The sequence below is a fragment of the Tubulanus polymorphus genome, chromosome 6, assembly GCF_964204645.1.
Source record: "Tubulanus polymorphus chromosome 6, tnTubPoly1.2, whole genome shotgun sequence".
Taxonomy (NCBI): domain Eukaryota; kingdom Metazoa; phylum Nemertea; class Palaeonemertea; order Tubulaniformes; family Tubulanidae; genus Tubulanus; species Tubulanus polymorphus.
This window is the reverse complement of record NC_134030.1, coordinates 7,170,778-7,314,956: the sequence shown is the minus strand read 5'-3', so window position 1 is coordinate 7,314,956 and position 144,179 is coordinate 7,170,778. Positions and strand designations below refer to the sequence as shown.

Here is a 144,179-nt window from a genome sequence, read left to right as displayed (position 1 = left end):
CCACAACATCCCCGTCGAAAGCCCTATTTTTGCTATCGGATAGTGAGTTCGAGTCCCGACTGCCGGCATTTATTTAGATACAAGCTTGAATATGTTATCATCATTAAGTTTTCTTTTTCGTCATTAAGTTTTTATTTCCCGTCATTAATTAAAGTCGGGACTCGAACTCACTATCCGATAGCCAAATGAACTGGGAGTTCGCTCTTAAAATTTAATTCACCAAATCACCCATACGGAATTTCCCTGGACTGCTTGATAAAAACTGTAATTTCATTATCCGCCGGGAGTTGCATCCGTAATCGAATTTTTCCCTTTATCAGCGCCATAATTTCACGAAAAATCGTCGGGGCATATCTCGTGTGAGCGCGGGGTATATAACAACTGGATAAAATGTGCTTAATGAGTGCACGAGCTAAAGGCCATGTAGAAATTTGATTTCGGTTATTGTGTTGTGGCCTTTAGGGTAATTAAATTACCAGCAGCCTAATTAAAGCTGTCATTCTTGTCTGATTCAGTTATAACCGGCTGAATCGGGCTCATTCCGTGACCATTTCTTGTTGTGCTCAATGGCTGAAAAAGTTTTTCTTTTTGGCAACACTGTTGTGCAAACTTGTTCAACTTTCCGATTTTGGAAAATACCCTTCCGCATTTGACTCCCTGATATTCTGGAAGTGATCTGCCGTAAGACTGCGTGTATACTGTCAACCTAACATAATATCACGGCTTCTTATGACGCAGTATCTTCTTTCAGCTTCCTTTCTTGGAAACTTAAACCTTAAAAGAGGAGGTGAGATGACGCAGAAGTGCCGTGCACTCCATATAACAATATGCAGTTATATCATTTATCGTCGACCAAAGACCTTTTGCTTCTGGTTTTATTTTTCGGCCAACGATAAAGCGCTCGGCTAGAAAATTTGTGTCACCCGACAATTTGTTAGTCATGGAGCTCTGTTCTTTACATTATTCATTAGACAACGACGCATTGTTTATCTTCGCTCTCACTTTCTATTTTTCATGTTGGCCTCGAGACCGATCTAAGTAATGTTTATTACAAACTTATCAATTATTCTATCAAACGACGACTCTCGCCCAAGATGCATCTATTTTCATATTCAATGTGATAACCGCGTGTCTGCCATTAATCTTGATTTTGCCTGTATAATTATTACCCGCAGGCATTTTTAATTCAATTTCCAACGAAAACGGCATTTAGTTCGCTTTATGCTGCATTCATAATATTCGAATTGCATGTTCATTGCTAATAACAATTAAGTTATTGTATTGTGTTTTGTAATATCCCTCAGTTCCGACCGCGTTACTGCGGGCCATGTATATAAAAGTAAAAATACTATATCTGTTATCTAAGTGAAGAATCATATAATTGATAATATACCAAGACTTAAAAAGATTGCTATCGTGTACAGAGCTTTATAGGTTATTCACATCGAGCCATGTCAACTGCCAAGCACAAACGCCATAACTACCCGCAGTGAACCCCTGTTTCATCCCAGCAGTTGTGATGAAATTGCAAGGGACAGCAAATAATCATTCAGTCAAAACAAATCAGATCCATCAAAGATTGATCAATAATCAATCAATTATCATCCGTATTTCAAGTTCCAAAAGTGGACTGCTATATGAAGTATGTGAACAAGACGTCTGCGAAGTCAGGGAAGAACTTGCAAACTCACATGGAACTCACTATGAGGGATCAATGGCTGAGCAGATAGCATCCTTTTGCCCTTGCAGGGCCATATTTGGATACGTGACAATGGACAGGGAAGGTCTGCGGTTACTGCCCTGGCTCTTTGAACGCTAACAATTATTTGTCTCCGAGAGAAATGACTGCCGCGGACGTTTCTATTCATCTCCTCGTTATCATTTTTTTGTGGTGGAAAATTATTCACTGTCCTCCTCGCGACATGAAAGCAAACCGGGGTAAAAATGTTCGCGAAACATTACGCAATGAGATGATTTATGAAAAAAGGAATGAATATACACCGGGTCCAGCTCCCAATAACTCTGTAAAATGGCCGTAACTCGATATAAGACTAACTTGAAAAGATAAATCTACTTTGATTCGCGATTCAAAGAAAGAGATAGATAGAGATAAAAGTCCCCCAACCCTTCCCTCGAGTTGGTAGTAGTTGGTTCAATTTATCGTCTTGTTTGAGGCGAATGAGAAGATTTCCTATTCAAGATTTATATACGTATTCAGAGTCCGACCGAATTCGTAGCGTGTAGAATATGCGGTGCATTGAGTTTAGGGTATCTTTAAGGATATCAATGTCTTTCATTTTGACCCTTCCTATAATTATTGTGTTACTATCATACATCACCCTGTTGTTGACATTTGTATGACTTAAGATATTCTCTTCTATTCTATTTTTACAATGATATATCTGAATAAAATCATTGGCGCCTTTTCTGACATGGTATAACATAGATGAAGAAATCGAGAACCCTATAGAATAGCTAAAAGGGTTCTCGATAGTTTTGATGGTGAATTCTTCATTGACGTTCAATGTACCTGCCATCAGATAGACGTTAGCTTTATTCTCAGTGGAGTTTCACCTCCAATTCTAATTGTGGAATTCATTTTCACTGATTATATTGCATGTAGGCTCATTTAGTAGTAACGCTTTCTGCCATTGAGAAGACGTTATCATTGCGTGTTCTTTTACTTATCGAGTTTTGCTGCCACAAATTCTACTGAAAGTATCACGAAGTATCATATACAATAATCGTCACCAGTATTGATATCGGATACCGGAGTATCGACGGTAAACTTTTTGACATCAATCTCACTGGCTAATTACGTTATCTCCGTTCATCTAACAAGAGTCGCCGGCAATAATGTCGCAGATGATGTAACTGCGCGGTAACTGCGTTTACACCGACAAAAGACGTCGGGGGTCATTTATAAAACATGATTTACATCGACGAACGAATTACGCGTGTCGCCGTCATCGTCACCGAACGGTCGACTGGTGATCATCATCCGCGGTGGCGGCGGTATACGCGCGGCCGGGAAGAACGGACGACGGATCAATGGGTCAACGTTGATTGTCGGTCGAGATCATTTATCAAAGTCCGATATCGGTCATCGGTCAGCCGTCTCTCAATGATGAGGTTTTAACCTTTCGCGGATAATGACCTCATTTGTTATAAGCGAAATGATGGCCGTTAATCTGAACGTCGTCTTCGCAGCTCAACTCGTGTGGAACAATGGATTACTTGATTTATAATTACGGGCGACGTTTTTACCTTCTTCCACTGGCGCCCGGTTGGGGGTAAAGAGGTGCTGGATGTAGAGTGCTAATCGATCAAATTGTGGCCTTCTTCGTCGTTGTTACTTATTAATCTCGTCAAATTGAAATATGACGGACCAATTTATTTCACTAGGACGTGATATTTTCATCTTAATGAATTACTATGTTTTGACCTACGCGAGGGAAACCGAGTCGCCTCGTCATTTTCACTATACTGAAGCAATATTTTGGTTCGGTGAATTAAATAGAACTAAACCGAAAGTACAATTGAAATTTTATTCAGCAAACAAATCAAATTTGATTTATTATATTCAGCATGAATCGTAGTGAAACAAATCGACCCGCTGAAGTAAACGTTCCTGCCACATCCACTGTCAACGTCAGTTGAAAAATACGAAAAAAATTATTTATCAGTTCCTCATAGAAAATATCATACAACATCTGCCAATCTAAAGAGCGCTGTTGGATACATGTTTTCCGATTAATAGCATCAGTAACGAAGCTTCAAGGCCCATGGGCCTCTTGTTTTTCTTGTTGCCCTGGCTTTTAGCTAGGATATACTGTATATCGCATAAATTATATTTTCCGTTCACATTTGACTTACACTTACTCCACCCTACTAGACTCTCTGCCCACAGCCACGTACATTATTCAATACACATAATTAGCAGGTTTCTTCGTGTAATTGCATTTCATTTAACCTTTAATCATGATGATTAGATCCACAGGTAATCATTAGACAATTGTCTCTGACATCATTGATTGTGGAAATGCTCGCCTCTAGAGCTGCAAGAAATTCTGAGTCAGCTATTGATAAAACTACACATTTATCATTGTTGCCCGGCAGTGTTTTCTTTGTGACGGTTATATATACATATGTATCATAGCAAGAATAATAAATGATGGTGTTTGCTCGTTCGTCAACTAAATTACTACCAAGGCTATAAACGGGGGACCATTAAAGCAGATTTTGGGCACATTTAGTCTCAAGTAACTACTTCATACTCATGCTAGCAATCGAAAACCGTTTTGGTATCAATCAAGAACTACAGTGAAACCTCGTTATAACGATATCGGTTGCAACGATTTATCGGTTATTACAAACCTAAGATTTTGTTCCAAATTGGACAATTTAAATGATACCGGATATAACAAGCTGCCCCGAAACTGAAATGCTCCTTGGGGCCGGTTGCCCAGAAGTTGGTTAAAGATGACCGGCGGATAAATACACTAGTACCAATGGAATTTCCACTATCTGTCAACTATCCAATGGTTATCTGGTTATCAACTTTTTAGCTACTGGCCCCAGTTCGTTTTCAGTTAAGATTTGACCCAGAGTTAACTCGTTGAAAATGAACTAATTTCAACTCAGAGTTGACTCTCAATGTGGAACTGGAGCCAACCAGAGTTCAAAACATGCGTGTGCGAGTGTCGATACACACATGGGCGTGTCAACTCTAGTTTATATGTCCATGATATTTCATAGGCTACGGTTTTACCTGTTAGCTCTCTGACGAGGCTAGGGCCTAGAAGCTGCTGGCGAACTCACTGAACTATCGAATTGACATCCGAGATAAATCTGAGTCTTAAAAACAATCAATTAGCGTTCGGTACTCACCGCTGAATGAGACGAAGAGTGGTTCGTGGTTCACTTCAATAGCGCGTCGATGAAAACGTGTATTGTATACGACATCGATTATCAATAAGCAACCATTCATTAGTTTTGTTAACGTATTTTCAATGAGAATAGATATGACTATTGTTATTACGTGTGTGTATCGACCACAGGAGTAAATAGTAAACCACGAGTATCGATGTTACAATCGTTAAAGTTTGATGAAAGGAAAAAAACTAGGAGCAACTAACCCCGTATACATATACGTAACTTCTCGATCGAAAGAAGCAAACAAACACCTCGTAGATTCTGTACAAGCAAAAACCTTAACATATTTTTTGATATAAAGGAGAAAAAATAACTAATTAATTTGTGCACATTTTAGAGAGTTTCGTGGCTGATTAATTTGTGCATAGTGCACAATGAAGTGATTTTCCTATTACATCCGTTCATAAACCGTATTCTCACGACTTTCATGTCGATGCTGAAACTGAATTTATATGTATATTGTAAAATCTATTCTACCCTATTTAACATTATATCTATTAACTGTATCTACATTTTTCTGCGCAAAATTGCTTTGTGGACAATAGACCATATATCAAATCAAATCCAAGTTGATCAAATAAAATCAATCAACAAACCCAGCCCAACTACTTTAGGATGTCCCAGTTGGTTAAAGAGTCAAGAACCTGTTTAAACGATGGAAAAAGTTTCGACGTTCGCATTGAGATTGGAAAACCATGTTCTGACACGAATGACAAATGTTTTTCAATTTCAGTAGGATACGCGATTTCATTGATGAAAAAAGACACCTATAGTGCGTCCCGCGCAGAGCCGCGTTTAGCAGGAGATGCGACCGAAATTTGCCCGATATGGCGAACACGACATATCAATTATGGCGGCTAGTCGGGTGTTCACTGCTACCGTCACTCCTCGCGGTATGCAGCGGTGCGAATCGATCCGACGATCAAGAGTCAAACACAACCCCGCGGCTAATGAATGATCTGATCCCGCTTCTTTTTTCGGCGATTCGATCGAGATCGCTCTCAGAAGCGACGAAGCACCGCGTAACAGCGACTCTTATCCGAGCCGAATGAAGTAAATGGATGGAATCTCGTGTTCGCAAATTGCAGTCAATAGCCGCACAATGACACGATTTAGCAATTCGAAATATCAATACTCGGTACTTATTAACAAGAATTTGTTTTCCGAAAAATGAATATTGTTTTCGATTTTCTTTTTACACGCCGAACGCTCTCGAGTACGACACATCTCTATATTTATAGATGAGCATGGTTTATCAATTTAGACCCGTATTGAAAACTTTGCCCGTCGTTTCGTTTAGATTACGTGCCTCAAACATTCGTAAAGTTTAAGTTGTTATGTTGTGCTGAAGTTTGCCAGCGGAGTGGCTGTCAGACACGCATTAATATATTAGTCCCATCCTTTAGGAATCGTTTCGCTGTTGTATTTTTGTCAAAGGAATTTTTCTTTTTTCCGCATTTCAGCCACCCGTAGGGTACAGACGAATACGCAGAGAGCCGCTGTTTACATAGCGCGCGCGTCGGCCTTTGCCTCGAAGCGGCAGAATTTCCGTTTTAAGCTCATAGCGCGTTGTAGCAACGTGGAGTTCCCCCGCCACAAAAGATCTTTAATCTCATTTAAAGATTTAACTATAAAATTCCATCGGGGCTGTTGTTTTGTGTCAACGACATTAGAACCCCTCGGGGAAGGCGTCGCGTCGACGAAAAAAAACCCCATTTCACCTGCTAGAGATTGCAGATATTTTCAAACCTTAAACATAGTGGTTTAAGGACTGAGAAGAGAAGCGTATCTTTCGATTGAGGTATTTTGTCGTCGTTCTGTTTCAAAAATAGTTGAATCTTGGACTCTAAAAGAGTTCAAGGCTGAATTGAACAATTAAAGCTTTCTTTTGTTCAAGAAATCCCTAAGAACTAAGAACAGCGGCTAGCTCGTCGTGCAGGCCAGTAGAGAACCTTGCGGCATCACATTAACTAGGATTTAGAGGCCAGTGTTCATGTATAGCAAAATCAAGGGATATCCTTAAATGTATCCAGAAGGGGCAGATCCGTATATTTATAAATGTGCGTATAGTGGCATCGTGTCGCTTGCAGCCGTCCTCTGTTAATCTCGCAAACTCGGACATCAGGATTTACGGCTGACGGCCAATCTCTGCAATGAGCATCGTTGGATTTCAGCGCAGCTCTGGCGATGCTTTCGTAACGATTTATTGAATCTGAATTTGTCAGCATACACCGCGCTGACCTTTCGTCTAAGCCGCTCTAAGACTCTGACCATCGGCTATTTTTTACAAGACACTTGACAAGATATCTATCAATGGATACGTTTTCTTCAATGAAGAGCCTGCCACTCTCAAGTATTTTGTTTTTTTTTAAGTTAGACTTAGCTCAAAATCTTTGGAATTCTGTACTCAGCCTGCAGATAATTGTGTGGACGATACCCCTATAGGGACGTACTTTTTTATGACCTCCGAAGTCTCCATCCGAAATCTCCGGTTGGCTGCACGCAAAATCCGAATCACCCACCTCGACAGAAAGGAGGTTTCGGACTCTCTCCAAAAGGTCACGTGACCAATAATAGAGTAAATGGAGGCAAACTGATTCTCCGATCTGATAAAAGAGTTCATATTGCCTCTCCCTGGACGTATTAACTACTCTAATATCGTTGTGATCTGTGTGCTGGACAGAAATGCACACAGATAAAACTACACTTCCCATTCAACACCCAACTTGATATAACCATCCTATTATCTAGTGTGTTTCTTCCTGGACGTACCTCACAGGAAGCCGGTGATATCCCCCCCCCCCAAGGATCTGCATCACAAAACCACGGTATTTTTCTGACCTATCAATGGGCTATCGTCTACATCTTATCGTCTACTTTTTATCTTCGAAGTTTTCTTCATTTCATAAGCGTTCAACGCGCAGAAAGTGAAGTCAGATATCGACTTCGAACATCCCTGGTCACCTCACGACGGTTCAGCTATCTTTGATTATACCGCGACGAAATGTCATCGAACATTTCGATATTTCAATAAGCTCATTTTATTAACGATTTTTTAATGTCGACCGAATCGATCTACAAATTGAGCACTTTGATGTTCACAGAACATTTTAATATCGAGACGAGCAACGTTGTGAATTTCAATTTTAATCGGATCCCTTTAGATCGCTGGTAATTACATCCACGGGCACCGAATGCCACCGTCGTCAACACACACCTTTTTTAGTTAATAAATCTTAGCGCGCGCGATTGTGTCATCCTCCCGCGCGTTACGCCTATGCGACCAAACTATTATTACGAAATATTATTACGGAATGCAGAGCCGCGTAAATGACATATTTGTTCGTGCCGTGTTTCTTTTCACGGTCGAGGCGCCGCTTTACAAGCGGATTAAAATTTGTTATTTTTTACGCGCGGGTAAAATTGAACGCATCAAAGCGAGGCGCTGTCAAGTTGAGATCGGCGAATCTGCTTATAAACGCTTTGACGTGTTTCAATATTTGTCCCGCCCGTCGCCTCTCTATACCGCGGCGTTTGTTATAGAATCAGGAAGTTTTTCACGCCGGTTTTTTTTTTTCAAAGTCACCTAACAGCACGAGATTAGCCGGTGAACAAGACGAAGAAAGATGACAATTCGAATTGATTCGCTCCCATCACGAATTTGATTAATGATTCATTTAATGAAAATTAAGACGTAAGCCGAGTTTAATCTCTGTGAAGTCAATTTTTACTCAATACGTTCGCCGTTTAATCTTTTCGTTGATGGTTCCGCGCAGAATTTGTTAATTATTCAATTGCTTGTAAAAAGTGACAGCCATTTCATCGTATTTTGTATGAAAACCATTACCCCGCAGCATTTAGGTGTACATAGCGATCGTTTTGATCATCTCGAATGACTCATAATCAACGAGGAAATGTGGAAAGTAGTTAAAGACGTGAACAATGTACATTAGATTCAAGTTTATGGATGTTGTAAAATTTGATAGATCCACTCCCTTGCATCAGTCTTAGATCTTCAATCGTGGTAGCCACGCATCAGCTGCGCACATTTGGTAAAAAGTTTTTTTTAGCTAATGTAATTACACGCATGACATTGTATCTGCAGTTATTGCAGTTGTCTAGAATGGATCTGCAACTATTGCAGTTGCTTAGCATTATGGATCTGCAACTAATGCAGTTGCCTGGAATGGATCTGCAACTATTGCAGATGTCTAGAATGGATCTGCAACGCAGTTGTCTGGCGTTAATCTACAGCTTCTGCAGTCTGGCATGGATCTGCAGCTGGTATAGAATGGATCTGAAACTATTGCAGTTGCTTAGCATTATGGATCTGCCACTAATGCAGTTGCCTGGAATGGATCTGCAACTATTGCAGTTGTCTGGTGTGAATCTACAGCTTCTGAAGTAATGTCTGGCATGGATCTGCAACTGGTATAGAATGGATCAGCAACTATCGAAGTTGTATCGCCTGGATCTGCAATTTCTCTAAGTGTCTGGAACTGCAACGCTGCTGGTGGCGTCTCGTATGGATCTGCAACTATTGCAGCTATTTTTGATGGCCGATGCTGCATTCTAAAATCATCAAATGTAGCCGCTTAATGTAGATCTGTAACTACACCGCTTGATGCCGAGTCAGTGTGAGAAATTGAATGATGATTCAACACAGAAATCAAACTTAATTATGGCGGCGTTTACGCAAAGGAAACATTGAAAAGAAAATATGCGATAACGCTACATCGACGCATAAAGCGGCGATAGCGACAAAAATCCGTCATCTGATCCTCCTCTTGTCTTTTATGGTTTCACACGCGATGCAAAAAATGCGTCGTTTACGCTGTGGGGTTTTTAATTAGTAATGTGTATCTGTACCGACGACGATTGACTAATTCTTCGTGTTTAAGAGACTGTGTGTTTACTAGTGATGAGATCGTGATTCGAATAACCGTTGATAAATCACAGCTCGTCTCATCGTTAATGTATTAACCCTTTAAATCCCGATCTCAACGGTGACGAGAGCCGTCTTCCGTCATTTTAACCCTACCCGATGGTGACCGATACGGGTTTGCGAAACGTCGTGGTTTTCTTTGCATGTTTTGATGACGCGAAATTTAGAACTTTTCAAATGTGAACTTTGAACTGAAGACGGAAAAAAGACAGTTAAGGACCCGACAGCCCACCGTGGAGCCCAAAAATACGCTTTGCGAGGCTCGTAAACTCAAAATCATACCACCTCCCTTACCACTAACATTTTTCTTATATCATACCCGAGCTTCATTTCATAGCCTTTTCTCTCGAAGTGTGTACCTGATTATTCCATGTTTCGTAGATTGTGGCACCGCAAGAAAACTGCTTTTTAACGAACAATCAATTTCATATAAGATACGGTTTTTACCCGCTGTGAGAAACGCTTCGAAAACGTGGTGGCTGCATGATGGAAAATAAACTAGTAATAACGGGTTGTGTAAAATAGTTTAATGATTAAAGCATATGTTCATTCATCTATTCGCTTTTGAAATGATCAAGCCATCCCAAAAATTACCAATATGAAACGTATGAAAAATTGGTGACAAATGTCGAATTCAATATAAATGAGAATTAGTGGAATGGGTAGCATTTTTCCATCGGAGGCATGGTTCAGCCCGTCGTTCGTAAGTTATCGCTAACAGTCATGTTAGCGATGACCTTTTTGACCCTGACTGATCAAGCTGCGGTTTTATTACGAAGCTCGTGATAGTCAAACGGCGAGACCTCGCCGGAACATAATTTGATGATGATACCAGATCGTCGCCCAGTGCGGTAGGAAAATACTTATAATTCACGATCGTATACACAATCGCAGTATACAGCTTGTTGTTCACAAATCAGTTGTCTCTGGAAATCTCGCTCCGCGAATTTTCTCATTAGATTTCGCGACGTTTTCTCGTCGGATCGGTCGGTGTTGCGGTAATCATCGAAAAAGACTTAATCATTTTCGTGAGACAATGGATATGAATGAATCGAATCTCAGCGCACCGATGTTTTATTCTGAACGCGTCAGTTTATCGGTGACAGATGTACATCTACGTAGATGTGATATAATCGAGAGCGCGCTCACTCGCTCGCTCGGTGATTGATTGTTTTGATTTTTCCATTAAATCAACGAACGTTATCTCTGTGTGTGCGTGTCTTAACATTCGCAGATGGCCGTATAAGGTAAGCAAGCTGATCCCGTACCCCGGTTTGTTTAGTCTGACTCGACCTGTCGTCATTCTTGAGGACACGCGGTCTGTTAAAACTTGCCATTCTTGATGATGATGATTATGCATGATTATTTAAGTACCATCCGCAATAATGTGATCATCGACGCTTACTTATACATAATGACCCAGATATAGCTTACATGTGCATCAATCATGTCTCTTCGGGGAGAAGTGACAGCCAAGCTGCTACTTGGCTTCTGTGTCATCTGTCGGGTCAGGGGCAGATGGATACGAATTGTCTAGCTCGACTGTTTCTGTGCGGGGCTCGAACCCATGGCGGCGTGAAAACCATGCCGCCCCGAACCGGTTCATTACTCGACTTCTTCAGATACATATATCATATATGCAGAAACTCTAAAACTCTGTTTTAATTAATCTCACGTAACAGAAATCAGTCGCTGGTGTAATCGCATTACAGAATATGCTAAAATATCCCTTGTCACATACGATAAAGAACTTCCTTTAATTAGAACGACGGTGTTATTTCGTGGTTAATGCGCAACATCATTAAGTTTGGCGTGAAATTTGAATATTTAGCTGGCAGCTAGTCTCGTCTTTGCGGATGATCGCGAATATCTACGTTATCAAATATCAACTGTCTAAGCGGCGAAAGAGAAGACTATGTGATAGATAATTGGTTTGTGGGTTTAGATATCAGTCAGATTATACTGCATGAGTTTTCAATCTTTGCGTATTTCATTTCGTATATATATATATATATGCTATGTTCAGAGTTCCGTAATTGGGAACCACGACGCCTCTCTCAAAGGACGAGCATTCACGGACCAGGCACTCTTGTTTTATCAACTGTCTAAGCGGCGAAAAGGAAGACGGCCCATAGAATACAGGATAGTAGTACAAGGTTGTAATTTTTAGGAACATAATCCAAAAGTTGGTAGTGATCCGGTTCTTCGTTTTTATGTGATTCGAAGACCCATTGACTTAACACAGGTAATGTGGTATTCTGGGTGACCGGATGACTGAGCGACTGATGGATGACTGGTTGACTTGGCGACAAGATGACTGGTTAACTGCGCGAGTGGATGACTGGATGACTAAATGACTTTTTGACTGGATGACTGGTCGACTGGATGGCTGGGAGACTGGGTGAATGGATGACTGGGTGACTGGATGACTTTATGACTGTATGAGTGGATGACTGGTCGACTGGGTGACTGGTCGACTGAATGACTGACTGGGAGACTGGGTGACTGGTCGAATGAATGACTGACTGGGAGACTGGGTGACTGGTCGACTGGGTGACTGGGTGACTGGATTCCTGGAAGACTGGAACTACTTAACCGGATTCAACACTTGTGCCAGGAAGACTATGTGATAGATAATTGGTTTGTGGGTTTAGGTATCCGATTACTGTATGAGTTTTCAATGTTTGTGTATTTCATTTCATACATGCCAAGAGCATATTTTTCAACGTATATTTCTCCCATGTTATATTGCCAAGAGGAAGCATTTTTTTATTAGAAACTGTTTCGTCCATGCTTCTTCAACACTAACATTGCTTTTTTACTATCTTCACACTGCGTCTACGAGGAATCGGTTGATTCTTTTTTTTCATCAGAGTTATTTTGTATCATGCGCATTTTTAGTAGCATCGGTTGTATTCACTAAGGAGTCTTTAAGAGCATTTGAATGATGGATGACCTCAAGAGACACCGCGACGAGCATGTAAATTTACCCACCGGGGGTGCGCGCGCGGTGGAGTCATTTTACTAGTCGAGTCGTCGCGTGTTGAAGTAAATAACCGATTGCATTGAGTCACCTGGATTTTCGTGAATAACCGCAATGCGCGGTGGCCACGAATTCATTGTGGCGAAAAATCGCGAAAAGATGCGACAAATTGATTTACATTCATTCGTATTTATGTCGTTATTTCGCGTGCAACGTCAAACGTTTTATTCAAAACATATCACGTTCGTCTCATCTCGTGTACCGAATCATCGGCAAATTTACGGACATTCCGCCCGAGTGACAATGCCAACATCACCTCGTATTGCCTCGTATAATGACGGTGGAATAAATCAGAGAAGTTCAAGTGATACGGTCAATTCGGAGTGGAGAAATTCTACAGACTATCTGCATTGCGTTACTAAACCAGCACACGACGCATGGAAACAGGGAGACATGAGCCGCGATCATGAGCACTTTTGGCCAGGGCCAAATTTGGCCCGGAAGAACTTTTCACGCGGGTGCCAAATTGGCAAAATTTTAGCACGGGTCAAATTTTTGCGTGTGATTGACAACTGGTTCCGGAAGTGACTCGCTTTGTTTGAGCATTGTTTTGTAGCGAGTGAATGGTTTACATGTGAAAGCGCTCTCTAATTAGGCACGGGCCAAATTTGACTCGCTCAAACCTGATCCGTACCAATTTGGCCCGGCCTAAATCGATCCGTGATTCTGTTTCCGTCTTTCCCTGCATATCGTATGCGCCGGACTTTTAGTCCTAATGGATCGGTATCCACGCATACAATATTAAATCAATATTAATTCTGTCACCCTCTGGTTTTCATTTTTTCAAGACATATTAGTCACGAATTTCTCAGAACTCGTAATAAAAAGAGACTTGATTCTAATTCCATCGCAGTTGAGTTATCAGACATCAGATTTCTCAGATCTTCTCTCAAAACATCTATTGATGGAAAATTCGCATGTATCGATGCGAAAAAGGTATAAGATCTCTATTTTCTAACAACTGAGCAAATGGCGAAATTCTTTTTGGGCACAGCGCTGAACATCTTTTCATCTCGCTCAATCATCTTGCCGTCAATTCATATCTTAGCTGGAAAAATGTTTCTCGTATTATGAAGAGTGGTTGTGCAAGGACACATGCACCGCGGAGGATAATGATAATCGTTTGATGTACGTTATGATGGCGTTTCACCATATCGTATCACTCACAATTAGACCTAAGCCCCCACTAGCCTACAAAAGGTGGTTGTGAGAGATACGATATAGTCACACCCCAAAAAGTGGTTGTGAGTGATACGATATAGTCACTCCCTAAATAATGAGTTCAAAACTATGGTAGTGACTAAAAGCCAGAACTGGACTCGGACTCTGGATGATGTTACTGCATTCATTCGGTGTCATTCTTTTCGGTGTGTATAATAATCCGTCGCAGAATGACTCGGTTTACAGCTCGTTCCGATCAGCGCGCTCGTCATTGTCAGTGATTAAGGGTGATTGAACGCTTCCGATTGTTTTGTCTCAATAACGAGCGTCATTTCGTGTATAGAACGTTCCTTGAATGCCGCAAATCACGCATCTTTTTCTCACCTGAGATTCCGAGTCGATGCCCGCAGAAGCGAACGTGATATCTTGAAAAATCATATATAGCGTTCAGTAACTTTCCGTAAATAATGAATAATTGAATCTAAGCAGGTTTAATGCGATTTACGATCCCTGCAACTTTCAAACTTATTGTAAAGGCCGTTTTCGTAATGAAACTGGTATCATAGTCTCGGCAGAAAACTTGAATTCCACGGTGTCTGTGCATAGATACCGTATAAACAAAAAACTTTCTCCGTTTTAAAAATGAATGCCCTACGCATCAATACTTAACGTCGAGGGAATAATATAGTTTTGCCTGGACAGACGAAGAGGAGTTATTGTTGTAATACTTTTTGCAATTATATAATCGGCTTTGACGTAAACTGACCGGGCCGGATTTAATCGAAATATGTCTTGAGTCAGGTCGGGTCAGATTACCGCCAATACCGGATTTATTCACTGGCTTTGCGAAGACGCAAGTTTTGTAATCGTAACAACAAACTGGTTTCTCATATTCTGAATGACATTTTGACAAGTAAACTGGGTCTTTATAATCCTGGAACGCCATTGAAAGAAGTGACTCCGTTCAGCAATAATTGCTCGTACGGCTCTGTTGAACTCGGTGATCCGGTCGGGAATGACGCTAGTTCGTCATTGTTAATTCGCGATGATCGCATTCATATTCTGGTTTGATAACAATTATGAAATTTATCGTCGAAATTAAAGACTTTTATGACAAGCAAATCGAATTAGAATAGGCATAATTAAAGACCGATTGACAGACAATGAGTGTTCTTCATATCATGGGTCTAATAAGAGTTCAAACCCTGGGGCCAGTTGCACAGTCATGACTTAGTCTAATAGTGGTCTTTAATCTCAAGACTGGTTATCTTAAGATTGGTTATAGAACTTAGTTGGTCTTAGACTTGTCTTAAGTTTAAGTCATGACTATGCAAATGGTGCACGGTGATGGCAAATTTGGCCTGTCTCACTGGCCGCGAGAGAAAACCCATAGTTCGGTGCTCAGCGGGTCGATTGATATCGGATCCATGATTTCCGCGACGATTAAAATCAACGTTGTCTCATCGTTCAATAAAAATGATTACGGAACGATGATATTCTACAGAACGCCTCAATTTCTAAACGATAAATTCAGCTGGGCGACGCGATTTACGCACGCTCATAATTTAACCTATACATAAAACATCATCAGCGATGTAACGAATGCAGCCCGCACCCGACGGCAGCGTATCTGAAAATCTTAATCCGAACAATTGCGTGATTTACTATATCGTCTGGGATTCGGTTGGGGTGACAGCGATTTGATCGGTCGACTTGTCATTTTTACGGGATTGATACGATTTTGTTTATGTAACTATAACAACGGTTATGACTGCCGTAAATCAGGGAGTTAATGACGTATAGCCCGGTTGTTTATGGTCGATCGCCCGTTTTCACAGTGAAACGAAAAATCATTCAGAAATATAACAAGATGAATTGCAAATCAGTTTTATTCCGTATAGTAATCATTGCAATTGAATGATTTTTACCCGGTACGTGTAGCTACACCGGTTCTATGCGATCCAATCTAGGTGAAAAATTCCGATATCTTTTTAAATTGCCATTGTTTTGATGGTATTAGATCGAATTACCATCCCGTTCAGTATAACTCGTAATCCAAGCGTTCAGAAATTCAACCGGTTGCTTCAGACAGTAGTATATAGCATTGAAGAAAATGTAGGAACTTTCTTATAGGTAATCTTGTAAGACAATTCAAAGATTAAGTTACTATTTATATTTATTTGATTCTGCCATTATCCAAATATAAATGTGTACATTAAAATGCGTTTTTATAAATTTCGCTTATACGAACTATGATCGCTTCGCTGGATTGCCATCAGTATTCAGAACGGCGTAACGAATTCACCACTGAACTCTAACGTGAAGAAGTTACCGGTGGGGTTATTTTCGCGTTTCTTTACGGCACTATAATGCCCACTCGAAATAGAATTATCAGGGGTCGTTATCGGCGAATAATGGGTCGATTACCACCATCTATAGGGGCGCTATTGTAATCACGTCGATTATACCGATTTATTTCGTGTTCGGACACACCTGCCAATAATTTGCCGATAATGGGGTTTTTATTGGAGGAGATCGTGCGTTGCTCATACGTGTGCAGGAACCTTGCTTTCCTCATCAACCAAGTTTATTTCTTTCAGTACTTTGAAAAGAAGGAAAATCGTATCATATAACGCATAAAATGTCGCCGCGGAAAGGCCGTCGCGTTTAATTGATTCTAAAACGGAATTTGTTTACGAAATTCATGTGATGCATTTTAAAAACGAACAAAAGTTTAAGGTGAAAGTACATAAAATACTTATGCAATATATGCACTACGCTTTTATATTTGATATATAAACGACCCATAGAACCTCGGGCGGAATGAAGTAACCCGTTAGCAATCAATCATTTGATGATTCCAGAACCAGTGAAAGGGCTGTATACACGTTTCATCCCCGGTTAGATACAAAAACGTTTTGGATCGAAATACCACGAAAAGTTTAAGATTTTTAATCTGGGGGATATTCTATTCGTTTGTGCGTTGTTCTGCATTCATTGGCAGATCGATATGGCGAACTCGGTACAAATATTCCAGTATGTTCCATTTAACATCGACTAAACTGTACATAAAATTGTAAAATGCCAACGCATTTCAAAGATTTATAGACTATCTCTATTTAACTAGCTTTTGCGCATTTAGATTTTAGTATTTTCACCTCGATAGACATTATTTTCTCAGCCCGTCTTATGGATTTCATTTCACTTTGGCCCCGATGGAACATTTGCGCGCCTGGTGAGAATATACTACTTTTTGCCAGTTACTATTTGCTTTTGTTGAAAAAAGTTCCGGCCAAAGAATTACAGGTATTCACGCATGCTCGCGATATTCATGAACGTATCAATATGCATCGGAAGTGGCGGTTCTTAATGGTATCATCCCTTCGACTAATAAAATATTGTTCAGTCCCACTGGTAAAATTTCCATTTGTACACACCAGTGAGCACCTCTCATTATAACAGGGATGTACCTAGCAGGGGCAGGGGTCAGTAGCCTCCCCGAGAAATTTTGGAAAAGTGCATTTTGCAAATTATCGTTATTTTCAATAGAACTGCCCTACCCCCCCCCCCCCCAATTCAAATGCTAGGTACGGCCCTGGTTAACCACCGGAAACAAACTTTTTAGCCGGCTCGAAAGCTCAGTCTAGTCTGGCTGACAACTAGAAAAAAGGGCAGCTCCGAATGTACTCGGTGAAAACTATGCGAAAATCAAAAACACGGCTCCATCTTTTTCGTGAATCATTCGCCAGACCGATAAAGTATCACAAATGCAACTATGCTGCAAATTATCAATAACCGATTCCTCTTTTATACCTATGTGTGTGGAATATTGATTATTTTGATGTAGTAGGTTGCGCCGGTGTGCATGCGTATGACGCGTTTCTTACTGACCACTGAAGCATTACGCGGCTCTATCTATTTTTCGTCGTAATTACCGCGACGAAGATAGTTCAACGGATAAAAAACGCAACCGAGTCGCGAGCGAACGAGCTTCAAAGGCGAATTACGTTCAAAGGCTAATAATTAGGCCTCCATGTAACCTTATACGAGGTCACGTAATAAGATATGCCCAGTTCAACGTAGCGTAACCGGTGAACTGCAGTTGAAGGCATCCGAACTTATTGAATTTGGCAGCCAGGATGAACCCAAGAGAAAAACGTAATTTGGTCCGATATTTGTATAGCAAGGCGAGAAATAACATCTATATACTATCCTCCCTCGGCTCGGATTCGAACCTGATGGCATCGAGAGGCTATCAGGTCGAGTCCGTGCTTAGAGAGGATTAGACTGGTTGCCTGTCCAATTCTGCGCCACCTGCATTCGTAATGCAGGTGGTATTCGTAATACCGGCAACCAGCCTCATAGAGGATGTCTGAGGCCTACATGCATAATCACATAGCAATATCAGGATTTTAATTTCGATTCAGATGTATAGATTTTCAAACAAAACAAATTAGAAATTTGCCACAGGACTCGACTATTACATGAACGGTGCAAGCTTTTTCGGGAGTATGAACACAAAAGTACGTTCGCTTACATGTATATAAACGAGATGGTTTCGGGGGAAGAGCCGGACTAATAACAGCTCGAAAACATGTCACCGAGGATTTACACGCTTGTATCTGTGTGTCTTCTCCTCGATTGAACTTAACATTTCTGTTCAATCCTCCATAGCTGATGTTTGCGTAAGCTGTTGTCCACTAAGTTCATCCCTGGCACCCGCTCGTGCGCATACAAATATTTGTTTGCCGTTCTAGTGTTGTTGTGTCTTCATCCAGTGATCAATGTTGATGAAGATCCCGCCGTATTTGCTGTAACGCGTCTTCTGTAACAGAATTTACATTCAGTTGACCGCTGAACACATGCAGAAATCCTCAGCGAAACTTGACAAATCGAACTAAAATCGTTACAAAACTATTTCGCTTTAAAGCGTTGGAATATGCTCATTGTCGTGTTTCTTGCTAAATCATTTTATAGCTTTGCTAACAAGAAATCGTGTCATTTTCGATATAACATACTATCATCGTTTACCGCCAGAACTATAGCAAAGGTGTCATAAAAAGTCAGCGTCGTATACCTTCAAATGAAAGTGCGATTTTCGAGACCTATGTCAATATTTGTTTTCAACCATAAATCAAGTATGTCTAAGTATTTCCCAGAATAAACGTCCCACGTTCACGTACAGTTAATTATTTCTCATTTTCATGGGTGACCCTGCATTTGATAAACTCCCACTAAATTAAAAAATCATATCAGAATAATTTTGGTAATGGAGAATTCCAAGGTTTCTTTGAAAGCTTAGGATGCGCTGATGCGTTTACATAATATGGGACTGAAAGCAAATGGCGCTTCGGCAATTCAAATTCGTATATAATCCATATCATTTCAGGAGGTTAGAGCGGCTTAAAACTGCATCTCGATACAAAACTATGAATCATTTCGAGCGTCTCGTAGTAATGTCAAATCCGCGGTCGTTATCTGTGATTGGGTGCAAATATATTTGTACCCTAATCCCCGGTGCACGGGCAAACCACAGAAACCGCAGGCTAGGATTTAGATTTCAACCTTTCGAGACATAGCTCGTGATAATTGTGAGATGAAAACAGATGGTTGATATGATGATACCGCCAGCGAATTCACAAAGATTATAATCAACGAGGATAATTCACCATCAAGTGGATCATAGGGCACCCTCTAATGACGGACTTGAAAGATGACATCATAGCATTCTTATATTACATCATTAGTCGTTAGGAAGAAGCACCGTCGTCATCGGACGCTATAGGCATCATCTATCGGCAGGGATTCGGACCCGTTGGCGGCACGAAACCCCACCTGATTAGCCCTAGCGCGCGGCTATACTTGCGCACTAAAGCCACGACGTATCGGTGCCTCGGTGTCATCTCGAATCGCTGCTGAGAGAAGATGTGTATAGGAGGCTGCATTTCTTCCAATATCATCGCGCGGACAACGGTCTGAAAATGACAGAATTTTTTTCACAAATGTTGGATGGATTTTCTTCTCTGTTGTTAACTCATTTTTGTACCGTGTCCGCGCTACCAAGGAGATTTGTACAAAATCTATAAAAGATGAAGAACCTCTTCGCCCTCGGCGCTGGTATCCCTTTAAAAACAACATAGCGCACTGGTCTCCATTGATTAATCTGGAGGTCACCTATCATAACGTATTATCAAAAATACTTGTATTTTTGGTATCATTCATTCATTGTTGCAACAAGCAACGACTTGAAAACTGCTTTAAAACTTAAACCACAAGGCGAAGCTGGATTTAGGCTTAAGAATTAGACCTGCAGAAATGATATTTTTTACGAACCTACATTCTGGATATTGAAAGAAATGCCGCACTTTCTTCTGATTTTATGTCAGCAGCGTTGTAGGCAGCGTTGTAGGCAGCATCGTTATTTTCCCGAGATCTTTAATTGAGTAATGCATTTGTCAGATAGAATAGATTTGACTGTCGTTGGTTTTACATGTCGCATTAATGAAATGAATATTCATTTACTGTTGATTGTCGATAGAAGTCGGGCCTAAAACACAACTATTCACTTTTGCGACGACAAAATTTTCATCTTTGATACAGATGATAACTTCTTGTTCGGTTCGCAAAATTGCATCGTTTCGATATAACGTCTCGGGTCTCCTTTACATCGATCTGCGCCGATATTCGCTGGAAATTGAAACGACCAACAACGCAAACCATAGAAAAATCATCGGTTTACGTAATGAGTAATTATTGATTCGTAGACGACGTGTAATTAATCTGATTTTTGATAAGAGCATTCCGCATTCGTATAGCATTTTTTTCATCGTCTTCGCAAACCGATGTATTTTCGTGTATCAGATAACGAATGGCTGCATCGGCTGGATGGCCGTCATCGTCTGGGTCGTCTATGGATAACGCGTTGATGGTTCAGATAAATCTCGTCCCCTCAGTCGTAGACAATAGAGTTCTGAAACGATTAAGATCGTATACGGCGATAAAAGTCTGTTGTGTTGATTAATTTTAGTCCCTAAAACCGTGTCCGCTAATCACCACAATCGGGCAATCGGGTTTCCGGGTTTCTTCCAGACAGTGGAAGACAAAGAATAAACCCTGCCACGACCAGAACTGCATTCCCAGTCGTGATTCCCGCAATATTGGCAACACCAACAAAAAGCCAATTGCTCAATTGCTGAATCACCCAAAATTATCTATTTCTTTATGATAAGACATATGAATTATTCTGTATTCTGGAGACGTTCTATTTGCGTAATATCATAAGAATCTGTCTGAGTAAAAATTTAAAAAAAATTAAGTTCCGATCAAAAAGGTCGACGACTTCCAGGATTAGCTCGGTCATCATGAAGACGGCTCCATCCTGCTTTCAATCTCGAGTATTTCCCCGTCAATGGAAACTTCGAACAAAGAAGACGCTTTTTGACTAATTAAACACCCACATCAGTACCGCACGGTCTAATGGTTATAAGTCTCTCTATCATGAATAAGACCGCGAATGTACTCGCATTCTTTTTCTATTCACTAGCGGATTATTCCAACGCTAATACACTTTGTTGCCCTGCGGTAGTTTGAATTATTTTACTATTAGTAAAGTTACCGTCAATGGGATTTCGCAATCCGTGCGGTATTAGAATATTTTTCGCGAAATATTTGATGCCCGGTTACTTTTCACGAATTCGCCAATCGACTGATAATCTTGCAGCCCTCGAGCCGTCTGGTAATCGGGGAAACAAGAGATTTTGAAAGACAATTCGAAAAATATATATATATATATATATATATATATATATATATATATATATATATATATATATATATATATATATATATATATATATATATATATATATATATATATATATATATATATATATATATATATATATATATATATGCAGATGTTGTATAGAAATCATAAAGCTAAAATCGAAAATATTCGAATGTTTAGTGTTAACGAATCATTCCGAAGTATTCGGATAGAATGGAGTGTACGCGCGCAGTTTTGTATCGCAACAATTAAAATAGACAAAACAGCAATTGAAATTCAAATCCTCTCTCAACTCAGCGCGAAAGCAGGCCTCTATGCGGGCTCAATTTGCTCAATAAATATGCTTAATTGATTTCCGACAATGGGAATCTCACACCGCGATCAGAATAGTGGTAGGATTTAGGGCCGGATTTGTCACGCACTTTCACCTGAGAAGAATAGAATTCGGCACTGCGTTAATGTATTCAAATCTTAGGCGCTGGAGAGTGTTAATTTAATTGCTATTTTACCTGTTTCCCTCTGAATCGACGCGTCATTATCAGATGCGTTAACGAATTATGATGAGATAATTGTTAGGCAACACGTAGTAGTTCGTCTTTCGCTTCAAATCGTGATATTATTTGATCGTGAGTAGAATTGGTGAATTATGAACGGGTGACCGTGCAGCGGTGGAAACTTCGCGTCAGAACGAACTGAATCCGGGCTCCAATTACCATAAATATTATATAACTAAGTTTGAGCAAATTTATCGCAAAGAAGACAAGTCGGCTTATTTTCCATTGAATACGGGGAATATGAGGAACGGATGCGAATGATACGAGATCCGTAACTTCGAATAAAAATAATACAGAGAAGCGAAATTCGAGTTTTATTGAGTCCTACCGTAATTCAATCGGAATTATTAAGCCGTGGAATTCTATTTTACCTGGTAATAAGCAAAGGACGAAGCGAGCGAATAAATACATTTTGATTTTTGTCGACGGATATCAACGTCCAACCGGATACTCGCGATGCAATTTGAAACGATACCTTTTCCCGGGTGATTCAAACTCGGAATTCTACCGACGCGAGTGAACGGGCCGCTTTTTAAAAGAGATTTGAATCGATTCTCCTCGCTAGCCGACTCGCAGCATACAGACTTATCTCTTGGATTGGATTATTATTTTCGATTTTCCGTTAATTATTGATTGGTTGCATGTGCGTTGAACAGGCGCACCGGAATCTAGCCGGAATCTATCGATCCCCGGATGATGACGAGATGATGACGGCGGATAAGTAGCTAACAATGAAACGTTTTTCGTGTTCAGACGCGACGTACCATATCATCTGCTAATCCTTTAATTCTTTGTCGGGTAAGTTTTGAACTTTTTCTCCGACTCCGGGAACATCTGATATACCGGATCGGAGTTATCTTATAAAGTGGGGGAAAAGTACATGCGATGAAACTCGGGTATAGGTGAGGGCTTTCGAAAATCAAATCAAATATAAAAATCAAACTATTGACCCGTAATGCAAAGATTTACATTCTAGGGATGAGCGCAATTTAAGATAAAACAGACAATCAGTACAAAAATTAACGGTTACATTCTTGAACAAAGTGGTGAAGCGAGTTTTATCATAAAAGATATTGATTAAATCTGATTCAACCGTTTCTTTGTACAGAATGTTTTCTACAGTAGAATAAAAAGTGGAGTTCATCTTCTATGGAATTGCATTCAAGACGCATTCGGCTATTTCTATCAATATTGCCTGCCTTTTTCAGTTAATAGCATATACTTGAGGTTCTAAGACGAGTAATACCAGCGCGAAGTTTATGGTCAGTAATGAATGTCAAGGTATGGTTCAAGATAAAATGATGTCTTAACTTTGTCATAGAAACCGTACCGGCTTTCAGGTGGAACGTGAAATATACACGGACAAAATTTGAAACATTTTTGGACAGGGCGCAGTTTTTTCGACATACGATGAGAATGAACCATAAACTAATTCGACGAAAGACGTTGAAATGAAGAATTCGGCACGTTCAAATAGCATAGTGATTTATGGAGGGGTGACTCCCACGTTTTATAAACCGAAATGCGGCACGTTGTCACGTTTTCGTCGAGGTCATTTTCTCTTGAGAATCAGCCACCGATGAACATGTTTGAAAGCCCGTGATTTTTCGTGTTTGAACTGGTAAATGAGCAAGATTGAGAACAATTTTTGTCTTTTATGAATTTCCACCTGTTTCGGCAAGAGTTAAACATGGCGAAGCTTAATGGCACAACTGTACGATGACACTTTATAGAAGACTTCACCCTAAAATCCACTTGATTGGAGTAATTTGTTCTCGTACACTTGGCTTTCGATTGCAGCAATTAAACACTTAAAAATATCACTTCTTAAAGAAGCCATATATCAATGCACAGTCGATTATATATTCTTTCATTCCGGTCCACGAAACAGGACCTATTGTCACAACGGATTAGGGTCACTATATGACCAAAGGCTGAGCAAATAAGTGGGGAGAAAAGACTACACTCCAACTTTCTAATTGGCTTCGGGATTAAGCGGATTGTCAAGTGCCAATAGATTTTAGAAACATAAGATCTTTATTATACGCGGCCAGTTGTGAATGAACCTTGCAATTCGAAGGTGCGAACTATTATTGTTCTATTCGAATAACATATGGCGTGAAACGTCTTATCAGATCTTGGAACTGGTTTCAGTTTTCCAATTGGATTTATTGAATCTTAGAAAAGGTAGGTTTGGTCTTACAACTATAAGAATGCATTTATACTAACGTTTATATTCCGATTATATCATTTACGTACATATAAGAACTATACCAATTTTTTTAGTGCAGGGGCCCTGTTTTTATAGAGAACAAGTTTCCTGATAACGTAATGAAATCGTAATTCGTTCGATTCTACGTAATAAAAGATTGAATCAACAGGGCCCAGACTAAGCTCATTCTGGTTCCATTAGCCATTTTACCAACTAATGGCCAGTTAGAATACCCCCATTTTATGAGTTGAGCCTTAACCGTGGTTCTTTTGATCATGGACGTATAAACTAGATTATCTAGTTTATACGTCCATGTTTTGATCAAAATGATCAAGAATTCTAACTTTATAGAGCGAATAGCAGAGGATTACAAGATAGCATATTGTATTGTAAATTTGATCAACATTTAAATCTAATTTATCTTTGTTGTCTGTAGGGGTTATTAATGTCGGACGTGGCTAATTAATTAGATAACCTGATTATTAAGTTAACCGACGGCACGTCGAACCACGACAATTACGTAACTCGTGATGAATTCGTCAAGGTCGTAATTTCATTGTTGACCATTAACAACGAAACCGTGCCGTATTTCATAACGCGATTAGCATCTTCTCAGGGTCTCGGCGCGAGCATCGTTGGAAATAAGACGGGCGCGTATTTCAAGCCGTTTAATAAACAGATCTGAACACACACACTCTGCGTCTGACTCAAAGGTCGCATCGTACTCGAATCCAGGCAAATCTTACACGACTGTTAATGCAATTTACCACCTATCCAAAATGTAAGCGCGCATCAGAGATGATGAATTTGAGTCGTATACTGTTGGAATTGACATTTGAGCTCGCGTCTAATTAAACTCCACTTGTTCCATACCTATTTGACCAATATCGACGATTATTTATTTATGTTACTCCTCTCGATTGTCTCGGCAATAATTGTTACGGTCGAGTGGTTAAATATTTCATTAGTATGTGCGTTTGTAACGATTTTCGGTCGTCCGCAGTGCACTGTGCCTTCCCTCTGCTGTTCCATCATGCAAATTCTGAATGCTGCAGTAGCATCTCATCAGGTCTGTCTCCTAGTATGATAGATAGTTAGATAGATAGATGGATGGATGGATGGATGGATGGATGGATGGACGGACGGATGGACGGACGGACGGACGGATGGATAATTTCGATGAAGTTCCTAGTTTTTTTTTCATTGAGGGAAAAACTGATAAAAGAAAAGTGGCGCCTGCGCAAGAATCCTAGGTTAAGCTTAGGGTTAGAAAGAACGTTCTTTGAAGAAAATGGATTGCCGAGTGACAGTAAAATTCAATGCTTCCATAACTATTTTGATGCCTGGGGGCGATGACATACCAAAGCAGAAGTAAATAACATAAAAAGAGAACAGAAATTTGAAAAACATTAGCTATGTTTAGGGTAATTCGCGTGAAGTTCGGGACTCAGGTTACTTCTCTACTTCGTATTCAAGCTTATATCGAGTTTGTCATAAGAAAAAATAACATCATAGTTCCATTAGAAGTCGCAAACGCAGCCTGCGGTATATACACAATAAATCAATCCCTAAACCCGCAGGCGTTTTTAAAGTCGAAATTTCCTATGAAGTCATTACTCGCATCGCATGATTGCAGCTCATGCCGCCAGTGCTCACTGATGCATCGGGGCACCTGGTCCGATGCCGTTGCGTCGACGGAGCCGAGAACAAACAGTCCTCAGCCCCTGCGTCTGAAGACAGGCCTCGGGCTTCATAAAATATCAATCACGCAGTTGTACGAAATATTCGAAGTTCTGCAAGAAAGACAAACGTAGCAATCAGACTGGAAAATCTGGTTATTACTAATGAGCACATCAAAGTGGAAGCTTGCAGCTACTTTGTATAAGCGTTATTAAACCGGCAATGTTTGTGATTCGCCAGAAATGATTGTCTTATTCGGTAATATCGAGCAAATTGATAAGAAACCGATGTGATTTTCTCCGAAATTGCCATCAACTTTTTGCGCAATAATCTCGTGATGTTTTCTGTACGTCAGAATTTAGATGGTATTGAAAAGGAGAGCTATAGTGGGAGGGGGGAAGAGAGGTAAATGTACGAGGGAGAAAGGAGAAGCCTTGAGCGTGGTATAGCTTAAACAAGAGCGGCGGGAGCTTAAGATAAGGGCAAGAGAGAGAAAAGCAAAGGTATCAAAGACTCGGGTATCAGGCGGGATTCGGGATTGTTGCTCCAGGTTTGGCCACTGATTCCATATCTAGATTATCATTACGATTTACATACTTATATATATATATATATATATATATAGGTATATATATATATATATATATATATATATATATATATATATATATATATATATATATATATATATATATATATATATATATGTATGTTTGCATATTGCAGAAAAATGCATTAAACGAAATGAAAAACATGGCGATTAATAATCACAATGTAATTACCAGCGAATGATTTCATCTAAATGTTATTTATTGCAATGATATTGTATGGAGTATGATGCCAATTTCGCGTCGGGCACTAAATTATGATTATCGAAGGAAAGTTTAATAAAGCGACCCGACAGCGTGTGTGGGTATTAGTTAGTTTATACATCAAGAGATATCGCATCCACAGTAAAGGGGCTCTCACTGGTTTTCAATACATTTTGGCGAACATTCACCTGTTTGTCGTATGTATTAGTTTCGAAATCAAACCTCTTTGCTAAGTCAAATTTGGCGTCAACTTTTAGTTTATACGCCGGAGTGAAATGTTTGAAACAATTTAGTTCGTGTTTAACGTACGACTGCGTGATAGGCATTTGATTAAACGTAAAACTGTCGATTAACAGCTCCGCTAAGTGCATCAAATATTTGTATTTTCTCGTTTGTTTGCTTATTTGCCCATTAGCACACACTACGAGACAAGTGGCCCTCCTTCGAGGAGCGAATGTGAAATAGTACCGCTACACGTTTCAGGTATTGCTTATTTGAACAAACACAATCGAAAAAAAAACTAGTCTTTTGTCGTCGAAAGAAAGTTGCCAGGGGTTGATAAAAATGATATCATCGATTAGAAAGTAGTTTCAGGGAAATAGCTTTATAATGGATTTAAGTTTAATCTTCTTTATTTTTATATCCCGATTACCATGGCGATACGGGAATATAATATGGATGGAGGAAATGGGTTTAAAAATGTACCGGAACCTAGAATATGAAAACGAAGATGAAAATGGTTACCTTGAAAATGCTGCTATTTCAGAAGATAGCACAGCATGAGTAGAACGTAAGCGGTTGGCTTCAATGAACGAAACAAAGAGAAAAAATTGAGACAAGAATTTGGACTCTCACAAGAGACCATTGTGAGTCGCGTGTGAACCTTAAACCAAGGAAGATTGGGAATCTATCGAGCTAGACATTTCCTCAGGTCGTGAACCAAGCTCGGGATCAATTTCTTTTCCCATCCACCGCGAGAAATGGCTCTTTAAAAAAAAAACGATCGACCAGTCATCGGAAATAATCTCGGGTACTTTTAGTATACGATTCGATCGCCTATCAGGAAAATAACGCGTTGTTAATGGGTGTCAAACACAGGCTGAGCGCTAATCCATCAGACACCATCATCACGTAACACAACGACTGGCGACGCGCGATGAAAGGGAGCGAGCGAGCGCCTGTCCTCTTTTCTTTTTTTGTCTTTCGTTTATTTTTCCTATCGTGTCATCGCCGCGTATCGATGCTCAGAAATGACGAAACTTGCCGGAGGCTTCGCTCAAAAACCTTCCGAGTTATATAAAAAGAACCGAAAAAACATCGCCTGCGTTTGCCGGTAACCAGTTCCTCGCACGAATGCGGTATAGTGAATTTGTGTTTATTTCAGAGGCCCCGAAGCGATCTTTTCCTATACATGTACCGGTATATGTGTATCTCGTTTTGAAGTCAATCTGTTACCGATACGCACTAAATGTCATCCAAGTTATTGATTTTTTTTTGTAGAGGGAAACGTTTAACAAAGTTTTTGAAAAGTTTCTTTTACAGTTTTCTATACAGTTTTTTTTTTCAAATGCGTGGTTGAATACTCCAGATGATGAATGACATGTGATACATTCAATTAAACTTGGTAAGCTCAGACAAAAATTGAGACCCTCTGAATTGTTATGCGACGGAACTGACGTCGGAGTTCGGGATAGTTTCTAAAATTGTGAATTAAGGAAAGTGAAAACTATCATGAGCGCCAGTTCGAGTTAAATGCAGCGGGGATTGTTGATAATCCGCGTACTAACATTAGTACCGAAATCAACCAGTAGAGGGCAGCTCTCATTGTTGTCTTCGGTAAATCCAATTTCATCAAATTGAACATACTAATGAACTAGATCGAGTCTAATAAGCGTTCGTATTGTGATAGCCTGTGCCTCTATTAGATTTATTCGGTTTCTAAGACGGAAAGTTTTGACGCCGGAATCTTTGAATAGAATAGTTCACGCAGTCGGTGCGCTCGCGATCATGTGTGTGTGTCTGAGTGTGTGTGTGTTGCGGTCCAAATATTTGACTTCACTCAGAGATGATACGGAAGATGAGATCACAGAAGACGTATTTATGACTCAATGTTGATTCTATATGATCGTCGCTAATTATGAAGACGTGAAGATGAGCACAAACCGTACAATTCTTGTCACAGTGTGGATGTTCCCGATGTATGGATCTGTGTTTGATCGGATTGTCAGCAGTCGTCGCTGCCGTTCACTTGACTGTTCTGAACAAAGAAAAAACAAAGAATATCGAACTATTATTATTACCATTGGAAATTGATTAAAATCATTAAGTCTAGGGTCTAATTAGGGTCTCACTCTAACTGTTATTAGTTGTATACCTTCGGGGACCTCCATCTCATATTTGCACGATGAACATTCAACCTGGAGTGAAAATAAAACTCACCTGCTGCACTCCCTTACATTCTAGGTAAACTATCTTGAGATTTCTATGTCTCATACAGACCAGTGCATGGTTAACAGGTCACTTCTAGATTCAACCCTTGATAGAGCCTTTCATCTGAATCACCCCCAGTATCAGTTAAAAGTTAAAACTAGTTTGTAAAATCTCCGATGGTTTTTATTTCGGATCTGAACAAAAGTTTAGCGACTGACGAAATAGGACTCGCGTAACTAAGTGTAAATTTCCTCTTTAATCTTGTTACTGTGAAGTTACATGACGCCGTGGTGTTTGAGTGTATATAACTGAACGCGGCGTGACTCAGACGTGTGACGGTAGACACGATTATAAATGTTACAGATGGTGACACACACACACAACTTGTCCAGTCGGTACTTATGTTACCCCTCAAACGATTACCATTCGTTAAATTCTAATTGTTAATTGTATCGAGTTTCGTTCGGGCCTATGAGAAATGTAGTAACTAATATATTCATTGGGGTCGCACGTTAACGGCATAATATCGTATAACGACTGAATATTATTATATCATTTCCCGGAGCTCCGGCATATCATGAATGCATTTATTACCAGTTCGTCTGATTGAAGAAACTTCGGTTTAGATTTGGGAGGAACTTCGTTTTACTGCGCGGCAAACTGAATAAATATAAGTGGGTAAAGGTTTAATGTATGACAAGACATCGAAGAGTTTTGAAATTCTGTGGCTCCAGCAGACACGAGTCTTGATGAAAGGGGGATAGTGCCGTGCTCGGGATACTGAGATTTGTTCTAATTACGCGACCCAATTAATTACTAATCAAATTTACAATCCAATTGAGACGCTCGTTAATTCAAAGTGCAATCTGTGCTTTCAAATCTGAACTCATTGACGTGCGCGTAGAAGGTTCAGAAATGTTGGACCGTATTCCACATCAAAGGTTTGGGCATACATCGGACAAGGGAATCCTATTTCAAGGGTGGATCCAGGGGCAGACTTAGACAGGAGCACAAAGAAAGGGCAAGTATCCACGCAGCGTATACAGTGGCTGGAAAATTTAGAAATTTCAGTGCAATTTCATACAGTTTCTATAGGCACTCTATCTGCCCCTGCATTTCCGCTGAATCAAAATGTATGGAATCTGCTACTTAAAGATTTAGTTTGATAAAACTGATTTGAGTTGGTTCAACTAAAACGTAGCGACTGGCCAATGTCAATTCCATTTGTATCGGAGGGTTGTGTACTGGGACATTTCTTCTTGACTTCACTTTTTCCCTTCGACTTTCATGAAACTGGAAATTTTATGACGTGGACGAAACCGACATTGCGAGCACCGAAATTTCTCTATGTTTGCCCAGAAAACAATCTCTTGAATATGCACTCTGAGACTATTACGCAGTGGAATTCTTTCCACCCATTCGTATTAGAATACATGCACGAGAGTTAGTATTCTTTTCAGAAATTGGCGGAAATCTTTGGCGAAGGGGCCGCGTTCACACCCATCGCGCCTCTGCTCTGGCCCTATCACATGGAACTTAGCTGGATTTCGACCCGGTGACGATAACCTGTCATCATTGATTATGGCGACACAATGTTTAGCGTACAGTTTAAGCTGGTGTTTTGATAATTATTTTTAATGAGTCAAGCTGATGCTTCAGCTCTCATATCTGTCAGTGTCTATCACTCGAGGTCAGAAACAGCTGTTAAACGTTGAACAATCTTCGGCGAGGGGTAGTAGGCTGTGCGTTTATTACGCTACACATCTATCGCCTGTTGACCTGTACCGCGGGGTCACCCCTGCAGTAATCCGCACATGGTACATTCCTCATCAGTAACTCGTTTAACTTTTACAGCACTAGAAATTACAGTAGATGCTCTTGGATTGTATGTTTGTGTACCGTAGCAACTTGTTAAACATTTACTATATACGCGGAATCTTACTGTTTGGAAACCGACAAATTAAAGGATTTTCATTTCATTCACTACTGTGGGTAAGACGTCTATTTATATGTCTATGTATTCATTTTTACAACTAGCAACTCGTTTTACGTAATCGATTGTCTAATTTGATGACACATCTAGTTCTAAACCTTGGACTTCAAAACGAAATAGAGTCCATGATCTAACTATGCATTGTATGGATCGAACACGTATTTTAAGTGTATCTTAAAAGTTCAATCTAAAAAAAAGTTATCCGGATTCAGCACTTAAACAGCGAAAGCATTTGGTACTGACGAAAACGTTCGCTTGGTTGGACTCGAGAAGGTTTCCTAAGTCGGTCCATTACGCCCGGATACAGCTCTATAACATCTGTGAAATGAGTCAGGCTATTTTCTCCGGCCGACCTTATGTAGACCTTCTGAGGTAATAACTGGTCATTGTAAACCTCGTCACCTGGAAACAAATTATTGATAAAGCCGGACTACGTTACACAAAAAACGCCTGTGATCCTGAAACGTGACTCCTCCGAACACCTGAGGGAATTTTCCTACTTAATTCATTTTTTTCTATTCACTCTCTCTTTCGCTCTGTCGCTGGCATGCTAGTTCATTCATTCTTTGCCGAGAATTTTTTTCTGCGGACATTAGTTATTTTTATATCAGAATATAACGGGTGAGAAGATACGCACGTATAAGTACACGTCACCGGTTTGCTTCTATCGATTTCGGCGACTATGAACACATTTTGTCCTAACAGGAAATTCTGTGATTATCCTGTATTATTTTCATATGGCGCCAACGCGAAATCTCGCTGCGATAATCCAAGCGTAGATCCCGTATCTTTTTTATCATCGTGTCTTAAAAGGTAGCCAGCCTCAAGGTAAATGGGTTTTTACTATAGTGTCGTTATTTTCATGTTAACCTGGAACTGGACTGCCGAGGGTTAAATCACTGGCCCAATGAAATACCCATGGCAACACTATTGGGTTTTGGAAATGTCCTCTTCTATCAAAATGCTTTCTATCAAATCTTCAGATCGGTTTCGACGATACCGGTATCTCGTAAGCGGTATCACGGATCCTATGCGATACCGCGTATTTTGGCATATCTGAACAATCCAAAATAATGCTCCACTGACGACTAATAGAGAATAGTTGATTACAATAGGTATCTTACCTATCATTTCTTCGTCAAGAAAGAAGTGCTTACCATTCCCTTCAAAGAGGTTTTAATTCTCAATATTATTTCCGTATCATTTATTATAGAATCGGTCATAGAGAGGGATCATCAGATACGCTTTTGAAATACCGTTCGTCTCTATTATTGGAAAGGTCATTGTTTCTCGAAGGAGCTCAATAATATTATGAGTAAGCTTACGAAAGCAAAATTCATCATGCAGAATCACGACGATAGCGTTATCGCGCTGCACGCCGAGTTGCGAGAGAATCAAACTTAGTTTTCATTCAGTTGTTGAAGTTTCTTTTATCGCTGCTTGTGGTGGGTATCCGTTGTCTACGAAAACAACCGACACGCTGAGAGCTCTTCATTCCTGGCATCTCGTAATATTTTTACCGGCGCGATCCTTTTAAACCAGCACTTAATGATACGTAACTAAAACATAGTGTCTTCATTCATTCTCGATAATATCACAGGAAAACCGCCGCTTTCCGTTTCGTCGGCGGAAAATCTACGAAACCGGCGTATATGACTCAAACAACATCCGATGATGAAACGACGATCAAACAATTTTTTCATATACAAAAGCCATACAGAAATTGGCGAATCAGACAGATCTTTTATTCTTTTATTTCTGACATCTGTAGAAATTATGGTTATTTCATAATTCTATGCTGGTGGCTGCAGGCATCATTAGGGGCGCAGACAATGTGCCCTTTTTACGCAAGTAAATGTATGAACGCACTTTTTGACCGGGTTACCTCCGTCAAACGTCATAATCAAATATTCACTGAATACACAAAGCTCCCCCTTCGTATGTATATATTTCTTCACAATTTATTAACCATTACACACATATTTTCATAATGATAATATACGTGTTTTTCCAATTAATGACAAACAGGCGAAAGGTTCCACAGTCTAGACCAAAGATAAGATCAGGCTAGCCCATTTGATCATATCTATACACTTTACTGTTTTTTGTTCGATACCCGGTATGACGATGGGACTCACGTCAATTTCTCCTTTGCTTGTAGTCATCAAGCTGTGATTCTACAAATAAGAGCCAATGACTCACAGGATTTTTGATTGGTCATTCCGTTCGATCACCAGGTATAATTGAACTTATGTAACCTTTGTAGAAAACGAAAAAATAGTATGTTAGAAAAGACTTTAAAATGGGTACCCCAATTTTTGAAATAAGGTCATCTCTTCTAGCTCCTTAACCGAGAGATAGAAATGTGCATTTGCAATTGCATTTGCGTATTGTAGCCCGTAATGATATATCTGTTGACTGTGGGTAACCTTTAAATCCAGTACCTAGAAAACGTGGAAAATGCATCATCTATTACTTGACTAGTTGACGAAGAGCAATCATGTTACTAAAAGACAACCAACGTCCTACACAATAAGCTCCTTATTTCACCACTAGTGGCGTAGACCTTTAACAACTCAAAAATACACTTTTCCTCCATTATACCGCGGAAGGGTTTGAGTATTCGTATTCGTTTTAGATTCTGTATCAGTTTTTTTTTGTGTAACGCAGTAGTTAGATTCTACGAAATCTTGGTGTGTATAGGCACACCACGCCTGCGACATGCCTTTCGACATAATTAGTTCATACAAATACAACCAAGGGACTGCATAGTGAAAACCTCAAAAATCTTATTATGGCCACTCAGCAGTATTTCGTATATATGTATTCTATAGATATCAGGAAATTGAGGATTCGATATTTCATCGTCTATTCTAGGCATTTTCGGCGCGGTTTAACAACGTTTGCCGCGAATCTCATTCATTTGCTAGCTGTCTAACTGTGAAAGAGATGTTTATTTTCGAGTGCCGAACAAAAAATATAGTCTATCCCCAATGAACTTAGCATTCCAACATTCGCCTGATAGTTACATCGTATGAGAGGCAATCGAGTTATATTTGTTTGAAAAGTTTTTCAAGTCGGGTCTGCGTCTGGATGAACTGTTCCTGTGTTATTTACAAAGAGCAATTATCGATAGTTTTTAAACGGGTTTTTATCGGCGGTTGATTTTCGTAGGCAGCTGAATATTCAGAAAAGTCTATCGCCCGCTAAGAATAGGTGGATGGGTTACATGTAATATGTCGGGGATCAACGTTATCTGCATCAAAAAATTTTACGTGTAGCTGGTTAGAGATAAGGCTAAAAATTATATATTTTTCTTCTCATTTCTGCTGAGCTTAAAAGTCTACAATACCTTTTTAAAATCATGGTCAAGCTAATCATAACAGACCCGGCAGTTATAGAAATGAACTGATATACTATATATACTCTAGGTATATCGGGTACAAAATGGTCCTTATCGAAAGAACATTTGCTATTCTCCAGGTATAGTTAAAAAAGGAGTCAAACGTTGTTAAGTTCAGTCATAACACAGCGAGTTAAGTGGTCTCACAGACGTTTATCTGGTGGATTCAGTTCCCTCATTTTCACATCTGTGTCAATAACAAAGACTCAGCAGATTGGAAAGTAAACAGAGTGGTAATACTACAGTGATATATGGTTATGTAATGAGCCCGATCTTAGACGGGTTTTTTATCTTCACCTTCGTATCATCCGTAACCTCTTAGTTCGAAACGATCAGCGATCAGATTTGAAAACATCTAACTCTTATCTCTCGGGGCTTCCATCTCCATACTTATCAGTGGCTTATCTTATCCTGTGTTAGGTATATCAGTAGCGATTGAGTGCGCCTATAGATAACCGCGGTTGATTGATTCTTACCTGTTTCTTCACGTCAGTGCCGAGTAGTATTTCAAACAATTTTCAATCAGGCGGAAAACTTAACAATTTTCTGCCGACATTCGATCCGGCACTTTGAATGAGAAGGCTAATTGAATAGGTTTTTTTTCGACTAATTGCTGCTATCGCGTTGATGGGTCATACCCATGTGGTTTCGAAACAGACATTTTTTATGTGGAGGTCTCGTAGGTCCTGACCCGTAGCTTTGCATATTTCATTCATTCGAATCCTCCTAAAATATTGAATGTTTATGGCCTTCTGGTACTAAACCTTTTGAGAATAACTAGCAAATACCTGCCCACTGCAGCATGCAGGTAGAAATCACCGAAATGCAATGACGTCACTGATGTACAAAATGCTATTTCTCTGGTTTTTATTGAACATTGAAAAAATTTTATCGCCCTCAGGAGATTTTACGCATATTTTCGGTCATGAATACCAAATTTAACGTCTCTAGGAGCCGTGGCTGAAGAGTAGTATAGCGTAACAAACATTCATCCTTTTTCTTTTTGGGGCCTATCCCCGAATCCGGCTATAGATACAGATTTCAGATAAGCGGCAATTTCATGTAACAAGCTACCTTATGCATATACATATAATTCGAATTGTTGATAACAAATAGAACTATTATTACTATTATTATTAGTACCATTAACCTCGTTTTATGGTTTCGTAATTGAATGCATTCTTTTGTTTTGTGCGAAATCAATTTGAAATCTAAAAATCAGTGACATTATTACATGACGTGAAATCGATAGAGCTTTGAACAGCTGTCAAACTGTGATTAGGTGAATCGTTCTAAGCAATGAATAAAGCGCACTCGGTATTGTGGTGAAGTCCCGTTTTTTCCGGGCCCTCAAATCAAATGACATCGTTGAAATTTAATACAATGGACCTCTAGTCTAGTTTATATATGATCTATAGTTTTCTGAGCCATTTTTTCGTGTCCTGGTTTTCTCGGAAGTGGGATATCTCGATAGAGGCACCCGGATCTGTCCTGATATTTCGATTGAAGATCCATAGTACAAGCTGGTTGAGACCATCATCCTAGCAGATGCGCAACATCGAGAGAAAAACATGTTCTACTCTAATCAGACCTGTTTCGTTGTGCGGATGACAGTGAAAATCTTTCCTACCCGACACCCTTATCTACAATATGTAACGAAGAGATTTACCAAAATGATTTTTTTACGATAACACAGATTCAACATTTTACGGTGTTTCTGCTCAGACACGCGGGGATAAACAGTATAAATGTTGTAGTTAGAACACGAAGGGACTGCTGATAACCGGTTGGCTCCAGTCGCCTGCAAGGCGTTATAATGCGTCTGCGCGTTCCTCTGTTTAATATCAGCCTGAAATCCGAAGAAGCAGATACAAAATCCGACTAATTTCCTAATATCATTGATACTTCGTTTGACATGATGCGGAAGGTTATTTACAGTTCAACGAGAATATGAAAATAACGATAAACAATACACCACCCCGCACCATACAACTCTTTAAGATGCCATCTTTCGTAGATCAAAGTAGGGGGATGATACTGTTTGTTATTGATGATTGTAGTCGTCGTTTGTTACCCTTCCGCATTTGTCTGTAAACAGAACCGATAAAACTCCCTGTTCTCGAATCAATCTTGGTTTGTGCTCTATTGCACTTCCCATAAGATGCGTGCCTTCCTAAATCCCTAGCATCATCAAATTGCCTACCACTGTGATTTGATCCTATTGGCTCGAACCTATAAGATTGGTCTTATAGATTTGATGACGTCGTCATAAGGGAATCTATTAGGAGGCGGTCATCTTTTATAGAATAATGCGGAATGAACTCCGATAACCCAGTGAACTTAGCTCGAATATGTTTCACTAAGCTGTATGGTTTCGCTGATCAAACATTTTGCTATACGTTGTACGTTCTCTATTCTAGAATTGTGTATTTTCCGCATGTTTCCTGACGAGGAGAACACTGTTAGTTACTCACTTAAGTTGTTTGTATGAGATATTATAGTCAGGTAAAACTACGGCGTAAAGCAGGGAGGTGGTGGTGATTTCTTCGGGGTTTAAAGATGTTGGTAATTGCCGCGATGATAAACCACTGATAAGCGCACTGACGGATGTTTGAAGTTGCGGATTCCGATAAGAGATCACCGATGCTTCGTTTTGTCTATACATAAAGCTTTAAACGTTTAAAAACCTTTGAAATAGTATGGGTATTCTCCGCTAAGTTGAGTTCCCGCACCTTTAATGTATATTTAGGGCAATGGACGATTCACATAGTTTCTGACATTCCTTCCCGAGTGGATATCTACGATTTGAAGCAGGGTCTTTGGTGAAACTCTCTTCGTGCATGTATATTTTGAATTGAATTTAATTGTATGGACGCTGAGTATCGAGAATATAGTTCTCTGCACTCTGCCCTGCGTCGAAAAATGTCAAACTTTGATCCATGGCGAACGGCAAGATGCGTTGGAAAAATCACCCCCACACGAGCCGAAAACTGAAAACTGCGCTACGCACTTCGCTTCCGCGTTATCCGGCTCCTATGCGGGTCATGTCATTTTCACTTTCGCTTTCAAGAGGTTACATCGCGTATATATTTGAAAACAAACAAGCGTTGATTTTTATACCACGATGAACAAATGTTGCTAAAATATTGTGGATACGGATATAGCGAAACCGTATAGCATGACTATGGTGCGCAACAGTTGCAGACATGGTTGGTTGCAGTACGATTAAATATACGTTGTAGTTGAGTGGTGGTTGAAAGCGTGTTGATGCTTAACAGCTGTTGAACCACTAAACGGCAAACAACGGGCGAAGTATAGATGAAAGTTTATCTGAATCATCTTTTACTTTTCGCCATCACCACATCCGTACATCTCACTCGCTGTTCCGTAAAATGAAAAGTATTCGCATTATTCGCTCATATCTTTGCGGTGTGGGAGGGGAGGGTTAGTATGTTGTATGTGAACAAAAATATTTGTTGAAAATTTGCAATTTTAAGTGCGCTACTATATAAAACTAAGACATAGTCTTTACGCAAAGAGAAAATGGTAGGATTTATAGCTTTCTGCTGTTCGTGTTTCTGAATAGCGTTTGGGTTTGATTCCCGCAGTTGTGTCAGCATGACTGAACCAACTTCCACGTGTTTTCTCCAATGTTCATTGCAAACTTTATATACCCGCTTGCCACTGGATGAGCGTTGTAGCGAGTCGACTTTTTTCCGAAGGATCTCGAGAAATCAGAAACGGTTTCGTTATTCTTTGCAAAACGTGTAATTTGGCCCTTATAATCTGATATGAAAATGAACGGCGGATTTGCACTTTAGAAGTAAGAACATCGATGCTCAAATAGACGGCTTAACCGAGAGAAACTCTCAACTGATCACGAACAAAAAACCTACTTAGCGTCTTTATTTTGTATGATAATAACGTTTCGAATTTTAGCTATCGATGTACGGAACGTTTAACTTTTGCAACATGACCGCTAAAGCCTTAACATCAAACGGTTTTTAGTGCATTTAAGACGGACCACTCGAGTTAGAAATAGATAGCTATTTCTTAAAGAGCGCTTTTGAGAGACGAAATTCATCGCCTTACGTTATACACGACGCTTTGAGCTGCGATTCATCCGGGACTTATTTGAAAATATTGAAAAAAATATATTCAGTTTGTTAACTAACATCGGATGACTCAGACGCGAACAGGTAAATTACTTCTTTCATTATACGCATACAGGTAAATCTACGTATATGACTAGATAACTGTGTAAATTGGTTGGGTGTTTTTAAAGGACACATGACGGTTATTGGGTGGGGTGTTTCATGTTTATGTGACAATTCTTTGGTATTGAATAACCCTGGGAAGTTTTCTGGCATAGTTTGGAATATGAATGATTACAAGGAGGCATTGAATTTAGTAAAAAAGATATCATAGCAAAATGAAATAAAAACATCAGCCATATTGCTACCATTTGTCTACCCTGTGAGGAAATTAGTGAGCTATACCATTGGCAGTTTTGGGAGATTCCCTGTAACGCTGATATGTTTCAACACCAATCCCCCTTTCGAAGGCGGTTATCCTTCTTGGTATATTATATTGAAAGCGTTGCTTATTAAATGTAATGTTTAGGTCAGTATTCGCGTGGAACTTTTACAGACTCAACGACCACGGTATTAATATAAGGTGTGCTGAACGAATGATGATAATTGCAATATGATAACGCGAATATATTAATACAATGATGGGTGGGGTCGGAGAACGTCTGCGTTAGTATCGGGAATGGATATAGTCAGCACCACCTCGGATTAATCATCTCAGCAACTGGCACATACGTAAAAGAAAGTTAAACAGGAGTTCGCGCGTTCGTTGAAGCATTAAATCGTTTTGTAAGTTGATTCACGCCACCGGCTCTCGGCGTTGTGTTTTGGTTTAGTCTGTTCGTCGAGATGACGCGTAAAAAAGCGCGCGGGTGTTTTATTGTTTGCATAGATGAATATCGCACAGTTTGTGTTTATCTTGGCGAATGCCAGGTAGGCGTCTCAATGCTTATCCCATAGTGGTTCAGATATTCGCATTAAACAATAAACCCGGCAAGCAAACTACGTTATTTCATTACTCAAGGTAAAGGAAGTCGGGTTTCTTATCGTTTATAGTAAAAAAAGCTATGAAATAAAGTCAAGGTAAAATGATTGGCATATTTTGTATAGATATATAGTTTAGTTATATGGTTTTTCGTGGTCTGAAATGAATAGGTAAATGAAATGGATAAGAAAAAGTATAAAAAGTAAAAAAGTAGAAATAAGTGAAACGTTAGCGATTCCTGACAAACCCTTTTCGTATGGATAAGATCCCCAATTCTTCTCGGGATTTGTAATGGATACGTCAGGTCGACTTTCAGCCATAAAACATTACAAACAATGAATTACTCGCCCTTTCGTATGGCTTCTTTGATGATGAACCCCCGTAATAAAAGAATTACGGGGGAAATAAGCTTTGCTTAATTTGAACAAACGTTATGATAATAGCGGTAAATTATACGGATCGAGTTTTTAAAATGTGTTGAAAAACAAAGTAAATGTCACGAGTCACGAGTTTCTTTTTTTTGTCGGTATTTGATACGGTTGGGAATGGTTTTGTTGATGTAACAGCGAGGATAGTTCGTGTGGAATTTGATTCATATATACCGATATATGATTGTAGATGTCATCGTTTTGATAACATTTTTCACACAATCTGCAACACGAATACCACTGCAGCGCAGTGATGATATACAGCGGGGTTGGATGGTTATATATATATATTGTATCCTACAACCGACATTCCGAACCGAAATGATCCGATCTTCTGAGAAATGTCACCTTGTAAAAATAAACAATACGAAGCCCTACCTCACAAAAATATCCGTGGTGTTCATGGTATCCGTGTCATCCAAGCTGGTATATACTAGTAAAACTCAAATATCGCTTCGCAATTCTCGAGGGACTCCTAAAAACGCTACCCGCTTGTTTAGTAAAGATAAGAAAACAGAATCGCTGCATAATTCAAGGCAAGAAGTATATGGTCAAAGTCATTTATATTACTATGTCTAAAAGAGTCCCCTGCTAGGCGGTAAATGCACTACTGATGTAATCAAGGCTCATTTACAGTACCGCATTAAGCTGCCTTTATGTCCCGTCGAGTCGCGGTGGGTCTCTTAGTCGGGAAAAACACTGCGAAACAAAACGTCAATCAAAAGCAATTCGATGTAATTTGATTGATACGCGTTGATCAAAGGGCTTCAGTTAGATTTTTACAGATTTTCTGTTATATCACATCACCTCGCTATAGCATATGATATGAATTGAGTTTACGGGCCGCTTTTTATTCCAACTATTTTCTTTTTATCTGATATATCAGCGGACGCACCTCACGCGATCGTTCGTTTCCCGCATATCTGGCTGCGGCGGTTCCGGGGTTAAGTCAGCAAAATATGTCATAATCTGATCAATCGTAGATTGGGCCATATTGACCTGGATTTGCACTGGTCTTATGTCCGATCCACATCATGTTGAAAGGTCAACAAGAAATAAATGATGGATAATTCTTTCATGATTGACATTCTTCTCGTTGACGCCAAAACTAAGTCCACTCCATGATACCCATTATAGTGAAATGATGGCTCCGGATGCTGTGACTTGGAAATTCTTGGAGCCGCCCCTATTTCGATAATCCTGTCTCAGGAGTTTACCATCTTGTCGACTGAATTACACTTTTCTATTTGAACAATAAATGACAAACGGCTCTCTTTAGAGCTCTACAATGTGTTGCATTATCACTAATAACAGGGCGAGTAGTACGGCGGCACCGGGATCTCATCCGCTGTTTAACGTCATACGTTCACTTGACAGAAGACCTCTCGTTTCGAGACGCTGTGCGCCGTTATTCAATTAACTGCGAATAAAATAACACCTCAACACCGAGTGTTAATTATGCATACGTTCTCTCGTGTCAAATACGCGTCGAATTTATTCATCATCCGCCACCAAACACGGTCTACAATTCCTACCTGAACGTGTCCCGGCGGCGACGCATATTTTACTGAAATGAAATAAAGCTCGATTTCACTCGATTTTCATACACAACGCAAGAATTCAGTCACACGAATCTTCCTTGGAATTTGTATTAAGGCGTAAACTTTCATTAGACACAGGAGATAGTGACTCTAGCCATATGGATCCGGCGCCATACAGAACTAGTGTGCCGGTACATAACGAATAAATTGATTAATAGCACTAAATCTAAAGTACCAAGAACGTTGTCAGTTTAAAAAAATACGTTTATTGATTCTGTGTAGTACTTTCAGTGGAAGTCTCTGTTGTGCGGATATGATTCACTGTCGATAAAATCAACCATCATGATAAGTTGCCGCCAGCTCGGCGAGTGATGTTTCAAATTGGTCACCGCTGCCGGCGGCTCGAAGCAGCACCCAGATTATCAGGGACTTACCTTCGGATTCAGGATAAGCCCATAACATGATTACCATCTCTGGAGTCAATCCTGACAAGCTTACCTAGTGACGCACGTTATTCCCTGGAGGCCACTTGCAAAAAAATCAATCACCCATGCGCGTTCAGTATAAAAGGAATAGGAATATTACCCTAACTAAGATGAATCCTTTTTTTCGAAGAATCCCAACAATGTTCTAACGAAGATGTAGCATTATTAAGGTTTCTCTGTTTGTGTATCATTTCAGGCATTTTCCATCGTCTAAAGAACAGTACATCCTGGGAAATAGGGTAAGTTAAGATTCATAAGCAACCCCTCTTCGAAAAAATAAGATACGGAATTTTAAAATCCGGTGAACCAGAATCTTTAACAAAAACAGTTCGTTCTCATTGGACTATCAAAATACCAAGGTTGCAAAGGAGTTGTTTAATATACAAAGTCCACACACGTGTTCTATGTTAAATGAATTCATATGAAACACCTGTTTGGTTAATAACTAACCCAATAGAATCTCATTAATCTTTCTCCCTCGCTCCCTCTCGATTCCCCTATTAAATACCTCTTCCAGGCTTTCATTATACGTGAATGTTATACTAATGATAATTAGTTATACGTGTATCCGTCATCAAGGATAAGGGGCCCAGAACATATAGGATTTTCCTTTGCACCGTGAAACGTTCCGAGTATAACGTACCATTTACCCTCGAAGAAACGAAGATTTACCTTATATATTGCATGTGATCTCTTGTACTTGGACCCCTAGGTAAATTACCTAAAACCAAGATCTATATCAGTCCAAGCACAGGGACTTGTCCTAATTGATGGTGAATGAATATAACCAGCATCAATGACCAACCCCAGTATCCCTGTATGATAAAAAAACAAGGGTGGCAACTAATCATCAATCTGAAAATGACCTCTCCACTTCAATCGACTGTAATTCCAAAATTCCTCAACCGATTCACATGAAAGTAGCTTTAATACAAACTAGAAGACTTTCTGCTTCCAACGAGCCTTTAACGATCACTCTACGACAAATATCCCACAACGAAATCGGCGTTTATCTACGGGAGATAGCTCAAAATGGAGGTGTACAGATTCTATGGTGGACAGCAAAAATGGCAGTTTTTTCACTCCGGAACCAGTTGCAATTCACAAGCAATGATTTGACCCGTGCAAAAATTTGGCTCGGGCCTGGTCCGACGTTTTTGGTCGGGCCTAGTAGGCTCGGACCCATTTTTCACCCGTGTGAACAGTTGTTTAGGGCTAAATTTGGCCAAAAATGCTCATGTGATCGCGGCCGATCGCGGCTATGGTATCAAATCCTGTCTAATTACTGTTATGTTTTGGCCAGATTAATCTGCATATTTGGAGAATTGGATCTGACAAGTACCATAGTTATAAATGAAGAAATCCCACACTTCGAATTTAAAATTATACGATCAAATTTATTATTCGACAACTACCATAGTTATACTTGAGCTGTGGGTTATTAGTAGCGGGCTCCTGGTTCTGTAACGTGATTATAGATATATATAGTGTATTGTTTAATTAAGAGAATGTTTCTCTGAATAATCAATGAGACGATCGTGAAACAATGAAAATTACATCGCTACTCATTTCACGTTGACCGTGACTAATCACGACACGAAACTGGAGCTTAATTTGCTTCGCCGATTCGAGGGCAGAGTCGCTGTTTGATTACATTGCAAATGGGGTTTGGCTGAATTTCAGTACGTATAAGTGCTCTTGGGTGCATCTTATTGAGTTACAAGATGAATATGTGATGTATGTGGCTCTGTATATAATGTCTCGTTATCTGTTAATATTGAATTTACGCGTCATGTACTTGTATACGTAGGAAGTACTGCGTGTTATACGGCGTATATAGTCTATCCTATACTTCAGAGATCCGACTAGCTCATCCTCACTCGCAAGAAGGGATTCCAATGTGATGGAATGAAGAATCAAAAATGTATGGACAAAATTGATGGACTGATACTGATTCGCAGTAGTCGTAACGCTGCGCTGTGTACCACAGGCTATTTCGATCTTAAGAATCTCATGAAAGCTAACGCATTTCGGACTCAATTCAGGACTTGGTGTCGACTACTGATAATTTGATTTTTTTTTTTGGATTTTGTTATGAAGACTAATCAATTGTAATATCGCACATAGTGAAAATGAATAGTTGGCTGATATGAATTGGATGATATCAGGAGTCGTATATATGGGGCCTATGATTAATTCAGATATGCAATATATTCTTGGATGTGTCGCCGACGTCGTTCGTTATTACTAATGAATTTTATCGGAAAACGAAATAATTGCCTCACCCTCCCGCGTACAACTCGCAAAAACAAACATATGTCGTTAAAATCAAGTATACGATTATTATATACGCTTTTAATTAGCGATCGAATATACGAATCGAATCAGTCGTTCTCCATTTTATACTCATTTTTAGCTAGAATTGATGACGGCAATTATAACAAAGAAAGGGAGATGAAAGTACATGAAAAACATCACCGGTTCCTATTTCCAGTGCCCTGTAATTCGGGTGGCGTCAGCGGCGTGGGATTGCTGGGGGCATTTACCCCCAAATAATTCAAATCAAAAAAATTTCCAACCCTTTTGATTCCCATCGCAATGATGAGGCTTGTCCTCCAAAATTATATATGTAATTGCCTTAAATTGTTTTTATTCCGTAGTTAGAGGGTCTACGAGGACTGTCCCCGAAAATGAATTGGTCGAATTGTGGGTCTTACCCCCCCCACCCTAATCCAGAACGATGGCGTGAACGATGCACACTTAAACTCGGCTATACACGAACCATTTGCAGTTGCCAAATTAAGAACTTTGTATTGTATCTCTCCTACCATCTCGAAGCAGATACACAACTATTTTTTCGCCGCCGAAAATCGTATGATACGGACTCATATTATACAAGTCGAAGGAAATTTGATATGATAGGATATGATATTGTATGACACGATGCCTTTATATATATGAGGCTAACCTAGCGTGAGTATAATATTATGGTTACCTTCATTGATAATAGCTAATTACGAATAGTCATTAACACTACTGTGAGTATACATGCGCGCGTGTACATTAGTATTATTATTGTGGGTGTGGGCAGTATCTATATCTATATACACATCGATGCGTTAGCGCCACGCCAAATTGTAATCATGTTCACGCAACGAAGAACCACACGTTATATATCTTCAAATTCTATTTCGATTTCGAATTATATTCAGATTCCGTGGGAGCTGTGTGAACGAGTGTTTAGAGCGTTCCACTTTGGTAAGCCTGGTCGGGGGTTCGAATCCCGTACGTAGCGTCCCCAGCCAACGCACCTATCCTCATTGCAGTGATTGGGTACCTGGTCTCGTAGCTGACTCATGAGCGCCTTCTGTCTACAATTCAAATGAAACTTTCGGAACGAGTTTCTTTGCTTTCTTTTACTCAGATCTTTCGCCTTGTCTCATTATACGAGAACAAGATGGTTCGTTTAAGATTTTTCTGTCGACAAATCTTATTCGAACTGCCGAGAAAAGTACATGTAACAATCATGTTGGAACGGTATAGCATGTAATCAGATTAGATTTCATATTTGACGATTAAATCGAATGAAGTTGCGTCGAGGGACGCGTGTCGTTGCTTCTGCGCTTAATGAACATTTTCAGATATTTCAACCGAATTACATTACTCGTTTGATTTTGCGCGATCGGTGCTGGCAGTTTCAATCCGTCGCATCGGTTTCCACTGCGTCTCGCCGAATTGACGTTTGAAATCCGCGTAGACGACCGAAAACTCGAAGTGACAGGCATTATTTCGACGGCGCAAAAACCGAATCCGTCGCAAAATTTCGCTATCATTAAATCGACTCGATAAAATAGTTTACAAATGTTATAATCCGTTCAATTGTCGGCGGAATCGACGACGAATCCCGCGAGATGCGAATCGCGGAATTTTATCGGTGACGCTAGTAATTGATCAAATTGCTTGAATAAGCCGTCGCCTCCCCGGAGAGCGCGTTCTCGCACACTCGCGTTCGGTCGATGAAATTTCACGTTTTTCAAACCAAACGTGTATTTCGTACCGTCGTCGCACGCGATCAAATAAAAACCGTCGGGTGACGTCAGCGGGAAATTAGCCAGTGGTTTTCCATGGGCGGTCGGTATTACATCCACGGATGAAAAGTTACCCAACAACATTATAACCTACCCTAACGCTATCGCCATTCAAGTCGTTGTGGTAATTTTTTCGTCCTTGGAAGTATCAATAACCTAGTAAAGCCTTCCTCCAGACAGCACTAAAATGCGGACAAGACCGCGATGGTTTGAGTCATGGCGGATCAACCAGGTTCGCTTACTGATTCGGTTATTCACGTCCAATTCCGTTTACATTTGATTATAGTTCTATTAAGTAAATCAATCAGCGTTGAGAAGTTTCATTTAAGTTTATTACTCCACAAATTATGATAACATCGCACAGAGCACAAAGGACACAAATCATTTCAATTACAATATACATAGTGAAATGGTAGTATCGAGGTCTAATCAGTAATTGAATAAACGGGAACACTACACCGCTAATTCATGGTGTAATATCGGTATTCCTGAAGATGACTATTAGAATATAGTCGAAACATCGTGCTATTTTATCATTAAGTAGATGATTTGATTGATACCTTTAGTGATGAATATCGCCGGATTAAACAAAGTTTTACCTTTCGAACAGGTAAGGTTATGTAGGCTATTTTCATCGGAATGTCGCCAGAAGTACTATCTAGGTATGAATTTGCTGCCTACGCTTTGAAAAAAGGCACGAACTAAAAGAAAATGGATTTCGTTTCCAGTTGCTGCCTCATTACATTTTTGACACGTTCTATATGGTTTCGCTCGATCCGACGATCCCCTACCGTACGTGTATACATATAATTTTAGAGGCTCTCTTTAGAGAGATTTTTTTATAATTTTTGTAAGTTGATTCAATTCAAAACGAACTAATTTCGACTGTCGATCGGTAAACGTTAGTGTCGATCCGTTTACCTCGTTGAAAGTCATAAAACGCGTATATATTAAAGCTGCTTTTCGCTTTGAAATACGAACCGTCGGTTAATATAGCTTTTCGTCGAATTAATTAAAGAGAGAATGAGACAGTATTTGATACCGACACGGCGCAATCGCTTGTCATCGAGGAAATTAGAATCGGCTATTTTGATATGCATCAGTCAATTAGTATCGTTTTTGTGGCTATTTAAGATATCGGAATCAATAATAATCTACTTGATATTGAAAATCTGCCTTCTTGTGTTTCTCGTAAGAATCTCTCTGTGCGTTTTCGATTAATCAAGATGGTAACAAATATGAGTATTGTTTGAACCCAACCCACGTAGTTTCATCCTCAAATATATATGAACTATTTTCGAACTGTAGATGGTTTTTATAAACAATATGAGAATATAATAACAATCATTGTAGCAATAGATTATGCGAGGAAGTTAGGAAAAGCTAAAGTTGTTTTAAACTAGTCCTAATTCCTCATCCATTCACTCCTACATACATACCCTCATTCACTCTCATATGGACACGTGAGGAAGATTATTTTTGACAAAGGCAGTTCAATAAAATCTAGTTAAGCCAATAGAATTGCAGGGTGTTAGCGGGTGTTACCATCGATTTTGATACCTTTAAAGCAGTGTTGCGTTGATAGGCGGGTTTGAACTAAGGCTCGACTGTTAGTCAGTTTTAACGAGACCCGCATGATCTTGTCTTACAAGTTATTCCACTCGTTTAAATGTATTTTTCCCTGTTGCGGGGTGACGACGGTTGGCTCTTGATGCTATAACAAGATGCCCTTGAGAATGCGAACACCGTGAATGCCACCAGCGCGTCTCTAAGCGGTGTAACCGAATATAGTTGAAGTGGCTGCCTTTTTTTAATGCGCCGTATTCCGCTAATGCACCGCGGTATTATTCCGTAATACTATTTTATGCGTGTACTAATTTGGCCTAGTGACATCGACGATGCAGTGTTCGGTGTCTCTGACGATTATCGGCTAAAGTACGATCGCGCAGGAATACCGCACCCATCGATCACTAGCGAAACGATGGCGTTCTCTACGCTCGACGCTGACACTGACAGGTCGGCGAACCTCGTCCATCGGAAACAATCTAATGTTCGCTCGAAGGTTGATCTCATGGTCTGGTCGGTCGTGATACGTGTACCGTGACGTCATCGACGGGCAAATATTTTTGTGATCTATGAGTTAAGATATATATATATATATATATATATATATATATATATATGTATGTATGTATGTATGTATGTATGTATGTATGTATGTATGTATGTATGTATGTATGTATGTATGTATGTATGTATGTATGTATGTATGTATGTATGTATGTATGTATGTATGTATGTATGTATGTATGTATGTATGTATGTATGTATGTATGTATGTATGTATGTATGTATGTATGTATGTATGTATGTATGTATGTATGTATGTATGTATGTATGTATGTATGTATGTATGTATGTATGTATGTATGTATGTATGTATGTATGTATGTATGTATGTATGTATGTATGTATGTATGTATGTATGTATGTATGTATGTATGTATGTATGTATGTATGTATGTATGTATGTATGTATGTATGTATGTATGTATGTATGTATGTATGTATGTATGTATGTATGTATGTATGTATGTATGTATGTATGTATGTATGTATGTATGTATGTATGTATGTATGTATGTATGTATGTATGTATGTATGTATGTATGTATGTATGTATGTATGTATGTATGTATGTATGTATGTATGTATGTATGTATGTATGTATGTATGTATGTATGTATGTATGTATGTATGTATGTATGTATGTATGTATGTATGTATGTATGTATGTATGTATGTATGTATGTATGTATGTATGTATGTATGTATGTATGTATGTATGTATGTATGTATGTATGTATGTATGTATGTATGTATGTATGTATGTATGTATGTATGTATGTATGTATGTATGTATGTATGTATGTATGTATGTATGTATGTATGTATGTATGTATGTATGTATGTATGTATGTATGTATGTATGTATGTATGTATGTATGTATGTATGTATGTATGTATGTATGTATGTATGTATGTATGTATGTATGTATGTATGTATGTATGTATGTATGTATGTATGTATGTATGTATGTATGTATGTATGTATGTATGTATGTATGTATGTATGTATGTATGTATGTATGTATGTATGTATGTATATATATATATATATATATATATATATATATATATATATATATATATATATATATATATATATATATATATATAAGGCTTATATATATTATTATTACTATTACACGGTTGCGCTGATGTGAAAATCTTGTAAACGGTAGAATTCCACATCCTATCGAACTATTCTCTTCTATGTCATTCGGCGAAATCTTCGAACGCACCGCCGCGGCGAGAAGCAACAGGGAAGACATCCCCGCCACCGACTCTTCTTCGCCATTCATTCAATTCACTGGCTCCGTCTGCGACAGAACAGAGTATAACGGTACTTACTGCAACTGCCGTCAATGTCACCGATCTCGCGCTGTTAGCAGTAACATGGTCGTCACTCGCGGTACTGTTCGTTCACAATTAAAGCTCCTGCAGCGAATTTATATCCTGTGACAATGTTTTCCGTTGAATGGGCAGCAGCGTCGTCGTAAATGCGGCAACAGTTCTTTTTTCTCCGATCCGATCTATTTATTCTTGGCGACGTTTCGTATCGAACCCGGCATTTCGTAATAGGGCGCTATTGAAAGTACAGACAAACGGCTTAAAACCGGTCACAATACGATTCGATGGTTATACGAAGAATCTGAGTTTATCGGATTATTATGAACATATGGTTTCAATAGCTGCTTCACTTCACGTGGTACGAGTTGTGCGTAGCGTATTCGCGAAAACGAGATGTTATCGTTTTCAAGTGAATACACAAACTTTCGTTAAAAATCGCTAAAACTGAATAGGAGGATAGCCAGCAGCCACCTGTAGAGTTAGTATTGGATTGTATATCTGTTAAATGAATACGCGTAAGTTACAGTTTATTCGCTCCTCAGCAATGTTTTCAGACTAAAGAAGGTTTTACTCTAGAAAAAGATCCATTGTATCTTATCTAATTTTGATTATCACCCCCATTATATATTGTAGACATCAGTTTCAAATTTGTTTAGTATTTTCATGTTTGAGTGTATGTGTGGATGTTAACACCTATTAATACATCGTTTCTAAATCTTTAAATCTAAAGAATTTATGATCTTTAATTCCGCTGACGGATGCTAGACTTGTTGCTCCACATCATTACGTATTCTTATGTCGTTTGAGTTGGTACATATGACACGATTTCCTATTCCATTGAAATATCCCTTTAAATGGATACGTCCACTTATTCCGATAAGTATGGTACCTTATCGCAGCGTTCGGCAATGCATTAATCTTTTTTCTCTCATATTCATGACAGGAATCTGACACTTCATCTAAAGCTCTGGCTGAACGATTTGGATATTAATGGTCGTAATTTCAAATATCACATTATACAAAAAGTTGATATATGAATTAAATACTTCTGTGTCACTGTCATCCGATTACATCTTACCTTTATCTTTCAAACTCGTCATCTTAGCTGTCCGTTAACATAGATAATTTTGGATATATGGAAGATATAATTTCTTTTTGATATTTTGAAAGATGTAATTTCTTTTTGATATTTCAACATTGTAATTTGATATTTTGGATAATGGGTAGGTAATATTTGAGATAATGATGAGGTACAAGCAGCTCAACTGCACAAAACTGACCTGTTGATATCATTAGGCCTGTCCAAGACAAGTAGAAATTTCTACTGTGTAATATTTACCTGTCTACGCTAGTTATCTGCCTAATGACCATTTCACCGAAAGAACCAGGTGGGATTTGCTTCGCCGGATCAGGCAGATGGCAAGACACCCAATTTGTAACCGAGTTGGCCGTGTCCCCAAATTCAGAAAACTGCAGCAAATCGACCAGGCAGCACTTAATCTCCCAACTCGCTAATAAGCTCGATACCTTTCTATGGCTTGATTAGATTCTGTTACCCGAAGCCAAGGGGGCAACAAAAACACCAATGAATTTTCGATCAATGCGAATTTCATTTTTTTTCTGTTACGTGTGCACGAACGTGTTTGTTATTTGACGTGACCTGTGGCAGATGTAACACGAGCCGTAGTTTATACATCCGAATTTTAGATCTGAGTTTGAAATAATGTTTTTTCCTGATCGTCGGATATCGTTTTGTAGCCGTGCGGTTGACTATCGATCAGCTTCGGTTGAACATTCGGTGTCACTTGGTACAATAAACCGAACGGGGCACTCTCGGTCTCGATCGTTGAACTACTTATTTCTGACTGTCGATTGCTTAATTAATTCCCATGAAAGAGTTCTTCTTTTATTGCCATTACAACGTGCACTTGAATTATTGACTAATGCCAAAGACTCCTATTAATTCTTGATCGCAGTACTATTGTTTCAACGGGCGTAGTTTGAAATGGGTATCCGTTACGGGTATACCCTGTAAGTTACAGATATAGGTAACGTTTATATGGTCATATATCTAATATAAAAATAATAATAAAAAATTCAATTCAAAAATATATATGCATATATATATATATATAAATAATATATCAATCTTAATGTTTGAATTCTTATCAATTTGGTGCCTTATTCATGTGCTGAACGTGACCTACTTTTTTCCGGATCTGAATCTGCCCGAATCCCGGATTCCACTTGTACCGGCTTTTTCAAATATACTGTAAGTCCAATATCTCGGGGAACGGAAATATCGTGTCGTCATTTTTTTTTGCCGAGATCTAGCGTCCGGGTGAAAAATAAAACTAGCGTTAAAATTCAATGAATGTCGGGCCCTTCAGTTAATGAACATGTATCTCGTATATCGAGATTTGTATGATATTCGATATCGGCATTTTTTGTCGAGGAAACCAATTTGGACGCGGCGTTTAGAGTATATGGATTTCGAGTAAAGTTTTTCCCATGATATTCATTAGAAATAAATGAATTGGCTTCGAGAGGTTACGGGCGACACGCAGTCCTATTCACCGAGTATATATCGAGACTGCAGCCATTTGAGTCCGTACGGCGCCTGTTGTACTCGAATACATCCGATCTTAAAAATTTCAGAAATTAGTTGCCTCCGAAATTAGATTTTCTAAGCCTACGCAAGCTTACCGAGTAATTTGGGATCGTCAAATAAAATTTTTTGGTTTTTCATTCCGTATTTGGGCGTATTGCAGTCCACTCAATCGATTGAATTATTTGAAGTTACATCATTTGTGCATTAGACTGGATCAATTTTGGAATGGACTAGTTATATTTATTGGCCCTGTTGATTTTAGGATTTCATTTCGATGTTCAGTTTTTACGTTGGCGTAATACGGGCCAGTGCACTTTGTCATCGCCATAAAAACACATTCGGCCAGGATACGTAAACTTTGATAATCTGTATTATGACTTTTGATAACATCAGTTCATCAATAGAGACTACATCAAAGTAAAGCAATAGCAATCTGAACTTATTGTGAACTTAAACATGACAGATTCAGAATTGATCCATCATTAATCGATTATATGTAAGTCGTTAATCTTATGATTCGGTCATCTTGATCTTTCTTCATCGCATTTCAAACTGGTCATCTGCGATAGAGCAGAAGCAGTAGAGTATCCGTATACTGGTCAGTACGTTTATTAGATCAGGGCTGTGATTTTAGAATCGATTTCGGTTCGATGAATGGTCAAGTTATTGTTGGTAGCGACTATATAGTCATATCTTACCGGTTATCTTCTAGATTATTTAGGTTTTCTCCAGACATATAGTTGATTAACTTATTGCTATCAATAGATGTGGGGTCTAACTATAAACCGTGGTAGGGTTAGGCGGGCATTTTGAGCGTAACGCTAGAAAGGTAGGGTACAATTTTATATGAGATCTATTCTGTACCAATGGATTTCAAAATATATATGAATGCTTTTGCTTAAGGCCAAATTCCCTGACGAATGCTTCATCTACGGTGCAGGTAAAAAGATATCCTTTTGATTCCCATCCATTCCCCGACAGCAGTTCCAACTATAACGGCCTTGACTCGGATGACACATGCATTATCTACTTTATATCTGTTTGTGAGGAAAGAAAAGCTCATTTTTAACGTTAATTCCACTATTTCGATATTTACCCATACGAGAGTCGAGGCAAATCGTATTTCGCGATTGTCGCTTTGCGCCGGTAGCTTATTATATAAGAACTGGGCTCGATAGTGAAAAAATGACTATAACAAAAATAGTATTGTTGATCGAGCACCTGGTTTATCGGTAAATGCGAAAGTCTTCGACTTGTTCCTGGTCGCTAGCTACGGAATGTCGCCGCCGCGGATTATCGGCCAGCGTGGATTGTATACGAGCGTTCATACTGATTCGTATTCGCAACATGCATTTCCTATTTTCGTCTCGAACACACAAAATTTGCAGCCGGTTAATGGAAGTATCAGAAACGGACGGGATGTAAAGTAGTGTTGTTGATGGATTCGCAAAAACTCTCGGCAACGGCAGCAACAACGATGGCGCATTACTGGTACATATCGAAGAACGACTGTTGTTTTTTTTGACATCGATGAGGAGATAACTTTTGCGGTTAGCGCAGTTCTTTTTTCGCGGCGTATATGATGGCTGCAGTGGTTTTCGTCGAGGGCTTGTCACTATCGCCACTTCTTATGTGAGAATATAGCGACAAAGACCGCCGGGATCGGTTGGCGAAAGAGAATTGAAAGTAATGGTTGTATGGGGAACGGATTCTTCGCTCCAAGCTAGCCCGGGCCTATTCGTGCTAAATCGGTATGCTGTACGTGTTGCTATATACTGTAACAGAACTGTAATATCAAGGCAGGTTGTAAGCTCGGAGCAGGTCTTGTGACTCTGGACGTGGTCAACATGCCAAAACTGCAATCGACGGACAGAATGACGCACTTTGATATGGTGCTTATTGTTTATAATGTTTCTCTCTAAACCAGCGTGTTGCTTTCTTTTAGACATGAAACATGAGATGCGATGTCAAAGACAGGAATATGTTTGTCTATTCCCTCACAGTTATCTGGTATTGCCTTAGCTACAATGGGGAACCCGCAACACCAGCTATCCCGCCAGATGGCGTGACGAAAAATATGTCTTCCGTTGTCAAAATTAGTTCATTTTCGATAATCTTTGAACTGGACTTCAAAGACTCCCAAATCCATATATCATTACAGCACCGACCGAATATACAATACTTTCATTCTTCTATTCGGATATCGGCATAGTTTTCATTAGTAATTGATTCATTTAAAAGAGAAAAGTGCATTCAGTTCTAATTTATTGTAATTTATTGTGGAAATAGATAATAATGATTTTTATTATTATTAATTGAAATGTAGAACGCGGAAGACCGACTATCTACTAGCGACACCTTGCGGATCCTCGCCTGCCATACGGGGAATCCTCGATTGCCACAGTAGTGGTTATATTATCCCTTTTATTAACTCGCAACCAAATGTCGCTAGTACGTTATTTCAGAACTGATAAAAATAAAGAATACATGCTTCTCGTAGAAACAGCAACGAAACGAGTTAATTATCTTGTTTTTGATGTTTTGTGTTTCGCAAAGCGTCACGAAAAGATCTAAGATTCTCGAGTCAACTGAACGGCGCCTTATTTGTCGGGAATATACAGTATACAGGGAAAATTGCCTTGATTTATACTCCGTAGAAAGTCAACAACGATATCAAATGCTATGTAACCGTCTCGGAGTGTGTGTTTGAGTGTTTGTGCGGTGAGTGTCGAGCTATAAGCAAATATGGTAGAATAATAGATCATTACGAGTTACTTATATAAACATGATGCGCGCACAAACACTAATGATGCTTCCGAAGCCGATGACAATGATCTTCACTAACCTATTACCGTAACCATTAAGTTATGCGCCCTAGAATTACACGCTATGTCAATTTCTAATTGGTAAAATACACGCATCGGTGACTGTGCTGTATTTTCCCGTGCTTTTGTATTTTATCGGGGTATCAGCTGAATTTGCGCCGTACGAAGTGGCACGAGCGCTATAGAAAAAGTATGGATATCGCGTGGTAGGTTTTGTGGGTTCAGCTGCTAAGGAAACACATTCGATTGACAAATTCCACCTGAGTATAGTAACCACCGCGCACACCGGGCCTGTATTATGATGCGGATTTACTCTTCTTGTTTTTATCACTACCAGCAGAGAACGAATACCTTTCGAGATCGAAGAGTTAACCGGACTTCTTTAAAAGACAATTCAAACTTTTAATACTATATACTAATAATCATCATATACGAATAGTTGATCCAACCCTCCAGGAAAAGGGGGAATGTTTAAACATGTCTAAGAAATATAATGACCCCAATAGCGATGCCTATGACAGGCATCTCCTGTGGTAAATGAAATAAAAGTTTAAAACCCACGTTAGAGTGTACAGGCTTGTAAAACGATTAAGAGAGGGATCAAACCCGGGTCTCGTATGTAGAAAGCGAGCGCGCTAATCGGTAGACCAATAACTGTTCACGTGGACAGTGATGGTTATACAGCTTGTCATATGCGTCATATAAGGGTATTCTACCATTATGATGGTATATACTCTTAAACCTATGTAACTATTATTCGATGAAATGCTTTCAAATTATTATCGGATAATGATAACATCCTAGCTATCCACGTGCGTAGCCAGATATCCGCTACCGCGCCGCGCTAGCTCAGGGGTGATATAGTGTAGAGCGCCGGTTATATCTGCGACGAGTCTCATTTAGCAGCCGGCGCGGAAATCAAGGGATAATCTTCACTGTCGCCGATCAATCAGTCCCCACGAGGATCTGCCGTGCGACGCTCGATTGATTAATATCCTGAATAATTCTGCGATTATAACAGCGACGATCGTACAATTAATAACCGTGATTCTATTAACTGTCTAATCACAAGGCTATCTGATTCGGCGGCTAGTATGCTTAGAGCGGCTATCCGACCGTGCTGACCATCCTCTAGTTCACAGCATAGAAATATAGCTTATAGCCGTGTCACGGGTGCCAAATGGGCTGGTCCAAATTTGGTCCGACCAAAAACGTCGGACCAGGCCCGAGCCAAATTTAAGCACGGGATAAAAAATGGTTGCGTTTGAATTGCAACTCGTACCGGAAGTATCTCACTTCACTTTGTTTAATCATTGCTTAGTATCAAGTGAGTGGTTTAGATGTGAAAGCGCTCTCTAATTAGGCACTGCCCAAAGACTCCAGTCTGATTCGTGCCAATTTGGCCCGGGCCAAATCGTGTCCGTGTGATCGTGGCTATAAAAACATCTCTCTTAATGCAAGATATCTCCATTCCGCCCAATTATAGTCAGATAGGACTGGACAATCCGGTCTATCATCCATCTCTTTGCTTTTAAACGGTAAAAACTAAAATAAGGCAGACACAAACCTAGAAGCCGTATAGGTCTACCGCGACAATACTGATGCCCAATGCACCGTCTGTTACGACCGTTCACGTCTACAATGTAATCTTCCATCGAGTAAGAATAGCTAATCATTCTTATACTCTTCTTATTCTCCGCTTATCGATGACGCAATATCGACCGAAATATTCATATCTTTATCCAACACAACATCGGACTGTAAAACAACTGCTTGAAGACCCTCACCGCCGATCAACAACAGTGTACGTTTATATATATAAATAGTCTAATTTACGCTGTTAACGATTTTTAACCGAGTATTACGTGACACATGTCCAATACTCGATTGTTTTCTGATGAACAGTTATTCTCGACCTTTCATCTGGTGTTGTCATTCCCACTCATCGATTAATGTGTTCCATCATCCACATCTCGCAATATTCATTCGAGCTCTACATGGAATATTTATAATGTCCGAGTGTGGCTATTCTATATATACCATTTCGTATGGGATATTTTGGAATTTTACTCATTTCAAGGAGCGTGTTGTTAGATGAATAAAAATGATTTTTTCAAGTTGTTGAACATTTCAATCGACTGATCGGAAAGCAGGTGTATTGGATAATGGCTGTGTTTATAACACGACAGAATTCAAAAGTTTTTCCCAAGGTTTAATGATTCGTTTATGTATTAAAAATAGCTTTTCCCCTTCTTTATTTAGTATATCGAGAAATATGATGTATATCTCGTGGTTGTGTCGTCACCGCCTATCTTCGTGGTTTTTGAAATCCTCGTAAATCCCCCGATTTTTATAAAGTGGCTTGATATAAATTCCGGTCATTTATTCATGCAGACGCCGGCGACATGAATTTAATTTAAAAAATCTTAATATCATTATTGCGTTTGAAACGTGATGTATGACATTAATCTGCGACAATGCCGGTTCATTTTTTAAACCTTCCGCAAAAAGCTCCGATTCCCATCGGCGTGTAACTGACGACAAATCAAAAATCTATTTTTCAACAGTTTTTTTAAAGGTATTTTTTTCGGTTCGTCGATTGCATAAGCTCTCGCGATGACAAATCGGGCGGATAGTACGAGGCATCCATTAGACGGCACGAATAAATTGCTACAGCTCGACGAATTAATACCATACATCACAGAAATGGATGCGTGGATAGCGTTGCACGGATATTTTTGTTTGGGAAATTGCAATGAATTTTGCTTTGTATACGGCTATACGATGTATCTATGAAATACCAGTGAAAAAGTGCGATTGAATGTCTACCTTTATTTCCCTAAATGGCGTTAATTCAGTTTGTCGTATGGTGAAAACTCGGCCGTCATTACCCGGCTATTTGTTCGTGTGTGGCATCAATTGACATTGTATTTCAATAAGCGAGAATTACCGCCCTAATTATTGGTTTACATCGGGGGAAACGGATTAATTGCCACAATTTTCGCCGACTAACCCACTGCCACTGCTGCGACAACAACGATGGCAAACCACCGAGGCAGCGAGACTGCAAACATGAAGATTTATCATCTGACCAATGTTTGTACACTGCAGTATCAATTTGTTAATCATCAGGGACGTTGAGCGGCAGTCGTTCTATACACAACCACCAACAGACACAAACTATGCACGACAGAAGTACCGTTGTACTGCTGACAGTGTCTTGTCCTCTGTTGAAGAGGCTGTTATACAGGAATCTAACTGCATGGTTAACAAATCTGGGAGCAACGTACAGGGGAAATGCCTTTGAAATGCATCGTCATTGGTAGAACCCAACAGAAAATAAGTAATACTTCGTACTATCAGGCGTTATCTATAGGGTTATCTATAGGGTACACCTTAAATCTGCAACTATGCGCAAATCTTATACATTTTGCTGGTCTAATTCCGTACTCCAACAAAATATTGGATGTGACAGTCGTCGCAAAGATGTTTTCTTTTTCTCTATCGCTGTAACATACGTAAGACAGAAAGGAAGAAGAGAGAATCAAACTAGTGAGCGCACACGTTCGCTCGTTAAACACGAACAAACAACTAATGATCTTTACGGAGCTGTTGTCTGGAGTATACTCACTTCAGTGCCGTTCCCATTTAAGAGACAGTTTTGAAGGGAGCTAATACGAACGCTGATGGAACTAACTGCGACACGTCTCGGGGCACGTATGTCGCTGGACTGTGAACTGTGGAGCGATGCACCAGCGCTGCACACACACCGTTGCTCTTTACTAAGCCGATCCGTAGTTACGACACAGACGGCTTTCCTATCCCAATTAGCACCTGAATGATACTGGTTGTGTGCCCTGGTCATGTATGATCGTCACAGTATAATCATCCTAGTTAATCCCATCCCGGTGATACCTTTACACCGCGTGTTTTATGTTGAGCGAGAAAGAATGAATGGCAAAACAGCCTGTATTCATAGATAACAACAAAAATACATAAAGAGGATGTATTTATGTATTTTTGATAACTGATACAGTGCATCAGCATTTTTTTTGCGAATGCAATGCAAACTGGAATTACAAAGCATTCTTTTTATTCGTTCATCGATTGAAACAATGCGACATCTGACATATGACACGCGGAGGCTATTTGGCCCGGATCAGGCCCGAATCAAATTTGGCCCGTGCAAAATTAGAGAGCGCGTTCACGAAAACCACCCACTCGATACTAAACAATGCTTAAACAAAGCGAAGTGAATCACTATTACGGAACCAGTTGCAATTCAAAGCAATCATTTGACCCGTGCAAGTTTGGCTTGGGTTTGATTCGACGTTTTTGATCGGGCCAAATTTAGCCCAGGCCAAAAATGCCCGTGTGATGGCGGCTTGAACTTCCTTATACATCTCTAAACTGTTATTCACACAAATTAGCCTGTTCTTGTCGTGGTGATAGTCATTAGTGCAGTTTACTTTTATATGAACTGTTCTCTGTTCATTTCGGTTTGAGAAGGTATCATATGGTTAACTTCTCAGGTGGCATTTCTGCTCATGTCAGCTCACGGCTTATTAAGTATGTTCGATTGTTGACCTTTATGGGTGGAGTCATTATCTTCCTTAGCTCTCGTGCTACCGGCGAGGAATATTTCATAGAATTGTGACGCGTTATATTTCTCATGTTCTTTTTCTCTATTTTGCCTTAAAACCTTTGAAATTATTCATATATCACAAGAATAATTGCTCCATCTATATTTTTACTGCGTGGCTTTCAGGTGGGTTCTGCGATATACTGAATGCAACAAACGCAGTTACCCCACCTTTACCCTTCATTGCTGCTAGAGGTCTATTCTATACACTATACTTTCGGTTTAGAGGTTTTCGGTAGATATATTAGTTTAACAGTTATACGATTTTCCCATGCTCTGAACTGCCCAGAACAAAAGTGCGAACTAAATCTGATTTACATGGTCATTTAGTGGTCGACTCCATGATTATAATATCACAATGTTCATTTCTATATTTCCCATATATTTACGTGTTTAATGCAATAGTTCATACTGTGACGCTATTTTGCATATAGGTATAATTTTCTATAACATCCCGCTGCGATCATAGCTTCTCACTTTCTACGAAATTATGACAGTAATTATCATTACCAATACGCTATTTAAGGACACCCCGTTGATTACGACTATTTTTCTGGGAATAATAAGATCGACGTTACCCACTCCTGTGCGGAGGAGCGCCTTTCTGTTTCCCAGTCTTGCTGTGTTCTATACCCCTATATTGAACCCTGTTTCACCCTGCAGATTTCGCCCCGATCCCGCCCAGAATTGTTCGAGTTAGACAACAATGTTTCGAGTATCGATTCAAGAGAATATTCATTGACCAAGTTCCACGCAAAGCGGTAGATAGAACTACATATCAACAGCTCGAATCATGCCACTTCAAACCATCCGAAAACTGTTATCGAAGAGAAAAACGAACTGACAAACGATTACACTTGAAATAAAAAGCTATCGTTCAGTGTAGATGTGCCAGAGAGATTCCAATTCTTCCGTGTTTGTACACGACGGCCGACAGTATCATTGAACTGAATAATCCCGATAATACCCATATTCAGAACACAATCGAAGCCATCGAGTAATAGCTTAGTTTAAAATTCCCTATCGCTATAGTTGCCTTATTAACAATAAAGCTCTCAATTTCTCAGTTTCAACCGTTCGTTAACTCTTCCTTTCACTTCTAACGATAATAGTAAACCATAGATAATTGATTGTCATATTTTCGTGGATTCGGAGCGCGATATCTGGGATGGAGGACGTCGTGTTTGTGTGTGTGTGTGACGCGCCTGTCTCTATTTGAATCATTAATGACTGCGGTTTATTCAGCTCTACGTTTCTGGTTCGGACAATAGCGAGACCCTGTTTTCCCATATCGCACAATAATAGTTCATTAAACGACCGAAATAGACGCGAATCTATTTGTTTATAGGGTGGTCATTGGGTGAAAATAATTTCAACGGATTTCGTTAATGAGTAAATTGTCGTAGCTCGAGGACAGGAATAGCCGGTATACGCGTTACCGTGAACCACTGCCGCATTTCAGGTGGATACAAGATCTATAATCATTCGATCTTGTGAAGGATTTGGGATTACGCATATATTTATTAATTGGATTTGTCAATGAAAAAGGTAGAGTTTGTTGAATTCGAATGCGGGGCCTCGGGCCTGTATGATTATATGAGATGAGTTAAGTTACAGTAAAAGTTCTTTAGAATGCCACCGTTTGGACCGATGAAAAAATGGCGTTATAAAGAATTTGTATTTTCATTAAATTTGAGTTAAATTTGTTCGCTGAATATTTTGGCGTTATGTGTGGGTGGCATTAAAAGGATGGCGTAATAAGGAAATTTGACTGTATGGTTTTCATGTGACCAAATCTAGGGCCAAATTCTTAATTTCCGAACTATTTCGGGAATTATAGTTCCGACTAACTGACATTCGGCTTCACTTGAGATGAATGCTTGTATAGGTTCGACTAGTCGACTAACTCCGATAACCGAAGTTCGCCAAGTGTGCGGCTAGATGCGGTCTATTGGAAGACACGTATCCACAAATCGTAACTTCTAAGTTGTAAATGACATTCGGTTTAGATATTCGTGTATCTGCCTTTTTAAATTTGTTAACTGCACACGCCGTTGATTTTCGCTTTCAACTCATCATGTATATACACGTACATCGGCAACGCAAAATCAGACGAAAAGTTTCCGTCTCGACGACGAGATTTCTCGAAATGTTCACGAATCATTTCTTCGCCGATTTTCGAGACGGGAGAGATGTACATGTAAACGATGCCGGTTTACGTTTGAGGTTTTTCGCTGCGGTGTAATATCATCACGCTTGACGGCGCGACGGGGATGTCAAATCTCGGGGTCGAGAATTCCTGATTATTTGAAGTCTGCTGTCAGCGTTAGCGTTTATACCGTCGCCTGTCTCCGCTGATGTCAACGAACGGAAATGCTGCGTTTAAACTTTGATGTACATCTCGCCTAAAATGTTTCAAGAAACGCATACCGAGCTGAATGAACGAACGATAGAAACTCGCGTGGTTGAAGTCTCGGGCTCGGTTTCCTGAAAAATTCATTCAGTTTGCTGCACTTGTTTTTTCCCTCTGTCAGATGCACGAATGTGCTCAGGGTTTTTGCCTAAGCGTGAACGGAATTACAAATAGCAAAACGTTATGCGGGTTTCTTCTCAAAGTAAAAATTTGTTGAAGTTTGGGAAGGTGAGGGGGATTTTAAATTCAAAACCCTCCCAAAAGCTCTCGATATCCAGGGGGTAAAATGAGTTGTTAATTGGCTTATGACTAGTTGCTTCCCCTTTAGTGTAGTGACTTCCCCTTTTCAGGGAATACACCAAATTATTATTTGTTGTGGTGGTTGTTAGTTTCGTGTCACTGAGTGCAACCTTTTCCTGGGTACTGCGACCAATTTTAAACCATTAACTGCTTAGGCAACATTTAGTAGTCATGAAATTCTTTCCGGCCTTAACCGGTTATATTCATATCACTGAATTAAGTTCTTGTTCAACGAATTTGTAGACAGGACGTCAATGAAAAAAGATTTGAGATTTTTGATAAACATTCTTACCTTTTGAAATAATAAGTATATTTAAATGGGCGTGCTTGTTCATCACAATAGATCAAAGATTCTATTTGATATTAACGAATATTTCATTCCCGATATTTATGTTTTTCGGCAACAAGAACCTAGTGGGCGTCGTTAGTATTACAGGAAACAAAATATAAACAGTTTTTTGTCCATTGTGTCTCATTTATTTGAAAGATTTTGATGTGCCCTAAGTACATATCTTTACATAAATACATAGTTTCGAAGCTCATAAAATCTGAACTAGTTTTGGTCGTTTTTTGCAAGTATATTTCAACAATAAAGGTCTTTGTTTCCTTTCTCTGCTGGATAGTCATAATTTTATGCTTTCACCGCAGGAATTTGCCGGATCTATTATTGTCTCTGCTATAACGAGCTACACGTGAAAAAATAAAACGATTTTACGACCTAAAGCCACACCGCATGCGTGCATTCAACCAATGATCTGTTTACAAGGCATTTAAACGACTCGTCAACTACACTACACAAAAATCGAAATGAGATTTTCTCGAGCGATTTTTCCCGCATTCAATGACAACGAACACAATAGCCCAGCCCTCATCTCAACCCCTACCCGTCCCAGCCAGTACTAATATCTTTTCATTCGCTCTTATTTGAAGTGTTATTGAATCGAAAATACGTGAAATTGAATGCTCGCGATCTTTTCGAAATGCGGCCACTTCAAGCTAGCATTTGACATAGAATAAAGTGCATTCGTAAATATAATTTTCGCCGTGTTAACGTATGTACTACATATTTTTGACTGTGTTGTCGGTTAATTACCTAATAAATTCGGAATATCTGAACAAATACTTGTTTTAGGAGGAGGAAAGTATACGCGATCATTTTCCGTTCAGTCCGCAAAGTAGTTTTTGTGAACGCGCCACCACAGTTTATACATAGTCGTCCAAAAGACCTTTTATTTCACGGAATTTTGTAGTTGTTTTAACGCCAATTCACAGGACCCTGTCGACGTTCGACTTGGCGGAATATTCACAAAAAGCTAAGCATACTCGCTAAACGTTGTTAGTTATTGTCTTTTTCATAGGATTAGTGTCGTGAATGAGGTACGTTTTCAGGGCAATATGCGTTTGAATTAATCGTTAAAACAACACACTTGTTTCTTGTAAAATGAACTGAACGAACTGGTTCGTCCATAATATGCCACCGGTAAATGTTCAAGTTTGCGGGAATGATTAAGGTACTAATAATCATTGCTCGTTTTAACGTTTGTCGTGTACGGAGATAAGTACAAGGATTACTCCCACAAAAAAAAGTAAGGCAGTATATGTGTTTTAGGGTTATTATGTTCGCGTAAAGTTAATATCCGAATTTGGATAAGGATTACACAGATCTTTAATCTCGTATTAGACACATTTAATCAAGTAACTGGTAAATCATATCAAATGTCGTATATGTATATAGTAATCAAAACTTTTTCTAATATGCAAACTTTCGTAGCCCTGAAATTCTTTCCGGCCTTAACCGGTTATATTCATATCAGATAGACGACACTGAATAGCTGCTGGCAAGCCTGAATAAAAGATATTCCAGTTTTCCTACGCAAGTTGTCGTATTGTCAGTGGGGATCATTGTGAAGTAAATCCTTCGTCGTCAATGTCAGATAAATATGTATATATTTTTTTTTTAGATACATTCTAAGATGGCTATATCAGCTTACCGGAGTTTGCGTTCATTGTATCGTTATTGTTACTAGCGAAAATCGTGGTGGAAACCACGGCTGTTTTTATCAAGCCCAGAAATCTTACAAAACGTTCAATTCATTGACCGTGAATGTAGCGTTAGGAATTTAAGAATATAGGATTTTAGAATATATATGTTAAATGCGATCTTTCGTGTCCGTACGCGCGTGGAGACGGTGTGGGATCTCAGGAACTTGGATAACCTCTATACCTGTAGAGACAGTGTGAAGACAGTGTGCTAGTGGAGGCCATGCTCAGGCAGCATTGCATAGGAAGTAAACAAAAAGTTGCTTAATTAAAGAAATATATTCCTCACGAAGGATTCGAACCGCTGCGGATGCCTGGAATATGTTTTCAGGGTTTATTGGGAAACTGTAACGGAATAGCCGTTGCTTAATTTCATGCAGATAGCTTCAGGTGCAAAGAATCACGAAAATACACACAGTAATATCATTTTAGTTATCGCTAATAAATGTCCTTTTTTATTCTAAAAGTAGTATTTCAAAAGTATATTAGTTACAAACTCGGAATAAACCTCCAAAAATCACATTTAACTGAGAAAACTAGTTTATTCCGAGTTACAAACTCGGAATTAACCTCCAAAAATAATTGCATTTAACTGAGAAAACTAGTTTATTCTGAGTTGCAAACTCGGAATTAACCTCGAAATTTTCTTTTGAATAGATATGTCCCCAGGACGCTTCCGTACATTTTAGTGCATATTGCATTTTATGAAAATTGATGTAAGCACTTCACTTGCCAGTGGCGGCCACTCGATATAGTTTAATAGTGATTCGAAACAGATGGAACATTATTCATTATGAATATTCATCTTAAATTGTCGCATATCTAAGCGATCATGTTTAAGTTCTGCAAAATAACGAGCAATATTTTGTATATTAGATGATTTTCAATTAGGCATTAAACAAATTTGTTTTTAATCTGCTTTTATAACAGAATTATCATCATATGACAAAATGTATCGCGCTTTTAATGTAGAATGTCATTGTTCTTAACAATTTCAGGTGCTTATATGCTACAGATTATTGGGGGAAGATTAACGGATTAAAGGCATCATAAACTTTTATTGCTATAGTCGCGTGGATATGTATTCAAATAACTAAGGTAGGTCGTTACTTAGTTATATATGAATTAATAGTAGTTTGCAACGAAATTCTAAAATATCGCATTCGTATCTTCGATATAAAAATGAGTCCAGAATAAGCGGACACCTGATCGATGCAGCAATAATGTTGTGGTTGATATAAAAAACAATCATCTTATCCTTATTATGGGCATTATTTTTATACCGATACGAGAAATGGAACGAACAAAATATGAGTGCAGCTATACGGCCCTGAAAAATGTTGATTATTTTGCGACTTAGTTGACGCTGAATATCAAATATGCTGTAATACACGGTTATCATATTAACTGATAATCCCGCGTCGTGGAAACGTAAGCTATTTTCGAAGTGCTTATAGATTCTAGGGATTAGTCATTAATGTTTTATTCATAGACGGCCGTTCTTGCTCGCTATTTTTTTTTTCGTTGTAAGACAAGAAGAGAACGCATTCGGTTTTTTGTTGTTGTTATTCTGTACGGATTTTCGGTCGGAGCTGTTGCGTTTAATCATTCGTTATGATCAAGCAGGTCAGGCGTGACGAAGATTAGCTAGCGCTCACATTGTTTGTGCATCATTCAAAATCTGTCCAGCCACCCGCTGCACCTAGACTGTCCAACCATGATCTAATGTCCTTGATCTAAACGATACCTGTCCAACTACCAACTGCGATGCTTCATTCTTCTAACCATGGACTCCAAAAAAATCGTTTAAGAGTTCGAGGTCTAAATGTACTTTTGAGGTTTTGTTCAACTTGAATACCAATGGGCTGCCCATCCATCCATCCACTCCGATGTCTATACCTATCTACCATCATCGATCATCAGTTTCGCTGTCTGCCTACAGCCGCTGATGAATGACGGAATTTGCCCGAATATTGCGTTCACATCTTGACGCGCATGTGCTGTAGCAGCATATAACGCCATAAAAAACCTCTCCAGCATCAATTGTCAGAGCAAGCAAACGTAGTCAATGTGTAGTAATAGTCGTCGTAGTAAACTCACACGTTTTCTTTGTGAGGACACATCTCAATAAGGCCGTGTTCGTCTTGAATTGCGCTGTTTATTGCCCGTAGGTCACGACATAAACTCGTGGAGCTGTATTGACTTTACGGCCCACGTCTAAATATCACTCGAGGGGTGATCGCTAATCCGCTTTGAGTTGCGCGGTGCTTTCAGAATTCTTCCGTGGCGCGATGTTTTTTTTTTATCATTCGAGCGGTATATACCGGTACGTACGACCTTCTTCGAACATTGTTGTCAGTCGAGATAAAACCCAGGTATTGCCGACTGATTAGATAAACCGGCGCCATTTTTTCGCACGAAATCATCATTATCTAAGGGCCTTTAGTAGAGCATTCACGGAAATGAAGCCCGTTTCAAGTCGTATCTAGATGGCATTTGCCGATTTTTATGGTGGCTGATTCGGGCCGTAGCGTAATATTCTTGATATGCAAATGAAGGCGATAGAATGCCAAAACGCCAAAACAAAGAAAAACGGGTGAATTTTTTATAAAATCCCGTTCGGTGCATTTAAACAAATGATTTCATGGGTTTAATATCCCAAAGGCTGTATTTTTCTCGAGGTGACGTTTTAGTAAAACGACTATATCCTTGTCTCTGTGCTGGGAACAAAAGCTTATTATTATTTCTCGGCTTAAGACGAAAACTTATAGTCCTGTGATTTCGAGTGCAGTAGCCTGAATGTACATATAGTCGACATTTCTCGTGACAAGCGAAGGCTCGGCAAATAAGATGTAAACAGAGAAGAGTCTATTATTCATGAGGATGGATGGAACAATAGAACAGGCGTTGGTTTCAGGATGCGGCCGCACTTTGTCACTTTCAATTCCGAAATCCAAACTTTCTCGAATACTATGCATAATGCATGAATTCCTGTACAAAATAGCTCCTCTGATATCATATTCCTTTTCAAGCTATTGGGAATTGGTTTATACACGCTCTCTTTCCTACCTGAGACATAGACTTTCGCGCTACATATATCTACAGCGTTCGTCGTCGCCGCCGCTAAGATGTACAGAGTCTTAGTTTAATCTCGTAGTTTACGGGTTTATCTGTTTGTACATGCGCACACACACAAGTAGTGGTCGATGGTTACGTAGGAAACGACAATAAATGAAAAAAAAAACTAAAACACTCAATATATTATCATTACCCGACGAGAGGGAACCCTAACCAAATACGATTTGGATAAATACCCGAGCTACCGTGGATTCCGATACAGAAGTCATCTTTGTGACTGTTGATTATTTTTGCCGGTACTCGCTCCCAATGTACTAAGGCAGAAGCAGCTAATCCGCCAATTGGCATGACGAGCAGTAGGTCGTCCTTTGTCAGAATTAGTTCATTTTCAATGAGATTTTAACTGGATTTTTAGACTCCGGAAACATATATCATCACAACACCCACCAAATATACAATACTTTCATTCTTCTACTCGGATATTGTTATAGCTTTCATTGATAATTGATTCATTTAATATAAGAGTTAATTTGATTGAAATGTAGAAGAAATCGAACGCGGACGACCAACTATCTACTAGCGAACCTGGCGGATCCTCGCCTGTCATACGTGGAATCCTCGATTGCCTCAGTAGCACTGCGGGTACCCCCATTCATTCGTTATCTTTGCACCGAATTCTTTAATTTCAATTCATACGGAACGATATCTGTCTTTTTATTTGCACGAATCTTCAAAGCTTCGACAATTTCAAGATGGCTACTGTCGCGCAGGCGGCGAACGAGCTTCGTGTTCGAGAGGCAAACAGTGTTTATCACGCGCAGTACGCATGACTTCGTGTGTGTTCGATTTCAAAATCTAATCCGAGTAAAGATGAATAATACAAATGAGTTTGGTTTACTGGTGTCAAAGGAATCGCACGCGATGCCGTATGATGCTGTAACGATACGGGTCCCCATTAATCACTGACTCTCGATGACATATGCGACATGTTCGCTTGACGTTGCCAGCGATATAGGGGTGAATTCTTCATACCGGTATTCGAAAATCAGTCGCCATTTCGTGACATCGGAGCTGATATAAAGCGAGCAACGAGTTCTTTTTAATGAATATTTCTGTACCCGCATATAGAACGTAGGTTGTATGTGATAGATCAAACATGTATAATATAATTTCGTGACAAAGTGAAAAATGACGCAAATGGCAGAGATTCTCTTAGGTTTTATTCAGGTTTACGTCTTCATTGTTCGCGCTATTCACGATACCAATACAGTACATATATATAAACTATTCGAGAAATATGTTTTTGATAATATTCAATATTGTGGAAGACTATAAGTGAACGAAGCCGATAAATAAAACCATGAAAGTCTCTCTGTTGCACGTGGTGGTGTTGTATATGTCACGAAAGTAAGTATGAAACATCATGACGTATCAATATTTGAAGTATCGATTTCAATAATTTTTGTTTGATGTTGCGATGGGACGATCAGGCTGAACAATTTCATACATTGTTTCTCTTTTCTGCTGAGCTTAAAAAGTTGACCCGGCCGGCCACCTTTCTACCCTGTGCATTACTTTAGAAAAATCATGATCAAGCTAACATGAACAGACCTGGTAGTTATAAAAATGAAATGACTACAAATTTTAGCAGTTTACAAAAACGACTCGGTCGAATATGAGAAACAAGGTATCATTTTTAGCCTCCGTCGAGCATTTTCCCTCGAGCAACGTCTCCCCCTAGGATCATGTTAATTCACGACACATGCAGCGTGTGTCGAGGTTCTCTTCCGTTTTGAGAGCAACGGCTTCGCCCTGGGATTTTATCTCGATACCTGCAAAGTTGCGTTTAAAGTACACTCGTCGTTTCTGAAGTGTCAAGGTTGTTGTTGGGTTTCATTTTATCGTCATTATATTAACGCGACGTATAACATAGAACGTAATCAGTTCTCAGTTTCGAATCACGTACTAATTAAAGGCAGTAAAAAAAATGTCATGTCTGGAAGAGAAAGCTATTAATGCTAACGACGAACTGACATTTCTATGTGGAGAGCACTTCGACTGCTTTCATTGCCACTTCAGAGTTTACGTTTCATAAGATATGTTTGGATAAAATGAAATTATCGATCTGAGCGCGAAACGTTTTTGAGAATGAAATATGCAGCATTGAGAGGGCGAGGGAATTAGGAATTTCATCATAGAAACATAGAGTATTCGATTTTTTCAGATCAGCCGAAGTGGTGTTTGAGGCCCAACGGTTGTCAATTGCCATTTGCCATCGCCCATTGGACAACCTAGCTAAGCAGACCGAGCCTCGTAATTCACCTGGATCCAGTTCTACAGTTGTGAGTTAGAGTTAACTCTGAGTTTAAAGATTTAGTTCATTTTCAATGAGTTAACTCAGAGTCAAACCTTAACTCAGAACTGTGGAACTGGACCCTGTTAATTTCTGTTGGATCATGTTTCTTTTTATATTTCTGACGGAAGCATTTTTGTATTCGCCGTCGAAGAAAAATCATCCTCGAGTGAAAAAATATTCATGAGGTTATGAAAAGAAAAACTGCAAATAACCGGTGACAGTTTGCTGAATGGGTAGTATACACGTTGTAACGTTCGCTGGTAATAGCCACGATAAGGAGTAAAAACTCTTCAGTCAACATTCTTGAAAGGATGGTATTTCAATTAGCTTTGGTCGATACTCGCGGGTCACGACAGCAAGCTGTCAGGTAGTCTTTTTTCAGCGACGCTATAGATCAGGAAATAATCAACTAATCACGGCGTGGAGGCTCGTCGGATAAAACCATTATATACTATTCGAGATGCACGCACGGGTCAATCTGTTTTACGCTCTTGTACGATATTCATTCAGAATAGAAATAACTTATTACTCCGCCGAGGCCACAGTATTATCTATAACTGCGATTTGAATCCGAATTCAGACCAAGAAATTATTACCAAGTTAACCAGACAAGTGCTCCCCTATCTCATCCAGCGCTGCCCCTCCATACATGCCTTCGTTTCCTCTGCACTTGAACAGGGGTTTCTCCGCACGAGCTGAAGAACCCCTTAAAGTTCCTCAAAATAACCATTTGTTCTAATAGCAGAGGCAGACTCGGGCCGACTTGAAATTGCTGTACGTAACGATGACATGTTGATTAAAGTCGTTCGTGAAGCTGGGGCGTGTACAGATTCAAAACCGGCGTCCCGCGTCTTCGGTAGTTTATTTCCAACTTTGATTGATGATAAAGCCGCGATACAAAATTCGATTATCATAGAGCGCGCGGTAAATATTGAAACAGTTTTGGCCGCGTAATCAAATAGAAACGCGGGTATGGATTGAAGAGTTGAATCAAAACGCGCACGGTCCTCTCAGTCAAACCGACAAACTCGAGTAATGACATTTTCAAATATAACTTTGTTGATAGCAAAAAAGAACAAATCGATTCGTGTTTGTTACATCATTTTCAACAAGTAGCACCTGTCGTTTTTCCCATCAATATCGTGCCCTCTTAAGACATTCCTCTTTAATTGAAAACCGCCTTAGTTTTCATATCTTTTCGACGATGGCCGAACGCAAATAGGTTTATGTAGCAAGTGGTTTATGTAGCAAGCAATACATCTCCAGATAGTTTTGCTTTTTCCGATTACCACTCGAATGCCGTAGTAGCATAGCCGGTACTCCATTACAAAAAATATCAAACTAGAACTCACTATTTTATGTTTTATATGCAAATTGAATTCCGAACTGTCTCGCGGCGAGTCGCCTCGCCTCGTCATTAACTAACTGCGGATGAACGAGCATAAATAAGGCATCGTTGATGACCTTAAACGAAGCCGAAGCAGAACCAAACACTATGATTAATGACGGCCAATCAATTGAAGAGCTTTTATCGGGGCCTGCCTAAATCACGGATACTTAAACGACAAAAGGAAGCTGATGGGCTGAAAATGCGATGGCATGACAGCAACGTTTTATCAGCATTGTTGCAGAGCTTGTAAATGAATTACAGGGTCAACGCGGGTGACTGTGTTCACGTTTTCTGCGATAGGCTACGCATTAAAGAAGTAACCACGTCGTCTAATCAGAAATAGCATTAGAAGATATCTTTATGAACATTAATGGACCGCCGTCTGAGCACTTAAGATTGATTGCGAGAAATGCCCCGGTTATTTTGTTGGTGTCTGAAGTAATTGAAGATATTCCCGGTATTTCATCTTTATCAAAGGATTAATCTGTTTCTGCGTTTCTCTGCCCCTTTATCTCTACCACCTGTCGTTGTTATTAAACAGCTCGCATTTTCCTTTTCCAAATCTCGAGTAATTTTCATATCTTATGTTTTGGTGAACTATAAAGTGCTGAGGTGTGCACCGTTTTAAAGGAAACATTCTTTCAATATCAATCAACGTCTCAATTACAAATGTCCAACGAACATTTTAATAAATATCATCTTTTTGAAAATTCAGCAGAATAGAAATCTTCAATATTGGTATAGAATAGCGACACTCAGATGTATAAAACAGATAATAAGTTTGAAACCCCATATACAGAATTCACAGAAAAGATTAAAATCGAATCTTATTGAGATTATCTTCTCAATCAGAAATTTACCCAATTAACCTGTTCTCCCCTAGCTTTTCCCTCACACCTGATGGGGCTAGTTGCTCAAAAGTTGGTTACAGTTAACGAGTGGATAGTTGACACAGTGACAATTAAAAGTTAATTGTTACTAATGGCATTTATCCGCTGGTTATCTTTAACCAACTTTTGAGCAACTGGCCTTTGATGATGATCTCTGGTGAGAGTTCGGAACATTGTTTATATCAATTCTTGATAGATGCAATTTTTGAATTCTGTAGTGGGCTTTAAACTCATTAGCTTTGATATTCTTATCTTGGTTGGGTATTGATATATAGTGCGTGATCTCTTCTAAACTTCTGCAATGACAGCCGAGGCTTTTTTTCTGTCTACTGAAGCTATTAGGCATCCGACACTTATTTCTTCGTAAACATTTTTTCCTTATCTACGTGATTATCGCTATTCACGATCTGATCTCGTTGGTTAGCGTTCGACGAACGATCATTTTACAACATTACTCTAATACCGATCTACCTGTCTGACAAACATTCCCGACTTCGGTAGTCGATGTTCCGTAATTTCTGTAGTCATTTCAAATGTCAGCAGTATTACGCGTATCGTTTTATCTTCCCGTCGAAAACTAACGAGTCGATATCGCGGTTTTTTTCTGACTCGATGAGGCAGATTCGTGTAGCAGTGTTAAACCGGACTCGGATTAGCATTACATCAGTCAGATGCCTTATTCTTGTCCTCGTGTAGTCGGCTACAAAAAGTTTTAAAACTCGAGCTCACTCCGTTCCTCGATTTTAGTTCCTATTCTATTGACGTCTTCGAATGACAAATTAACCATTTATGGTAAATCATTAAATCGTGGCTGTTGCACCTTATAGTTAGACCAAGCCTCCTTCATACGCCTAATGCAGCTAATGTGAATTTCTTAATTGAATCCACTGTGTTGGAACTGCTTTAGATGGAAAAAACTTTCACCGAGTCGATGGGGTCGTCTAGTTTTCTGCTTAACGAATCGGAGAAATGAGACAGTCATGGCTCCTTGGAGCCTTCTACTTCATAAAAAATATACCAGCCGTCTTAACGGCGGATTTCTATTCGCTTTGAGTTTCGTATCAATTTACGAGCGTCTTTAAGCGCCTTCTCTTTGAAGTGTTGAAACGCGAAAACGCAGGACTGACAATCTATTTAATGTTTAGGGCACGAATTTGATATTTCCAGCAGTTAACAGTAGCTCTCAGAAGTATTCCGCGTTTTACTGCTATAGCAGCAGCGTTTCCCTCGTTTTTGTGCAGTAGATTTTGTCACACATCGCGATTTTTTTTTATGTATGTTTTATGTTCATCGGTAATGAATGTGTGTCATAACAGTCTCCTTAAATCCCGAGATGTGCCTTCCAGACTTACTGTATAGGTTTATTGTGTATGTATTTCATGATTATATATCAATTAGGATTCAGTTGGTGAAGCGATACAGTAACTGCAGCTTTATGTGTATATACAATTTTTATAAATACTCAGTTCGTCTGTAACAACAGTTACCATGATGATGTCAAATCCATAATCTTTGTTGCGACCAACCAGCACTTCAGCTACTATGCGCATTCTTTGTTTGACACTGACTCAGTGCCATCATTAAAGGGTGTCTTGTCTGTGAATAATGTTAACCTCTTATAGACGTATGAACTGGTAACACCTGAGCTTCTACGAAGCTGTTTAGTGATTCAAACAGGAATTAGCTGCTTTAACGAACGAATTCTTCGGCGAGATGTCTCATTATCGAATTATTCGTGACAATAGTCGTCCTCAATTCATCCTCGCTTGCCAGGGTTTGATAGCCTCTAGCGGAAGCTCACGCCAACACAAACCCTAGTCGCGTAACGCATCTGATTGGCTTTATACCTAGACAGCCCGAGAAATCTTGGGCAATGTAATAGACCAATGACGGGTTTGCGGCTAGAGTCGGTGTGAGCGCGGGAGGCGATCAAACCCTGTCAAGCGAGGATGCCTCAACAACCTGATGGCATCGTTTGCAGCGGTAAGGACCCGTGCCCAAGTGCGGCTGTTGACTAAACATCGACCAACTGAAATCTGCGGGAGGATTGAACTCTGGGCATCGGTCGTTGTCAAAAATTGTTCCTCGAATAGTCGTCATTCTTAGATGCCAGATTAGTAGCTAGCCAGAGTTGAATATTTCAATATCGAACTGTCCAATGTGGATGTTGTGTGAACTGTCTTAGGCCACGTTCGAGAATTGCACGGCATTTCCTAAATTTTCTAATGTTTTCTCGTCACTGGAATGAATGATTCATCGCTTTAAAAACGCCCGAGGTGCCACGACTTCACCGTCCGCGTACGAAGGCAATCTATCACCGTGGTGACCTGCTTCATTTCGAAAATCAAAATTCGTCAGAATTCGTTCAATTATTCAGACGCGCCAATTTGGTGAACTGCGCTCAAAGACGACGGAACGGCGCTATCCTGTCACTGTCGCTAAACTGGGTAATGGATAAAAAGTGACTGTTTTCAGTCTGGCATGACCCGTTATTTCGTCGTGAAATTCCCATGGTAAAACGTTGCTGAATTGTTTCAGTAATACATAAGTGAAGTGCTTGCTATATACCCGGTAGTTTTGTATGTAGATCAAGGAGACCTATATTTGGATGATCACTGCCGATTTATCGAATACCTCGAGGCCTTGGTGAAGGGATAAAAATCCTGGTCTATCCGTATAATGCCACCTGCCCCATGTACGTATTGCCATTGTCAATGCGTATATTTATTCTCTATGCATAATGTAAAGCTCGGAGAAAACACGGGAAGAACTGCAATGGCAAATGCAGCTCTGGTGCTGCTTCCAGTGGTTAGTCGTCAATTTGGCGTCAGCCTAAGGCCTGGAAACTAACAAAAAACCAAATTCTTTATTCTAAGTAAGAAGATTTTAATATGAAGTTTCAGATGTCCCAATTAGGGGATATGATGTCCCAATTAAGGCATCATTAAGTTCTAACGGTTTTGAAGTTTTACCTTTTGGTGTAGGCATAGATTATGGTATTCATACGGTATTACTATATTTCATATTGTGACGTTGAGCGCAGCACGGTTCGTTCGTTTTCCTGAAATGGACAACGGCCGAAACGCCGTTACAGTTTTGTGACTGTTGTCGGATACTGAGCTAAAACAGATGATGGAAAAGTAATAGTCCCCAGTCGTTCATAATGACGTTCCATGTTTGTGTACACCAGGCATAAACTACCGTCAGCGCTGTACGATGAAACACTGCGTACAATAGGAGCATACATTTCATAGTGCTAATTTCCAAGGTTTCAGGAGGTTGCAAGGATTCTGGATTTAGTCAGCTGCTAAAACCTTATCCCGTCGGTATACTAACTCCTTAGAAATAAACTCTTTCTCGATAAGCATTGTAAAGGTTTCATTTTTGTTGCCTTCGTTTCAAATGTCGATTTTTCACAACGTATCAGTTTCTCTCTGATACTTACGTACTTTTTACTCTCGCAGTTTAAGATCACGGCGTAGATTCAGTTCAGTTCGTGAAGCTTCAGTTGACATAAGGAATATCATCTTCAGTCGATACTTCATTCTTTCGTATAGCGAGCACTTCGTCCGTTCTTTCTAGTTAACATGCTTTTCATCTCCTATTCGGTTCTTTCTATCTCCTTAGCGACCAGTTTTTAATTGTTTTCTATTGATCAATCATGAAGAGGTCATAGACAGGCAAATGTTGTCATATTCTATCCAACAAGAGGCAATGAATTGGCCTCTCACGTATCCCGCAACTATTCCACTATCTTCCGCTAAGGATGTGTGTATATCAAACTTACCCAGAGCGTGACACGCTTGTGTGCCTGTGGACACAAGGTATGGAACTATTCTTTGTGTTTATACAAGTACCGGCCATTTAAAACTGAGACCGATGGCCCAATCACCAGGATGGTGGGACCCTAGTCAGTATAGCAACGCATGGAGCTAGGTATTAGCAGCAGAAATGACCCACGGGCCTGTTTTTCTGTTCGATACTAACGTGACCACCGCATTGAGCCGACATTTTCTTTTCCAAATAGGCTGATGGTTGAATATGGCACTATCTCTAACTCGAAACTTCGTAATGGTAATTACACGACTTTCGACTCAGTCTGCGCTCTCGACTTTACTTCCAACATCAAGAGCAGAAATAAGAAGCAGCGATAATCAGTTTGATTCTATTTTGATGCGAACGAGTCTCACTCGTTAAACGTGTAAAAACATTTATTCGTCGTTATCTGCTGCAGCACAGATTTTTCATTTAGTGTCGGCGTAATCGCATCGTGGCCGATTCTGAGCTCGTCTAATCCCCTCTTCTATCGATTGCCGCTCGGTCGTTTACACCTACTACCTCCGCGGCGTCAGAGTCTACTCGGCGTCGTGTTGCGGATGATCGATGCGGTTGCTAACTATCTCCTGATCGCCTGGGACAGCCCCCCCTCGATATGATTCTTACATTCCTGATTTCATTTTATCGTCCCTGATAACGATGACGTTGACATATCTCGAATTGTAGTGTTTGTTGTTAAATAAAGCCGCGTTGAAAATTGTTTGCTTCCATAGTTTAGTCCATTCCATGATTTCACCAACCTCACAGGGCTGATAAGGTTTATTAGATATTTCGAATAACGCAGTCGCCACTTTTGAATCGTGGTACATTAAAGAAATACTCACGCGAACATACGACTTAACTTCAAACGCATGCTTATGATGTGATTTCCATACACTTTAATATACGTATGTGGTTCACTGGAGACTCGAGATGGCGACTTAATGCAATGATGGAGCTGTATAGCTGAGATAATCGTAATGCAATTTATTGTAACCGCAACTAATCAGATCATAATTAATATCCCCGATGCCAATCGAGATATGTTTTTTGCATCAGACCATGTAATATACGGAGGAGGACGATATCGCAAACAATAGACGGGAAATTGGGGATTTTTGATGTATTTCCGACAGTCGATTCCGGTTAGGTAAACGCCTGACTCATCGAGATCTCGACTTCAACGCTGAGAAACGAAGGAAGTCGTACAAAACAACCGGTGAAAATTGTGTTTTTACTGTCTGATGCTACAAACACTGGTTTTTAGGTGACTTCTTTGGTCTATCACTAAACAATGAAATACAACGAAGATGTCTTTTTCGTACCCACTTTTCGGGTGATTCAACTGAACGTCATTTTGCTCTACTCGTCTGTTATGACTGTTTGTACTCTGATAGCACGTATAGCACATATCGATGGCTTGTATATACTCTCCATTTCGATATCATCAAGAGTTTTAGACCTATTATATTGATCTCGCTGTTGTTACAACGAGTAGCTTCAACAGTAATTCAATAATGCTCCGTACTTATATCGCAGCCAATTTTTCAATGTGTTTTTGACGTCTAGCTAGTCTGTGTTGAGACTTGGCATTTCAAGCACAGTACTTAATCCGAGTTCGAGGCAATTTACACTGGCAAATACGATTAACTTAAACTCCTGGAGGGAAGAGAATTTAAGTGTTAATTGATTTTAATGGCACCGGCAGAGTCTATTTCATTTGTTTTCATGCATTAGGTGAATTAGTGAACAAGTTTCAGACTCTGCTGAAATATTAATGATGATAGTCGGTGTCTGACGAAGGGTAGCGCAAGCCATTTCAGTGGCCAGAATGCCAGAGGTATTCCCAACCCTTACTTTTTAACGCTGGCGGCTCCTGATACCGTCTTGTCTACATTACATTCGACGTTGGCGAAAACTTTCCCACCGCGGTCCTCCATAGATTCGAAATTGGATAAAAAAAAGAAAATCAGGAAAAGACAATTTCTGGAGCTGCCACGAGAAACGGATGTGTAACTATGCCACGCGCGCTTTTAGAGCCCGCTCAATGGCCATCGAACGAAAAATACCGTATAGGAAACCATGTTCGACTATAACAAAGGCAACGTGGATCGCTGAGTGGCCCGAGTTTGCTTAACAATTAACAGAACAATCGATTCGCTCAAAAAACATCTCCACGTCGAAAACAAGTGGAATCAAACAGAGCACAGGCTGATCAAAGAAACGTTATCGCCTTGTTTTATTGTTTTAGCTCCACCTCAGTATTATAACGCACGGAAAACAAACTCGTCAAACAAACATCGCTTGTTCGAATGTTCAACTGAAAAAAGATCGACGGAATTGATTTTCTGTAAAATTCTCGCGCGTATTTTATTTTCATTATGTAGTCTTTTTTCGAATGGATGACTTCAATAGATTTTTACATGATAAACTGTTACGGTAACTTGGTTCCGAAACGTTATACATGGCTGAAATGGTTTATGACATTATTTCTGTCTAGCCTCTCTAGACATTTCGACTTGTTTGCAACAAGAGTTCGTTCCTTTGTGAGGTTTTCCATCGATTATAGTTTAGCCGAGAGAGAGAGTGAGTTATCTTCAAAAGCTAAGACATCAGTTACTGTATGGCACTTAAATGACAGCATGGAATGCTCGGCGTGTTTGATTAATTAGCCAGCCATCCAGCCTAAGTTGCAAGCGTTGGTTTCATTTTTTCCGCTTGTCTGATCAATAATCCCGTGTCCGTCACAGCGAAAGCATTCGAAGAAGATGATCTTTTCCGTGCGCGCATTTCCGCCGTCGCTCGTGTATTTTATACGAAACGAAAACATCCGTTTAACTGCGCTCGCGATGTTCGCGCAGCTATGAAAATCTCGACGATGCCGATGCGAAGGAAAAATCAATCGCAATTGAATTTGAATAGATTTTTTTTCTTCGTGTATTCGTTCGCGATGTTTAGTCGCTTGTAGAAGCTCGCGCTGTCAGATTTATTACATTGGCGACAATGTAGACAGAAGTTTGCCACAGCGCTATGTTTCGTGTTTTACGTCTTCTCTTTTTTCCCTGTTTCGGATGATGGATGTGGCGTCGTGTTCGTCATCATCTGCGACATTGTACGCGGCCCGGCGATGTCGTTCTACTCGTCTTCGAAAATACCGCCGGCTTCTTTGAATCTGGTAATCGCTGATAAGACGTTTTCAATGATATCGCAGGTTTAGTGCTAGTGTTGTCCTCATCATACTCATCATGTTCAACGTGTTATCCATTTACGACTTGCTTTTCAGTTTATGACGTGAATTATTGCGATGCGGTTCGGCTTCGGTTGATAGCTCTTCTCTTGAAGTCTTTTTATCGATCAAACAAAATACTTACCTACTTAGGAAAACTTGACTATACGCGTTAATAAGCGCGACCTTGTCTTAAAAGAATAAATCTGTTTTAAGCCTGCACTTTTTTCTACCGGAAAATTCTAAGCAGGAAATAGCCCAAAAACATAAGCTACATGGTTTTTTGCGTAGAAGATGACTTGAGAACTTATAGCGGCTTAACAAACTAGAATAAGTTTAACCTTTTTTTACAGACAAACAAAGATCGACTGCCGCAATAGGGCTTAGTTTCTACCACTGAAACCGGTGACTCGGTTGCCCCTGTCTACGATTGAAAACGGGTGTCCTGAGAGCCTGGATAGACTAACCGCTCACTATGAACGGGGATTCAGTGAATAGCAGGTCCGGTTCTTGATGTTAATCTTTGCATTCCTCTTTAATTGAATTAACCTTAGCTTCGATCCTCTCCTCCTGGTAAAGCTTCTAGCTATGTATATACATACATACAATCATTCCCATCACTTTCAAGGACAACACTGACCGCGCATACACTGCACTGGGAACGTCGTAGTAGAACATCGGTAACCGTCGTCCACGTACAATCAATCGTGATGTATCCGTCTACTAAATATACGTCACTAGCTATTCATATCGAATTCAAAATTACTGGAAATCAATGCGATTGCAGTGTGTAGGAATTTAATAGCGACATGAATTGACCAAATGATTTGCCGGGGAATCCGATTTTCGTAAATGCCTTCCGAATCTCATCGGCGAGAAAATCGATCGTTACGTCCGTCGACCTTTTCGGCAGTATAGTATACTAAACCGAGTCTGACATCCGTGCTATAAATCACGAGACTTGTTATTAGGAAGTCTTCGACAGATTCAAACGCTCTTTCAACCCCCGATACTAAAATTCTGAATGATTTATCGGAGAGTTTAACTGCTTTCTGTAACTTCGCCAGTCGCCAATAAATGCATTTACAATCGTATTTATTCTCAGTCGAGCCAGACGCCGCGTACACGTAGGAGGGCTCATTCTCGCGAGAGAATTGGATCAGACGATATAGTTCAGGTTCGCGCTGGAATGTTGGTGAGTTAGTACCTGGCGACACCTTAAGAAATATATTTATTGTTTCTGTAAACGAGACGTGGGCTACCACTAAAGCTGTTTTATGCATACACCTCTTAGCACCTGATATGAAAACGCTTCGTGGGTTACATCGAAGGACCGTTTTATGAGGATAAGTTTGTTTCGAACGATTCCAGTTTGTCATGGGCCAGTTCGCTGAAATACCACACGGGCTTATCGATGTAGTCTTGATATTCTAACCGTTTCTTACTCTGGACTTCCGGTATTACGTCACGTTCTCGTAACGTCGTAGCTCGCGAAGGGTTAAACTATTTCCGCCGAATTATTACCGTTTGAAGATACGTTTACGACAGCTCGTGTTTGTGTCGTGAAAACGAAGTCTTCGTCGTCTGGTCTCAGAGCGATTACGCGATTTCCATAATTTTATAAATCGCCGGCTGCCGTCGCCATCTCAGTTGCGTCACCTGGGGAACGCGCAGGCGTCAACAACGCACCGTCACGCGGGGCCCGTCGGGAAATCACTGCCACAATGCGCCGTATCTTAGTTTGTAACTTATCTTCGCCGCGTGATCATCGTCGAATATAGGATTATCAATAATTGTTTGGTCGTGTGAATGATAAAGTTATTTGACACACAGTGATAAGCAGTGATGTCGTTATTTTGGTCATTGTGTTACAACCGCGGTGTGGGATATGACGGCCCCATCGGGACGTCAATTTCAAAGTCTAAGAGCTCGCCGAGAAAATTGCTCAATCTTTTGCGACTATAGACATCTCATCGTTTTCCGTAGTATTCATTGAGGGGTTCCCTAGGCATAAAACAAGAGGGTCATCCAGGGTGAAAAGCTTGGGGCACCTTTTTAAAAAGAGCTATTTGTAGTGCGATGAAATTGGGGAAGCTAGTATCGAGATAATACTCGAGGTAACGGGATGATACTAAATTTGTTGTAAATTTTCCAGGCATTCTGAGGTTTAGTCCTATACACGTTACTACGCGACGCGATATGAAGGCCACTTTAAACGTTTTATGAGAAAGGAATTCGAACCCTGGGGATTCATCCCTGAACACCACTACATAATCTAAATCGGCCATACGGATGGATCGAAGTTAACCCTATTATTAACACTTGAATCCACTGATACAGTTTAAATGTTGCGCAGGCGTTATACAAAGTTCCGGACTGTCCATGACTAGCCGAAATACAACACACACTCGAACGTTTTTCTTAATCTCGCCGGAAAACAGTTTGGATTTCATATCGTAGAACATTGTGCGAACGTTTTCGAATCCAGTAAACGGGACATTTGCAGATGTTTCGTGTAAAGTTATCCTATGTACGCCACAACATGCTAACTAACAGCTGACATATGTTATCAATTATAATATTATGAGATTATATATTTTATACATACACTAATACGGCTATGCGAAAATTATTGCCATTGTATAATAACGGATTCTATTACCAGTAATTGTTTAATAGGGCAGTAAAGCATCTGATCGGAATAAGACAAAGTAAGTGTCCTTAAAGCAACGCATTATCATCGTTACGTATCCGAATCGAATCTGACCTAAGTATAAATCTAGCATCTACAATCGGTATCGGCCAAGCGGACCGCAATGAATTTTGGGGTTCTATGCAAATCGAGCCTCGTCGAGCAACACATAATCTACTTCCTGAAGGGATTCATGTTGCGCTATGTTTTTTTCTGAAATGCATATGTTGACGTCATCTTAGTAACAGACGCGCGTTTGATCCTACTGAGTAGTGTCCATACCGCGGACGTTATAATTTATCCCATTAGTGTTTCTACTAATAGCATCGATTTTGTTTCGGTGCTTCAAACGCCAGCCACCAGCTATATCACTGACCATCTCACACGCGGCGAAAAATTGATGTAGGTTATAAAAACTAATGCAAATCACTTCTATCTGTTATTGACCTGTATCGATTCAGGCACCTTAGCCATGTCTGCACGCTACTTAAGACTTTGTTATGGGCAACTCCACGGCGCGCGCGGTCCCGCACGAGATGTAAGTTAGAAATTGCTGGCTTCACGGGATATCACGCCAGCTATAGCTCACGCAAACCTCAAGCATTTATTTCTTCCGCCACCCCGCAGTCGAAATGAGTAGCTCGGGGATTCCGCGGTGTCGTATTATTATCTAGAGTTCCGCCACGAGTTTACTAAGTATTCGGACAAAAAAACCGTACGATAAAAAAAAAACTGTTCGCTCCGAATAAAGTCACGTCTTTAAGGGTGTCTCCGGATTTTACCCATTTCTTCCGAAAGTCGCTTGTACGTCTTCTCATAAAATGGCAACTTAACGTTGAAAAGATGATAATGAAAAGTGTAATCCTAAGTTCCGAGAATTGAAATGCAAATATAGTGCATATATCACGCACAATCGTCACCAGCTCAGATAGTTTAATTTATTCCGATTGCTATAAAGATTTTATATGGCTTATTTCGTCGTTGTTCTAGAATTAATTAGACCGGTGAGTGCTTTCTACTAAAGTCTCCAAGGTCTTGCTCTATGATGATTGCTTTACAAAGTCATAAAGATCATCTCTTGCCTCTATAAGAAGTAGGCTAAGCCTACTTTCAACACGGTAACAAGAATAACCTAATTTTTTAAACGATTCCGCGATGGAATTTCTGATCTCTGGTAGGAATCGCTCTCTTCATGGATGTCATATTTTGAGGAAGAATCAGTTGATGAATTGACAATGTTAGAACTAGCTGGCATCTATCTCGTACGATTTTGTCACAATGTAAGGTTGGCCCGTCCAAATCTCACCTAATCTGTTCACATGAATCTAGTTAGATAGGTGAAATTTGAATTTGATTCATGGGTTTGTTTCACTGAACCATGAACTTGAATTCAATTGATATTCTGAAAGCGAAATGGGATGATATAATTCAATCAATCGACCATATCGATCAGATATTGCAGGGAGCTATACAGTACTTTCTAATTAATAGATGATGTTCCTGCGATCTCAGATAGAATAGGCTAGAACAATGATAGAACTAGATATCGATAATGAACGGTGGCAATATCACAGGTTTGATTACTTATTCACACACAACGAAACATATCCTTGAGCGGCCGTATGAGGTTAACATTTAATATGTCTTTTTTCAGCGTTGTTCGCTGAGACGATTTGGTCCTGATCTAGTCCATGCTTAATTTTGGCTCGGGTCTGGTTCAACGTTTTTGGTTGGACCAAATTTGACCCGGGCCAAACAGACACAGACCCATTTGGTACCCATGTATTGGCCGTGGCCGAAAATGCTCTTGTGATAGGAACCTTTTCCTGTAATAGGAATATCAGTTTGTGACCCAATTTGTGACCGTGTCGATGGAAGTCGGTTGATTATCATTTCTCCGCCGCCTACTGATAGGATTTGGAACGATGAAGACCATAACTGCCACACCCAAAGAACTTCAATTTTCTCCATGCACTTCAATGACGTTTGTCGTCGAAATAATGACAGAAAATTGTTGCCAATCAACCCGGAGCGAATAAGTTTTCGCTTTAAACAATTTTCGCAAGTTTTTGAATGTAATATACACGGCTTGTTGTTTGGTTATCAAATGTCAGTAAATATCTAACGTGACCCGTGGGTTATTATAGATAATTGGTGACATAGGACGCTGGATTTGTATGGTATGGGGTTAAGGGTGTTTGAGGGTATTGACTACAAAAATTCAATTTCTGATGTGGAAAAGGAAACCCCTGCAGGAGCCTTCACCATTGAAACGGTTCCAAATCAGAAAGTGTAAGGCATACTTGATACGTAGTCGCCGATATCAAAATATGCACTCAAAGACTAGACAAAATTACGACGGCTAATAAAAGAATATGTACCCAAATATTTACTTGTACGGATCGTCACCAGAATAAGAATACAGACTATGTATAAGCCTTATACTGATTGAATCTTCGCCGTTCGCTCCATCTCAGCGGATCTCAGCGGATCGATGCGACCACGTTTTATCAGCTCAATAATTCACCGCGCCGCGTTCGTTAAGGAAATAATCCTAATTCAGGCCGCGTTTCAATATGAACATTGATTATACTTTTGAAATCGACGATCGATCTTTAAGTCAGAAATCATTAAACGCAGCAGTTTGAATTCTGTATGCGGTCTTCGTCGTTACAACTCTCCCATATTAAAACTGTGTACTGGTTTTGATAGTTGAGATTGTCGATATGCTTGTTGGAGAGACGATCGGTTGTGGATTCGAAAACAAATATCTGGATGAAAACCTCTAAAGGACAAAACTAATATTCTGCGTTGGCTGGCAAAGGGTTGAAGAATTGCTCATGTGTTGTTTAATTAAAGGGAGAAATAGTTGTTGCCGAGATAAATGATCCGTGACAAATGACCGTTATCCATAAACATCATTAATGCTCAATCATACTCCCTCGAAGAGAATCAAACTCCTACACATACTCGGAAGTCGAAGTCGATGGTGCCGCTCTCGGAATTCGATAGACATTACTGGAGCAGTCGTTATCCATATCAGACGTCGAACTATAGTATCATCCCGTTCGACCTACGCACAATTGAACAGAAAACCGTAGTTAATTGTTTTCGTCGTTTTGTTCGTTCGATCAGCATTCACGCTAAGTCGGTATCTTCGCGGAAACCCTCCCGCAATTAGCCGGCCGTTTGTAGTCTCGGAATCAGCGAATTATATCTACGATATCCGAAATCGTCGACGACCAAATGAAAGGAAGTTACTTATTAATAACCCTGCCTATTTATTCTTTGATAAGCTATTTATCTAAATAGGTATTTCCTCCTGCGAGGGAAATTAGCTAACAGGCTCTGATATCACTTGATATGCATGTTGTGTCGACATACTGGAGCCAAATGACTGACTGTACACCAGTCTCTCGATGTCAGCAGTGTGTGGCGGGTAACATTTTTTAACCGAGAAATCAATCATCTCCTCGCTTTCGGGGCCTAAATAGAACGTGATCGACTATACGCGCCTAATCATTCCTTATTTGTATTTTGCAGGCTGATGATAAACCATCTCACTAACAACAGGTAAGCTTGATTACAGGAATGTGATTTTCTTATTTTGTATGATAGTCATTTTCAGTCGACCAGTTTCTCCTATATTAAGTTGTGGATGGCCAATAAAACGGGGTTAGTTTTTAGTGTCCATCGACTTATGTCACATAGACCTCTTATTATTAGGTGATTGTAGTTCATCTGGTGCGGTGCAGCTATTTGTGTTATATCGCGCGCGGGTATTCCTATAGGTGGGTGGTACTTTAAGCTTCCATTATAGTATATTCATCCTTTTACGTCACCTTTCGCTCCGCGATGTCACCGTGAAATATTCATAAGGCTCGTTATTCGTCGGGACAACTCTAGCATATAGAGTCGACAATTAGAAAATCACATATGGCCACCGCGCGAACGCTATAGTCAAACTCGTATCGATTCGAATCTACACGGCTGTGATGGCGACGCGGTTATCTTTCTATTTTGCTTCTGGAATTTCATCGGTATCGATATTCAGGCGGGGCGAGCTCGGGTTGTACTCCTTGTCATACGCCTCGGCACACACGACGTATATACTAAAATCAAACGCTATAACAATAGATCAAATACATAGGCGAATAGCGGATGGTGACAATTACGGATGATGTTGATCTTAATTTTATTGTGTCGTTGCTATCCACGATCGGCCAGACAAACAATGCTTTAGCGGCCACCTGTATTATAACGGCAACGTTTGCAGCGCTAGTTTTAGTTAACAACGAATGTCTGAGACATCGTAAACGTTTCTTCACATTTTTCGTCCGAAATATCGTTTTCGAAGTGTGAAGGATTGTGCGAGACGCGTTCGTGTGAAAAACGACTCGGATTCGAATCTGTTGATCAAATTTGAAGCGTTTTGCAATTGACAGTTGTTATGTCGATATTGAAAGCTGATATTGATTTTAAGTGTGGAGATTGTTTGTGAAGCGATAAGTGATAAGTGATGATCTGATAATATTAATCTGAAATGTTCACTGGTAAATGCGCGATGTCGCCAATTCTTATCACTTACGATTATGTATAGGATTCAACTTTCGAATGATAATAACATTCATAAACATTATTGTATTGGATTCTACTACTATCAGTTTCTTCCTATTACTGCAGGTAAGGAAATTTGATCGTTAGGCATAAACCTGATTTTATTTCATATTTCAAAATTTCTAGACATGTGGGACAAGGTCGAAAGCAAATTTCGAAGGACTTGTCACATCCCAAAAGGGCACTTCGAAAAGGCAATATAAGTCGCGCTCCCGCGCTGATATACACCAATTACCTTATTTGACAAAATAAAAAGGCACTAAAAAAAATTGACGGACTTGAACATGTCTCGTAAGTCCTCTTGGAATTCACCGAGGATTAGCAAAAAATAATGACTTCGTATGGATTCATGACAGTTCAGATAGGAACTTGTGGTTCGGGTAGAGAAGGGTGCATTATCATCTAAAGATTACCAACTTGGCTCTATAGGTGAATGCGAACTGGCCGATATTCTCAAAAGTAATGTTTCAGTGGAATAGATTGGTATCATTCACAGTCATTGATTGCGCATAGAACTAATATAGATTCATAGTATCTCGCATCTAATTATCGCGGATGAATACTTGTCATCAGCTCTCCTATCTCTCCCCCTCTCTCTCCCTCTCTATCTCTTACTCCGTCGCTCACTCACTGTCTGTCTCTTGAATTTTATCATATTCAACTAATTTGATTATTTTGTTACATCAAGCGTGTAATTTAGGTTTATTAATTCTGCTGTGAATTCAGGCGTGAAGATATTTCATCATCGTGGATAGGTATTGTCATTGATGTAGGCCTACAGTTAACGCCGCTGTGGTTATGGTTCTGTGACTGTTATACCGCCGCTGACCATCCTTCCACTGATGGGAAAACAAACAGATATATACAGCAAAGTCAATAATGCCGGGCCTACCTGTCAACAACTGCTACGAAGCATGCATGCACCTTTTAAAAATTGGATTTATTTGCCACATTCGAAATTATGCGGATTCCAAAGCGCCGTGCATAGCTAACGCATGTAGAAAATTTCAAAATCATCAAAATAATTAGAATTGTCAGAATTCAAAATGTATGTAACTTTCTCGGGTCGTGGCTGGTTATCCAAGCATAAAAAGATAACATTACAACAATCGTGTACATGCATAACGGATGGTGATATATACGTTTTTGATACACTCACCACCTGTTTCATATATCAACATACTATATCTCAGTTAGCCTAAATTTCATCTATGTTGTTTTCTATCATTTATTTCATATAAGCGCATTATTGATGAATTATGCATAAGGTGTGTGTTTGATCGGTATTAGCTGTACTGAGCACAGGTGTATACAAAGTCAGTTATCTTTTATTTCTAATCATTCGAAATATTCATCCGTCGCGAAATGAGAGTCGAGTTCGTGCGCGCATTGTAGACTTATCAAAAGTTAAAAAAAAGGAAAACAATCAGCCATTATAGCGTATCGTTAAACGGCCTGGTGGGAGTGATTCGTTTTACGTTTATGCGGGTGATTATGATACGACGCGCAATTAGGCGAAAAACGTATACGTAATACGCAAAAATTACCACGATTTTCAATTCATCTGTTCAATCATCTGCTCTCCCGCTGATTACGAGCACAGCGTGAGCTCGGTGCTCGGTTCTGTAATATTGTATTGATGGATTTAGGTATTGTATTCTATGTAGAGTAAACCGGCGGAGTTATTTACGTCCGTTGCGTCAAAACGACCGGAAACGACCCGTCTCCAAGTCCGTACGCGTAACATCAATTTGGCTTCGGGGAAAGTCGTGTCCCCGGATGGGAACTCCGTCGAAGCAGCAGAATTTGCTGATGTAATTAGAACGGGATGGCATTGATGCATGGACAAATATAGTTCCGAATGTTAATGTAGTTTGACAATTGATGTTTGATGCCATTGTATAAGCCTTAGTATATACATAATGGGGACGATGTTATTATGCTTTTGAGGTATTCCTCCACTGGCAATCGAGGTGGACTGCTGCACATAATTCCTTCCACATATCGAGCGAAATATAATCTAGTATTTGTCTTAAGCAATTTAAGGTGAAATCGGGCTTGTTACGTCTTCTAGATGTGGATCATTGATAATCGAACTAATCGCGTATGGCAATTTATCAATTTATTTACACTCCAACCATTTCCATGGTATATGGAGGGAGACTTTTATTTGCAAAACAACAGAACATATAAACTTTTCTCAATAAATCATAACAATAAATACACGATAATATTCACAATATATCAGCTATTGGAGCTATTCTAATACATCTAAGCCTATATCGATGAATTTAGCTTGCTGAGTTGCTGGATTTTCCGAACATCAAGGTTACCAAAAAGCGTTCGTAGATAAAAAGATACCTTTATTTCATCCTGACAATGATTCTGGTAAAACTGATAGATACAATAAATACATCAAACATAAAGCAAGGTGGATCCCATCGACAGAGTATTTCAACACATCTATAATTTTCATCAACAGTCGGGTCTTTTGGATACCGTATGACCGACTGTTAGCCACGCCATCTGGTGGGATCAAGCCGTTGATCTCGGATTTAAGGAATGCTTTCCCCCGTAATCCTCGCTTGGCTGAATTTCGCGATAGTGTTAAGTTAGCGTACGATTTCTAATGCGAGCGGGTCGCTAATCGTTAACTAATGGCTCGCCACGATAGACCGTCAGCCGTTCAAGACATCCCATAAGTAGATACTTTTTGGTCGGCGAATAAAAGTCTCACGCGTCCCTGCGGAGTGCTTTATGAATAATCGACGTATCCCGTGGTTGTGTATAAATTGTGCTTGAAAAAGAACGAAATGATATTAGCGATTCTAAGGCGAAATTCTCCGATGATTCGAGGATAAAAACCGAGCTGTCTTTTTGTGAATACATGCATGGCAACGCCGCTTAATCAGTCAGCGTTACATATGTTGCATAAACTGCGATGAAGGTTGATATAGGCCGGAGCCGACGAAGAAAGAGAGAACAGGTAGACATCAGGGACAGCCGCCAAGTACTTTCTGTCCATAATGATAGCAGAAAAAGTGAACTCGATAGTGACTTTGGCAAAGCGCGTCACATGTATACAATATGTGTTTTATAATCTGCGATGAAAATTGCTGACCAAGTAAGAGAAAAACAGCTATGCATTGGGGATATCCAAGTAACTCTTTTCTGGCCTTAATGACAGCAGAAAAGGTGAACTCGATAGTGACTTTGGCAAACAGCGTCACAATCTGTGATGAAGGTTGCGAGAAAAAAGAAGCGATATACATCGGGGAAATCCATGTAGCTTCTTGCTTAGCCTTAATGACAGCAGAAAAAGTGGACTTTAGCGTGACTTCGGCAAAGAAAGAAAGAACCTTGATCCCATTTTCACGGAGGAATTAACTGACATTTCGTTAACATAAAAACAACAATGCTCCCATAACACCGACGCCACTTATGCTTTTTGTTTGAGTTATGCTTTTTCAGTGCCTGAATTACTGCGGTAATGGATCTGATCAGCCATTACAATGTCAGTATTATAACTTATAAATGCCGATTTGCTTAAAAAAGGTAAAGACGATACTGATTATCAACTTAAAACTCCCCCTTCATCGAGAGCATATTCTTAAGCCGTTTCTGAGTTCAGAGATGCGGTTAGAAAATGTAAAAATCTATCGGGACCTTCCGTTCTTTACCACCTGATATCAGACCGCTGTCTTTTATCAGTACCAGACCAGACCACTCGACAATGCTCGATCATAAAGTTGATCCCTCGCGAATCAGATTTGTTCCTGGACATCCATCATTTTAGATTCTGCGGTTATTATTTGGTTTTGTGTAGATGATCAGTGTTCTTGTCGGTCCTCAGGGTTTGGACAATCCGTCACTCGTCGAAGCTATTATTCAGACTACACCGAGTTAGACCATGAATTCTTTATGCGCCGTGCAACAGTTTCTCATCATCGACGGATAGAAAAAAGAACTCGGTACTCGTAAACTGCCGACCTCATAACAATGTCAGTCTCACAGGCTGTCGCAATTGATTCCAATTAGCGGTCATACACGGTCCCCCTAGCGTCACCAGTGCAGGGCGGATCCAATGGAGGTTTTAGGGGATCTCGACCCCCTGCCCCGTGTTCGAAAATTTTTGATAGCGATATCACTCATATCGATGATGAAACTAACCAAAAAATCTGTATCGATTGCTGAGGGTAATGCACACGTTTTTATGAATGCATTTTTTCAATAGAAGTATAAAAAAAATTGTATCGGGGAAAATACTGCGCTTGACCCCCCTCTCCTTAAATTGGTGGAGTAACATATACGGGCTTGCGCAAACCCTCGTGCACCGGCACATAGACAGCCAGTAATCATCACCCGTCTCATTTTATCGTTTCCTGTGATTTTCGTTGTTTTGCCCGCCGTTGACAAGGAGACCCATGTCATTTATTAATTAGTTTACTCGAGATCGACAACAATTTGCGCTGATCTCTCATGCTTTACTTCTTGTTCGAAAGAATAGCTATAACACGCGATCTCGAGCGCGATGCGCGGGTGTCTTCGCTGCGATGATTTATGCCGCCTTGCGCATCGTTTCTATCGGTGCCGTCGGGAGAGACAGTCGCGTGAATATAACTATAAAACATCATTATGCGTAATGGTCTCAATTGTCATAAATGTCTATAAAAACCACGTCTTGATTGTGGCGTCGTCGGCGTGATGTATGCATGTAGAACATCTACACCGAGAGTGCGCGCCGAGCGTTGAGATAAAATGCCAGTCGATAAGTTGACTAAAGCGAAACGCATCTATTTTCTCCAAATGTGATATTTTCTTTTCTCTTGGCACGCCCGCTACTCTCAAATCGACAACACAGTTAATTCCTCTAGTGACGGGTATAAAACGCTCACCTCGATTCGCAAAAGTATCGGGTTTGTTCGTTGGTAGATACGAGCTTCTTCCCGGCGGTAAAAGCAGCGCTATAGGATCAGAGAAAAGGGTAACATGAGAGGTAAGAGCTGAACGGCGTTCTTCGATGATAATAATATGAGAAAAGTACTTCCTGCCGATGAGAGGACACGCGTATCGGGGAGTTTTCGAGGCATTATTATGTCTAGAAAGAAAATGTGCACCGATTCGCCTTGTTTACGATGATTCGTCCTAGAGGTTTCATGTTGTCAAGTCCTAGACTAATACTCGGTTTCTCTTCTTTACGCGCAACGCGTGGAGTACGCTTATAGAGTCTTATATTGATTACTGTTCTTGTCCATCCTGAATAATTCATTGTCTGGTTCGTGAGATAAAAAAAATCAGATGATGAAATTTCGAGAACGCATTGGCAATGGGTCCGAGAACACGAGATTCAAGTATAACCCGTACAATGGGTTGAATATCTGTTGTCGGCCGTGATAATGGCGTTGCCATTGGAGAAAGTGATACCGATCTATCATCCTAATACGTATCACGTACCCATTTATGTACATCTACTGTTTTCTTGTGCGTGAAAGCAAATTTGGCGACTTATTTACTGGTTTCTCCGATATAGAGTGTAAGTCTTAAGTTTATAGACGAAGCAAAAAAGTCAAGGCCAACATTTTGATTATAACAGTTCTTTATACGACATGCTTCGACTGCGTCGCACAAGTCTCTTCACGTGGTATGATAGAAATAGTTGAACATACATAGGATTATGCGAGTTAATGTTAATGACAACTCTGAATATCAACATTAACTCTTACAATCTGTTCAACCATTCCCATAACACGTGAAGAAGACGTGTGACACAGGCGTAACATGTCCCGGAAATAAACTGTTAAACATCAAAATGTTGGCCTTGACGTTTTTGCTATGTTTACTGGTTTCTACCGCGGGGCTATTCAGCGATACCGTTTATCGACATATTCTGGCTGTACACTCTGTAGTGGTTACAGAAGAGTCTTATTTTTCTGGTTGCGCAACGAGTAACTGTTAGAAATCTAAACTCGCTCGACTTGCTACTGATAACATTTGGCAGCTCTCTGCCGCGGATGACACGCGAATAAGAGTCGTTATGACTCACACGAAGGAGTCGGCGCTGACCGTCACCTGTCATTTGCCTGTTTCCTACGAGCATTTCTTTCAACGAAGTCAATCAACGTCGTCGTTCAGGTAAAAATCAACCAATTACGCGTCGACGAAAGAAAAAGTCGCGGGCCTGATTATCGTCGGCCCGACGGCCATTGTTAGCGTTGTTATGAAGAATTGCTAGGTTGTAATGATAACGTCCGTTCGTTCGTTCATCGTAGACAATTCAATCAGGTTCGCAATCCGCTCATGAAATTGGCCTCGCGGGACCAATTTCGCACATAAGTCGGGGGAAAATTTTTTACACGCGCGTAGCCGCGAAACCGATCACGATCGTGACCTTCTGAAGTTCCGCCCGGGAATTTTTCTCATAACAAACATACATTTCAAACGTTGGTTCACCAATCTGTGTAATTGAGATGTGTGGCTGTGGTTGCATGATACCGGTTCTATAGAATGAAATGTCTCCCCTTATTCGACATGCCTCCTTGCAATAGATCTCAGGATTAAGGGTTAGGTTTAGGGTCAGCTACCCCATTATGACTATCGGCGGCGGTCTGACTTTAGTTGGTTAGTTAGTTTATTCATCATAATCAAATGACATGATCGCCAATGAACACCGAAATAGTAGAAAAAGAAAACAATATATACATATAAACAATACCGAAATTACAAAAATATTTACAAGAAAAACTGCATGAGACAAGTGAAAGGCTGAATCCAAGAACATGCCTTCTATGACGCCGGTTCTATAGCTTGTAACTGGAATACAAAGTACTTGACTAATTGATGAACAGTGGGATTCATGGTGAGTTGATTGGTATTACTTTGATCTCGGACCATCAGTAAACACGGCTTCAGCGACACTTCACGCGTTATTCCTATTCGAAATGAACGTTTTCTTTCTTTCTTTTCAATCGCCGGCGCGTTCCCTATATATACTGCTACGGGTTCGTTTGTTTTCACGCTGTCATATTTCCATTCATTCGCCCGCCGTGAAATAATCTATCACACAAAACGTTCGCGTCTGCGACATTTGCAAATTCGGCCCATCAGTCGTTTCCCCTTGAGCTGTGCGCGCCGCTGATACGTTTTACGACCGATATGCAATGATGATCAGTTTAGCTCGTCCGTTTCTTCTTACGGCGGTAATGACATTTTCTCTTTTGCGAAAACGGACAAAAGCCGCCGATGCTTCTGCGTCATTAACCTATATGTAGCGTCGTCACACGGACACGACTCGGATAAACTACAGATGAATTTTATGTCGTCTCATCTTGTGATGGAATGACCATACGCCGCAGTCATCCGTAAGATATATTCATATCATCGGTCGCCCAGCCTCCTGCATCATTACGTTCTCATACCGCTGATGATTTCTCAGAAGACTCGCCACGTGCGTGTCCTGTTCGTAACGGTGACCGCTGTTTGTCTTTTTTTTGTTGTGTGGAGAGATCTGTTGACCAACCTTGTAAACAATGTCAGATTATATTTCATCGTGATCAGGGTTGTCGATTAGGTATCACCAGTCTCGCATTTAATGAGGAACCGCCATAACAACAGCGCTATCACTAGATGACGTGGCTGGAAATCTCATACATACTCGACAAACATTAGTAGTAATGTGATCGGTATTCTAAGCCTTCTACGATCCAGCTTTACTCATCCAGAAACTAGATACGTCGTGCATCTAGATTTTTGCGAATTTCACCGCGAGATAGTATAGATTTAAATCGAGATCGTTTTGTTTTTGACTACAGCCTCAAGGCTTTTCCATTGTCCTTTCCTATTTTATTCATAATCCACTATCTGTATTTATCAAGATGCTTGTTTGTTTACAGTGAGATGAGTACAGATATTACTCTGTCGATAACAATATGAATTTATTCACAGTCCAACCGTTTTCATGGTATATGGAGGGACACTATCAAATATATACGGTATACAATATTAACAAAACAACAGAAAATGCAAACATCTCTTGATAAAATATAACAAGTTTATTAACAATATACACTATTTACAATATATCAACTCGCACTTCACACTATTGCACCTAGCGGATACTCGCTTGCCACGGTAGCGTTTTCAGGTTGTAATATACATCCCCGTACCCATGGCTGGAGGCCTTAACCTCCCGTGTTTTGTCAGAAACTTCGTGAATTCTTCACTGTCTTGACTCATTTGTATAGACGTATGCCTAATGATCAAAGAGCTCCGTTCGTAAGCCGTGGAGCGTCAAAAAGCCTCGAATAAGAACCTGATCAAGACTCGAAATTGAGCTGTAAGATGGCTAAAGATAAAAACACTTCGGTGAGAAACACGAAAATCTTATGATCATCTTTTCTGATTTGTCTTAGTAATAGAGAATATGGACATAAGAATTATCAGGCTTAGCTGTTTGACATCGGTTACATGAGACATGATAAGTAAAGTAAGTTTCGCTTGACAAACAATGACGAATAAGCAATTATCTGGCAAATAGAATACGGGCTTAGTTATGTTGTGTCTCAAATCAGATATTCAGATTGGGTATCGTTTCTGCAGGTCATTGGCGATGGATCAAATGCTAATTCCTCTCGTGTTCAGTTGACAGCACGGCATGCCATTCAAATCATATTTAAACTACGCTTTAACGAGCTACTTTCTAATGACGTATTTAGAAGCTGGTATAGATCCAGAGTTTTCGACGACGGTCGTATTTGCTTAGCTTTTGTTCAAGAATTCCAAAATCATTTGATATCGGATCTTAATGCGGTTTTCTCCGCGATATCTGTTTACACGTTTTTGAAATATGGATGCGAAAGCGGCTCGTGAACGTTTTCAGACGTTGATTCCAAGGATATAATGCTCCGAAAATAGTGTAAAGCTGAGTAAGGATAGGCGCTTGAAAGTGCTACTTTTTCATTGCAAAATCGAATTAAACCCCCTCCTCCTGAATTCTGAAATGCAACCAGCCAAATAAAGCTGACTAATATGACTTGATTTGTATTATGGACGCCCGCATTTGAAAACGATTCAATCTAAAATGCAATCAGAACCGATGTAAATTACTCTGTCATCAGAATGTCGAGAATCATTGTTTGACGTGGTCTAACTGTTAAGACGTGGTATTTTGTCGGCTCATGTCACTTGTTATCTCGGTGTGAACGTTGTGTGCGTCTTTTCCGCGTTGATAGTCGGCTGGCTATTCCGCAATACGTATTAAGCCGATTCCCAGGAGGAAGCCGCCAGTCTGAAAGGTTGCCGCTGCGACATACTAGAGCAACAGATTAATACATACAGTGTTGCTTCAGAATTTTATGTCCGTCCGGTTTTGGTCTTTGGTTATTGTGTTTATCATATTTTCATAATCATATTACGCTTTTTGCGTTTTAGATGTCGGCATCGTCGATTCGTCATCGATTACCAATGAATATACAATAATACTAAGGGCTTATATGCGCCCTCTATCGGCTAGAACAACCAGATTTAACTACTTCCGATACTAACATGTATCGTAATAAAGACACAATACGTAATACAGTACAACCTATTCAGGGGTGGATTAAGGGGGTGTCCAGACCCCTGCCTTCTCATTGAGGTGGCCCTTTTCTTCTAGACGGCGATCATTACTACCTGGGGATATCGTTTACAATTACGATCGATCGCGTCGCGCGAATTAGTTTTTTTACCCTCAGCCTATAATATACCAAACCGATAGCGATACAAAAATGACGCCGAAGGTTGTCGCAAACATCTCCGTGCGACGAGCACGACGTCGATGACAGTTGAAAGCGCGTCGTTAGATTGTTGTGCTCAGAATTTCCAATCTTTTCTTGTGTTGCCGTGATTGCTTAAGTGTATTGCTTGTAACTCTTGACTTCGTCAAGTATTTGATAAAGGTTTCTGCCGTATTCTGTCGTCTGTGTACGTATGTGTGTATCTGCAATCTACAGAGAATCCCGCAATGATAACTGAAGATATGAACTCCGAAAAATGTTTCTACGAGCTAGTGGTTTATTCGACGTTTCGACTTTAATAGTCATCTTCAGGAATAAGTTGATACCCATAAGAAGAAAATAAATAAGTTTCAACTAAAAGTGTGAGCCATTTTCAAAATATGTTTTTTGTTGAAACATTGAACAAATCTCTTAGTTTTTCTTATTGAAACTTATTGACTTCAGACAACCACTTGTCTATGGAAACCATCTTCAGGAATACCTTTTGTCAGTACATCTTTAGTCTATATAGTCTAGTTATAGTTTATCGTCATAACACGGATATTGTTTTACCGATGGTTATAAAACGTCTACAAATTTACATTTCGAAACGATTAGAACATCGAATGTTAAGATCTTTGTAATTTAAAATGATTTGTAATATTCTATGAACAACGAATCAGCGAAAGCTCGTCTGAATCATAAAATTTCACGTGGCACCGCGGGATGGAATGTCGTTTGCGCTTGCTTAGCCGGTTGATGAATAGAGATGAGATTTTCTGTAACCACCTAATTCTGCTTAGTGTAATTGACCGTGAGATTGAACTGTGGCAGTTTATAATCGGTAGTCATGATACAGGTATTGCGCCCGCGTGCGTCCATCTCATTAATAATATGATGATGTCTCATTATTTTCGATGTTTTCAGACTGATGTCTCGGAGACTGTGATATGTCGCACTGGTAACAGTAGAGGATTCTCATCATTACGCGCGTACGTCCTACATAGCGGACATACTATGGAATATCTATTGGTCGGAGTACTTCTGTTCGCTAATACAGGTAAGTTCACACATCTCTTGAGCGATTGACGCCTGATCTTGGGACCGAGCCCCACGCGAGCCTATTGCCCTAGCATCGTAATGTCCCTGTCTACCGCTCCTGAGCACTTACTTACCCAGTCACATTGATGATCGATATCAAACCACCGAATCATTAGAACACCGAACTTTGAGTCGATTCTTCAAATGCTATAAACTGATTATAGATTATAAAGTGTGACATTTTGTCCAAACTTCCCAGGGCAAAAAAGCCTCGACAATGTTGAACCGGACAGGATTATTTATTAGAAAAGGCTTTGATCGAGAGCAGTCATCGGAAGCCGATGTCAGGAACTTACGGTGTCAATAATTAATGTAAATCTGAAAATCCTAGACCTAGAGTATCAATGATTTGGAAACGGCATATTCCTCGCTACTCGAAGAAACGACGAAGATATGATTGCGGGGCGAAGGTCAAGGTCGAATATGATTGCGCCGAGACACAATTATCTTGTCGCTTTTATCTGAGAATTAACAACGTCTATTGTTACCCATGGGCTCCTTATTTGATCTTGTCACTGCTATTATTCTATGGCGGAGATTGTTAAAGAAAATCCATCTATATCCACGATAGTTTTCTTTCCTACAGTAATACGTATCTGAGCGCGACGACGGTGGTACTGCTGCAGCGGTACTGATCACGATGCTACTGACGCCGCCGCCACCGCCGCCGCTGCCGTCATAGTTTTATCTCGGATTAATCATTGATTGATCGTGGGGGCTTATTTAGCCATTTAACGTTCGCCGGAGCCGCAGGTTGTATTGTGAACCAATGAGACGAGAAATCAGGAAATTATCTACGAAGAAATTATACGATTTTTGTTTCGATCATTAGTATAGGCGGTCGGGTTTCGGCGAGGGGAACTCGTCGTTGATGCCCAACAACGTATCTATTTCTCAGAAGAACCACGACCGAGGCGTACGAGGGTCTGGAGGAGGTCGTATAATGTTACCTTCTTAAACTTTTATCTGCGGTATTGAAAATCACCGTGTAGAATTAAGATACCATGGGGTACATGCTGGGTGAATAATGGGTTCAAACACCTCTCCAATATGAGACTAAAGATGCGGCATGGCCTGTATAGGCGTAGAGTTCGCAATAAACCAGTGATTTAACGACCCAGGGTAATATTAAAGTAATGCACGCCACTTCTCTGATCAAACTTCGATATCTGTGTGCAGTATATACCTTCGTGTAAAGTTGAAGCTGCGATATTCGAAACGTAGAGAGCCGGAATATTTCACAGTCTGGTGAACGCGAATGATCGATTTCTGTGTTTCGGTAAGTGTGTGAGGTGTTGGATGGCAAGATTTCATACTTAAGCATTTTCCGCAAGGAAACCCACTCACATCTTCTCGTCTGCTGATCATAGTTTAACTCTGTGGCTGTCCACGCGCACTTGGTGAGCAGTGAACTGGCGAGAGAGAGAGAGAGAGAGAGAGAGAGGGGGGGGGGGGGGAGAGAGAGAGTGAGTGAGAAAGTGCTAATATCTGTCTGTGACAAGAGCTGTCTTTATCTCTGCCGCAGGTACCAAATGACACCAATTCGCAATCAAAGGCCAAGTTTTTCCACGCTACGAGTATACTTCTCTTTGATCCTCACGTTTGTAGAAACATCTGAAATTTATATCGACGAATGCAATTCGAAACTGCGTATAACGATTACACCGCGGAAAAAATGTAAAAGCACACCTAAGATCATCCCCGAAGTATCAGTTACAGTGATGGAGTTCAGAGCATTTTGGATTCCACACATCGACTACTCTTCGGGAAAAAATGAGCGTAAGCGTATTCTGCTTGAAGGGTTTGTGTCTAAGCCTTCCGCGAGCTGGTGATCCATTATGATACTTTTCCGCGAGTTGAACGAGCTAAAATGAAATTAAGAGTCATTTACATTCTTATCACGAAACGGCGCGCAGTTGCTCGATAGCAGCAGGTAGGTATATAGACTGACATAGTGCGGGTTAGACGAAAACCTTATATTTACCGCTCAACTGTGTCGCCGTCATCGTCGTCGTGGGGTGGTGATCAAATATCAGTCACTTGAAGCTTTAATCGAATTGTATAAGGATCCATTCGATTCGATCAAGGTTCACAGGATGATGCTAGTACTGCACCGTGGCAGAAGATTCGATTTCAAACAAAACCCTTCAAGCGCTCTTTTTTACCCGAGTACATGTTTGCTTTCGTTCGTTCGCCTGTCGTATTCAACAAGTGGTGTAAAGCCCGGAACCACGAGAGGCTTGTCTGTTTGCACGCGACATATACTTACAGCCACCGGGTACTGTAGAGTTTACTAGAAGCTCGTGCTAGCTTAGTTCCCGAACCCATCGGCAAAGAATGCACCGTAAATCAGCTTATGTGGAAGTGAATACAACTGCTCGGGCAATATCAATTAAAAATGGGTTGTTTAAGAATATAGTGTTTAAGAATTAAAAAGCTCGAGCTTTCGAAACGATGACCAGCTCGACCGCGAGGGGTTCGGCTCACACTAGTCAACACTGGTCATCGAGCGATGATCGTCGCCCGCGTGGTACAGATAGAAATGCGAAGTATTTTTGAAGTATTCGTAGAAAAATACTCGTCGCCGATATAGATGTTTGTATCAATAATTCATTGGTAAATACGGCCAAATACATCATCAGTATCAACGACTCCATCCGAAAACATCGGCATGTTACTTTGAACTGTTTAGTATGTATAGTCTAGATGTAAGAAAATGTGTGAAGTACAAACATGAGCACAAACATATCTGGTTAAGTGGAGAATTTGATTGCCGTGCGGCGTTTATCAATTATGTATTTCTCGGGTTTTATTTCGTTAAGTGCTGTAGATTAGCATATCCTACACGACAGCTGCAGCTTGTGCAAAAGAGCATCATCACTATCATAGACGTTGTTCCCTATAGCCAGGCAGCTTAGGTCCATATTTAGGAATAATGTGGACGTTCCGAAAGCACCAAATTGTTTTCACATGTTCCCCGAAAGCCAAGCTACAAATGGTTGATCCATGACCGGAAATGACGTTTTGGCGGTAATCTTAGATTTTCAAGATGGCAACCAAAACGTCATTTCCGGCGTAACTCCTATCAAAAAAATTAAGCTTGGCCATGGCGAGCATGTAAGTAAAAATGTGGTGCTACGTCCGCATTATTTCATAAAGCAGTCCGAGGTTTCGGTTCGAAAAAAATAGATGGTCCTCCATCAATCTAAACCGTCCCAGCGCTATAGCATCATATTATAATTCGAAAAATGCGGTGTAGTTATGTTTATTAGCCGGTTTGAAACTATTCCTATTCGGTTTCAAAGATCAGTTGGGTTTAACTGTGACTAATATAATATTGACAGTTAAATTAACATTGGTGTGGACACTCCTGATTCCTGAGGGGGGCTTCATTTAGTTAATAAGGACGTATCAGGACTCTTATTCTCAAATACTTCTCAATGCACTCGTCATGTATATGTGCCATTCAGTTATGAACAATTTGTCGTTGTGTAAATCTCATATGGAGTGGTCGGAATGGTTTTTTTCAGAAGTACCGGCTTCATTTGGATGTTGAAGACCACTCGGTGCGCTATAAGAGGGTTTTAATATACTGTCTGCAAACACTGCAATAAAAATGGGTTATGCTCGAGGAAAATTCAATATATTCATTTATTCCACGCTGATCACACTAATGGCAGCTCGAGAGAGTGAGAGCTAGCGAGTGAGCGAGCGGGGACCCTCAGTTGCTGATGAATGAATCGAATTCTTCAGAGTGGCAGAAATCGATTAAAAATGACAGCCACGTTCGTTTGGCGAGAGAAGATTCGAGCTAAATTCTAGTTACGCCACGCGGAGCACGGAAATAATAAACCTATCGAGTCGAAGCGACGACGACGACGACGAACTTGTTTCATTAAGAAAGATGTCTTTGTAAATACGGACAAACGAGATCGGTAGATGCCGGCCGCGGCGGCTTCATCGTCTTCAAAAGAAAGCGACTAGATTATATTCTATTCTGTTTACATCTGGCAACTTAATACTGTCGCGAAGTTGACGCGTAATCTAATAAATAAAGCTTATATTATATGGAGGAATAATATGTGTGCACGCGCACGGTCTCGACGCAGGGCGAAACGGCAGGGATGGTGCAAATAAGCGTTACACTCAGACGCAATAAAACATTTATATATCAGTTCCGATGAGAACTGCGGTTGGGTTTGAGATGCCACGAGCAAACGAAACATCCAAGAGAAATGCGATAAAATGAAAAAAAAAGAAATAAAAGAAATATCCTCCGCGAAATCCTCTACGACGCGATTTATAGATTGATAGTTGTATGGATCAGTATGATTGGTGAATAGTGTGATGATATTTGGATATGGAAGCCTAGAAATCCAAGGACCGACCAGCACTATATTGTGATACTATTTTGCAGTGTTCCAGAACTAAGCTTTAGAGGGGAGTGAAGCCGTCATAGTTCATAGAAATCAAGATTTATTAAGCCGAATGTAACACCAGAGAAATCTAGGCCTAGATTATAATATTTAAGTACTAAAACACTGTAGAACATACGCACTAAATATCATCATCGGCGCTATTTCCAATAAGTATATTAATTTTAATGATGATTATAAGCGAGCATAAAACTAAGCCACACGGGTGGCATCGTTTCATAAACAGTGTATGGCAGGGAATAGGTCTCTTGTTGACAATTTAATCAGCATTTCAGTCCATTTCCATTCCGGCGTTGATTCGCTACTCGGCAAACGATAAACTTCAACGCGCATTACCGCGTCGATTTATAATCAGTTTTTTTCGTCGCGGCCAGCGAAGATAAATGAGCATTCTCTTCGCCATTGAAGAGTTGCCCGGTTTTAACGTGCTTTTAGCTTATCCATTATATCGACTAATGAGAATGAATTACATCTCTCGTCGTGTATGTGTATATCGCGACGGTGGTGAATGGTGTGTAGGTAAACGTCGCGGTGATCAACGCTGATAAATCTGAGGTCGATACAGTTTTCCCCGTATCATCGTTACCGCTTGGCGAGACGAGATTAGCGGCGACGGCGGGGAGGTGGCCGCCGCTATCAAAGACAATGGGATACTTGTCAAATAACAAAACGTAATTAGGACTGATAAATCTAGAAATGAAGTGTATTTACCATTAGTTATTCATTGGATGATATTGAATATTGATTTCATAAAATCGTGAGAATTTTATTGTGATGTGCGTGTGGACACTTTGTACCGCGGCCTGTCGGCCCTATTGCAAAATCTTGCATTATTCCGATAAAGATTGATTTTTGTGGAAAAAGTACCTTTTATGTCATCAGTTTGCTTTAGTGAAGTTACAACAACGGTTTTATCGTAGATCTGACTCGACTCCTGAAATAGAAGAACAGAAATAGAAAAGACGTCCTTCATGCCTCTGAAATCTCCTATTAGATACCTATTAGTTAAACCCATCAATGATAGATACCGATTCTATGTAGCATCACACTGCTTTTTACTGTGTCAATTGGCCATTGGAAGATTCTTGTCGTAGCCTGCTGTTTCAAGCCCTCTCGCCAATCGATTGTTGTCGCGTTGAATGGGTTAATAATGAACTTCGACTCGCTTATTGAGTGTTCATGATGAAATATGGTTTTTAGTTACATAAATAGATCACCATTGACGAGGTCGGTCGTCTGCGGAGAAACAAGCGACGCGAACAACAACGAATGATTTCGTATAAAAACGAGGCTTACGGAACTTATCTACGACTAACGGGACTGGGAATTGAGCAGTCATGATTGAAGAACATGTTTCTATTCCCAAACGGAGTCAATTATTCATCAACATTTTCGATCAGTTGTTTGAGCTGACGGAACGATATTCATGTATTATATATCGTTGTTAATGAAGCTGTTAGTTAATATAACACGCCATTCTCCTCGCTCTCTCTCTCTCTCTCTCTTTCTATCTCTCTCTCTCTCGATGATTTATGATTATGAGCGAATGCGAATAATCTACCAAAGCAAAACAAAATTCCGCATGTAATATCTAAATATGGAGCGTTGATTCTGAATAGGGGGATCATCAACATTGAAGACTCTTTGGCAAAAGGACCGAGTCGGTAAAATTCTATATTGCCCACGTAGTTCCCCCTTTGCCCAGTTCGGCATGATTCTAATCCATCGATTCTAGTAGCCTCGATCACACGGCGATGATTTGGCCCGGGCCTAATTGGCGCTGATCAGGCCCGAGTCAAATTGGGCCCGTGCCAAATTAGAGAGCGCGTCCACGTAAACCACTCACTCGATACTAAACAACGCTTATACAAAGCGAAGTGAGTCACTTTCGGAACCAGTTCACTCGCAATAATTTGACCCGCGCTGAACATTTTCTCTGGCCTAGTCCGACGTTTTTTTGGCCGATATTTGGCCCGGGCAAAAAATGCTGCTGCGATCGCGGCTTGTATTTCAGCGTTTGTAGAACATCGCTTTAATTTGAAACTTTCTAGAAATGTACTCGATTTTGGTGTCGAATTGTTGATTTGAATCTCTTCTCCCGGGGATCACGTGTATTACATAGATCGCGGTATGAAAACAACTTATTCTTCGGATCTGTTTAATTGCCATGAAATATGATTCGCGAAGCGGACAACATTTCGAATCAGAGCCGCGATAAAAAGAGGATGATCGATCCATTTGAGACTCGCATAACAATTATATTGCATATCAGACGATAAGATTGATGATGTGATTTATTAATCCCAGTCAGTCTCACTGTCTATACCATGGTAAATCGGAAAGACATCTGAAATTCAACGGATTGGTTGGCTTTCGAACTTTTCTAAACTCGACAAATTCCAATATGTATAAGTTATCATTAATTTTGAGGTGATGTTATTTTGGCGTGAAACGGTTATCGCCGTCGTGGGATTCTGAACTGTTTTCTGAACTTCCAAACTAATCAACCTTCGCCGTATACCCGAGAGCATGTTTCGGACCGTAGCTGAAAACATCAACGTTGACCGGAAAATATCGAGTTGACCGGGAAGTTTTCGCTGAAAGATCTTTTGTAAATAGAATCATCAACTCGAGTAGTTTTCCTAATCCATGCAGAGTAAGGTGGAGTCGAAGGCGCTATCTTCATTAAGTAAAGCCCATATTTTAGTTAACAGCCGAAGAATGACAATGGCTTTTTTGAATGAATGACTATGGGGAAAAGCGTGATAGCGGCTAGTACTGCACGGTTTTGAACTGCACTGCAGCGGCTAGTACTGCACTCGTTGTTCATATTGTGGCGGGTAACTGGCAGTTTAGAGTGCATTTCTTCGTACAACCGCGACAGGAGGGGGATTGAGGATGTAGTGCGCTGGTGGATAAAAGAAAAACGATTCGACAAAAAACGTCGATATACTCTGCGATCAAAAATGGTGCACGTGAAATACGCCATAAGTGCAATGGATATCGCCAGACGTGGTCTCTATAACGCGCTAATGAAAAGCCAATGATAACATCAGGAATTATGGCGCTATTATTGATCACGATCAGCCGCAGTGTGTGCGGCGTTCGCTTCGTGCTTTTGTCGCGTTCGAGGAATGAAATAACATCCGCTGAAACTCGAGTGCAAATATATTGTAGCCATAAAGCTTCGTCTCGTTATAGATATATACGATATATATATTAGATTAACAACGCGCGAAAAAACCGCGTGTAATCTGGCTCTTTTCTTTATACATGGCTGGATTCATGATGGTTGACGTTTTTACCGTTATCCAAGAACGTAGCATCCTCCATGAAATATGCATGTGTTCATTTCGACAGAGGGAAGTTAACGAGAAAGTTCCACAAATGTCACGGGGGCGGTGGTCCTTGTGAAAAACCGCGGGGTTTCTTTTCTAGAAGTTCCCAGTGACTATACCTACTTCTGACCTAAACTTGTGGCATTATTCCCGGCGTTCGGTTGAAGCTCAGTTTTCTCCATACCAACGTTTATACATGTCTCCCATGTAGATGGTTGATATCACAGGCGCTTTTAATTCGAGTTTATTCGCAGTCAGATGGTAATAATAATATGATCTATGCGATAGAGTTCAGATCTGATAATCCGCTAGATCTATCTTGTCTTATTAATGTTGTTGTGATTGATGGCGGGGGCAAGGACACTTTAACATTTATATATCGCTCATTGCTACTCGTTTATAGCATCATCCGCACTTCGATTCTGTTGTCTTCTGTTTAGATTCTGTTGTCCGATACAAGACTAACGATAGAAAACTTTCTATTTGCCTCTATGATAAGTTATTACGGACAATCAACGTAACACGCGTAAAAATGCGATCGGAATCAATTTCATCGTCGAAATCGTTGGAAAGAGAACAATTTTGCCTCAAGAAATTCCCAGAAAATGTTTGAGAATATAAAGAACCAGTCCTTCAATCTACTGCCGAGTCCGTTTGGATTTCACGCGCGGGCGTAACTCGCGCGCAGACTTCAAAATGATGATTCTATCTAATCAGGAAAAATGTCGCACGGGATTTTCAAGCCGGGTGACTATTCTTCGTGTTATGCCGTTTAGCTAGTTTAAACCACTTAGCTAATGATATCAGCCACGTGTTATAAAAAAGAAAGTCTCTCGTAGCTGCAAATCAGTAATGATAGTTTTAGGGCGACAATGACGTTCTCATCTGCTGAAATCCTGCTTTCAGCATAGTTAGAAATTATGTTGGGAATGTAAAAGTTCACAAATAGATAGGTTAAATAGAGATAGATGAGGTAGGATGATTTGAAAAACTTGGCTTATAGTTTGCTCTTTTTGTAAATGATAATGATGGCACTATAGCGTATGCCAAACTTTCTAATATTATTATCATTACCTAGACTGGTGTGCCATCAGTTCTGCCCGTCGAAAAACAACCCACGAGCTATTATTCCTGTATCGAGCTGGGTACCCGACATCCTCCCCGGAGCAGGGACCTGATCGTATCGCTAGACTCAGCCACGGCACGAAACCCTTCTACACTAGACCGAGTGCGCAGGTACATGCGCAGGTTTGCCGCACAAAAACTTGCGGCACCTATCAGATTGCTAGTTGTATATTTGCTAAGACAAATTTCGTGGATAAACTTTAAATGGAAAACCCGCACTAAAATGAAATAGGATTTCTGATTAGCTAATAATGACATCTAAGCTGCGCACTCGGTCTAATGTGACAGTGTTTTGTACCGTAGCGTTTGTCGATGCCATCAGGTTCGAATCCTTGCCGGTGGAGGATGGGTACCCGCTTCCTCTCGGGTGGAGAAAATGTCTTGCTACAAGGGATACAATACTGACATCCCACCGACGGCCACTCTAACCCCTCAACCGTTCAGCGTATCAGCGTAAATAAACACTGGAGTACTACTAGAGACTCGATATACTCGATCATAATGTAACAAAGATGAAAAAACACCGTGCGTGGGATATATCATGTAATTATCTGACCGACCCGCACGAACGAAGTCAACACGGTCGTCGTATGACACGTTCATCACACCGAGCCGTCGTCATACAACAGCCAAAGGTCACGCTAGTCATTCCGCGAGAATATGGCAGGATTGTCCGCCTCCGGGGCCCCGTAATAATCCTCGCGTCTGTCCATCACGGCCGTTGCGTATACTCGATGCGACATTCGTAGAATACGCCTTGTCTTGTGTGACTTTTATTAGCGTTGCTGTGAGAAACGTTTGGTCAGTTTATTAGGTTGTTGACTACAAACTGGCAGCTAGACTGACTGGCAACATCGATATAGTTTGAATGAACAATCCATACGATAGATTCATCCCATAGAATCTTACATAATCCTATATCAGATATTTTTTTGTGTTTATTGTCATTCATTTATTTGTTTGGTAGGTTTTGTTTGCTTTGATTAGTTTTGATTTGGTCTCCCTTACAAGAGTGCACCAAACCAGCCGGTAACGAAACAGGGGGTTTGATTTTAAAATCGGAAATCGAAGTACAGATATAGTTGTGTGATCAGCGGTCAAATTTATGAACTTTCTGTTCAAATCGACGTACATAGTTGGGGATTTCGGTTCCGGTTCATTGAAACAATCTTCCAGACAGCCTGAACCGTCAAGCGACTGATTGAGGTTGATTTTGTTGTCTGCCTATACCACTAGTGTCTTTGATTACTGATTTGTATGGATTTGTGATAGAAGTAATGGGCATGCGGCATTACAACGCGTCATAGTAGAATAGCCACACTCAGCAGTGGAGAATGGATCGTGATTAACACCTAGACCCGACGATGACCCGCCGAGTTCGAAACGTCGAGTCTTCCGCGGGGTCTTCCGTTTTTTAATTTCTAATTTTTGAAAAATCGTGCTTTTGAATGCGCCATACAACGCGTCGACGTCAAGCTGGACTGAAATAAAATGCCAAAATTGCCCGCCATCTGCCGTGCAATATTACTTTTGTGATCGGTACATGCATTACATGTAATATTTGAAAATATGTCGTGATATAAAAGCATAACATTAATGAACTCCCGATTACCTATTATATATATGCAATAGCTCGTCTGGTCCAGTTATATTCATGTATTTTTCTTGTATATGTATTTTGTAGTTACCTGTCTACAGAGGTTTGTCGTTGAGCCCAGCGATAAATCAGTGATAGCGGGCAGCACGGCGATACTAGACTGCATGGTCGAGAACAAGGAAGGTCCGCTGCAGTGGACGAAAGATTCGTTCGGATTGGGCACGAGTCGCGATCTGACGGGATTTGAGCGTTACTCGATGATCGGTTCAGAAGCGGATGGTAAGTTTGAATATAATAGAAGCATCAGAAATGAGAGAGTCGTCCATTAACTCAAACGAACCTAGAATGTCCCAGGACGAAAAAGCGCCAAAATATGTATACAGTAGACTCCACCCAAGTCGGATAACCGTTCAACGCGGATGTTTGTTGAACTATTTTTTTGTGGCACTATACATGAAATGCACAACATCCAACTCGGATATCACTCAAGTCGGGCACACTTTTACGGTCCCGAAGGATCCGACTTGGGCGAAGTCTACCGTATGTTCCGAGCACTGCGTTTACAAACAAAAGACACAAAGATGTTTCCTGTGTCGTGTGGAGAAACGGGAAACATGATTACGGGAAACAAGGTTTCCGAAATTAAACACGTTGGATTTCGTGTTTCTGTTTTTTCTTTTTATGTTTCTCCGCGTTTAGCTTTATCGAAGATTCATGCAGTTGGAATTCGAACGAGAGGAATAATTGAATACGTTTTTTCTCGTGATCTCATGATTGATAATAGTAGAAGTTTCGTCATTAACACACTTTCGCCCATTCCACTCATCAGAAAGCGACGTCGTTTTTATATGCGGTTGGTTGTCAATCGACGATATTCAAAAGACGACGCTTCAAAAACAAGTTAATGAACCATTTTTCATCAAAGAATACTCAACCGCTTCACAGCGACGAATCTGTTTGTTCGGGGGGAGACGACGGCCTGTTTCTTTGTATTTATCAATCTTCATACTTAGAGCAATTATTACATCTTCTACCCGAGCGTGTACTGATCATCCATCAGTCTGCCGGTTGGATCTGAACCTTTCGATCGCGACGAGAAGTCCGTTTGAGGGGGTGCGCCAGTCGAGGCGATAATCTTTCATGTTATAATGTACATCCATTTTTCGTAAAACGTCGCCCACCGCGCGAAAATGATAAACTACCTAGCGTTATAGAATGACTCATCCACCTCCGAATCGAATTGAAGACGTCGTAATGATCGATACATTGTTCGAACAGTGAAATTAATGGCCGCCCTCCTCGATTCGGCATCTCGCGTCATTTTGTGCGCACAAATCGATAGGTTTCGCGACTGACCTCCTTGATCCCATTTTAAGCCGGCGCTTTTTCCTCGTCATTTGTAGTTGTCGAATGATTCCCCGCGCTGTTCATATTTCAAATGCGACTCATTTCACTCGTGAACAAGATTGCAGTCGTTGAACAGTATTATGGAACCCGACGCATATCGACATAAATCATGAACGTTTTGTCTATTTCCCGACCTGGAGCAAAGAGACAATTATTCTACGGCGCTCGCGCGGCCATATTTCATTTCAATGCTCCGTCCAAGGACGAGCTGGAGTGCTTATTCGATTTGCATGAATAGAACATTTGTTTTCTAACGCATTTTCCACTGTCCAAGCTATTAGAATATGAAGCCGAAGCGAGTGTGTGTTATCATCGTGCTAACTGCCAGCCACACGAGTCAAACCAGCGACTTAACCAGATCGGGCAAATAATCAGTAAGTTTGAAGTAGATTTCCAAGTGATGGTTGATTTTGAATGAATTGTTGGCAAGCTGGAAGGAACCTTTTCAAAAGAAGAAACTTAAAGAAAAAGATCCCCGGATGTCGGGAGCGGTCGTCCTTGTGGGAAAAAAACGTGGGAATTTTTTTTCTAGAAGTTCACAGTGACTGCACGAGCTTCTGAGCTGATTACTATGCCAGTATTCCCGGCACACTAATGCACACTACAAAGCGGTTCAGATACCAAAGAGAGGACGCGATACAATACCTCTCGAATCAAAACTTGTCGACATCAGCCATCAAAATTATTGAAGTTGTTTTTCCAAAATGGCGACATTTCGCATCATTTACCGGTGTATCCGACATTTCATTCGGGTTTATACGCATTTCGCTAATGATTTGACGTCTATTGCGATGTTGCATCTTAACTAGTCGGCTAACAACACCCGCGACGGTGTCGAACGCGTAAAAGATCGGTTGAAACTACCCCGACGGGACTCGTAATTCATTGTCGGCGCATCAGCACGTATTCAAAAAACATCACTGTCGATCTCTCGGCCGCCTGCTGTTATACTATCGTGTCTCCTCTTGTGATATACAATTTAGATTGCGAGTGCCTTAAAAATCGCAAACAAGCTATACGTGCGATGATCGATGGTAAACTGCAAACGTCTAATGATGTTCGGAAGAAAACTAGATTTTCTGTACATTTCATGCTTGCCTTAGTGAAGCGAACATGATGAATTACTGTCCGAGGACCTTCGGTAACTGCGTGTTTATTTTGAAAACGACGACTATACGCCGTATTTCTCCGACTTTTTTCGCCACTCTATAGTGCAGTAATCTGATCGTCTAATGGTTATATATAGATTCAGATTTGCATTCTATTTCCCTGAAATATTGTACACTATTTCTCGAACGAGACCGAAATAACCATTAACTTTATGTACATAAATCACGCGCGCAGATCCGCTACGAGCTATAGCTGGCCCCGGGGGAAGCTTTTGAAATATGCATCTTGGGGGATTTTTTCAATCCATGAATAAAATCATGATTTTTTAAACAACATCTTCAAGAGGAAGTATTTTCTGTTTGAGCAGACGCGCGTGTAAGTGAATTGCGACGACAGTTCCTCTTGAAGCGCCGATAAAAACGCACTAAAATTGCTGCGTTGATGGCGCCCGATACGTTTCAAAAGAGCTGACGTAATGTAGTTTAATGGCGGAGTAATTGACTTTTCCATCGAGTCGAACGACTTAATCTCGCTTAAATCCGGTGAAAGCAACAATCGGTCGTCTTTTCGGTAAACTCGTTAACGCGGACGCGCTGATTATATCCTCAGGCTGAGGCAAAGCTCCTTCAGTCGACGCGTAACTAGTCAGATCAGATTTCGTCAATCGTGTCGTGAGCGATGGCATGTCGACCGCGCGGCGTCCAATTTATATTTCCGAAGATATCATATTGTGTATATATGTATTGGTGGTGTGGCGCCCATTTCTGACATGATTCGTAATGACAGAAACACCGCACGCACACGATATTGTATAACATCGGTTTTTACGCGAATTTTTATTCTCGAAAATAAGTTTGAGATTGAGAGAGGATTTCGGTCGACGACCCTTAGGCTGGGATTCGAACCTGATCGTGACATCGGGAACCGCCATGGTCGCCCCGCTCAAAATGTTCACTGCAGGGCGAATTCGGTTTCGCAGTTATAGACTAGTGGTCTGGAGCGATAATTGAACGCACACTTCCGCATTTCACGGAGTCGGCGGCCATCTTGGAACTAAGTCCGGACTTTACAACCACCGTAACCGTGCTCAGTTTCGTCTTCCACTATTTCTAGACTATAGTGTTTTGCATAGCTGACATTCGGTTACAATTAGTCGACTAACTGCGATACCCGTTGTTCGTGGAGTCAGATTCCCGCTGTATATCTATATCGTATATCTGCTGTAACTATATTGAAATTATCGACTTAAAATGAAACGTCATTTCTAGATGCGATAATGATTGTTGTTATCGTGGCTCACGATACCACCAGGTTTAAAACAGCTCGTTCTATATCGAGATGACAAAGAAACCAAGGATTCACTCACACTCGCCTCAGTATTGCCGCCTAATCGTATAATGTTGCGGACTGGGTCTATTTAATTCGATATGCTCTGATATTGAGAGTCATCTCGAATCGCTTCACTTACGTCGCGTTGAATGCTGTAACTTTTTTTCATGATCTCGACGGATTCTCGTGCGGCCAAATTCGATTTGTCATTAGCCGTAGACTTTAGCCTTGGGTCACTTTCCGGATAAATTGGGTAAATCGAAAGCGCGCCGTTCCTTCCATCTGGTTGCCGGATCATTCGAGTTGGCATTCTTTATCAATTCTGACTCGGGCGGTGATCACCTCGAGACATATCGAAGCGAGATGCACGTCAGCCTAGAAGGAGATTAACCCTTTCCTTTCCAGTAACAGTCACTTCGACCCGATAGAAAACCATTAACCGGTGTATCACCACGTATCAGGCTACCATTTAATCACAGGTCGTATGACCGTAGTGAACGTTCGTCTATCGTTGCCGTAATAGATTAATTCTCAGGATCTGGATATCTTTTTTATTCCCTCAACTCACCGACTGCCTGCTGCAAATTTTCTTTTTTTTCACCTTATAATTATAATAATAATAATAATGATGATAATAATAATAATGATGATAATAATAATAATGATAATAATAGTGATAATGATGATAATTTTTTTTTCTGAACTACACAACAAAATAAGGTTATTTTCGCAATTCGGAATAACTGGGAGATGTTAAATGAGGGACCCTCGTTTGAATATCGAATACATTTCTTATGTTTTCAGGCGAATACAAACTCATGATACAAGACACACGTCTGGAGGACGACGGTACCTATCAATGCCAGGTGGCGCCAACCGCTAACGCTCGAGGTATACGCAGTCGCAATGCCAGACTATCAATACTCAGTAAGTCATAAGTCTGTGTACTGCCTGTCTGTGTCTGTGTCTGTTCTGAATCGATCAATAGATTCTAATCATTTATGTATCATATATCAATCCGGTCAAATTAACGACGAAATTTAGCAAAATTCAAATGTATATATAATACCAGCCTAAAATCGATCGTTAATTACCAACATTGAGCGCAGATGTCATTCAAAGATGTAAATATGACCCCGGCATTCGATATTTCGCTTGCCCATGACCGACTGACGATGGTCCGTCCGTCAGCGGTTCAATCGCGATCCTCTATAATCAGGTTTATCATTTATCTCGCGGTAATGAACGCGCGATAGGTCTTCGTCCGATCGGGAACTCGGTCGGTTCATTTTGAGCTCAATTACCGACGATGCCGAACCGCGTACAGTAACTGGGGAATCTTTCTTGTTTGTGGTCGGGTTAATAATAGACAATAGCTACCTCATCCGATATCTCAATTACGCCTGTATCCAATTGCCGTGGATGTCGATAGATTCGCGGATAAGTCAACTGTTATTTGGTCTGCAGTAATAGTGCTAATGCATGTCCCCGAGTGGGTATGGCTTTGTAACTATCAGAAGTAATTTGAAGGTCCCGCCGGTCAGTAACTAGATTTAATAGGATAATTACTATACGGCATGGACTATAAGCGAGCTAGATGCCGCCGGAACCGTCTTACAGGACTCCAAATGGAATTTAACCCGAAATCAACGCTTCCCCTGAATCTGTTCGATCATTTTAACAAAAAAAAACCCGCGTAATTCGAACGCTGATTACACAACTATATTTACACTTCGATTTCCGATTTTAAAATCAAACCCACTGTTCCGCTCGTGGCAGGCGTGGTGGGTTTGTAAGGGCCACTAAATCAAACCAAACAAACGTAATCTACAGTGTCAATCCCAATTTTAAGTTAAAAATTTAGCCATTTTAAGACCTTTCAAGCCTGTCTATATGGGTATTTGTAAACTTAAGTCATTTCGACTAAATATGAGAGATAAGTTAATTGGCAAATAATACCTCGTGAATTTGGTGCTAATAAATGCAATGGCATTCTAATTTCGATGATAAGACATTTTCGTATCTGACGTGCTATACAACTTTTTTTCCGTTACTTCTCTATAGTACTCCCGGATAGGCCGAAAATAGACGAGGGGTCGGTAATGCAAGTGACCGCCGGTCGTCAGTACAACATCACCTGTACGGCCATCAACGGCAAACCAGCGCCGACGATAACGTGGGTGTCGCGCGGGGAGATCATCCGAAAAAACTGGAAGTACTGGTCGATCGTGCAATCCGACGGAAAAAGGTAAGCACGCTACGTACACAAGTTGTTCAGAATTCCAGTGCCCCGGTTGTTAAGTTACGAGTTCAGTTTCGAACGATATTTCACTCCTTACACTTTGACGAACTTTGCCGTGTTTTATAGTTTAAATGTCATTGATGTAAGGTTTCGTAACGCGGGTAAACGACGTGTCTGTCGGTGACACAATGTGATATTTCCGCGTAGAGGATTAGAAACCCGTATCGCATCCCACACAGTTTGTGATAGATGTCAGGCTGAAAAGATTTCGGTTATCGGTGAATATCAGAATGAAGAAGTCGACTTAAATATCGGCCTCGATTGTTTCAGCGCCAGCCCCTGGAATAAAGGTCACAGCCACGTGGCATTGCGCAGTCTTTTTCATTTAGTCTGGTTATTACCGGCTTATCAAAACTTTGGCGCACACGAGACAATTTCATCTGCACTCTGCGGAACGACGTCTCGATATCAAGAATCATCTCGTACGGAAATACCCGCCGGGCATAACACATTTCTCATATTATTCGTGCATGATTGGGCTCATTTTCTGGCGGCCGAGCAGATGAAACTTACAGAAATCGATAGCTCGGAGTGAATGGTATTTAGCGATAACTCCCCTTCGGGCAGCCATTAAAAAATTTCTGCGTTCAGATTTCATTATCTTCATTTACTCTTTCCACACGATAAAAAGTGAGAGGGAGAGAGAGAGAGAGGAGAAAGTGAGAGGGAAAGATGGAAAATGATAGATTAGTTTGAAATGAATGTATGAATATATTGATGGAATGGCACCCCCGTAAGGCAGATGAAAATAACGCAACTTAAACGCATCGGGTATATCGATATTTTCTAATCGTCGAAATTTCAGCGATGATTCGAATTGATTAATTAAAACAGTTCAATTATCGCCTTCTGCGTCTTCCATCAAAACTACTGAATTTATGCGTTTCAAGCTGTGAGTATAGGAAATACAATTATATGCAATTATCATTCTTCGCAATCATTGATAAACTGATCGCAGTCGTATCTTTTTCTCGACCGAGGTTCGGGATATTGATAATGATAATAATAATAATAATAGTTGTGATAATAATAATGATATTTTGTTTACGATTTGAATTACAATAAGAAGTAAAAGTTGCATTATCAAATACTAGAGACGCTGGACGACTGTTGAAGTTGAAAGAAACTGATGACCCAGTCGAAAAGGCGAACTACATTGATTTTAAATCAGTAAATTTAAGTGATGGACCGCTTTGTCGATCTTGACAAGTTGAGTTCCAGAGTCTAGTGCCTTTATAGATTATTGTGAATTGTCTGTAATTATTATTAGTGAAAGTGATATATAATTCCTTACACCGGAGATGAGATATTGTATCGTAACCGTTTCATACTGGCGCGCGTGGAGGTCAGTGTCATCCCTGGATATATCGTCCGTCGCGCATCGCGGTGTCTGATCAATCCGTACTTCCCTTATCGTGTCGTTTCGTCGCATATATAAACGCGTCGCTGGTACTAATTGTCTGGCGACAATTGCCGGCACTGTTGTCTGTTTTCCCGACTTTTCTTCAGACGGAAATACACGAATACACGTCGTATTTGTCTGATTGGACTATACGACGCATCGGGATTGACACCCGCCGTCATCTGCATCGACATATAGCCTTATTAAATAATATTCCCTTCGATCGTCTCTGAGACCACTCTATGTATATATCTCTGTTATGTCTTCTACAAATGAGTCCAGTATATAGTCACTCAGTAGTGAAGATTGTCAACGCAACTCGACTCGATCCCTCAGTATTTTTACGCCGTTATCATTATGACCGACACGAGCGGTATTTCGGTTTACTCGAATGGTTTTCTCGCGTGTAAACATGTACGCGAGATTGCTATATTGGTTTTACTGTAGCCGCCATATCGGCAGCTACGGATGGATTCCAGTCATTTATCTGATTTATCTTGTGCGGGCATTTTTTTTTGACCGAGCGTATAATCATTCTCGGATCATTCATGGTCGCGTGTTGACACAATCTGCCACGAATCCCTTTCCCGTTCGTTTATTGAAAAATATCTTCCCGATGATCCATAGAAAAATTAACTGTCTGAATGTTGACAAAACTGGAAAGATGAGTAGGTTTTGCGTGGTCAGCGCTATGCGGGGTTAGGAAGCGCGACTCTGCAGTCAGTCGGAATCTAAGTCACTCATAAGTCACTAATACATTCGGAAATCTCGGATGTATAGTGGTCTTGCATTGACGTCATCATATCACGTGACATCCAGTTAGTCGGCCATGTTGGTTGTCAAAAGCCGGTTCGATGAAACAATCGTCGTTCGGACAATTTGTTTCCAACCGGACAAAACGCGTAGTACAATGGAACCACTGCTTAATTACCTATTGTCCGAACGCGCTGAGTTTCAAGCACAAGAATCGCTATAAAGAGAAGATATCTGCAATCGGTGGAGTCGACCAGTATCTATTACCGAAATGGTATAATAACCGATAGAAAATGAATCCAAAACTGAATATACACGCTCTTGTCTTGTCTATATTAAAAAATTTCTCAGTCTATTCGCGTGTTCAGTCGGGCATAAAAAGTGCGTGAAAACTGTTCCCTTTCTCTCTCTCTCTTTCGAGTCCGAGACGAATATTCTATCAATTCGTGTAGCTATATTCGCTCATGCGTGACGGCATGTTTAATCGATGGGAAGACGATTGCGTCTCAGTCGAAATGTGAAATTGAAACACGTCGGGGAAAAAACGAGTAAGCGTGCCTCCGTCGGCATGAGTCGTAATAGAATAGAAAATGGAGAGATAGGGGAAGAGAGGGAGCGAGTGGGTGAGAGGGAGAGGGAACTGATGTCGGACGAGTGCGCCGAGCCAACAAGATCCCGGGGACGACCATTTTGTCTCGTAACGTTTCTCTAATGTCGACAACAAAAATGTATTATTTATCCTCAAAATGTATTATTTATTATCATATGTTTTTTTTTCAGAGTCGGAATTCAGACCGCTTTCAGGTATAAAAACACCCTGTCAGAGGTTTACAGTCATTCGCATTAGGCTTCGTTTGAGCTTTGCCATTAAACTCACGTTATGATATAGCATCGGATTTCTACGGAGATCTGTTTATTTTTTATAGATAAGGGAAGAGCAACGTATGATAGATACACACACAGTTTGCTTGTGGCTTTCGGTCACACCCATTACTGTGAACAAGAAAGGGAAGCTTTTTGAAATATAAAAATGAAAATTTAAAAAAACTCACTTTGATTTTTATCCATACTCTTCGGCTATGGTCCTTACGTTCCGTGGGACTTTTGCTAGATAAATGTGAATATCACAGATTTCTGATAGGTGTACATCGGGTTATTCGGGCAGAGGGCTCGCTCGCCCACTCGCTCTGTTGTCAAGACGTCAACAGCAGTAAAACATGATAAGATAAAAACCCACTATTTACAAATTAAAAGAAATCTAAAATCGAGAATTTTTTTATTGAAACAATCTAAAATATAAGAACACGACCTTTCGATCTCACACTAGAGATCATCGTCAGGTGTGAAATCAGGTGTGAATCACCTGACGATGATCTCTAGTGTGAGATCGAAACATCGTGTTCTTATATTTTAGATTGTTTCAATAAATAAATTCTCGATTTTAGATTTCTTTTAATTTGTAAATAGTGGGTTTTTATATTATCATCTGTTCACCACGTTTGAGCGTGGTTATCGTACTAAGCAGTAAAATATGTTGCACTTCCTTTTCGCGACATTAACCTCGCCTTTTATTAGTTGTATAATATACATACATATCTATACTGAACATTTATCACTTAGCATTTGAAATATTATTAATCATATACTTACTTTACTTACAGCATCTTTTCTTTTTTAAGAAAACGAGCCATTTGTTTTTCAGGATTAAGGTCGTTTTATCTAATATGATTATTAGTTCGTTTTTCTTCACTCACAGATAGAAAGATACCTTTCCTAGAGCATTTCGACTCCTACCGATGTTTACTAAATGAATCTTCTGATCATTCCTGCGTTGTCGAAAGGCAGTCGAAAACTAAGGGACTCCGCTGGGATCGTGTCTCCCGAGTTACAAAATGATTCTCAATCCTTAGAATACACCCAATACCAACCTACCTAAAATTGCTCAAAATGACCCAGGTCAATAAACATAAAAAACAAGCTTATTACTAATTCATCATAATTTCCTAAAAGCATGAACTGATTGTAGATGCATGCGATAACAGCACCTTCGAAGAAACTTGACACTAACCCTAGAGGAGTCCTAACAAGATGTTTTTAAATCATATACGCTTTTTCAGAATTAGAACTACAGAATGCTGTCATTTGTAATTACAGGGCTATCCAGTAAACAAATTATTCAAATGCTTTGTACGGATAACTCTTTACAAAGCACCCATCCCATCCCTATGCACGTATGATTTCCAAATTTTTATCATTACTCTTGTTGTTTGTTTCTTTCAAGCGAAAGAGTTCGGATTTCATTACTGAAAAATGAAGCCTTCAGAGAAATTAATTTTCAATAAAATACCGCATGCAGACCTCTCTCGCAAACCATTTACGACCGTCGTTTATGTCGATAGTCCGGTACGGCTGCCATCTTCAAATCATTACACGATTAATAATTGCGCCGGAGACGCGGAAAAATCTTAAATTTCACCGATATCTGTTCAGCTCATGTTCACCGGTGACAACAGTTAGACGTATAATTCCTTCCACGCGAACCATAAACGTCTGGGGTCATTCCAGTTTCGTTCGTCGTCTTTATTTGAGCGTTATTTTCGGCGCGACTCGGTCATCGCCGCTGCTATACGACGATGAGACGATGGTTTTTACGCCGGCCGATACACCCAGCACCGCCGGGGTAAATCGTTAACTTAGCGTAATAAAAGCGCATCTGTAATGAAGGTTTACCCAGTGCCATCGCGTGACTAATCAGCCCAATTCACTTGCCGTACAACAAATTACATTTGACTGGCACTGGCCTGACAACGTTAATTATTCTATTAAGATGCCCTGTCATGCGTATTCGAGAGCCAGCTCCAGTATCATCAAGCCTTGCATTTTATATCATTTGAGCAGGACGATTGCAAAAACCGACACACCTTTTCTGTCACCGTTCTTTATTTTGTTGTTTGACAGAAAACATGCGTGCGCGCGACAGACTGTTTACACTGGACTATTGAATTATATAACAATCGAAAGTGTCTGAGTCAGTCGCACAGTTTGTCATTTGTGAAAGTGCAAAAATGACTAAAAAAGTAAACTACAACAGCGGCAGGGTCTCTCGCAAGATGAATCTTCTCCGATCCCGTCCCCGAGGGAAAGAACTATAAAACCCCCAATCTAATAAGACCGTATATAGTTGTGTGCGATTAGCTCGGTTGTTTAAGTGGATGACTGGGAACCAAGAGGCCCGGTTCGAAACCACCTCTGGGGTTGGCTGACACATGCTTGGACTAGGCCCTGCTAACTTAGGTTGTGAGTCATAAGATAACAACCAATGAAAAGACCTTTGCCGTGTCTTAAGACCCACATGGGTTACACACTGTTACTTGCAGTTCGGACTTTAAACTCTACTAAGAAATCGTTGTGCTCGCAATGCGGGTTGAAGAATTATATTAAGAAATAAAAAATCGATTCATTTTTTTCTGAATTATTAACTGAGCAAACCGTCGTTAATTGGCGCGATAGGCGTGACAAAAAAAAATTCCCGTTTTGTCTCGATAGCCGGCGCGTGTGTCGGCAATCCGCAATTTGAAGCGGTTTACAAATAAAAGGGCTTCGCGTAATAACTTTTCAAACACGGACTGCGGCAGTAGACGTTGCTGCGTCGGTGATTACTTCCGTTGATACGCGGTTTATCGCTATCGATTCAGCCAAACAGCGCCGGTGTTCAAGTTCTCGGTGTGTCGCAAAATGAAATGAATTGATTTATAATTGATCCGCCTCATCAAATGTCATTGATTAGTCGATAATCTGAAGTGTACCGTCGTTTTTTTCTTCGATGGTTCCAACTCGAAAACTGAACAGCCGACGCGCAGACGCATTACGAGAGTTTCACACGCGATCTCTAAATGTCACCAGCAAAGCAGAAACAAAGATCTGTTTTATTCCGCGATATAATGTGACGCTATCGCGAAGACGTATGGTGAGTTTGCTTCGGTTACGAATAAAACCTAGGCTTGATGATGCTCCTGCGGCAAGCGAGGATCCACCAGGTTCGCCGTATCGTTTGTCGTCTGTATTTCAAGCATTCGAACCAACTTTTCTCAAATTGTTCAGCTTGTCTGGAAACTTTTCAAATTAAAATCGCCTATTCCCTGAAGCCTGGACTATATAAAAGGTGTCGGTAATTATTCAGGCAAACTATTCAAATATGACGGTTACTCGGTGAACTCGTAGATTAACTGATATACGGGATCGTTGCGGTCGTTTCGATCCATCAAAGAATTGACGACTTCGTTGCCCGTAATTCCGCTGGAATATATTGCCAAAATCATTGTCTCGTGACTAATACACGTACAATAAAGTCGGAGAACGTGGCGAACGTAGGTATAATTCACTGCGAGATGGATGAAACTTCTCGCGGGGATTCGATAAGAATAAGATATAGCTGGCGCGGTGCGCGGGCGCGTGAATCCCGAAGGTCATTCGATTTTGATAGCGTAAAATCGTCGAGCGGCGTTTAGTGAGCCAGTTAATTGTGTTTGTTGCGCGGCGAGTTTCGTGACACGGTCGCAGTTGATTACTCGACATCCCTTATGAATTCACGCTGTGTATAAAGACCTTTTGTAAACCGAAAAAATAAGTCGCTGCGGAATCTGGCGATTTAACCCTTAAACAACCACAACGTTATTGCAACATTCACTAATTCACGAAATCATACCTCCAAGATTTACCTGAGCAGCCCGGTATTCCATTGCTGATACATCATGACACAATAGTGACTCAAATCTAACCCGGAGGATAAGAGTAGGCTGGGTTGAGGACTCTCCGAATGCCGTTGTTTTTCCACGTTTGAAAAAGTTTTGTTCCCAGTCAGAAAACCTGACAGCTTTCTAAGAATCACACTGTCAGTGTATTAATCCCAAGGCTGATAACGATGAACCCCTTTTTCTATGGCATGTAGTTAGGTAGAATTTCATTCTTGATTTTTTTCATCGATATTTTCTTAATAAACCGATTGTTTAGCTCTTTTTTCGAATCATCCCGCTTCCTTGTGACCTACGTATCAGTTGTGGTGCTTGGTTATTTTTCGTCACGGAGGCCTTTTGCATGTGTGCATGATCTTTATCGTTTTTCCCCATACATGTATAAACTTGACTCTCACTACACCAACACACGGATGGATACTGTGGTGGAGGGTTAGAGCTGAAATTCAATGCAGACTTCTTCGTCATAAAATCGAAAACAGTTTTCAAATAACTTGACACATGAAAATTTAATCATTGTTCATTTCTGAAGTGGTTCATCATTGAATCTGTTATATACGTACCGGCCATAGACACGCGCCTACATCGTCAATTCAGTTTTTCACTCTTGACATGTAGATATATAGTGAAAGTGCATATTAGCTGTCAAACGCAGTAATTGAGTTTTAATATCTCCATTTCATTGTTGATTGGACTAATGTTGACGGTCACCAGGCCGTTTACCAAAGCCTTCAAAATCGAATTAAATGAGGACTAATTATACCACCAGCTATCCCGCTAGATGGCGCGCTATCAACAAAATTGAGTTCATTTTCAGTTAACTCTCATCTATAGCCCCTCCCCCCTTCCACACGACACATTAGGCAAATCGTGTCTATTGGTAAACTCGAAATGATGTTGAAGCTTGATTCAATTCGTCATTCGTAGAATCTGAGAAACCGTGGATAGATTTTAATTGAATCTGAGAGAAAATCCTTGCCATAAGGTTTGTAAATTTCACTCTGTACATCCTCGACCCGGAATGGGTGTATCAGTATGATAAACAATTCAATGAATTGAATTGAAATTATATGCTCACAAACGAACCTGGTGGATCCTAGCTTGCCACAAGCGGAATCCTCGAATGCCACAGTCGAACGTAGGGTCATTGTAAAGGTGTTATTGATTTTCATTAACGAGTTTACCCACAGATATGTATCGTAAACAAACGGCGACATCGCGTGCACTCGCCCGACCAGTATATGTGAACGAAGTATCGGACGAGTGTCCCCTAGTGTCTGAGAATGACACTACAAGATCTAATAGAGATATTTTGTTGTTAACGAAGCCATCTCGGAGAGATGATGGGTAAATAAATGAGACTTTCGTTCGGGAGATGTCACCGTCAATTGGCATTAATCTCTGTCAGTGTGTTGTAAATTGGTTTTCGGTCCCGGGAGTGACGTAGCGCGTCGCTAGAGAACATTCAACCAATTACGAGCTCCGTTGATCCGTCTAATCATATACGCGCTGAAATCGTCTGCTCGCCGTGTTTTCAACCGGCGTTGATTAATCGTTGAAATCCCTTGAACCCCGAGATGATATCTTTATACTGTTTACCTACGAAAACAGTGTCTGCGGTATATAGAGCTCTCAGAAATCGATCGCGTATAGGAAAGCGTGCGCCCTTTTCATCTCAGGTGACGATCAAATCAAACTGAACAAGCTACGACACTATCTCGCTTGGCCTCACACTACAACGCGATAACAGATTCTGAAACAAAACAAGATCTCAGCATTTTTGTTTTAGGTCTAACGTTATTTTTAACCAATTTCATCCTCATCATAATCTGGTTGATAACTGGAAAGGAATGAAATCGATTACGCTTGAAAATGTATTTCTTATTTCTTTATCGCTGCAGGGAGGACGCGACGAGTGTTCTGACTATAACGCCAACGAAGTCCGACCAGGGTCGTACGTATGAATGTCAAGTGAAAAACAGCGCAATGTTCGCTCCTCATAAAACAGACGTTACGCTTGAAGTCAGATGTAAGTTCATAATTAGACGCGACTGCAGACTATACGATCGCGGTCGGAAAAAACCCGCAGTAACAAGAGATCATCGACTTTTCGATTTCAGATGCACCCGAGCTGAGAATGAGCGTTCAACCGTCTCAGAATCTGAAAGAATTCCAAACAATCACATTCACTTGCGACGGCAAAGGAAACCCAAACAAATTAGCTTGGAAGTAAGTTTTTGTTGAGAGCTCACGCGTTGCAGTGTATATAAACACCATTTAAACCGCGATAAATATATCTGACTTTGTTGTTGCGTAAGTTATTAAAAACTACCGAGGATGAATCTACAGCGCACGTTTTCCCCGCTGCTGAAAAGATATATCTCTGTTGCAGTTCTTAACATTTTCAGCGCAAGTGATGTGTCTATTAGTTTTCAGCTACTTGTGAACTGATACTAAATCTAGATTTCTTCTATTCGCTCATTTCGCCCAACCTCGGACGCACAATCGAATTTCGCCCGAGCGGACGTTGATAATTCGAATTCAAAATTTATTCAATAGATGATCGTATAATGATTGCGGCTGAATAGTATATACAATTCCATACAACAAATGTGTTGAACATCAAGTTGAATACAGATGGAAAGAAATTAAATGATGACACATCAAGTGAACTGTGAAATAAGTGCATGCGAACAAAGAAATGCATTTTTACGTAAAGATATCAAAAGATACATGAATACCAGAGATGGTTGTTATAGAGAAGGAATTCTCTATGAAATGTCAATTGAAAAATAGGAGATATTAATTGTGTAATATCGACATCGCTTTTCTCTTTTTTGCAGGTGGTATAAAAATGATCAATTGATTCCGGGTGAAGAATCGAATTATTTAGAATTCACTCACATTTCACGAGATTACCATAACAGTATCATCACGTGCGAATGTACGAATGAAATCGGCAGCACGAAGCAGAGCTATACGCTAGATATTCGATGTAAGTTTATTCATTATCTATGCTCGGGTTCTAGCCATTAGATTATTAATTGATTGGTCACTATGATTCATATATCGGCTGGAATATTACAAACAAATGCACATTATATATTTATCTAAAAAATATCCATCTCTTGGCAAGTTTTAGCGTAATTGTGTCCTCGTATATGCTATTAAACCTTACGCAAGATTCCTTTTTATAGAGGTATTTTTTCTTTGGAGGAAATATACGTCTAAAACCCAGGGGCGGATCCGAGGGGGAAGGGATTAGGGGGTCCGTGTTTTAAACTTTTCTGATCGTGATACCAATCGTATTAATGATGAAACTAACTACAATACAAATCTTTATCGATTGTTGTTTGGGAGTCTGCCAGAAATTACTGGAGGTAATGCACACATTTCTATGAAAGCCTTTTTCGTTGAATTATGAAAAGATTATATCTGGGGAAAAACTGCGCATGACTATCACTTGACTTTAAACCATTTTAACCAGTGTTGTGGAACATAATTTGGATCTCTCTTTTCAGATGGCCCGAAGTTTACCGTAATCCCGAAGCATCTCTCTGTCGATGTTGGCGACGCGGCCGTTTTGAATTGCGACGCTTCCGGAAACCCAGCGCCGGTCGTCTACTGGCGAAAACGGAGTCAACCCGGTAAGGTCGTGTTGACCGGTAAAACGTTGACCGTACCCGAAGTCACCGAGAAGGATTTCGGTCGGTACACGTGCGTCGCTTCGGTGCAAGGCTTCCGAGAAATCGAAAAAGATGTTTACATTCTAAAGAAAGGTACGTTCGTAGCTTATTATATTGTGTTCTAGTCTGATCTCGAGCAATCGTGGCCCAGTTTGATAGTCTGGAATATAATTTTACAAGTTAAGAATGATATTTGAAAATTAACTATGACTACATAGGAATTGACTCGTTCCAGAGTTAAAATTTGAAAATTGCGCCGTAGAACTATTAGTTCCCGTATCGTTAGACTAGATAGAGCCACCTCCTGTAGCTTACCGGTATACTCTTTCGAAATGCATGCAAAACGAATGCAATTCAATTTACACAAAGGGTCGATTATTGAATTCTTCATCTGTGAAGTAGATAGGTAAATGACACGAAAAAAACGTTATTCGTTTCTTAATTTGCAGGACCTCCGAAAATCAGCAGCAGTAGTCGACAGTACGCGACCAGCGGTCAGATAGCTACGGTGAAATGCGAAACGATATCCGTGCCGGAACCTCAAAATATCGTCTGGCGCAGGCTTGATAATCAAATTAACCCAAATACCGATGTTAAGTAAGAGATTTTTTCGTCGCGTTCTAAATCCTCTATCGAAGCACTCTGACCAGCTTATTGTCTATACGATACTAACAACGGAAAATGCAATATTTTATATAGGTATTCAGTAAAAGAGGAAGACTTTTTCACCGGTCGTCGAAGCATCTTAAAAATACAAAATCTATCCCCCAGTGACTACGGGGAGTATAATTGTACTGTTGAAAATGGCTACGGTCAAGATTCAAGAGTGATTCAACTGCTACAAAAAGGTAACGGTAACTTAAATGCAGCTTTCATTACCGCTAAAGATTTTTGAAAGGGCAATTTTGAGGCATACCAACTCTACTGGTCGTTTAATGCTTACTTACTTACTTACTTTGAAGATACTGCCTTACTCAGTCCTCTCCAGGCACATTTCAGTGGATCTGGACTGAGATGATGAATCCCGAGAGAGGTTGAATTTTTAACAGCTTGAAAGATGACAAATTTATATTATATATTGAGAATCACTTACTTTTTTATAGGAAACCTGTGGACATTGAGTATTGGGGAATTGTAGCCCTGGAGAGGGGCCTACGTATATAGAAAACTGCATACATCAATCACACTATTACTATTTTGTATTTTTCAGATACGATACCATTGGCGTACGTATTAATCGGGGTATTCGGAGGAGTCGGAGTCATACTACTGCTGGCCGTTATACTATTTCTCTGTAATCGCAATAGATCCGATTCCGGGGGTGGTGAGTACACGTGGTCCAAAATACAACAACAAGGTACATATCATCAGTCAACAGACTATGTCTATTGGTGTCTGTGTTTCGTGTGTCAGAATCGTCAGGGAATTTGAACTCGGGGTTTTTAAATTCATTTGAATGCGCCTATATTCAGTATACGATATTTCAAGAGGCCACTGCTGGCCTCTCAGCCCTTGCCCTCATTATCGCATAGAAACGAACAGTTCTTAGATTTCTGTATAATTTGCATGTATGTTTCGAGCCACCCCGACACCAAACAGTAATAGTTCTTCTCCTAGAATCAAAGGAATAATGCATTTTGGTAGTTTTCTAGTGCGATTATTTTCTTTTGTGCGTGTGGTGTCAACTTTTTAGTAGATTCAGTTTGTGAATGAAACTTTACTAACTTGTCCAAGTGCTGCTTGGAAAACTCCATGAAGTCTACCGAAGAACAATTACATAACTATCGTCTAAAACGATTAAGAAACACACCAGGAAATGAGAAATTCCGCATAGAAATGTCATGTTGAATGAAAAAGAAAATTATTTATTTATTGTTTCTTTGCTTAATTTGAAACCTCGGCGACGTTATAAAATAGAACGTGTATACATTTTTCAGAACCTATAGTTTACCAAAAGGGTGAGTGTAGTATTCAAAACAGTGTGTAAATATGTTAGGGCTTTGCATGTACTTTTTGTTCACTCGACACTGTCACTCATCACTCAAACGGGGTTGTTTTATTTCATCCTTTCTCGAGTATCGCAGATTTATAGGTTCGACGATTGTATCCTATATAAAGATTGACGTGTTATTACTAATCTATACGATGCGTGTCTTCGGTTTTAGGAACTATTTTGTAGATGATATACACTTAAGTTTTATTTTTATTCGATACATTCTTCCGAGCTTTAGGAGCTCGCTCGCATGATATCATTTCAGGTTAATGCGTCAAATCCTTTATGAAACTTTTGACCATAGCAGTGCATGAGACTTCGTTGATCCCTTATCAACAAGTCGTACCTTTTACAATAGATCAATATTTCTTAATATCTGAAGTTTATGAAATCTTATATTAGTTTTTTACGGATTGGAAAAAGTTACAAAAATTCCACATTACTGCATTGTGTCGGTGTTCTTTGGTCAGTGTCAGTTGGTGTCATGAATTCTCATCATCACTTCCATTCACACTATTTCATTTCAATCTTTTTATTGATAATGATCTATATCAAAACATCATTGAAAAATACTTTCAAAGAATTAATACCTTGCTCGTAGACTTTGCCCTATTCGGTCTAGACTTCTATTTGACCAAATACAAAGTATCTTGTAGGCAGCCATCGCGAGATACTATAAAAATTGACAATTTTTGTTAGAAATTTTTGAAACCAATTTTTCTGAATAGAATATTAGTCTATGTTTACCTCGGTGTAGGGGATCTATAAGTCTAAAGGTTTGGCGGTTACTAGTGCTTGTTCTGGTAGACTATAGTACACTATGTTTATATATACTGTTACAGATAATGTGTATAAATGTTTTATCGTATTGTTTTAATTGTTGTCTCCTCACACTCAGCATGGACCACGTCCTCGTTGTCACGGAGTGGGTCTTATTCGAGCCTTCGTAAACAAAAACGCAAGTCCTCCGGTAGATATTCCACCAGTAAATATTACATTCAATCAATCGTTTGTATAACGTTAATCGAATACATTATTTGTTTGTTCACGTTTTTTCCGTTAATTCCTCATTCCCTGCCCTCCTCTACCCTACCGTTTTCTTCCCTTCGCCACCTTAGCCACAGTTGCTGCGGTATGACAACTTCTGATAAATCTGTCTCGCGCATTTAACGGTATTACGCGGAACATTCTGACAACCCATGTGCATACGTTAAAGCGGGAACACACAATGCGAATATAGATGGCAGATGAATGTGAAAAACCTCTAATCCATTGTGAAAAATGAACTTTTAAGGTCATCATGAAATACAAATGTATACACAAAATTTTAAAAGTTAAGTCCGTGTGTGTCATTTGTGTGATATTTCGCACAGATTTCGAAGTCACCTTTCACCCATGGACATATATAGTAAAAAGCTCTCCATATTCGTATTTTGCCCGCAAGCTGCTGCAAGAGTTACAGACTTAACACGTCGATTTAGAGGTTGTTAGGGTTAACTATATCAGAGGTTGTGTAATGCGACGCACTTTTTGAAATCATTATCTCTTTAAATGATAATGAATTTTGACACATTTATAAATTTGTTTGTTTTTTACCGATTTTTCTCATTGTTGTTGATGCTGCTACCACCACCCGCTGTTCATGTTGCCTCTGTGCATTGTCGGTCAGTTTACATCTAATGTCTTTATCACGGGTTTTCTGTATAATCAGTTTTGCTGCATCCAACAGCCATACGTGAGTTCGACAAGAAAAAGACCTATTTCTCCTGTTAACTTCTGCGGGTGTCCGGTGCTGTTCTCTACGGTCATAGATTTTATGTAAATAAACTAAGAAATTGTCTCTTTCACGTATCTAAGAGGGAAACTCCAGCGGAAAATTTCCTTCACTATTGGTGATTGAAGAATGACTATGAATTCTATCTGAAACACAGGGATGGTACAAGCACTCAGGAAAATGCATGGGCAATTTTCTCCATCTCGTTATAATCTGAGAAATTTATCTTATCTTAATACATTAAAGATTGGGAACTCCTCGCTTAAAGCTGTGAATGAAACGCAAAAAGATCCGCCCCTGAATTAATCCAAGCTCCTTTCGCTTTGGAAAAATCACTAGATTCACTTTGCTTTCAAAGGTGCTGATGTTTTTTCGTACAGATATGTTTGAAATGCTATGGCTATTAATAGCTCACCCTGTTTGACGATTTTTCGCATGTTTAAAGAGAACCTTGTTGTTGTGTTTTCGATGGAAGACTTTTCACTCTTAAAAATAAAAGATTCGAATTTCAATTACGAAATTAAGAATATCTAAACTCGTAAATATTTCTGTTAAAATTTGAAGAATTGCCAGGATTCGGTTCCACAGTTGTGTGTTAGATATGGTTGTATCGAATCCAATTTTAGAAATCAACGAATTTTGACAATCGGCTCAAATGTAACTCACTACTGGGAATTTTAAGGCCAAATTTACAAAAGCTTATGGTTACCAGTGTTTCAATTAGAAAGCAATTTAGTGACCAGCAATAGGTTAAAGAAAGCTTTTGTGAATTTGGCTCCTTGCGTCAAAGAATCTAAGTTCATAATTTCCATCTATTAACAACAAAATCTTCATTTGATAAAAATGGCAACGAAATACCTGTATGACGCGATATCGTTTCAGAATCGAACTCGGCGAACAACACGCTCGAGAAGAAGAAAAAAGCCGCGCAGAAAGAACACGAAAAACAACAACAGCAACAGCAGCAACAACAAACGGGAAACGGCGACATCAAAGTCGAGTACGATCCGGAAAATAATCGCTACAGCACGACACTGGAACCGTGGCAGAAAAACACCGACCACGGCTACTACGGATATAGACAGGAATACGACGAAGTCAATCTTAATCATACGAACAACAAGGTAACATATATGAGGTTAATGATATCTCAAGTTGAGTATGTTAGAGTCAGTTTAAGATCACTATGTAATGCATCCAACCAACCTCGTTTGTTTTTCTTAGTTTTTTACTAAAGCGCGTTTTTGCCGAGACGCTTATTTTGTAACGGTGAAATAGAGTTAGTTAGAGGCGAATCGATGTGCATCTTTTATTTGCCAAAAGAGATCTTGCTAGATATACTGAAATGAAAAAAAAGATATATACAAGTTGGATAGAAAGCATGTGAAACCCACGATCAAGTCGTCAAAAGTTTTATGTTCAAAACGTCCAATGTTGGTGCCTAGTTTTTGTATCAGTTCGTTATTGTTGCTGTACGTTTGTGCTTTTGTTTTGACGAGTTTGTGATTCTTTTGTTCTCTTTTTGTCCTCACAAAGCAATTAATTATATTCAAACTAACGCGAGTTGTAATGATCAAATGATTGTACATACCACATTCCTCCACTTTTTCACTTTCGAAAACTAAAAACGTCCCAAACACGATAAAAACAACCTGGAATGTATCTTTGCAGGACATCAATATAAAAAGTGCCACAAATGGAGGCTTTAATATTCATAAAGACCCGTACCCACCTGATATTAAACTGGACTATCCCGACACAGCCATAGGTACTTATAGGAGGGATAATTCTCAAAGAGTGCCAAATAGGAACAGGTATGTAAATGGCACTTTCAGAGTCATTCCTTCAATTTTTAAATACCCTATAATCTGTTATGTCAAGAAATGTGTTTAATCATTCCCAGAACTTCCGTCGCAGTTCAGACTTTTCCCCGAACATTATTTTTGAGAGGGCATGAATATTGCACATAAATGTGATAGCTGCAACACTCCGTAACTCCCTAGCTCACAGAAATGCACACGTTATGTTTTGTCTCGAGGCCAGTCTTTATTTTCAAAAAGCCTTTTCTGTCATCATGCTGTTGAAAGCCAGTGGATATATAGTTTATTTCGTAAAGTTCGTGTCTTAGATATTCTGTAATTGTCATCAGTAACATCATAACCATATGAACTGTTAGAAAATCGTTTTTTTGCCAGTTGCACAAACTTTAAAATAAGCATTATCAGTAGATGAAAAGTATTGTAGAAGACTCGACCTTAAAACTTGAATATTTGAGTATTTCTTATTTTTGAGTATTTCATTAAGACAAATGGAAATCTTGGTCAATATAATGAGTTGGCAGTTATTCACCATAAGAATTAACCCCACTTGCAATCTGCTAAATAAGTTGATGAGATTGTGCAGCTGGCTAAACCTTTGGAGTCCTAACAGTTCTCTTGAGAATTTCTTCAATTATCAAATACGTCACGTTGATTCTCATCCGTTATTTCATTCTTATTTTCAGCCGGTATGATTGCGGACCCGGTTACTCAACTTATAACGGAAACAGACAATATGCACAAAGTATAGCACTCTCTGAAAGTACGAACAGTGAACGGGAACTGCCGACTATGAGTCGACTATCGACGAACGTGTGAGAATTAACCAAACATTTCTCTTTAAATGTGGTTTCATCTGCTGCTGTTTTTAATACGCATTAAATGCACGTCATACCGTCGTCGTGTCAGCGAAGAGGCCGCCGAAATCGTATTGTCGCTTTTCGTAAAGAGCCACTTACTCGGCGTCGAAACTGTTATCGAATCGTAGTCGAATTCGCAATCAATCGGAAAGTTCTGATAGATTCAAGCAGACTCCGAATGAAATCTATCGTACGTATTCCGACACACGATACGAACAAGCGCGTGATCGACGATATGCGTTGCGAACGGACAATCAGAAAATGGCGGAAATCGATATGAAGATGAGCGTACCTAGGAAACCTATGGGTTTAGCCGCTGCGCGTGTTGTCAAAAAACTTCAGATGAGTGCTATATGGGAATTGGGTCCAATGCATTTACTATTGGGATAACCGTTAAACTAATCATTCTGAGGACGGGTAGAATTTGGATCGAGTACTCCGAACAGCTGAGGTGTGTGAGTACAATTCGCACTGTGATACGTGTGTTATATTGCGGTTATTACTATTGAACCCTGCTGACCGATAGCCAACGCGGCTACTTATCACTTGTTCATATACAGCAACAGAAAAACAAAACACAGAGAACATATTTTTAACTTCAATCAAAAAATGAAATCTTCGTCTTCTTCCACGATGTGAATGAAAGAATCAAAATATGAAGGGTGTGTAATAAGTAGATGGGCGCTTTGACGCTTGTGTCTGCGTAAACGTGTCAAATTTGCGCGCGTAATTTCCTTTCGCGGGTAACAAAAAAGAACGGACCAAAGCGCCACTGTCCACGATACGATAAAAAATCGATATAGACTGTGATTGTAAACTGAATACATTCTCTCAAATATCTCATAATCTCGGAGAGTGTTGAGTGACTCGTTGTATGTACGTGCGCAATTAAAGAATCTCATGTAAACGAATAAAAAAAGAGAAGTTGACACTATTTTTCTTACCATTGGAGATTGTTGATATTGACCACGTTACTCCTGAATCTGATGACGTCAGTGCGAAAAAAAGTTATTGTTTATCATCGTCGATTCTAGTTGATTTGAACTCTCTACGGCAGACGTGCGACGGGGAGTTCGATTCGTCGACGAAATATATCGAACACTTTTTATACACGCTTACCATTTGTTAAACCGTTACGAACAATATTTGCCAAAGTTACAAAACAGCGGAACGCGGAGTGGATCCAGGGGTTGCTACGTCGATCGTCTCGCGTCTATATTGTTGTTGTTTTTTGGAGAAAAAATAATTTCGTTCATAATTTTACTGGATCCGCTTACGTTTTGCTTGATCTGTGAGCTCCAAAGTCGCAGTTCTCTTTTTCCGAAACGCGATATCTGTACTTCGACAATATCGGCGTGGGAAATGGTTGTTTTTGAAATGATACCGACCGATAATGTATGTACAATGTACAAACGAAATACGCTTGCAAGTTTCAATTCAACAGCTTGTACAACAAGTCAAACTGAAAAATTTTATAAAATATCGCTCTCTTGTACAAAAAAAATTAAACTTCGGTGGCCAATCATTCGTTATATATATAATGGTTATTTTTAGGATAAATTCGAATCACGGTTCAGAGATGATGGCTCGAGGTCTAGTTCAATATAATCATCAGTGATCACTTATCGATTCATTCGTCATTAATTGTCTCGTCTGCTAACCACCTTCGGCAGGGCCACGGACCTGACGAAATCGAAAAGCTGGGATTCGAACCCGGCGCTATTGAGAAGCTGGGATTCGAACCTGATGGTATCGAAATATCCCACTCAAGATGATCCGGAAGCGCAGCCGTTTGACCCAATCAGATTCTACGTAAAATCTCACGGGCTAAACGAACTAAATGTGATTTCTGTAGGTCGTCATTGATGACATGAGTTCGTATCCCTGCCGCGGGAGGATGCTCATCTGCTGAAACGAGAAAAACACGTTGATTAGAGCAATGAATATTTTAATGAAATTCACTCGTTTTCATTTGTTTTTTTATATATCTCTAACGACATCGTATGTAACGTAATACGGTAACATAATTCATTGATGACCGAAATCAAAAAACGGGGAAAAGACATATCATTACAAAACATTAAATAGTATATCGTTTGCAGTAATGTATATCGTAAACAAAGATGAATAGTTATTTATAGGCCACGCGTGCTGTAGTGTGCAATTTTTGTATCGGGTTATTGATTATATGAAATTGAAATACGATAGCTAATTGGTCATCGGCTACTTAATTATTCAGCTGATAATTGAATGTAATGTGCATTTAAGTGTTGGTTGATAAAAAATCAACAAGCAAACAACTTTACTGAATTGAAGGCAGTGAGAACCCACAATTTGAGGACGAATTAAAGTTTGGCCTGGGATTCAAATCAATTATTGAATTTCATCAAATTTTGAGATTTCGAAGTGTCGAATTTATAAAGTCAAAATTTTAAAGAATCGTTTGTTTGTTGCTGTCGCCATCATTTTGTTCATACCTTTTTTGTGTTGGATTTGCGATATACGATTTTCTTCGGTTGGATTTTGTAAACATTTTTGTAATAGATATCACATATAACAACAACTACTAAGTATAATATGTACGAATGAACACGTGTACATCAGTGTAAATATAGCAGGAGGTCGTGAAGAAAATATTTGTAAATAACAATGAGAACGATTATACATGTACTGTCGTTGTATCATTTAGTGCATCGATCCCCCGTGGTTTCGTCATTTTATCTAAGAGTAAAATCGATATTCATTGTTGATAAAAATTGACGTAGGATTGCTATAGAGAAGTGTCTGATAAAATCGTTCTACTATTCGTTATGTTTCTTCTGTTGTAGATACAACGATTGTCAGACAATCTACGTTGTAGAGTAGTTCATCTATCAACGAGGGCATCGGGCTGTCAGTAGTCTATTCGTAGACTCGCACGTGTACTTAGAATTATTTGATAAGCTAACTTTTACTTGTAGTTAGTAGTGAGTTTTTATCTGTATTCCAAATGATTGTCTTATCTACTTAAAAACGACTTGGCGAAATGACGAAGTCTCGGGGTGGTCATCTTACCGCGTGCAAGTGTGTCATGTACGAATGTTTAACATTCCTTCTCGACCTTAACTAGAGAGTCGAACGTGAAATAATACTTATATTAGTGAAGATTGAATACAATTATATCGCGATTGATGATATATTTGTTCAGTTCAAACCTTTAACGTCTTGCTATAATTTGTGATCTTAAGTAAGTTTTCTAATTCAGAATTCGTATACAAAATTGTTCATAAAACGGCCGTCGTATGTACTGAACACACATCGGTTGTAGTCCCAGTTAAACAAATTTAATGGGGTATCGGCACACACCGCCAGATGAGGTGATAACTGGAAATGATGAATCAGCCAAAATTTGTATCGATTATTGATTTACTTGGAAAGTTCACACGATTTTGTAAATGAAACATAGAACAAATTGCGGCGCGGTAGACCGACCAACTACTAGCGAACCTCGCGGGTCGTCGATTGCCACAGCAGGCTTATAGCTTTGCCGATACCTCATCCCAATAACAGTGGGTATAATCATAGACTAGAGTTCAAACGCTAGTTTATAGAAATAACCAATTAAGGGATATACTCACAGCCCACCCGTTTTATATGTATTAGGATTGCGTTATTGTTGTATGCGTGGATGTTGTGGTGAAAAAGTACTTGGTGCTATATTTTATATATTATTACTACCCGTCCTGTATAATTCGTGTATACAGGCCATGAATGAATAAATGAATGAATAATAAATAATAAATGTCTTCTGAACGAATGCGATTCGTTTATTCGTCTTGTCGCGTTTAAATTTCGTTTTAGAGTCCAACAAATTCAAAACGACGTGGACCCAGCGGGTAGCCGAAAACATGGCATCTGGAAACTGCAATAAGACTTGTTGTTTTGATGAAATGAATTGGTCGTTTCAGTGTGTGATGAAATAGCTTTTGTACAATCTGAATATGCGAGTTCTCAGAATAAAGCAAGCAAAAATCAAAAATCCCTGCCAACCGTTGAAAACGGTATAAATCAATTTGAGTGTGTCACTACCGTGACTCGCGATCAGCCCAAAATACCAATTCAAACCCATTATCAAAGACAACTTTGTTATGAGGATAAAATTACGATCGGGTCGTCTTGTATTTCTTGTCATTTCCGACTCCTTTCTCGCGCGACAGATCGATTGAATGGTCAGAACGAAGAAAGTTAAATTAGCCGCGCATATGACGGCGATAGGAACGAGAAATGTGTACAGAAGCTGCGTATAGTTAGAAATCCAACATACGTGAGCGTTAGCGTACACGAAACCGATATGCGGAAGCGTGTACGCGATCGCGATGCAGCTACCGACGAGAACAGCTGGCATGAACCACGCATACGCGCAGTAACCCCGTAGACGAGTCATCCGGTCGGCGCGGGTCCCTGTCTCGATTCCGGCCGGTGTAGCGAACGTGCGGTATGTGTCGTAACCAATTACGTTCGACCAAAAGAACACGACGAGCCACAGATAGTGAACTAACATGCCGATTACTGCGCAGAGCACCGGACGAGATAGTACCGATGACTGAAATACGACGGTGTTGAATAAAAGCATGACCAAAAATAACGATGCTGACATGTGCATGAGATTTATACCCGGTAAAGATCGGAGCGATCGAAACACCGTGTAGGTTAAGAGCAGAACTGCCAGTCCGATCAGTGATAACGCACTTGTTACAACAGTTATCATCTCTTCAACGTCCGTATCGAAATCCTTCGTCAAATTGATCGTATCGAAACAAACGATGACGGAATTTCCTGCTAAATGAAACTGGAAAGGACTCAACAGTACGTCTAAACCATCAGCGGTCGTCAGTCGGTGTTTCTGCTCGGTCGAAAGAAGGAATTCTCGACTGAAAATAACCTCTGAATCGCATCGATTGTCACAAATAGTCAAGTATCTTTGCGGAACTTCCCCACGTCGAACGACATATTCCAGAAATACGCCCGATGTTTTACGTAGGGGTAGCCACTGGGTACGCCGCTTGGTGGCGTTAGTAGCTGAAACGAACGTCACGTATTCGATGCCTTGTTGATCTAGGATCGTGTAACTCGTATCATCAACGAGCTCGATTACTTTCTCTGGTGGACATCCTTTCAGGTCCGCGTAACGATGATTCCTAACTCGTAATTCAAACTTTGAATCGTCAAATCTACAGCAAGCATTCGATGCATTGACGGCACCGGTCATTCTGTCGAGCAGATTTTTCTCAGTCGTTTCGGTATAAAAGGCCGATGACAGGTCAATCGAAAATGAACAGCAATTCTCATCGATCCGAGTTGATATCGATAGGTTTTTTAAATTCGCTTTAAACGATTCGAAAAAGAAATCCTTCATCTTATCCGTCAACCAAATGATTGCAGTGACATCGGATGCGCAATTAAACGAAGCGGATAATTCGACATGAATCAGGCGTCTAGGCTCCACCGAGGGAAATTGCTCTTTATATTCTTCGACGTCTGAACACTGACCGTTCAGTGCATTATAGACTGTTCCCGGCGTTTGGCAATTCGGTAACTTTTGAACGAGACGATTGGTGTTCGAATCAATCAGTTGAGTCTCTATCAACATCGGTCGGGATAAATCGAATAGAACGGATAAAACAGGCCTTTCATAATTTATCCAAAAACCCCTCGAGAAAGCACATCCGAAGTCACTACGTTCGTAGCCGTTACAGATGGCACAGTGTTTTTTTTTAAAGACCAGGTTATTTTTGTTTTTAATGTGAATGGGCTCCACGTAGCTTTGACACGTCGTGTACCAACGGCTCTTGGAATCGAGGCATTCTACGATCTGTTTCTTATTCATCGGATCAAAACATTGTATTTCGTGGTTTGGGGAGTATTTCCACTCAATTTTTGGCACATACGAACCAACGCGTAACCTCTCTAAAAGGCGACCATCGTCGCGTAGAGAGAGCGATTTCGTTTTCTGGTCCAGAGAATGAAAGCGTATATGGACCGGTGTCAAGGTGTTAGAGTCGATGTCTTCCACGTGGCAGCGAAGGCAAAAATAATTACGAAAGAGAAGATCGTCGTAGAAAACTGGCGTATACTCGACTAAATCGTTGATCGATGAATTCCAGCCGATTTCGACCGGGTGTTCACACCGTCGTTTGATCGATGAATCAAACCGATTACTTTCGGGCGGACACCGCGAAACTGACCAATAGTTCCCTAGATTAGTGTTACTGAAATAGGAGACTTGAAATGAGCTGCATAGGACATAATTTACGAAGGACGACGGAAATGGTGTTGCCGTGGTCGTGTTAGTGGCACAACTCGTGGCATAACTCTTGCAACAAATTCCCATCTTGACGCACGTTTCTTCACACGAACAAACTGTCGTTTTTCTTCCACATTCACAGTCTGACCTCGCGCACTGCGGACTCGTGATCGCTGTGCGATTTTCACTCATTCCTGAAAAGCAAATTTTGATAGCAATTTATTTTCGAAGGTAAATTACGTATTTATAGAAGCATTCACACGGGAGGCCTTATCATCATTTTTAGGCCCAGTGCACGCATATAGCTATCACCATAAGAAGAACATCGCGAGAAAATATCACTCTTGAAGATGAATGAATGCCTTTGGTACAGTGGGCTTCATGTATTCAACTGAGTCACCAGTATATAGAATTTTACGCATGCATAGCTTGTGAAATCAAAGTAAAAAAACTTGTATCACTGAAATTTTAGTAGTTCTATTGCTAAATCCATAACAAGCAAAAACAACGACAAAACACGTTTTTCGGCAATTGTTAAAATCGTACAACGTTATATACGTAACATATAATGTGAGAGAATCGCAGTAGTGATAAGAGCCGAAGAAAGGTGAAAATGTAGGATATAACATCAGACAACACAACGTCAAAAGCTGGCTGATGATCATTCCACGTTCGATGTGGAACTATAATCGAGTCGGACGACGATGTTCACTCACCTGTAGCCGTAGCTGCGGTTGATGGGAATAACATGTAAAAACACATCAAATGAATCGGTATATCAAACATGGCGGAGATGATATCTTCCTCGCGCTGATATTGTGTATATCCGATGAATCGTCGCTTCGAAATAATCAAGCAAACATGTATATAAACATTGAACAAATTAAATTAGCATCTAGCTTTATCTTACGGGCAAGATGCATCATCTTTAATACTATATAATAGAAATTGTACATTAAGATAAATGGTTTTTACCACCATTATATTATACTGTATCATTGAATTATTCACAGGCGATTTCAATGTAAGTTAAGAAAACATTATGCTCCGCAAGAATTAGATGAACTATTTTGTTCGTATAAGTATAGATTCTACTAGAATGAATCTTAAGCTCTTTTGTAGATCCGTCCATGAAAACCGATTTCTTATCGAGAGCCGTTTGCGTCCTACTTTATCCGAAACATCATCCCCTTTCCCGGATGATAAACAAGTGAAGTCATGACATAATTTCATGTATCTAAAAGATATATGAATGCGCATATTAAATTCCAACGCAATGATTTACAGCAACAATATCGTTTGTTGTGAAATATTTCAGTTTATTGGGAGATAATGAATCACTAAAAGAATTGGTTGCGTTTCGCTCCTTTTCTAAATTGGAGATGTGATGGTATTGATACTATTTCGATTTGTACAAAATCGATTCGCTCCAGATCCGCTTTTCGTGTCGGCAACGCCATATTGTTCCTCTTGTTTATCAGCTCGCACACGGTGCAGCCGCTTCAAGCGGTACACGAGTTGAGATCCGAAAAACCAGATGACCTCGGCAATAGCCAATAAAGATGCGCCTAAATAAAGCCCGGCAGAACCACCTATATCACCTAAAAGACAAGAATGAGAAACAAATGTCACAGAATTGGCGATATTATGATCTCCTATATACAGGTATGTAACAAGTTATCAACAGCGTGGGTATACAATCTCTTCGGCTGTATATTCTGAAGCGATTTATGCTCCGGACTCGACAAACAGCAATCAGAACGGAGATTCAATGCATCCTTTGAAGCGTAAGTTAAGTCACAGTAAGAACTCACACGACATCAAGCTATACGAGCTCCTATTACATGACTTAACATTCAATCGATCAATTTCATTTACTTACAAACTAACGAAAACCACAGATATCCTTTCGACTTTTTCAACGTCTCCAAACTCAGTGTTCTGAAGTAGACTGAAACGTATACGTAATTATTTCTGAAAATAAAAGCCATAAAAGATCAAGCGTAGTAACGAAATGGGCACCGAAATCAGCTTGTAGAAAAATTAAAAACACGAATACTAACACTACAAAGTCTTCACCAATGACAATGCTGTTCCGATACTTTGTCATATGACCGTTTAATAGTGAGGTTGCAAGCGTCAATTCAGCTTGCGCATCGCGATATTGTTTCATAGTTCTGGTAAGCTCATTATTTTCGTCGACGATGTACTGCAGTTTTTTCTTAATTTTCTCCAATGATGTTCTAGTCTCAACAGGAATATCATAACTAAGCATCTTTCCGATGAAGTCTCTTGAAGGTTGGCTATCCTTGTCCATATCTTTAACGACCGAGGATATCACTTTTAACGAATTATCCTTGAACGTTTGTAGATCTAGCGGGAACTTCTCCAGTAGGTTTTTATTATCGTGCATCAAAGAATTTAATTCTGCCACAGAAATCTGTTTCTGCGTGATCATTGTTTTAAGCCGTCGAGTGACATTCGCCTTTATTTTTCCAATGTCTTCGATCAATGTTACTATGTTAATTGGTGTAGGGAAAATCATCCGTTTAGTAGCACCATATTTCATAGGTGCGCTGATAATGTTTTCATATAAGATCGTAATGTATTTCAAATACAAGTTGAATAGCTCTTTTTTGCAGGTCTCCAATGAATTCTCAAGATCATCAAATTCATAAACAACATTAGTCAATTTGGTTTTCAGATCAAACGCAGACTTTTCGAATTCATCGATGATGCCAGGAATCAGACCGGTTAGATTGTAGAAATTGTCCCAGTCCCGTCTTGATTGACTATTGCCAAAATCGCGAAACGTTGCCTTAGAATCATTGCAGGCAGTAATCAATGTGTCACATGATTTTTGAAACTTTATAATGTGACCAATCATCATTGGAAAATCGATCAATGACTTCACGAAAGTTGTATATTCTTTGAAATTGGCGTATAAATTCTGAAAGGCTAGCCGAGTCGATATGGCCGTGTGAAGCATATTTTTGTATACGAAAGCAACGTTTGAAAACGCTTCTTGAAAATTCATGTGTGATACAACGGACGAGTTTGCTAGGAAATCGTTTATGGCTTTGAAATCTGAAATTAGGGTCTCGTTAAGGGCCGTTTTAAAGTTTAACAAACCCGGAATAACTATCGTGGAGATTTTTTCCATGTCGGTATAGCGTAAATAATTCCCTTTCTCCGCTCGAACAGACATTGACATTTCTTTGAGCTTTTTTGCGACGTAGAGTTTATCGGAATAGATGATTTTGTCTTGATTATCCAGATATTCGCTAACGTTTTTTATAGCCATTTCAGATTTTTGTAGTGACGAAACAAAATTGAAAACCGCATTAAAGCTCGCATCCTCGAGGTGTGAATCAGCATTGTATAGAGTTACTCTGGCCATTTTGTAATCTTCTAACATGTCCAGGTTGTTTTTTTCCTTCTGTGCCATTTCCTGCGCCATGCTCGTCGACAGAGCCGCATAACTGATTCGTGAATCGTACGTCAGTTGTTGACAAGGTGGTGGACATTCACTAGTGCCGCAAACTGTTTGATTTCGACGCATTTTCGCTTTGGAATAAAACGACGATTATGTATAATAATCAGAATAATTGAACAGCGGCTATTGTCATGCAGAACGCCCATTTCCCTTACCGAGTTGTAGTTGGTAGCAATCTCTGTGTTGTTTTAAAGTACAATATGATAGACCTGCGGTATTATCTTCGGCATAGAACGGCAGGCATTTGCATATTGATGACGTCACCCGTATATAGCAGTTATGTTGACACATACTTTGTCTTTGGGCGTTTTCTATGCACATTCCGTACGGATCTTGCAATTCGGTCGTCTGAAATGAAACCGAATAGACATAAATTAATTTTTTTTTGAGTGGAAAGATCACAAACTTCTTTACAGGAAGCTGATTAAACACTTTTTTTCTTAAAAACAAAAGTATTCTGAAAGGGATTTATCATTGCTAATGTGAAATTATAAGCATATCCTTCCTCGATTATTCACAATTGTGATAATTCGAAAAGAAAATAAAAGTGTTTAATGTACACAGATATTCTAGCTCTACAATTTACCCTTTTAGCTCGAACATCGATAAATGCACTCATCGACGGTGGTACAGATAACGACAAATCTTTCATACGAATCCCTTGATATTTATCGTGAACTAGAACTTTAAGTCCGGCAGATTTGTGTTCTCCTTCCATGTCCTGGTACTGTTCTAAGTTGATCAACAGGTTCAAGCCATATGCCGCTCCTGTATTGAAGTAAAGATTTCCTTAGATTATACTGAATACACGTTTCATTCAAGGAAGGGAAATTCAAGATAATTAACTTGTCAACTCTTACCAGTCCCTTGGCTGTAAATGTCTTTCGTCGTATCGTGGTTAAACCCGAAGCATTGACCGTAGTCAGTCAACACAGTTGTCAGGTTAGCCATTGTCAGTGTCTCTGATTGGAAGTTCGCGCTTGAAAAATGATAACGAATTTACACGTAATCATCATTATTTGACAATCATCAGATAGTTAGTTCAAACTACATCAATTTAACTTACGATTTCACGGTATCGTTCAAACGATGGCCATATTTCAATATCAGTGTCCGCATATCAATATTCTTTAGGGCGTCTTCCATCGAATTATTTCCAGTCATCGAAATGTTTTGAGTAATTGACATACTTATGTTTGTCAACATATTTCCAGTTTTTGGTGTAATTGGTCTCACGTTCTCGCGGTAGAAACCATCGATTGACTTGAATAAGCCGTCTTTATATACATCAGATAATCTAAAGATCAAACATAAGACTAGACTAGACTAGACTTAAAATCTTTTGAACGGAAAGTCATCCTAAATAGAATACCTGCTTAATCTTTAGACTATTTTGGCTTATTCTCAATGTTGCTTGACTGAAATACCTGAAAGTGTTTGTGTTGCAGATGGTAACTGCCGGGAATGGTATGTGACCTCGATTGTTTTCGAGAGATATATCCACGGTAACCGGCCATGAAATGTAATATTTGACTCGGTCGTGCACCTGGTAGATAAACGCGCTCGTCATACCCAAAAACAATAACAACCAAATACATCTAGAATATAACAGAAGATGTCACTAAACCGTTTCGTTTTATCGTGGATCACGACTTATCATTTATTAACACTAAAACGAATAAACGATAAATAACTGTAAGCTGATATGAATTTACATTCTTGCTTCAAATACCTGAAAAAAAGCATTCGACTCTGTTTGTGGCATGAAAGCTTAATTTCTAAACTTAGGATTTTTAACAGAGGAAATATCTATCCAACTTCAAAACATGTACAGCAAATCTATTTGTTGTTTCAGAGAGAGTATAACTTCAGAGAGTATATAAGTGAGGTTAAATTGCAATAAATGATTACTTTAGTTTATAATCCGGGGTAAACTTATTGTGAAAATGAGACCGACGAGCCTAATCCTCTTGCTTTTGTAATAACTAATATCAAATTTAATTTTCGATTTTGTGAAATATCACCCACATTAAAAAAAAGACTAACTAGCGTATAGTTGCTTAACTACCTTTAATGGCTCAAGAATACCGTGACTTTAAGCCAGAAATTAGAACAAGGTGATTGCCTTCTCAATTGGCACTTATGTTGTAGAGCTGAGTATTTCATGCGCGCGCGCGTAATGAAATGTCTATTTTGACAGATTTTAAAACAAAAATTGCATTCATTTGATGCACGTTGGTCTCTGGTGTGTCGTTAATGTGTGCAAATGTGTTTTTAAAAGCCGCTGTTTACTTTTAGAGCGTCATATGTTTGATCATTAAACACATTTGTACTGGTTTTAATTATCAGTCAACCTTTCATTCTCTACGGCTTTCTGTATTTTGTATTGTATGATGGTTGATTCGCATTACCTCGTACATTGTATGCAATGCTATGATTATTTAGAAGCAACAAATTTGAAATTAGTTTGACCGTTTGAAAAGATATCAATGTCGTCATCATACGTTCAAGTACGTGCTAGTAATTTCAGTGCGTGCCCACGAACGCCCCTTTGATTAATTGTTGTATTGGCTTACCAAATTAACAAATTAATAAGACCGACTATTGAATATTTCAGTTTACAAATAGTGCTTTCCTGGTTCAAAAGTTGCTTCAATAAGTTGGCATAGAATAGGTAGTGCTCTCTGCTGAAGGGTCCATTTTGAATAATCGTTGTTTTTTAATACTGTTAAAACTTTAAAAGTTTCCAAACATAATTCGTATATGTATATGACGAATTGTACGTAGCAGGACATATCCTTATGTTCACAAAATCTATTAACACAATTCATTGCTGCTTTTGCTTTACATTACCTATACCCCAGAGCACGACGTTTTGGCCCATGAGTTTAAGCGTCTTAATTTTGCTACACGTCCACATTTTGGTTG

General features: G+C 39.9%; 1 protein-coding gene across 3 annotated transcripts; it reads left to right on the top strand.

Annotated features, from left to right (window-relative positions):
• Window positions 1-64,285: 64,285 nt before the first annotated feature.
• Window positions 64,286-135,259, top strand: LOC141907477 (irregular chiasm C-roughest protein-like). Of its 3 annotated transcripts, XM_074797127.1 has the most exons (18): window positions 64,286-64,423; window positions 65,876-65,975; window positions 85,869-85,898; window positions 97,619-97,751; window positions 108,376-108,567; window positions 112,939-113,061; window positions 114,199-114,382; window positions 117,372-117,395; window positions 123,244-123,371; window positions 123,463-123,571; window positions 124,186-124,337; window positions 124,864-125,121; window positions 125,478-125,625; window positions 125,728-125,876; window positions 126,239-126,352; window positions 129,678-129,919; window positions 130,467-130,609; window positions 131,299-135,259. In XM_074797127.1, exons 4-18 carry the CDS (start codon window positions 97,709-97,711, stop codon window positions 131,429-131,431), a joined length of 2,142 nt encoding a protein of 713 aa, XP_074653228.1. In that variant the 5' UTR covers window positions 64,286-64,423; window positions 65,876-65,975; window positions 85,869-85,898; window positions 97,619-97,708; the 3' UTR covers window positions 131,432-135,259. The 3 variants fall into 3 exon arrangements, with proteins under 3 accessions (XP_074653228.1, XP_074653229.1, XP_074653230.1); XM_074797128.1 differs by lacking the exon at window positions 117,372-117,395; XM_074797129.1 differs by lacking the exon at window positions 130,467-130,609 and having other exon boundaries at window positions 131,299-131,402.
• The last annotated feature ends 8,920 nt before the right edge of the window (window positions 135,260-144,179 follow it).

Coding starts and splice junctions, on each gene's coding strand:
- LOC141907477 (XM_074797127.1), top strand. CDS start 97,709: ATGGAATATCTATTGGTCGGAGTACTTCTGTTCGCTAATACAG. Junction 97,752..108,375: donor ACTTCTGTTCGCTAATACAG/GTAAGTTCACAC, acceptor TGTATTTTGTAG/TTACCTGTCTACAGAGGTTT. Junction 113,062..114,198: donor TGCCAGACTATCAATACTCA/GTAAGTCATAAG, acceptor ACTTCTCTATAG/TACTCCCGGATAGGCCGAAA.